The 111,791-nt window shown below is 46.6% G+C and overlaps 8 protein-coding genes and 1 long non-coding RNA gene across 21 annotated transcripts; 5 read left to right on the top strand and 4 right to left on the bottom strand.

The window, feature by feature from the left end:
* Positions 1-1,628: 1,628 nt before the first annotated feature.
* Positions 1,629-15,985, bottom strand: ZNF3 (zinc finger protein 3). 9 transcript variants are annotated; one of them, XM_071211153.1, is made up of 7 exons: positions 15,716-15,954; positions 15,380-15,465; positions 12,975-14,526; positions 11,817-11,954; positions 11,148-11,239; positions 10,261-10,387; positions 1,629-8,537 (listed from the first exon to the last, which is right to left on the bottom strand). In XM_071211153.1, the coding sequence occupies exons 4-7, from the start codon at positions 11,869-11,871 to the stop codon at positions 7,468-7,470; spliced, it is 1,344 nt and encodes a 447-aa protein (XP_071067254.1). In that variant the 5' UTR covers positions 11,872-11,954; positions 12,975-14,526; positions 15,380-15,465; positions 15,716-15,954; the 3' UTR covers positions 1,629-7,467. The 9 variants fall into 9 exon arrangements, with proteins under 9 accessions (XP_071067254.1, XP_071067257.1, XP_071067252.1 ...); XM_071211156.1 differs by lacking the exon at positions 15,380-15,465 and having other exon boundaries at positions 1,629-5,366; positions 7,527-8,537; positions 14,410-14,526; positions 15,716-15,952; XM_071211151.1 differs by having other exon boundaries at positions 14,410-14,526; positions 15,716-15,952.
* Positions 15,986-22,817: 6,832 nt separating this feature from the next.
* Positions 22,818-25,756, top strand: COPS6 (COP9 signalosome subunit 6). Its single transcript, XM_004458356.5, has 10 exons — positions 22,818-22,930; positions 23,151-23,276; positions 23,515-23,646; positions 23,968-24,056; positions 24,155-24,217; positions 24,508-24,555; positions 24,643-24,757; positions 24,846-24,938; positions 25,030-25,130; positions 25,260-25,756. Exons 1-10 carry the CDS (start codon positions 22,864-22,866, stop codon positions 25,398-25,400), a joined length of 975 nt encoding a protein of 324 aa, XP_004458413.1. The 5' UTR covers positions 22,818-22,863; the 3' UTR covers positions 25,401-25,756.
* Positions 25,757-26,432: 676 nt separating this feature from the next.
* Positions 26,433-33,558, bottom strand: MCM7 (minichromosome maintenance complex component 7). 2 transcript variants are annotated; one of them, XM_004458351.4, is made up of 15 exons: positions 33,296-33,558; positions 32,062-32,141; positions 31,746-31,910; positions 31,469-31,593; positions 31,216-31,396; positions 30,830-30,967; positions 30,371-30,520; positions 30,071-30,185; positions 29,850-29,981; positions 29,528-29,611; positions 28,805-29,198; positions 28,475-28,558; positions 27,811-27,979; positions 26,919-27,028; positions 26,433-26,798 (listed from the first exon to the last, which is right to left on the bottom strand). In XM_004458351.4, exons 1-15 carry the CDS (start codon positions 33,324-33,326, stop codon positions 26,597-26,599), a joined length of 2,160 nt encoding a protein of 719 aa, XP_004458408.1. In that variant the 5' UTR covers positions 33,327-33,558; the 3' UTR covers positions 26,433-26,596. The 2 variants fall into 2 exon arrangements, with proteins under 2 accessions (XP_004458408.1, XP_004458409.1); XM_004458352.5 differs by lacking the exon at positions 33,296-33,558 and adding an exon at positions 32,346-32,856.
* Positions 33,559-33,589: 31 nt separating this feature from the next.
* Positions 33,590-39,281, top strand: AP4M1 (adaptor related protein complex 4 subunit mu 1). The gene is made up of 15 exons (XM_004458353.5): positions 33,590-33,795; positions 33,881-33,969; positions 34,295-34,401; positions 34,478-34,574; positions 34,714-34,824; positions 34,919-34,999; positions 35,210-35,272; positions 35,370-35,436; positions 35,539-35,592; positions 35,770-35,876; positions 35,985-36,079; positions 36,371-36,415; positions 36,631-36,681; positions 36,806-36,917; positions 37,093-39,281. Exons 1-15 carry the CDS (start codon positions 33,738-33,740, stop codon positions 37,315-37,317), a joined length of 1,362 nt encoding a protein of 453 aa, XP_004458410.1. The 5' UTR covers positions 33,590-33,737; the 3' UTR covers positions 37,318-39,281.
* On the bottom strand, positions 37,467-43,327 carry TAF6 (TATA-box binding protein associated factor 6). 2 transcript variants are annotated; one of them, XM_004458354.5, is made up of 15 exons: positions 43,250-43,327; positions 41,939-42,153; positions 41,750-41,836; positions 41,454-41,607; positions 41,225-41,281; positions 40,998-41,117; positions 40,617-40,762; positions 40,444-40,521; positions 40,231-40,332; positions 39,965-40,147; positions 39,610-39,684; positions 39,359-39,484; positions 38,739-38,912; positions 38,252-38,449; positions 37,467-37,991 (listed from the first exon to the last, which is right to left on the bottom strand). In XM_004458354.5, the coding sequence occupies exons 2-15, from the start codon at positions 42,092-42,094 to the stop codon at positions 37,611-37,613; spliced, it is 2,037 nt and encodes a 678-aa protein (XP_004458411.1). In that variant the 5' UTR covers positions 42,095-42,153; positions 43,250-43,327; the 3' UTR covers positions 37,467-37,610. The 2 variants fall into 2 exon arrangements, with proteins under 2 accessions (XP_004458411.1, XP_004458412.1); XM_004458355.5 differs by having other exon boundaries at positions 41,939-42,117; positions 43,250-43,300.
* Positions 43,328-43,549: 222 nt separating this feature from the next.
* On the top strand, positions 43,550-48,006 carry CNPY4 (canopy FGF signaling regulator 4). Of its 3 annotated transcripts, none has more exons than XM_023588735.2 (6): positions 43,550-43,799; positions 45,781-45,935; positions 46,034-46,130; positions 46,391-46,513; positions 47,028-47,145; positions 47,240-48,006. In XM_023588735.2, the coding sequence occupies exons 1-6, from the start codon at positions 43,767-43,769 to the stop codon at positions 47,377-47,379; spliced, it is 666 nt and encodes a 221-aa protein (XP_023444503.1). In that variant the 5' UTR covers positions 43,550-43,766; the 3' UTR covers positions 47,380-48,006. The 3 variants fall into 3 exon arrangements, with proteins under 3 accessions (XP_023444503.1, XP_023444504.1, XP_012380547.1); XM_012525093.4 differs by having other exon boundaries at positions 43,571-43,799; positions 45,809-45,935; XM_023588736.3 differs by lacking the exon at positions 46,391-46,513 and having other exon boundaries at positions 43,570-43,799; positions 45,809-45,935; positions 47,240-47,515.
* Positions 48,007-48,127: 121 nt separating this feature from the next.
* On the top strand, positions 48,128-50,582 carry MBLAC1 (metallo-beta-lactamase domain containing 1). The gene is made up of 2 exons (XM_004458348.5): positions 48,128-48,350; positions 48,626-50,582. The coding sequence occupies exon 2, from the start codon at positions 48,642-48,644 to the stop codon at positions 49,431-49,433; it is 792 nt and encodes a 263-aa protein (XP_004458405.2). The 5' UTR covers positions 48,128-48,350; positions 48,626-48,641; the 3' UTR covers positions 49,434-50,582.
* A 17,266-nt stretch (positions 50,583-67,848) lies between these two features.
* Positions 67,849-87,793, top strand: LOC139437401 (uncharacterized). The gene is made up of 3 exons (XR_011647172.1): positions 67,849-70,626; positions 71,397-71,437; positions 87,307-87,793. It is a non-coding gene; the product is annotated as an uncharacterized lncRNA (long non-coding RNA).
* Positions 87,794-96,002: 8,209 nt separating this feature from the next.
* Positions 96,003-109,042, bottom strand: LOC101434285 (NXPE family member 3-like). Its single transcript, XM_058286174.2, has 5 exons — positions 108,947-109,042; positions 105,184-105,908; positions 99,505-99,578; positions 98,658-98,870; positions 96,003-96,535 (listed from the first exon to the last, which is right to left on the bottom strand). The coding sequence occupies exons 1-5, from the start codon at positions 109,040-109,042 to the stop codon at positions 96,003-96,005; spliced, it is 1,641 nt and encodes a 546-aa protein (XP_058142157.1).
* Positions 109,043-111,791: the final 2,749 nt, after the last annotated feature.

Below are 111,791 nucleotides of genomic sequence, written 5' to 3' on the forward strand. Positions count from 1 at the left end.
TGTTGTAATCATACTATTAACCATAGTCAATTGTTTATATTAGGGTTCACTGTTTGTACTGCACAATTCTATACTTCTAAATTTTTTTATTCTAGTAACATACATAACCTAAAATTTCCCATTTTAAACCACAAATATACAATTCAGTGGTGTTAGTACATTCACAATGTTGCACTACTGATTAAATTTTGCTTTATTTTAAAAAAATATTACCCATTATTACACCATAGTATCTTATATATCATTCTGATCCTTGCTGTTTTCATATAATAAGATATCCTGGAGACTGTGTCATAGGAATATATGAAGACCTTCTTCATTCCTTTTTACATTTAAAGAAGATTTTTTAAATTTTTTAACAAGGGGGAATTTTGAAGGTCGAGCCCACAAAAGAATGCTTCCAAAGAAGTGGTGTAATTAGAAGTGAGCCAGGTTTCAATGCAGGTCAGTAAGTAGGACAAATAATTAAGAGAAAAGATTGGAAGATAGAGAAGAAAGTGCAGGTTTGGTGATCTGGGAAAGTCCCCTCTGGGGTGACCCTCCTCCTAGAATTTTCCCTCCAGGCAAAAGCAGCTAGAAGCTATGAAAGGAGAGTTAAAAAACAAAACAAAAAAATTATAGAGGCAAAACAAAAACAAACAGAACAGATCAAGATTCCTGGAGAAGAAATGGAGGAAAGGAAGCTTTCTCCTGGGGGTAAAACAATTACACAGAGCAATCTTAAAAACTGTACTGCATATCTCGGGCAAGAATCAGATGAAGAAAAGCTGAATAAACCTGATCAGTTAAACACAGGCAATTCTAAAGGTCTAGAATAAGTTGAACCAGGTGTCAAAGAAGAGCCTTAACACAAAGCCAATCAACAATAAAACCCTAGGTAAGAGAAACTATCACTATGGACCACATTGACAAGGACAATAGGAATAGCAGGACAGTAAGACAGAAGGAGTCTGGGTCCCTGGCACCATGCTCATGGCACAGAGCCACTCTACCAACTGTGATGGTTTGAGGCTTTATGGACTCCAGAATAGTATGTTCTTAGAATTAATCCATTTCTATGGGTGTAGACCTATTTTAGGTGGGACATTTTGGTTAAGTTACTTCAGTTAAGGTGTGGCCTAGGGTGGGTCTTAATCCTTTTACAGGAGTTCTTTATAAATGGAATGAATATGGAGAGAGAAAGAGAAAGTCACAGAAGAAGCTGAAGCAATGAAACCTGGAAGAGAAGAGAGACCAACAGATCTTCCATGTGCCTTGCCCTGTGACAGAGGAGTCCATGATCGCTAGCAGCTGGCCTTCAGGGAGAAAGCATCACCTCGTGATGCCTTGATTTGGACATTTTTCTCAGTCTTGGAACTGTAAGCTTGCAAGCTAATAAGTCCCCACTGTAAAAGCCAACCTGTTTCTGGTATATTGGTTTTGACAGCCTAACAGACTAAAACACCAACCCTAGACCATTCTCCTTAACCAAAATAGCCTTAACTTCCTCTTAGCTTGACTAAACTTCAGACAGGCTTCTCCTGATTGGCCTCTGACCTCCCTCTCACCTTGGTTCTTAACACTTTCCAAGGTACCTAACAAGTGCTGTATTAATCAGGATTCTCCAGAGAAACAGAACTGACAAGAGATTGTAAATATTATGAGATTTATTTTGGGAATTGGTGACCATGGGGACTGGTAAATCAAAATTCCATAGGGCAGGCTGCAACTTGGGAACTCTGATGAAGGTTTTAGTGGATTCTCCAGAAGCTCGCTGGCTGAAGTAGAGACAGAAATTCTTCTTTCTGACTGCTAAAATCATCATTTCTCCTTTAAGGCCTTCAACTGATTGGATGAGACATTTCTCATTGCTAAAGGCAATCTCATTTTGTTAATCGTAGATGTAATCAGTTACAGATGCTATCAAGTGACTAATGATTTAAATCACAAAATACCCTCACAGTAACAATCAGGTTGGTGCTTGCTTGACCAAACAACTGAACACCACAAACCAGCCAAGTTAATACAGAACTTAACCATCACAGGCACCTAACCAGGGAGCATGTCCTTCAGGAGGCCTAATCACATCAAAAGAAAACATTCCAAACCAAATGACACTGACTGCAAATTCAATAAATCACTCACCCATCCCAATATCAACCCCCACCTTAACATCCTCCAGTACTTTTCCACTGGCCCACCCCATCCCTTAAAACCCCTACTGCCCTTTGTCTAGGCAGAGTTGATTTCTAGCCTCTCTCCCCTTATGTGACTGCTTTATGTTACCTGGTACAGTTTATTCTTCACATCTTCAAGACTGAGACAGAAATATACATCTGTCTTAAAGTTTTTAAGAAACTATTATTTTGGGTTTCTATTATAGCAGCCAAATCTATATTCTAACTAAATTAATAAATCCATCTGATGATGAATAATGCCTAAAGCTATATCCTACTATTATACTCATTCAAATTAGGGTACTAATTATTTGCCATTTTGGGAAGAAACTGTGAGACCCTCAGGCAGAAATGGTCCAGAAGACATCCCAAGCAATTTACCCATGCTCACAATGGAGTTGTCTGTAAGTCCTCCATCTGTTGATGCTTCTTTTGATTCAGTTGCAATTTCAGCTCACTGAGGTCCCCTGGAGTCACCCCTTCTTCTGCATTCTCACTACCTCCATCCTGGCCTAGGCTTTATGGCTTGGTAACTTGCCTCAGGTCTCTTGCTGGGCTCCTGCATGCATCATCTCCTCCCTCACACGCTCATAGTTCAGCTTTCACCCCAGCCCCAGATGACTCACCCTAACATTCCCTGCTCTCTGAGACATGCCCTTCTTTCCTTCATCTGCCTTTACCAATCGCCTGCCTTTCCTTGACACAATGCCTGGCATTTAATAAATATTTATTTACCTGAGTGAAATGCTTATTTCTCTACCTTTTTCTCTCTCTTTTGTTAAACAGAAGGCTTTCACCCACGACTCTGTATTCTATTCATGTTCTCAATTTAGCTTTAATGCTATTTCTTCACTGAAGCCTTGTGGGATTGCCATGGGCCTCACCCTTCCCCAAACAGAACTTAAGATTGCTTTCTTCTTGGGAAGTGGATGTGGCTCAAGCAATTGGGCTCGCCTGTCTACCATACAGGAGATCCAAGGTTCGATACCCGAGGCCTCCTGGTGAAGGCAAGCTGGCCTATATGGCAAGCTGGCCCATGTGGAGTGCTGGCCCACGTGGAGTGCCACGCATGAGTGCCGGCCAACATGGAGAGCAGACACAGGAAGAAGACACAACAAAAAGAGACACAGAGAAGAGACAATAAGAGACTTAGCAAAAACCAGGGAGCTGAGATGGTGCAAGAGAATGATCGCCTCTCTCCCACTCCGGAAGGTCCCAGGATCGGTTCCTGGAGTTGCCCAATGAGAATACAAGCAGACACAGAAGAACACACAGCAAATGGACACAGAGAGCAGACAAAGGGTGGGGGGGATAAATAAATCTTAAAAAAAAAAAAACGATTGCTTTCTTCTCAACTCCCTCAATATTTTATTTGTAGAGAGGCAGGACAGTGGTATCATTAAGAGCCCATGCTTAGGAACCAGATTGCCTGGGTGTGAATTCCTGCTCCACTACTCTGTAATGGTGGGCAAATTACTTAACCTCTCAGTGCCTCAGTTTTCGCATCTGTAAAATAGAGATATCAATACTATTAACACTGACCACATGTGATTGTTGTGAAGACAAGCTAATACATGTAAAGCAGTGAAAACACTGCCTAGCACACAGGTAAGCAGTCTATAAATATCAGCTCTCATGATTATTGTACTTCTCCTGGTACCTCACTGTCCTGTATTATCAACACATGCTCGATGGCACAAGAATGGAGCCTCTGTCAGTGCAGGAAACAGGGCTCATTCATCTTTGTGTCCCTTGGAGTACAAGTGCTGTTATAGAACTGCAGGGATCAGTGAGAGGAAAAGGGGATGCCTGGAGAGGGGTGGGAGACCCCCTGCTGGCCGGGGGTATGCTGGGCGTTGATGAAGCTTGGGTTACCCTTTACCATGTGCCTTGTAAATGCCTCATCCCTCTCCCCTCCCTTCCTTCCTTCTTTCCTGAAGAAAGGGAATAAAAATGGGGGCAATGAGAGTACATCCCTCACTGTACGTTCTAAGGATTAAATGAGCTAATGTACAAAGCACTTAGAACAATGATTGACAGAGAGAAAGCGCTCAATGGGTATTACTTATTACTCTTTCTTAATATTACTTTTTCTGATTATGAAAGCAATATATAATTTATGGTGGAAAAGTGTGAAAATGGAGAAAAATGAAAAAAAAATTAAAAACACCAGGAGAGTCAGATGTATAAACAATTAACAGACAATAATCAAAGTCTGGACAAGACACGAAAGTGGGGTGTGTGTGTATGCAATGGCCTAGGAAGGCTCCACGAAAAGGTGAAGCTTATAATGAGGTTTTCAAAGGTGGATAGGACAAGGTGGGGGGGCATTTGGGAAGAAGGAATCATTTGTGTGAAGTCACATCACCTGTGTCCATACAGCTGTAGTTTTGCAATGCTCCAGCAGGGGAAAGTGGGGAGGGGAGTCAGGGTAAGAGATGGACTAAGAAGTTAAACCAGGGAAGTAGGCGGGGCTAGGAAAAGAAAAGCCCTTAAGTCAGGGTAAATAATTGGGATTTTGATCTAAGGGATGTGGAGCCCCTGAAAAGTTGAGAGGTGAACAAAGTAAGTCAGTTTGCATTTGAGAAAGAGAATTCAAGCAGAGCGATGAAGGACAGATTGAAGGGGAAAGAAACTCACTGCAAGGATAGTGCTGAGGTCCAGGAGAGAATTAAGATGTCATGGCCTGGGGCATCACAGTAAGGGGGAAGGAAGGACTAGAGATGTTGAGGGTAAGCTATAGGGGAGAGGAGATGAAGATAAACAGTACATCCAAAATAATTCTGGGGTCTCAGGCCTGGCTGACTGGGAGGCTGGTGATGTCAACCACCGCAGTAGGAAATACAAAAGGAAAATGCCTTGCCACTCCTCAGAAAATCGGTCTGCTGACCTTTGTACATAGAAAATTGTCCATTAATTCTGACTCATTTAAAAATCTTCAGTTCTTCATTACTGACATATTTCAATAATACACATGACTGGGCTTTCCATTATTTTGTAAAGTAGAAAAGATTTAAACTCTTTATAAAAAAATTTATGAAGAAAAAATATCTTTGGGGAAATTTTGAATACATTCATTAAAAAGAAGTCTGCTCTCTCCTACCACACCATGGTTTATACTTTTGTCATCTAAAACATTCAAGTAAAATCAAACATTTCTCTTAGTTAGAAATGTATCATGTAATATCCTTTCTCAGAATTGAGTTGAATCTAAAAAAAAAAAAAAAAACAGGAATTACTTGAGGGCATTAAGAATGAGACTGCTTTCACTATAACTGAAAATGCCCATGGAAACACTGACTGTCCCTCTCATTTTAAAGATTGCTTGAGGAAGCAAAATCTAACTTTCCAGGAGGCAGAATTCAGCTCAATTTAATTTCTGGCAGTTAGAAGGCTCAGCAGTGGAACCACCTACTTTTGCTCTGTGCAACCATGAGCTTCTCACCCCTGAGGAGCCAACAGACGGCCATTCATTAGGGAGGCTATTGTTTCTGCACTGAGTGGGGCACTGAACTCCATAGTTGCTAAGGTCCCTTTTCACTCTGATTTTGAGACTCAGATTTTTATCTGAGTTTGGGGATGAAGAGCTGGAGTAAAATGTGGGAACATTGTGAACAAATTCATAGGCATGAAGGCAGGGTGTGCACAGGGCCCTGCGTTGGTTTGAGTTGTCAGCAAACGTTTTTATTTTTATTATGGTAAGCTTCTTTCAGATTGTGAGGGCTGTTTTGTTTATGATATATTGCATTGTACAATCAGCAATGAACAGTTACTGCTTCTATAAGCTATTTAGTTTATCAAACCAAGACATTTAAATATGGCCATTGCAGCCCAACAAGTACTCCATTGGGGGTTGTGTCCAAGACCACCTTCCTAGTTGGGGTTGCTTATGGGGTCTTAAGTACCATACCAAACAGCTCATAAAAGCCCCGCTGTGGGCATGAAGGTGGGAGTGGCTGTGTAAATGGCTGTGAGATAGTCTGTGGCAAAATCTAGAGGAGTATGAGAGTCTCAAGGGAAAGAGAAGTCACATGTTTGGGACTAAAAGAGTTGTCTGTAAAAAAAATATTAAAGGTTAATTTTTAGGGATTCCATTATAGACACTGTTTCCTACTTCGACTGAAATAATTTGGCCCCTGCACAAAAACACATTCAATCTCTTCTTCTGAAAAACTATTCTTTTTAATAGTGCACCTCATTTTTACTACAGGATGAACAGTACTGGGAAAACATAATGAAAGATGACCCTTCAGTTGGGAAAACTCCAGGAGTTCCATCCTAACCCAGCAAAGAGCCCTGCCGCCATGCTCAGGCCAGCAGCATCCTTCTCTGGGGCGATGCTCTTTATTTGTATCACTCCTTGGCTGGTCAAGTCAGAGTGGAATCAGGAGAGGTCTGGCTGCCGGGGCCAGATGTCATAGGTGACAGGAAGTGAGGCAAGCTGGCTGCATGAGCTCCTTAAAAGCATCCTTAGCAACTTGGGGTTTGGATTAAAACACTTGTCCTCACAGTAAGTGGTGAGAGGAAGAGGGAGAAAGAAGGAAGGAAACAGATGCCAATGCTAAACACTTTTGATTCTACCCTCAGGTTAGGTTCACTGATTAGTTGGATTCCCCAGGCCTATTATAAGAGGGAAGGATGAGGCCTCATCCTACACTCTCGCTAGATTGCTCCTGGAAACTTGGTCTTGCTGCTCCAAGAGCCCTAAAGGATACAGGCATCACAGAAAACCTTTCTTAGGGTCTTTTACCCCCATCAATAAAACAGCATATCCCTCAGCATCAGATTTCCATACTTGATGGAATTATGAAACAAAAGAGTACATTCCTTAGGAAAACTTGAAGCCAGATTAGTAGTGGCTTTGAAATACAGCCTCCATTTCCCCTTCCTAGCAAATAATGGGACGTGGAACATTCATTCCACTGCTTTCGGTGCTGACTATACTGATTCCCGCTAGAGGAATCCTTGATATTTGCCTACTGTGCTTGTCTCCACCTTGGAAAGAAAGGCTCCTCTGGAGAAAAATCGTTTAGTGCAATCTCCCTTCCAAAGTAGGCAATCAGCCCCAGAGCTTCCCTCTAGTCCCAGCACTTAATCCACTCCTGGCCTCATAATTTGTCAAGGCTGTTATCATTCCTGGAGAAACTAAGTTGCTGTCACTCTGCCAGGATGATTTGCCCAATCTGCCACATTTTCTAAAGTGAAAGGTTTGAGTTGGAAGGGACATATCCTAAGTTTTTTGTACTCAAATAGGAAGACAGGAGCTCTTTAGATTCAGGGCAAGTGAGGAAAACAGGTATGTGGATCTCTTTCATGTAGACTCTCTGATATTTAATTCAGCAGTAACTCTGAGAGAATTTTTGCTCATACCTATTACATTCAAAGGCTTCTCTCCAGTGTGAATTCTCTGATGACGAACAAGAGCTGAGCTATACCTGAAGGCTTTCCCACATTCACTACATTCATAGGGATTCTCCCCTGTGTGGATTCTTTGATGCTGAATAAGGCCTGAACTATAGGTAAACTTTCCTCCACATTCCATACATTCGTAGGGCTTCTCTCCAGTGTGGATTCGCTGGTGCTGATAAAGGTGTGAGCTCTGGCTGAAGGCCTTCCCGCACTCGTTACATTCATAGGGTTTTTCTCCAGTGTGGATTCTCTGATGATGAATAAGGGTGGAGCTCCTACTGAAGGCCTTCCCACATTCATTGCAAGCATAGGGTTTCTCTCCAGTGTGGATTCTCTGATGATGAGTAAGGGTGGAGCTCCAGCTAAAGGTTTTTCCACACTCATTACACTCATAAGGTTTCTCTCCAGTATGGATCCTCCGATGTAGAATAAGAGCAGAGCTACAGCTGAAGGTCTTCCCACAGTCATTACATTCATAAGGTTTCTCGCCAGTGTGAATTCTCTGATGCTGAATGAGATGTGAGCTCTGGCTGAAGGCCTTCCCACACTCATTACATTCATAGGGTTTTTCCCCAGTGTGGATTCTCTGATGTTGAATAAGGTCTGAAGTTCGATTAAAGCTCTTGTTACATTCATCACACTTATGAGGTCTGTCTCCCATAGAAAGTCTTGGATGGGATATAAGGCTGGAACTGACAGTGAAGCTATTCCCAAAACCATTATACTTCTCACTTCTCTCTCCCATAGGGGTTAGCTTTTCCTCAGCTGTCACTTGATCAAAATCTTGTATCTTCCTATTCAGTCTTTCTCCAGAGGAGTTCCCCAGCTGCCTCTTTAGACTGACTTCTTGTTCATAGGCTTCTTCAAATTTAAGACCCTGAGAAATACCCTTTTGGAATCTTCCCAATAGCACCCCATGTGATCCTGTATCTTCAGAAATTTCTTGATCATTCTCACTTCTGGTCTCACCATCTGGCACAATAAAAAATGCAAATTGTCACTTGCTCCTTGAAAGAATAAAAGCCAAAGGACAGGATAATCAAGTGACTAAGTGCTTAAAGTGCATGCCTTTAACCTGCCTGCAAAGAGGCCCACCCGGCATGTGTGCAGCTAAGACAAAAAATAAGATTATTGAGCTGAGGAAATAGGGATGGAGAAAGGAAGCAAAATCAAGGAGAAAAGAGCTAGAAGAAAGTAGAGAAAGCTGAGTATGTGAGGAGGAGTGGATGGGTCAGGCAGGAAGCCAGGAAGCCAAATAGAGAAGAGGAAGGACATGCTGCTTAATGAAGTGAAAAAGTCCTCAGAGAGGTGGGAGACTGTAGATACAGCTGGGGAGATGACAACTAAGAGCAGTTTAAGAATGACAGGGGAGCACAAATACCAGAAACTAAACCTAGAAGAGTGGGGAAGGGAACTGAAGGCAGCAGCAGTGCAGGGAGAGGCAGCAAGGGTAAGGACCCTGGTGACCCCTGCAATCCCCAGTGAAAAGCCCCTCAAGTTTACAATCATGCCACACGTGCCAAATCCACAGAAACAGGTGAAAGACAGTTCAGCTCATCTCCAGATCTAGGTCTACAAGGCTCTGCCCATGTGGCTGAGGACAGCAATCTCAGTGTTTAATTTTCTCTTTATTTCTACTACTTTGGGGTTTGTAAAGGGAACTTCAGGCATAGAGGATACGTGTACACAGTGTAGATAGTTAGCATTTTTATTTTATCAATGTTTTAAAAAGGAAAGACAGGGCAATGATTGTTTGGGACAGAAAGAGCTGTTTCTCCCTCACCTGTACAGGTACCTCTCAGGACCTCTCTGTGCTCAGTTCCCTTCAAACCCAGGACCCTCGGCTCTTCCTCTCATTCCAGCTGAGAGATCGTGTCAGGATTCAGAAATGGGAATCCTGCTCATGGGGAAAGACATGGGACAAGGAGGTTTATGCTGCTCATACTGAGCAGTCCCAGAGCTCAAGCCCAGACCTATGTTCTGCAGGGGGAAGAGGGAAAGAAAGGATATATACAGAGAGGTTTCAAATGGGACTTAGGAGGAATCCCTGGTACTGCTCAGGAAAATGTTCCCACTGGGAGTGGAGCAAAAGATAAGGAATACTCTACATCCAAAAGGGTAAATAAGGAACTAATTTCTCCCTGTAAACTAATTTCTACAAGAGCAAAAGTTGCAAAAGATTCCTAGAACAAAGCAAGAGAGAAGGGAGACTGTAGACTGAGTTCCAGAATGTTCACTTGGGTACTGAGCAGTATCACACATCCAGGGAAATCGACGTGCTAATCCTTTCTAAAAGTCTTTGGATCCCATATTAAATCGTGAGAATAACATGGAAAAAGTACTAGATTACTAGATTCGGAGTTAAGAGACCAGGGCTCAAGTTCTGCCCCTCACTAGCCATATGACCATGTGAAAAGCATTTAAAGATCTCTAACCTCACTTTCCTCATCTACAAAATGATGATAATGCCAGTTACCTCAGTTGCTGTTACTATGAAGATTAAATGACAGATTAATTAAGCAAGCTTTTTGTCATCTGCAAATTACTATACAAATGTGAGCTGTTATTGCTATTGTTAGAATTTACTGGATTAACTTAATTCTTAGCTTATTATTTTCAGTAACTAGACTGTTATTAGCAAACAAGGAAGCAAGAAACTCCAAGGGATTTTTGTGGAGAAAATATAACTCCTTACCCAGTGAGAACACATTCCCATAATTCTCCAGCATCACATCCCTGTAGAGGTCCCTCTGAGCAGGTTCCAGACGCTTCCACTCCTTCCGGATAAAGTACACAGCTACATCCTCAAATGTCAGCAAGTCCTGAAATAACACATTTTTATGTGCAATCTCAGGGTAAAGGATGGAACTGGCAGCACCAAATAATAACTCAAATTGGGAATGAATGATGGGTGTAGTAGCTTGACATGGTTATGAATTCCAAAAATAGATACTGGATTATGTTTGTAATCTGGTCTGTACCTGGGCGTGATTAAATTATGATTAGGGCTTTGATTGGGCCACACCATTAGGGCAAAGGACAGAGCTGAAGGTTTTTGATGTTGGACTTTGATGCTGAAGTCTTAAGCGGGAGCCCCAGGAAGTAAGCACACAGAAGAAAGAGAAGCCAGCCAGGAAGAGAGGAACCCTGAGCCCTGAAAGAAGGAAGCCCAAGGAAGGGAGGAACCCAGGAAGACTGAACCCTTGCATATGCTGGCAGCCATCTCGCTCCAACACATGAAAATAGACTTTGGTGAGGGAAGTAACTTATACTTTATGGCTTGGTATCTGTAAGCTCCTACCCCAAATAAATACCCTTTATAAAAACCAACCAATTTCTGGTATTTTGCATCAGCACCCCTTTAGCTAATACAATGGGTATTTGGGAAGTAGGGGAAAGGAGGTTAGGATAAAGGGGGGGAGCAAGAGAGTCCAAGATGCAATGAAGCGCCATTACAGAGTGGGAAAGGACCATGGTCCTGAAGGAGGGAATTGTGGTTTCAGGCACCAAATGCGATGCCACTGTACAAAAAATTTCCATAAAAGGGAAAAGGAAAAGAAGATAAAGGGAGTCACAGCTCACCTGGGACTTCGCCTTTAGGAGTGCAGCTGCCAACATCTCATTCCCGAGGCTGTCCTTGTCAGAAAATGCAGGAACTTTCGAGGAAGGAAGAGCTAATGGACAATAAAAGGTACCCACGAGTGAATATTATCTGTTCTCTATCCTCTCGATCCACAGAAGATTCATGTGGTGCATTATAAAACCTATTACCCAATACATTACTTATTGGTTTCTGTCAGCCCCTCCTAGGCTGTGAGCTACTGATGGCAAGGACTATGTCTTGTTCATCTCTGTGGTCTAGTGCATAACCTGTATCTGATGAGTAAGAGACTTGAATAAATGATTGCCTAAAGACTGAATACAAGAATGAATGAATCCGAGGAATGTATGTAGACCAGTGTTTGAGCACCTGCTTCCCATGTACAAGGTCCCAGGTTCAATCCTTAGTACCTCCTAAAAAAGGGAAGGGACGGGAACAGATGTAGCTCGAGGGGTTAAGTGCCTGCTTCCCATGTTTGATCCCTAATACCTCCTAAAACAAAACAAAACAAAACAAATGAAAAAAACAACTCTCATTGGGGAGCAGATATAGCTCAGTGGTTGAGTTCCTGCTTCCTATGTATGAAGTGCTAGGTTCAATCCCCAGTCCTTCTAAAAAAAAAAAAAAAAGAATAAATCTTTATTCCTCACCACTCTCAAGCAGGACCTGAGGTTCCTGAGATACATGATCAGCCTGAGTTTCCATGGGTAGGGATAGATGCTCTGGCACTCTGGTCTCCTATTGGCAGACTCAGCAGGAAGCAGGTTTCAAATGAGAACGAAGGAGGACTGCAGGAGCAAAAGTTCAAAGTTCAAAGATAATTTAAAACATCCCCTGAGTACAGAAAAAGGGAAACTAGCATTTCAGTCTGTGCCTGAAAATAGCAAGAAGAAACATGTGTGGGACTAATCTTAGATCCTGGTAGCTATAGACCCCTATTCCCTGTAATGAGACTACCAGAAGGACCACAAGGAGGTCTCAAGACCCTCCACAATATCCCACCTTTGGTTGCCCCCATACCCTCTGACTGCTATTTATTTATTTTGTTTTAAGATTTATTTTATTTATTCCCCCACCCCCACCCCATTCCCCCTTTGTCTGCTCTCTGTGTCCATTGGCTGTGTGTTCTTCTGTGTCTGCTCGTATTCTCATTAGGCAGCTCCAGGAACTGATCCTGGGACCTTCCGGAGTGGGAGAGAGGCAATTACTCTCTCACACCACTTCAGCTCTCCTGTTCTGCTATGTCTTATTTTCTCTCCTCTGTGTCTCTTGTTGCATCATCTTGCTGCGCCAGCTCTCCACGTTGACTGGCACTCCTGCGCGGGGCGGCTTTCCCACACTGGGCAGCATTCCCACGCAGGGCAGCTCTCTTGCATAGGGCCACGTTCCCGCATGGGCTGGCACTCTGCATGGGCCAGCTCGCCGCGTGGGCCAGCTTGCCCTCACCAGGAGGCCCTGGGCATCGAACTCTGGACCTCCTATATGGTAGACAGGAGCCCAATTGGTTGAGCCACATCCATTTCCCTGAGTGCTGTTTATAACAACAAAAAATTGGGGACCACCTGAACCAAATAATAACATTAACAGAATAAAATACTAAGCAACTATTGAAAATGAAAAATATCAGGTACATTGAAAGGGTAAAGAAAAAGGGTAAATTAGAAAACAGTGTGTTTGCAGATTACAAGTGTATATTTATCATATCAACTCTGAAGAATATCTGGGGGTATTAGATAAAATTAACCATTTATACAGGAGGAAAAAAAACTCATAAACATTAGAATTGGTAGGGGGGAAAAAAGACTTACCTTATGAAGTCTTTAACTGTTATTTTAAGTGTTATCCTTAGAGGAAAGGGGCCATGAAATCACACCCAATAGAGGTCAGAGAAAGTTTCCAAGAGTTCTCTCTCATATTCTCATTCTCTCTCTCTTTCTAGCTCTCATTTTAAAAACCCTGACTCTCTCACAGTACTAGGGCAAACAGCTCAGATCTTAGGTAACTTCCTCGTGGCATCCCTTTCTAAAATAATTTTCTGCTTCCAGTAGGAGATTATTGAGGAACTTAGGGCCTTTCCGTGGTCCCTGTGGCAGTCTGATTACAGGGACGCATGCAAATTCACCAGGATCTGAAAGACTAGTCCTAGTTTTGGGTTTCCTCCTACCAAGAAGACAGCAGCTTTCTTTTCGCTCCCTTCTCTCATAATACATTTCTTTAGATCAGAATGTGAGTCCATAAAACAGAGACAAATTTTAAAATAAGACATAAGATTCTTTATTACTCCATTTTTATCCCTACTAATTCTCCCCATACACCAGTTGCTACAATAATCAAAAGAGGTCTGTTCTCCCTGGCTCTAGTGGATACAATGTCACATTAGTACCTAGCCTAAGGTCTGGATCTCAAGTAGAAGTTTCCAACTCATGCTTGAATGCTGCAGGCAGACTCAGTAGCTCTACAATAGGTCCAATCTCCACCACAGTGTCTTTACATTAGGCGAGAGCCTGGGAAAAATCCGGGATTTTGTCTATGCCCTTGTCTTTATGTGTTTATTCATTTGGTCCTATAACAAACATTTGTTTAGTACCAATTACACTGCAAGGAGTACAAAATGAGAAATGCAAAAAGTATTTGCTCCATCATTATAGAGTGTTGTGTTCACAGAGAGTCCAGGCAAAGGGGCCCTGTCTGAATTGATCTATGGGAGTCACTTAAGTTCCGAGAACACTATTCTTTAGGCAGCAAGGGGGTAAAGAATGCCTAGCACCAATGCCATTACACAGGTGGAAATCAGGCATGAGCCAGGATCATTGGTAATGGAGGTAACACACCCTCTGGTCACTACCACCCCCTGCTGGGCTCTTTCAAGTCTGTCCCAAAGCCAGCCATTTTTATCCCCGGCAACCATCCCTACAATTTCCAGAACTACTTATGAACAGATACTCCCAACAAATCTCAGAAAGTAAAGTCTGAAGCCCTGACTCCAGAGCAAAAGAGAACACTCCCTCTTCACAGCTGGGTTAACCAAAGCTGGAACTCAAAAGGCATATTGTTAAGAACAAGTTTCCAGTGTCTGGATCAGTAAACAATGTTTCTCACAAAAAAGGAAACTCTCCACAGTACCCCATAGCTTCAGCTCCAAAATGGGTCCTTCCCTGCTCTACTGCCAACCCCACTCCCTAGAGCTGCTCCGGACAGAGAAAGGATGAGCAGGCAGTGAAAACAAGTCCTAGAAAGCTTTACCTGCTGGATTCTTTCCTTCTTTGGAGTTAGTCCCTAGCAGGCCAAGGTAGCAATTACTGGGAATTTGGCAACCTCTGCTCAAGTTCCTGGATATTCTGATCTTAACTGATGACAAAACTGCATAATTAAAAAAAAAAAAAAAGAATTTAAAAAATGTTCATGTAAATGTCATTTCTAACCTAGATATTTAGCAATAAGAAAAGAAGAGGGCATAAGCTAAGGAATACTGATTCAGACCACAACAACTAGGTGCACCTCTGGAGAGGGCTGGTAGGGAACAGTAACTTTTCCAGGTCACCCTCTCATCCCAGAGTAGGAAACTCCTCAAGAGACCCTAAAGTTCAGTCAGCTTACTTGCTAGATATTCTTAACTACTTCAGCAGGGAGTCTGTCCCATTGTCTCACAGCTTAGTCCGTAGAGGTCTTCAGATGGTAAGCTGGAAGTCTGTCCCCTTGGATGTTAACCTCACAGAGGTCTAGGGAGCTACAGGCTTTCCATAATAGAATGTTCTTTCCATAGCACTGTCCATCAAAAACTTGAAACTAAATGGGGTTCACCTGCCGCAGACTTCTCTTGAGAATAAATACTACCTCCTCTGGTTATTCCATAGATTTCAGGTTCAAACCCTGTTTTTCTTCCTGTGGAGTTAACACACATCTCTCAAAGCGTAAACACCAGTCTGTGTTCAATCACACTTAGGAAGTGGATCAAATTAGGGGGTCTGATACAGCGGAAAATGGGAGCGGGATAGAGTTGGATCACTCTCACCTAAAAGACTCATCACTGGGCTCCTGCAGGATTACTTTCAGTACCTGAGCTGGCATCCCCTCCCAGACCTAGTTCTAACTGCGCACACTTCACAGACTTAACTCTCTCATCCCCCACCTCGGCTAAGTAAAAATGGATCTCCTCCCCTGCCAGGAGTGAATAACTGTGTTAACATTAAATAACAGCGCCTCGGACACCTACTAAGTTAGGGTCGCTGTCAACAGCTGTCTTGGGGCGAAGGACGCCTCTACGGCCATACCGGAACTTTTGAGTGGTCGAACTGGGTACTGTTGAAGTCACAAAACCACAACTGAGCCCCTTTCCCCCCTCCTCGGCAGGGCCCCGCTCCGGGGTGTCCTTGGGGAAATGGAGCTTCTCGCCAGCGGGGACCGGCTGCAGGGGAGGCAGGAGCGCCTCCCGCACCCCTTCTCCGGGCGGGCCTAGGGGCCCCGCGGGCCACAGCGGCAATGACACCCCCCCTTCCCCGGCGACCACAGACTCCGTCTCACCGCGAGCCCCGGGGGCGGCCGGACTCACCCTGGGGGCAGGGACGGGAGACTTGGGGGGGCCAGACTCGGACCAGGCCCCGTTGGACCCTGTCACAGACCCACACACCGGGGACAGAACAAAGAACGGAAGTACCCTCGTTTCGCTTCCGGGCCGGTCCTTTTCGTTATCCTCCCCACCCCCCGAACCCCCTAACACCCACGGGTTCTATCTAGGCAAACGGGAGGTCTTCGCCTCTCGGTGGTTCGCTGACTCGGGGCGCCTGACGGGCTGCGAGGGGCGGAGGGCCCGCGCTCTGACGCCGCGCGCGGGAAGGCTCCGCCTGCCGCCCGCGCCGCCCTGGGACCCGGGGCGGGGAGTGGGGTTCGCGGGCCCGGGGACCTCGGCGCGCCCCCTGCCGGCGGTAGGCGAGGCGGCCGCCGCGCAGGGGTAGGACCCGCGGCGTCGGTCCTCCGGCCTCACGGCGCATGCTCCGGCCACCCGGAGTAGGCCACCCGGGCCGTACCCGCGGGAGCCACCGGCATTCCAAAGCAGACCCGGAGCACACAGGCCGGCTCTCGAAGGATTCGGCAAGATAAAAATTCACCCTTACTTGAAATTTGCTTCCAAACAACACGAGTTTTTTTTGTTTGGTCGATGTAAAAATGTTTCTTTAAATTACTCAAATCCGAAGAAAACATCCCAGTCCATCAAAGAGTTTATATGAGAACAAAACCTGTACAAGTGATGAGAGCAAAAAAAAAGGTTAAGAAAGTTACAGATCAAAAGAACACTCAGGAAAAGCCCCGTAAATGTAACGGATACGTGAGATGCTTTAGGGAAATGAGTGGCAAGGTTTCCTGGTTCTTAACCCGTCCCAGGAGGAATCTCCCATTTGATCCCAAACTTTCCCTGCATCCAATATCTATAGTGCACGCGCTCAGCTCTGGGAATGCAAAAAGATTTCTCTCCAGTGACTTCTAAGGACGATCATAGTTTACAATTCCAGTAAAATATGATATGTGCTAGGAAACTGTGTAGAAGTGCAGGACCCTGTGGGAATGGGAGAAGACTTTCCAGAAGAAATGATGCTTGGGAAATAAAACTTAAGAGTCACTTGAGAGGTGTGGTTGTGTGGCCCATTTCTAGTCCTTCTTGACCCAAGTGAAAAGATAAAGGGTGAGGCAGTGGCAAGGAGAGGAGGGACTGAAGGAAGTCAAGTGAGGCTCCTCGAAGTGGAATGTCTGCTCTGTAGAAATTCTCCTAATGACAATCATCAGGGAACAGCTCTTGGACTCCCAGCACCGTCAATACAGTCAACTCCTTTAATCGGGGGGCCAATAAGTTGGTGTGCAGTTTCTCATTGCTGTTTGCCCCAGAACCTAGCCCCTGAATTCCCAGCCAGTTCTCAAAAGCCACACCTTTGAATCAGCGCTTGTTCCCACCTCAGTGAGGCTGGCTTGGCTCTGGCACCTCAGCGGAGGGTCGAACCTGAAGGAAGCGGCCTCAGGATGGCGCCTCCTGGCAGAAAGCATTTGAGGAAATCTGGGAGGCCAGCCAGGGAGGAGGAGGTTAAAAGAGCCCCAGACATGAGGAAAGAAAAGTTGGGGAACAAGAGAAAAACCTAAATGATATATTTAGATGGCAACAGAAGACTTTCAACAACTAGAATTATTCAGCGCCAGAGACTGAAAGCAATTAAAAAGTTGTACGAGCAGTTCATAAAGAGTATCAAGGACAATGGAGAAAAGTCATGAAAATATTCTTATTGAGGCATAAGGTGAACTTAAAGAAATGGCTCTGTTGCCAAAAAACCCCACACAAGTTGATGGAAACTCAACAGCAAGAGGTGGCAATTTTTCAACAGTCTCTTCAATCTCTGTTACTCTAGAGGTGGAAGTTGTTCAAAAGTCCCTTCTAGGGAAGTGGATGTGGCTCAACTGATAGAGCGTCCGCCTACCATATAGGAGGTCCAGAATTCAAACCCAGGGCCTCCTGGCCCGTGCGGTGAGCTGGCCCACGTGCAGTGCTGCTGCATGCAAGGAGTGCCATGCCATGCAGGGGTGTCCCCTGCGTAAGGGAGCCCCACATGCAAGGAGTGCGCCCCGTGTGAAAAGTGCATCCCACCCAGGAATGGCGCCACACACAGGGAGAGCTGACACAGCAAGACGACGCAACAAAAGAGAGACACAGATTCCTGGTGCCACTGACAATGCAAGCAGACACAGAAGAACACACAGTGAATGGACACAAGAGAGCAGACAAAAGGGGGGAAGGGGAGAGAAATAAATAAATCTTTAAAAAAAAAGTCTCTTCCATCCCTTTTATTCTGAACTCATTGAAGAAAGAGGTTGAAAGTTACATGCATAATTATATATTATTAAGTACGTTAAACCACATTACAGTGCTTTGAAAGTTCTTCAAAATATTTCATCTTGTTGTTTCCTTGTTTTAACTCAAGACCTCCTTTTGAAGCCGGATTCACTAGGTTCTTGGCTATTTACCTAAAAGAATTTAAGAACATTTCAGTTTAGTTAGGCCAGTTGTTTATTAAGAAAAATGGGAAGAGAATAGAAATGAAAGAAAATGACAGATTACAGATCTCCAGGTATAGATGCGGGCTGCTCCAGGCAGAGGGATTTGGCTTGTGGGGTTACTTTTTAAGCTATTGATTATTCCTCCCCTTGCTAATGTTTGCGGGAGGGTTCCCAGCTGTTTGCTATTCTGTTGTCAGTGGCACTGGACTCTGTGTTTCTTTTGGTTGTGTCATCTCGTTGTGTCAGCTCTCCGTGTGGGCAGCACCATTCTTAGGCAGGCTGCAGTTTCTTTCGCACTGGGCGGTTCTCCTTACAGGGCGCACTCCTTGCTCGTGGGGCTCCCCTATGCGGGGGGCACCCCTGCGTGGCATGGCACTCTTTGCACACATCAGCACTGCACGTGGGCCAGTTCCACACTAGTCAAGGAGGCCTGGGGTTTGAACTGCGGACCTCCCATGTGGTAGATGAGACGCCCTAACCACTGGGCCAAGTACGCTTCCCCTGCTATTCTGATTACCTCACCCATCATTTCCCCAGGGGGCCCAATGTTGAGGTCCCTCAAGGATATCCAGGGCTTTCCCTTGACCCCAGACAAAATCTTGTTCCAACTGGAGTTCTCAAGGCCCGGTTCTTCCAGCAGCCTTCTGGTGGGTTCTTTCCCTCAGGGGGTTTACAGGCAGGGCTCCATGGCCACGTGTTTCATGGCTTGTTTATCTGCCAGGTGTTAGACTCATCTTCCCATTCCCTAAACTAGCCTGCCTCACTTTCATCTGTTATACCCCAAATAATATCCGAATAGTTATGTAAGTATCAGCAACTCTAAAGTTATATGAGTTAAGCATTCAGCCCTTTGGTAGTAATGGTGAAATTTTTCTTCTTAACACTGTCAAATGACTTTTAGCAATGAAGATTATTTAATTTTTTAAAAAGTCATACCATTAATGATTACTCTTTTTTTTTTTTAAGTTTTTATCCCTGCCCCCGCCCTGCTGTTTTGGCTGTCTGTGTCCATTCGCTGTGTGATCTTCTGTATCTATTTCTCTTTTTTGTCTTCTCTTCTTATCTTTCTCTTCTAGGATTCAGAGGATTTTATCCTGGGGACCTCTGATGTGGAGAAAGGTTCCCTGTCAATTGCACCACCTCAATTCCTGGTCTCTGCTGTGCTTCACCTTGACTCTCCCCTTCATCTCTCTTTTGTTGCATCATCATCTTGCTGCATGACTCACTTTGCGCAGGCACTAGCTCACCACAGGCACTCGCGTGGGCACTCAGCTCACCGCGTGGGCACTGGCTCACTGCACAGGCATACTTTCTCTTCTTCTTTTTCACCAGGAGGTCCCAGGGATTGAACCTGGGTCCTCCCATAAGGTAGGTTGAGGCCTTATCACCTGAGCCACATTCACTTCCCAGTGATACTCTTCTGAATGTGTGGTCTCTGTAGAGCAGGATGCTCAAGGCAGTTGCCCAGAGTGGAGAAGAAAATATTTAAACTTCCATGTAGCATTTTTTCCCCCTTTATTATTATTTTTTAATAAAAATTTTAAAATTAAATCCATGTAGCTTTATCTAAAAGAAAAAAAAAAAGTATAAAACGTAAATCTTACCAAAAGTTAAGAGAAGAATGGGCACTGGGCCTTACTCAGTTCTCATGTCCAAGAGCAGCCATCCTCAGACTATAGGGAAGGAGGACCCTTGGGGAAGAGGTTGAGGGAGGCAATACACAAATCTTTCCTAGGAAATGTGTGGAGATACTTGAGAGAATCCATTTCCAAATCTTCATTTTCTATCTTTACTCCTTTAAAACAGATCCCCTGAAAATGTCTTGTCAAGGTATCTTTGTTCACAATTGCCTTCCCCATTTGACAAGAAAACTGGTCAAACTTCTTGCCCATTTCCCAAATCTCCAGTGATGCATTGCCCTGAGGTGTCAAAAACACTGGTATCAAACCAAGGGAATAATTTGAAGTATTGTTGTCAATATTGAATAGCTGAATAAATCTTGTGATTCAAGTGGTTTTCTATTATTTCCCTCCAATAAAATGAAAGGGGTAATAGTTTTAGTTTGCCAAAGGACTGCTGATACAAAGTACCTGAAATGGTTTGGTTTTTATAAAGGGAATTTATCTGGGGTAAAAGCTTACAGTTCCAAGGCTGTGAAAAGGCCAGCTCAAGGCACCATTTGAGGTGCTTTCTGGAGGGCCCTCACTTCAGTACTTTGTAGCTTTTCTTCTCAGACTGTCTGAGCAGCCCCTCTGCTCTATTTCCCACCAGCATAATCCTGTCCTAGTTTCCTTCACTCCAGTTCATTCAAGGAAAAGTTAAGATAAAAAGGTGATGCATTATGTTTAGTCTTGTTTTAAGGTAGGAAGAGAACAATGGGATGGCAGTCTTAACACAGTAACATCAACTTGAGGTTTTTATTTAAGTTTTTTTTTTTTTTTTTTTTTTTTTAACACAATACACTTAGGAAATGGACTTGGCCCAGTGGTTAGGGCGTCCATCTACCACATGGGAGGTCCACGGTTCAAACCCTGGGCCTCCTTGACCCATGTGGAGCTGACTCATGCGCAGTGCTGATGCACGCAAGGAGTGCCCTGCCACGCAGAGGTATCTCCACGTAGGGGAGCCCCATGCGCAAGGAGTGCGCCCCGTAAGGAGAGCTACCTAGCGCGAAAGAAAGTGCAGCCTGCCCAGGAACGGCGCCGCACACACGGAGAGCTGACACAACAAGATGACGCAACAAAAAGAAACACAAATTCCCATGCACTGACAAAAACAGAAGTCGACAAAGAACATGCTGCAAATAGACACAGAGAACAGACAACTGGGGCGGGGTGAGAAGGGGAGAGAAATAAATAAATCTTTAAAAAAAAACAAAAAACACAATACACTTTAAGAAATGCTTAGTAAGTTACTTTCTTTTTTTTTTTTTTTTTTTTCTTGTCCTTTTTTGCCTTATTTATTCTTTTTTTTTATTAATTTTTTTATTTTTTATTGACTTTGTAATAATATTACATTAAAAATATATATGTGAGGTCCCATTCAACCCCACCCCCCCACCCCCCCTCTCCCCCCCCCAACAACACTCGTTCCCATCATCATGACACATCCATTGGATTTTAGTAAGTTACTTTCACTTCCACTTCCACTGTTCCAATTTTGAAGTGATCTTTAAATTTCACAATAATATTCATAATTATGCAATTGAGTTGTATAATTATATGAGCATTTCAAAAGCATTTGAAACAACTAAAAGACAAAGTTCTTTAATATGTGAAATTACAACCCAAACTATCAACTTTATTAACACTAGAATAATTCTTACTTCAGCCTTCAGTCTAGCTGACAAGCACTATACTCCTAGAAGTGGCCTACCAATCTTAAAAGAGAAACGTTTTTCTGATCTTATTTTTTTCTAAGAGAAGCCAGGCATCCAAACTTTTCTCCAACAACCATCTCAATTGGCCCAAATCAGGGTGGTGGCGGTGGTGGTGTGTTATTACAGACTAGAGTGAGAAAAACTCTAAACTTCCCCATGGCCAGAAGACTCCTGCCCCTAGAAGATTTCTCAGCAACTTTTCTTGGAGGGCTGTTGCCCTTCAACTTCCCTTTCCAGGCTCCTAAATGGAGAGATTGCCTAATTTGTGCAAGTCACCATTATCACCAGAAAACAACTGGTACCTGCTAACTCTGGAGTTTAGATCTGAAGGTTTACAACAGATGTACCTGTCAGGGTCTCTATCTGTTTTCCAGGAGTTTACACTCCGGGTGGAGGAACAGACACACTAAAAGAGCCAGTCAGGCAAGTTGTAGGGGCAGCAGGGAGGCTAATGGCAGTGTACGCAACTTGCTTAGGAGTAGAGACAAGGCTGTAGTGGGCCAAGTTTGCCAGAGGTGAGTTCTGAACGGCTGGAGAAGGAAGGCAGGGGAAGGTTGAGGAGGGTTGGAAAATTCTGGGGACATTCCTGATACTGTAAAGGGTACCAGGTTTGGAAGGAATAACGGTGGGACACAGGTGGAACCGCTAGAGACCAGGCTCCACCCCAAATTATTCATTCACAAGTATTTAGGTGTCCTTGCGTCAGGTACCGTCTTGGTCAGACAATACAGTGATGAACAAGCCCTTGGTTGGGAGTGAGTTGTCGGGTGAGGGACTCAAACAAGGCCTACGTGGCTGAAGCACTGGACCAAGGGGGTAGAAGAGTACTGGGCCAGGGCCCACGGGCAGGCCGGGGCCAGAGCAAGCAGGGCTTTGCGGGCTGCAGTCAGGAGTTTGGTTTGTACCCTGAAGGCAGTAACATGACCATTCATTCTGCAACAGCTTTACGAACTAGGCATTCTAGTCCCACTTTACTACTAAGAAAAAAACAAAATGTGTGCGTGTGGGTGGGGGGTTTGTTATTTGCTCAAGGTCACTCGTAGGCGAGGGGTCAGGCCAGAGCCTACGAAACCTGTGGAGCTCTGTGGCTTTGAAAGCCTCGGCCTTCCTCTCCCCGAGGGTCGCCAGCGTCTGCCGAACCGGGAGGGCAACGGCAGCCCGCCACGACGTCAGCTCACGCAGAGCCGAGGTGGACGCGCGCCACCTGACTACTGAGCATGCGCCTCGGGCCTACGGAAGCCGGGAGGTAGGGGGCGGGGCCTAGGCTGGCGGGCGCAGGGAAAATGGCGGCGGCTGCTGCTGCAGCGAACGGGACCGGAGGGAGCAGCGGGATGGAGGTGGATGCAGCAGGTAACGGATTGTGCGAGGAGGCTTCTGGAGACACTTCTGGGGGTGCATTAAGGCCTTACTGGACTCCCTGCAGAAGTCAGGAAGGCGGAACAGCAATCTCTCTCCCAGAAATTACTTGCTGGAGCTATTTAGGGCCCCGGCTCTCCCGTCCCCCATTCCCATTTCCAGGGAAGAACGTGGGTCGGGACTCTGACTTTCTCTCCTTTTCCTCCACCCTTAGTAGTCCCCAGCGTGATGGCCTCCGGAGTTACTGGGAGTGTCTCAGTCGCTCTTCATCCCCTTGTCATTCTCAACATCTCAGACCATTGGATCCGCATGCGCTCCCAGGAGGGGCGGCCTATGCAGGGTAAGTGTTTGGCAGAATTGTCCAACACCCTCTTCTTGATGACTTCCCCAAAGTAGTTGCCTTTATCCGATTAACTACTCCCTTCTTTTAGTGAGGCACACTGTCCCCCTTCCCCAGATCACTGCATCCCCAAGACTTGGGTCGCACTGACCTGAGACCCCTCCCTCCCCCAGGTGATTAGGTAGAATTTGGGATTTTTTACTCTCACCTTATCTGTGTCATTCTCTTCCCCCCTCAGTGATTGGGGCTCTAATCGGGAAGCAGGAGGGCCGAAATATCGAGGTGATGAACTCATTTGAGCTGCTGTCCCACACCGTGGAAGAGAAGATTATCATTGACAAGGAATATTATTACACCAAGGAGGAGCAGTGTGAGAGGGGAACAGGAGTGTGGGGAGAGGATTGGGAGTAAGAAGCAAAGGGTGGATAAGATAAGATGGATAGGATTGGCAGGGGGAGGCAGAAGAGGCCAAGAAAGGGAAAGATGTGATAGGGTAGCTGAAGCGGTCTCAGGAAACAGACACATCTGGGTATTACCTGAAAATGAGGAGACAGGATAGAAGGGATTAATTCTAAACCAAGCCAGAATTTGAGAGGGGAATGGAGAAACTGGTGAAAGTACATCAGGACGTTCAAATGATGGAAGGATGGTTAAAAAAAAATAGTATGTACTCTGGCCCCTTCCTCTCCAGTTAAACAGGTATTCAAGGAGCTGGAATTTCTGGGTTGGTATACCACAGGGGGTCCGCCTGACCCTTCCGACATCCACGTCCATAAGCAGGTATACATGCTCACATGTGCATGCTGGGCAGAGAAACAATGGATTAGGGGAAGTGGGGAGATGGGGCTTGACTTTCTTGTCCCTCTTCCCTTTTCCAGGTGTGTGAGATAATCGAGAGTCCCCTCTTTCTTAAGTTGAACCCTATGACCAAGCATACAGATGTGAGTAATACTGACCCCATGTCTACGTTAAGGCATGCCTATCACTGTCAGTCTTTTATCTCCAAGCCCTGCTTTTACTGCATGGCAGTTCTGTTGGGGGAATGCCTGAATCTAATCTCTATTCCACTGCTTATCCCCTTTGTGACTCTGGGGTAATCTTTTACCCTCTAAGCTGCATTTTCTTCATATATAAAATGGGGATAATCCTACTAGTAGGACCCAGCCCAGTTCTTGGCACACAATTTAGGTTCAGGTGCACCTGATAGAGCTATTCTCCATCTCCTTTACAGCTTCCTGTCAGCGTTTTTGAGTCTGTCATCGATATAATCAATGGAGAGGTAATACCCTACCCTTCAACCCTCAGATCCTGCTCTTGGCCTGTTGCCTGCTTTTGACCATCCTTATGTGGGATACCTGCCCTGTAGGCCACAATGCTGTTTGCCGAGCTGACCTACACTCTGGCCACAGAGGAAGCCGAACGCATCGGTGTGGACCATGTGGCCCGAATGACAGCAACGGGCAGTGGAGAGAACTCCACTGGTAATGGAGGACGGAGGGGCTTCCTTCGAAGTGGGGGTGGAGAGTACGGCCATGTGCCTTCTCAGCCTCCTCTCCCTGTCCCCTGCAGTGGCTGAGCACCTGATAGCACAGCACAGTGCCATCAAGATGCTGCACAGCCGGGTCAAGCTCATCTTGGAATATGTCAAAGCTTCTGAAGCGGGTAGGATGCCTCTCTGGAACTTGTAGTCCCTCTGTCTGCCCTGAGGAAGTGACAGCCTCCGTATTAATGCAGCCTCTTTTTGTACCTTTAGGAGAGGTCCCCTTTAACCATGAGATCCTACGAGAGGCCTATGCCCTGTGCCACTGCCTCCCTGTGCTCAGCACAGACAAGTTCAAGACAGACTTTTATGACGTAAGTGGAGAACCCCAGATGGGGAGGTAGGGCTTAGTGTCATTTTTGCATGTAGGACCTGGGATTCTGTGCTCCCTGGGCAGATCATGAAGGGTCCCCTGGGGAACTGGCTCTTTCTCTCCCCCCCAGCAATGCAATGATGTGGGGCTCATGGCCTACCTCGGCACCATCACCAAAACATGCAACACCATGAACCAGTTTGTGAACAAGTTCAACGTCCTCTATGATCGACAAGGCATCGGCAGGCGTATGCGGGGGCTCTTCTTCTGATGAGGGTACTAAACCCGTCATTAATAAAAGGGGAGCAGCCCCTCCGCACCCCTTCCAGTGGCTCTGTCCTCTCTGTTGGGCACCAGCTTTCTCAGCTAGGATCTTAAACAAGGTCCTTCATTCCAGCCTTGCTCAGAGGCATGAATCCCTTAGTCACCAGCTCTTGACAACCTCCAGTCTTTAGGAGTTCACTGCCACTTGAAGGGACCCTACGTCCAGTCAGAGGGACTTTTCTATTGGGCCAAAGGCTACCTGCTTCCACCTGAGTGATATTTGTTCTGCCCTTTAATGTTACCCTATGTCATCAGTTTACATAGGTCAACACTATAAACATGGTAAATACTTTTCCAAGCTGATTTCTTTATCCAGTGTACTTCATAAAAAAAGGAGAGCTCTTAACCCATTTTTATTTTAGGGACAACTCAAAGCTTTTATTCTTTGGACACTGAAGTATGAAGAGGGAGGTACGTTTATTGAACACTTGGTACACTGACATGAGGCCTCCCAGTTTTAACTCAACCCTATGAGGTTTAGAAGATAAGATGAACAAGGAAGTGGTCTTAAAGATTGGGATTGCTGGGAGGTGATTATTGGTGCTAACTCCATAGGCCACCCTCCTCTCCCCTAAATAGGACTTAGTGGAAGCTAGGGAGATAGAAGTAGTATTTTGGTAGAAGAAAAAGTTGGGCCTGAAGAGAAACTCAGGACCAACTTTCTCTTCTATCTGCAGAGCCTCACACAGTCACTGGCATATAGCAGCAGTTTAAAAATTAAAACCTGACTAAACAGGGGAATAATAGAAGCAGGAGTGAACCTCAGCAGAAATCCAGCCCCAGCAGAGCCTCTGTACTGTAGGGACTTAATCCTTTTTGCACCCCCAGTGTCTGCATTAATGCCTGACACAGAGAAGGCCTTTACTCAGTGGGAATTTACTGAACATATGAAATAGGGTAAACATTCAAGGGAACAAGACAGGAAACCAGAAAACCCACAATTCCCTATTTTAACAGAAGATGAGTCCAGATTAGAAGATGGCAATCAACACACACTTTATTAGCAAAAGGAATAGAACAAGTGCAACAACCGGGAAAAGAGGGAACACTGCTCTCCTTTCCACTCAAAAACATCACTAGACCTTTCAAAGCAGGGGTGGGATCCTGTGGTGTGCGGAGTAGACCCCCGTCTCGAGGCTGGAGTCAGACAAAAGTGATACGTGTCCGGGCAGTATTGACCTGCCAAACATTTAACTCCTCATACTCATCTAGAGCTGCCTGGAACTGGGCAGGTGTGAAACCACGGGATATGCAGCGCTGCTCTGCCTCAGAAAACCGGACGCTTCTGCCCCCCGAGACCAATTCACGGATAGTAGCAAAGATCACATCTGCTGGTCTCTGGGTCCTGGAGTGAAAAGGGGTGGGCGTATAGATAACAACACCCAAGGTCGACAGGCAACAATGGTCAGTGTTAGAATTGGGAAGTTAAGGGAGCCCTGATTTTATCCGTCACTGAACCACTCACCTGGCTGTTTGCCCCTTGTCACCTAGCAGCGAGTCCTTTGACATCTCCATCAGCCTTATGGCTTCATTCACATCTTCCTTCTCCACAATGTCCACCATTCGCAGTCTTGCCTAAGAGGGAAGGCAGGTAGGGTAGAGATGGGAATGAAGAGGGGAAGGGAACAAACAGAGTTAGGGAACCCTCTTGCTCTGGCTTTAAGAAAGATTGGGCAAGAACCAATTGTTACTGAAACAACAAAAGTGGAGACTCCCTCCCTGAACCGCCCCCAAACATCCGCTGTGTTGGGCCGGCCCTGTCAGACCGAGACAAGTGCAATGCCCAGGGCAGCGTCCAGCAATTGCCCAAGTCTCCGCCTCTCAACACTGGCCAGTCCCGGTGTTCAGCTGTCCTGTGAGGGAGACCAGACCCTTCTGAACTCCACTGGGCTCCCCACCACAGATGGAGCTTGGGGAGCTCAGCCAAGAAGGCAACTGGCAGAGCGGTCGTGTCCCAGGGGCTCGGGAAGTGCTAGCTCAGCAGTAGGTCAGGTAATCACACTACCTGCACGAACAGCACTTTGGAGCCCCCAGGACTAAGGTCCAAGATGTGAGGACAGAATTGAAGGCTCCAGCACAGGCTCAAGGACACAGGGAATGAAATTAACACCACACACACCCTCAGGGAGGTTTGAGAAGCAAGGAGAAGACCTTTCCCTCCGTGGACGCTGTGCGTGCCCTGCCGGAGCAGCAAGTACCCACAGTGCGGTAGCACGGAGAGGACCACTATCTGCACTGTCAGCACTTTAGCCCCAGCAGGGCCTGAGTGGGAGGGAAGCAGCAGCTGGGAGGGTGCACACATAAAGGCAAGGCAAAACTATGACCCATCCCCAGCACTGCTGGGGCTGAGCACTCACCAGAGCAGTGGAAAGTCGCAGAATAGCCAGCAGGGTCCGTGCGGAGGTGTAGGTGGCATCTTTGCTGGCCCAAGCCTCTCGCCTCATTTCCACATATGCTGCTGTGATGTAGTCAGCCAGAGACTCGGGCACGGTGGGCTGCTTCTCGCGGCACATAGCTATGTAACGCCTGTGGGGGACAGGGTTTGTGGGAAAGTGGAAAAGGGAAGCCAGGAGTAGAGGATTGCCCTTTAAGAAAACTCTGGGAAAGACAAATCAGCGGATGATTATTTGCTTAGCTTGACTATCATTGATAAATTTCTCCAAATAGTATAGCCATAGTGCATTTCAAATTATTTCCAACCTAGACACTTGAAAGGGGGAAGGTAAAATGGGGGGGGGGAAACCTGAGGAGTCACCAAAAGCCTGCAGACCCCAAGGAGAAAACAGTGAAGGTGACATATTCACGGAACAGGAGCCAGCTCTGCCCCAAGCTGGCAGCTGCTTCAGCCCTAAGACTGGGGTTAGGGTGTGACATGTGTGAAAGGCAGAATCCTGACACATGGGGGAGGACATGTAGGCACAGGGCCAGACTCAGGACAGTGACCTGAGGAATACACAAAGCTTTTCAGGAGGCTCACAGTGACTGGATTGAAGCCTACTAGTTCTTACCCAGCTCTCCTACCTCATAAGCTTCATATCCAAAGGTTCAAACTGTGCAGGGGGCTGTCGGCTGTGCTGGTGCACATAGGTGATATGCTGGGCCAACCTGGGAAGAGTGGAGGTGGAGAGAAGTAACCCCCTTGGTGCTACATACCCCGTGCCCTCATTCTTAAATATCCCACCCTCAGCCCCACCACCACTAACAGCGTGCAGGGAAAACTTCCCCAGAGAACCCTCATAAGCACTTTAGCCCTGACCCTCCATTTCCTAAGAGCTGGTGCCCTGCTGTGAGAGGAGAGGGCTCTTCTGATCCCAATCCCATGCTTCAAGATGAGTGCTAAGCTGTACCTACCGCAAATCGTTGTCCCGGTCGGGCCGGTCCTGGATCAGCCAGAGGAGGTCAAACCGGGAGAGGAGCGCAGCAGGAAGCTGTATGTTCTGCTCCAGGCTGCGTCGAGGGTTGTAGCGCCCATAGGCAGGATTGGCAGCCGCCAGAATGGAGCAGCGGGCATTGAGAGTGGTGAGGATGCCCGCCTTGGCAATGGAGATGGTCTGCTGCTCCATGACTTCATGGATGGCTGTGCGGTCGGCCTCGGCCATCTTGTCAAACTCATCGATGCAGCACACGCCCTGGTCAGCCAGCACGAGGGCCCCACCTTCTAAGGTCAGTTCTCCAGTCACCGAGTCTCTCAGCACAGCTGCTGTGAGTCCCACTCCAGAGGAGCCCCGGCCTGTTGTGTACTGGCCTGAATGGGAAGGTCAGGAAGAAAAGAACATTTAGCAAAAGAATATGGAAAATGAAGGAAACAAGGAACAAAGGACACAAAAAAGGAACAGTGAGGTAAGGCCTGCCCTGGAACTGTTCTCTCTACCTGCCCTAGAAGCACCTGAGGCAGCTGTTGACATGTGGGTGTTTCGGTGCTGGCAACACCTCTCTTCCCTGCCACCAACCCTCCCCAAGACCTGCTCCCTGCCCCCCCGCCCCCACTCTCCCCTTCTGACTCCCCACCGGACAGAAAGAACAATACTGTGGGCCCTATCCCTCTGCTCTCCTCTCCTGGGTCAGATTACTCACTGCGGGGGGCCAGTCGATCAATGTAAGACAGGAGCTGAGACTTGGCCACACCAGGATCTCCCATCAGACAGATGTTGATGTTGCCTAGAGGGAGGGGAGACCCCAAGTGACCTCTCCCAATGCAAGTTACCCAACAGAGAAAATACTTTTGAGGTTCATCCCTGATCCCCCACCAAGAGGCAACATTAGTTCTAAGCTCACCCTGACCAATAAAGCCAAGATGTGCATCTTTATGCTGTGTGTGACCTCTAAGGACACCAGTCCACATGTTCCTTGTTCCACCTCCAATGACCACGTTGACCCTGAGGCTCTCCTCTCCTACCTCGGATCTTCATGCCTCGAGGAGACTGATCCACACCTCCCACTAGCAGGAGCAACAGCGCCTTCTTCACATCTTCGTGGCCATATATCTCTGGGGCAATGGAGGCTGCCAGTTTTTCATAGAAATCTTCCTCTACAAAAAAGTTACAATTATAGAAATCATTCAGAAAAAAGAGCTAGGAAGAAACTCAAAGACTCCCAAGCTTTCCCCTGGCTATTCACCTGCAATCTGCCTCAGTTCCTCCCTGCTCAGCTCCCCAGCCCCGGCCTCATCGTCCTCACTCTTACTCATCTTCACAATCCGGTGGGCTTCCATGTACGTCTCCGAGAGTAAACCCTTGGCAAGAAAACGTTGGAATCTGAATGACATCCTTTTAGCCTGCCCATGCACTGTTGATTCCCTAACTTTTTTACAGTCTCATTTGGTATTTGCTGTTGATAACTTTCTCTGTGGGGGTGGAGAGTGAGTGGGTGAGAGGGAAAAGGCAACATTTCCTCCTTATCCCAAGTTTCCTTTCTTACCTGTACCACCTGTCGGAACCCGGTGCGCAGGACTGGCAAGAAGATACCAGTGACGCTGACATGATCTCCAGGCTGGGCAATCCTTGTGTTCTCTCCTTCTACCAACACTGTGATGCTACGAGGAATATTTCCCACTGGTACTTGGTCACTCTAGAGGTGGGATACATAGGGGAAAGAAAAATGAATGTAAGCTATAACAAGTCAACCCTCCTGCCCAGGCACCCCACTCTTCTACTTCCCTCAGCCTACCAGCCTGAGACAAGCCTAGGAGGGATGCCAAGACCTCCTTTACCTCTTCCTAACGCAGTAAGAAAGTTTCGGCTCAAGTTCACGTCCCACCTGCTCTAGGTGGCTTCTCTTTCCCTATTTTCCTCCCTTCTTTTTTCACCACTCAAGTGACTGCAAGATACAAGCAGACTTCCTGCTCCACCTCTTCTGGGCTGAACAGCCCAAACTCACATGTTCTTGCATCTTCATCTCCTGGAATTTGATGAACTTGGAGCCGCGCGTCTGCAGGTACAGCCGCCCTCCTGAGCGATTGGTTTGGCACTCCTGGCTTGGGCACATGATCAGAGGCATGAAAGTAGGAGACTGGATCTAGGATTTGAAAAGTGAAGCATAGAAAAAAGTCAAAAGCCCCTTATAGGCAGGCCCTTGAGTCACAGAGGTGTTAAGAACATTTATTCTATGTCAATAGTGACAAGCATGACCACATACCAGGAAATGAGAAAACAAACAGTAAGGCAAAGAAAATGACAGGCAAAACTAATCTTACAAAAACTGCCAGCCAAAAAAGAAAACAAAACAATTGCCAGCAGTTAAATACCTTCCCGTTCCTCACGTACCGGCTGGTAGGTTTCTGCCCCACACTGGTCACAAGTGTAAGTGGCCACCACCATCCTGGGTTTGACCTCTGAGACTCGAGTGACAATTCCACGCACAGTTACCAATTTCCCCACAGAGTCAGCCCGTACTTCCCGGATCACACGAGGCTTGTTGCTGCTTGGGCCTTGAAAGTACAGCTCACTAAGCAGGGAAAGCAGACATTAGCAGGGTCCTGGAGAACAAGTTCCTCACCCTTCCCTAGAGACGACTCACAATCTGCGCATGAGCTCAGGAGGGTACTGGTTCTGGGGGCTTCGGGCTGCTCCGGGGTCCCGGCTCCGCTGTTCCATCATCAGTCGGTGCTCGATGTAAACATCTAGAACATCTTTATTTACCACCTAAAAGAGAAAGAAAGAAAACTAGTGGCAGGAAGGGGAAAATGGGACCACCAAGGACCCCAGGTAGAAGCCAATGCCTCTCTCATGCCAGCTGAGAAACTTCTCAACACAAACGTAACTTCCTTGTCCTGTATTATTCTCCAACCACTCACCTCCCTCTCCTTGTACTGAGGTAACAGCTCTTGTACAGCATCAGCAAAAATCCTTGCATAGCGCTTGGCATTCTCACAAATTGAGTCCACCAACTCAGGGTCCTCCTCAGCTACATCATCCAGGTCCATGTACAGAGCCACTTGTTCCCGATGAGCCAGTTGGACCTGGGAGGAGAAATGACAGTGACACTTTAGAGTCCAGTGTACCTTGTTCAGTAGTCACTATATGCTCAGGGCACAGCTCTGGGCATGTGTGGGGGGAAAAAGAACAGTGTAAGAGCAATACCACATTCTCTCCAACTAATTTTAGACTTACCAACTGGTTCCCATACTTGAACTGCTTCTTGCCAAATTCGTCATCCTGATAAAACTCTTGCAGGAACTTCTTAGCCTTTTCTAAAATGTAAATATAAGATAATAAAGAACACACTCTTCTTTTTTCAGATACCATAAATGCAAACCCCTTTGATGGGACTCTCTGAACCACATTTTAATTTAAAAGAAAATCTTTAGTCACTATATATATATATAAACATTTAAGTGAACCTGCATATTTCTCCCAAACCTGACCACCGCTCCTTTTCAAGAGTCTGTTCTTACCTGGTAAAGAATGAGGGATCCCTGGCAGTTAGGAGTGTTATCCAACACTCTCCTCACAGGGGAATCCCAGTCGCTGCCACAATTCAAAATCTCAGTACCTTTTCCTACCCCACAGCATACCCAGATCTCTTGGTTCTCGGCTTTTCCTCCACCCATGTGATCCCCCCTTTTCTCTCGGTCCCCTAAATCTCTGCTCTCACGGGGCTCCCCGCCACTAGGCCCATCCTCCATCCCACCCCCTCTCTCCGCCACTGCTTCCGCTCTTAGTAAACAAAGAAGCACATGGGCCCCAAATCCAGCCGCCTCACAGCCTGGGATTCCTCCGCCCAAGGCGGGAGCCCATCGGGCCACTGGCCGACACGTCAAGGCCACTCTGTCCCTCCCCACTACCTCCTCTCTCGAGCGCCCACTAGGCCTCCTAATTCCAGACACGCCCCCACCCTAAGCCGCTCTCTCCGCGGCTACCGCGCGCGGAGGGACACTGTTTACACACGACACGCCCTCCAGCCGCAGCGCGCAACTTCCGTCCCGTCTCCACTTCCGCTCGGAGGCTGGCCCGCAAGAGCCAATCCGAGGGCGCAGCGGCCCTGCTCTTCCCGCCCCGAGGGTTTCGGCGCGTCTCCGGGGTACGCGGGAACTTCTGAATGCCCACAGCCGGCGGGAAGCAGGCCCCGGGGTCCCCGTCCCTGAGGCCAGACAGCCCCCAGGCACAGCCGCCCGGCGCCCGGCTCTCGCCCGCGCGCGCGCTCCCGCTCTGGAGGCACAAGTCGGCTCTCCGACCCCTCCAGGGTTACCGGCTTCCCTCCGACCCCGAGGCTGCCGGAGCGCCTCTCCGCCACCACCGGCCTCAGCCCCGCCGCCCCCGGCCCCCGAGGAGCCCGGCCCCCAGCGGCGGGCGCTGACCGGGAGGTGCCGGTGCAGGGCGCCCCTCCGGGCTGGCGGGCCCTCACCTTTCTCGAGCGCGTAGTCCTTCAAGGCCATCGCCGCCCGGGGCCGCGCGGCAGCAGTTGGCGGGCGCGGGACTCACTCCGGGGAAGCGAAGAACGTCTGCGCGCTAGACGGCCGCCGAGCAACCGAAATTGGCGCGAAACGTCGCGCCCCACGTGACCGGCGCCGCTTGGCGCGGGCCAATCGGGAAGACCAGCCCCCCCGCCCCTCCCTCCCGCGGCCGCCCGGGGTCGCCCCCAGCCCGAGCCAATCGCCGGGCGAGTCTGCGCAGAGCGGCCCGCGGCCGCGGGGGGCGGGGTGGCGCCGGGCGGCCCGCGGGGCAGGGGGGCGGGCAAGCCTCGCGCCGGAGGGGCCGGCCCCCGCGCGTCCTTTTGTTCCGGGGCTGCAGGGCGGGGCAGGCCCAGGTTTCGCGGTCTAGAGTCTAGTCTACTCTCCAGAGCGGCCATGATTTCCCAGTTCTTCATTCTGTCCTCCAAGGGGGACCCTCTCATCTACAAAGACTGTATCCTTGGCGCGCGGGGTGTGGGGGGTAGGGCCCCAGGTCGCCCTGCACCGCCGGCTCCTTAACTGCGCTTCCACCCGCTCAGTCCGCGGGGACAGTGGCGGCAGGGATGTGGCCGAGCTCTTCTACCGGAAGCTGACGGGACTGCCTGGAGACGAGTCCCCGGTTGTCATGGTAACCACCCGCGGGCCCTGGTTGGGGGCTGGGTGGGCGACGCCTCCTCCTCCTCCCAGGGCTGTACCCCTGAGATCTTTCGATTGGGGGGTACAGTCCTCCCAGTAATATGAACGCTTAATGAGCTGTAGCAGTGCAGCAGGCATAGCTTTTTACCTGTCTCTAGGGTCGGCCCTGCTGTTACCCCAATTTACACAGAGGAAGTTGGGGCTTAGGGAGGTTTTACACGTCGCCCAGTCACACTGCTGGCAACTAGGGGAACCAGGATATGAACTCAGCTTTGCCAGCTCTTTACCTCCACAACTCTTTTCCGTTTCTGTCTCAGCACCACGACGACCGTCATTTTATTCACATCAGACACAGTGGCCTCTACTTAGTGGCCACAACTTCAGAAAACGTTTCTCCCTTCAGCCTCCTAGAGCTGCTCTCCCGGTGAGGAGGGCTGGGCCTGGCCGGGCAGTGGGGATCTGAGAGGAGGAGATGATGCACACTCCTTTTGTTTCCTCAGGCTAGCCACTCTCCTGGGTGACTACTGTGGCTCCCTCAGCGAGGGGACCATCTCCCGCAATGTGGCTCTGGTCTATGAACTTCTAGACGAAGTGCTGGTAAGCCCTCACTTGGCTGCTGTTCCCCTGAGGGTAGATCCACTCTGACCCACAGAAGCCTGTTGTTGGGAGCCTAAGCCCACTCCTTTCTCACTCTTTTCCTCCACTAACCACCCCAGACTCCTCCTTTCACTAACAGGACTACGGCTATGTACAGACCACATCCACGGAGATACTGAGGAACTTCATCCAGACAGAAGCGGTGGTCAGCAAGCCCTTCAGCCTCTTTGACCTCAGCAGTGTTGGTTTGGTCAGTAGAGGAAAAAAGAAGAGGGCAGAGAGGGAGAAGAAGGGCTGGCCAGGAGCATCAAACCAGAGGAATACTTACTTGGGGTACCTTACAGTTTGGAGCTGAGACGCAACAGAGCAAGGTGGCTCCCAGCAGTGCAGCTAGCCGCCCTGTCCTGACCAGTCGCTCTGACCAGGTAAGGGAGGGATTCGCAAGCTCAGGTCCTCCATTTTTGTTCTGGCGTCCCAGGGTCCAAGATCCAGCCATGTCTTTGCACCTCCCCTAGATCTGGGCATCGTCCCCTTCCCTTCCAGGTCTCCACCCCTGGGGTCCTCACCTCAACTGCATTCATCTTAGAATGTAGGCCATTCAGCCTTCAACCACCTAAAATGTCTCTCTTTCTCAGAGTCAGAAGAACGAAGTTTTTTTAGATGTGGTCGAGAGATTGTCTGTATTGATAGCGTCTAATGTAAGTTTGGGTTCCAAGCCCCAGAGCTGAAGACAGGTGGTATTTGGGAGACATGTTGGAGAGGTCATGATTCTGGGCATTAACCTCCTCCTCTCAGGGCTCACTACTGAAGGTGGATGTGCAGGGGGAGATCCGACTCAAGAGCTTTCTTCCCAGCGGCTCTGGTGAGAAGTCTGCATACTGGACACAGGCCCGGGTGGGACAGGCTCCTTGGCGGCACATGTGGTGGTGTTTGGTGACTTTTCCGATGTTCTTTCCTCTGACAGAGATGCGCATTGGCTTGACAGAGGAATTTTGCGTGGGGAAGTCAGAACTGAGAGGTGAGGAGGAAGCAGGTCTTCTCTGCTAAGTGTAGGTGTTTACCAAAGATTTTATAGAGAGAAGTTGGATTAGCTTACACCAGGCCCAGGCAAGGGCATTTGGGTGTGAGAGAAGGATCCCCCTCCCTGCTTTTCTTTTCCAAAGTAGGTTAAGGGAGGGGTCTTCTCTTTTTCCAGGTTATGGACCAGGAATTCGGGTCGATGAGGTCTCATTTCACAGCTCTGTGCATCTGGACGAATTCGAGTCTCATCGAATCATGCGCCTGCAGCCACCTCAGGGAGAGGTCTAGACGTGTGGCCCAGCATTACCCAGCGTGTTCCGCCTCCTGGGGGAAGGGAGGCAGTTCAGGTGTAAGGAGACCAAACTGACCTCCACTCCTCTTTGGTTTCAGCTGACTGTGATGCGGTACCAACTCTCAGATGACCTTCCTTCCCCTCTCCCCTTCCGGCTCTTTCCTTCTGTGCAGTGGGACCGAGGCTCTGGCAGGTGAGACCATTTCTTCTGGTCTAGAACTTCTCTGGAACCCCAGCCAGTATACTTATATTTCTAAGTCCAGAGAGATTGTTAAGGGAGGATGCAGATCAGCAAGGGGCACCCCTCCCAAGAGGGCTCAGCCCACGTAGGCAAAGCGTGGCCAGTGGCGTTGGGCTGGATCTCGTCATTTTTCCTCTTCTCCTTGGGCACAACCTGCACAGCCATGCAGGGAGGCCCTGGGTGGGGAATGGGGAGGAGCCAGTTGAACATGTCCCAGTAGTACTATTTTATTCTTTCACCCAGGCTCCAGGTTTATCTGAAGTTACGATGTGATCTACCTTCAAAGAGGTAAGAGTGTGGTCAGGGCTACTGTGGCTATGTGGACTAGGAGATGGTCAAGATAAACTGCTTCCTCCTTGATCCACCAACCTCACTATCCAATTTAGTTAGAGGCTCTTAGAGTCTGGGAAGGGAATGATGGTGGCATCTGTGCTGATGCCTAGGTGTGACACTAAAGGAAGGTGGGCTTCCTGAAGCTGATTTTGGTCATTTCTTCCTCGTAGCCAAGCACTCAACGTCAGGCTGCATCTTCCCCTGCCGCGAGGGGTGCTCAGGTTAGCCTGTGTGTGCTATAGGGAGGCGGGTGGAGGCAGGATAGCCCTGGGGAGGAGGGGACAATTGGCCTATCCCCCAGGAAGGCAGAGGCTGAGCTCAGCCTCTTTCCTCTCCAAACCCCAGCCTATCTCAGGAGCTGAGCAGCCCGGAACAGAAGGCAGAGCTAGGGGAGGGAGCCCTTCGCTGGGACCTACCTCGCGTCCAAGGAGGCTCTCAGCTTTCAGGCCTTTTCCAGGTATCAGCTCTTGATTCTCTAACAGCTTCTGCAGCCTCAGTTTCCAGCCCTGACCACCCCTCCCGATGCAGCTGCTGCATTACTCTACAGTGTCGTTTGTGTCCTGGCCTTTTGACTCCCTGTGCCCCCTCCCTTCCAACTCTTCAGTACCCCTCTTCTGCCTCTCTCTTCATAGATGGATGTCCCAGGTCTCTCAGGGCCTCCTGGCCATGGGCCCTCCACCCCAACCCCTCCTCTGGGGCTGGGCCCGGCCAGCCTCTCCTTTGAGCTTCCCCGGCACACGTGCTCCGGCCTCCAGGTGCGCTTCCTCAGGCTTTCCTTCAGACCCTGCGGCAATGCCAACCCCCACAAGTGGGTGCGGCACCTAAGCCACAGCGACGCCTATGTCATTCGGATCTGAAGACCTCCAGACTGGGACTCAGGCAGCAAAGTGTGCTCCAGCCTTCTGACCTATGGCTGTGGGTCTGGACAGGAAGAGGCCAGGAGAGCTCGATGGACTTGAGCCCTGTGTGGTATCTGATGCAGGAAGGACTGAAGTGGATCAAAACATATAAATCAGGCTTTTATTCTGAGGAACTGACTGTACAATATCAAAAAGAAAGGGGAAGAAGTAAGCTACGTCTTTCCCCTGGCCGTGCATGTGCGTTTATGTGTGTGTGGGTATCTGTAGAAGACAGCAGATAAGTGACAGCATCAAGGAGCAGGCTGTGGGGAGCCAGGTCCAGGGGCTTGGGAGCCATTGGCCTTTGGAGTCCCTGGGGCTGGAGGGGGACTGTCCCCAGCTTCCTGTTTTCCCCCACAGAGGGCACTGCCCCCGAGGGGTGAAGGGGATGTCGAGGGAGGAGGAACTGGAGAAGGGTGGGAGGTGGGGCCTCCTTTGCCCTCCCCTGTGGGGGGAAGAGAGACCACGATGTACTTCTGCACGCTGCCTGGACCAGAGGGGGCAGTGCTGGGTGGTGCAGTGGTGGCCGTGGAGACCAGCTTGACGATGGGCTGCACACTGGGGACTGTGGTGGTGACAGGAGAGGTGGTGGTAGAGCCTGAGCCGGGGGCCGAGGTGCTGAGGGACAGGACCTGGGAGAAAGAAAAGGCAGGGCCTTGAGCTGCCCCCCCCCAGAGGGTCTTTCTCCAGAGGACTGGGGTCATAGCCCTCATCACAGACTCTTGCCAGCTCAAGGGCCTTGTCAGGCTGAGCAGTGACAGCCTCATGGCACCCCACAGATGACCCCTTCCATCTCCTGTCTTTGGTGCCCACTAGGGCACTCTGAGATGACCTGGGCCCCTCAGTGGAGGTGCAGTCCTCACCAGCCCCTCGTCCCACATGTCCCACATACCTGCTGGGTAGATGAGGCACTGGAGGATGATGACATTACGATAAACTTGGTTGGAGGAGGGGAAGGCTGAGGAGGGGCAGCAGCTCGTGCAGACACCAGTGTCTGGACAGGCAAAGCGATGGAGCCAGGGACCTTTAGCAAGCCAGGGGTGCGAGGCCCAGGCTGAGGGGCCTGGGAGAGGGTCAGTGTGGGCCGGGGCTGCAGGGAGAAGAGGCAAGATTGTTAACATCTGAGAAAAAGGAGAGCCTAGCAGGAAAGCTGGCTTCTCTGGTTTTTATCTGGGGTTGGGGCATCGTGCACTAAGGAAACCTGGACTCCCCCAGGACTGTGAGCCAGAAGGCCATGGATTTTAAAATAAAAGTGAAAGCTAAGATCTGAATGTCTGCGCAAGGCCCAGTCCTGACGAAAACCACAGTTCTGCCCTGCCCCGGTGTTCTCTCATCCACTCTCAGCTCTCCCACTTGGTCGCCCGTCCCCTGGCACTGACCTGGGTGATGGTCAGTGTGGTCCTGTTGACCTGCTGGGCCTGCAGAGCAGCCTGCGCCCGGGCCTTGACCACATGGGAGCAGAGGAGGGGCCCGAGGGAACCAAATTCTGTCCGATAGGCATCCTGGTTGTCAGGTGGGGGGCGCAGCTTTGCCAGAACTGGGGCACAGTGTTTCTGCAGAGGCCAAGAAAAGGCATGTAAAGGAAGGGCAGGTACTCAGAAGGGTGGTAGGGAAGAGGTGGAAAAGGAGATTTCCCCTTATTTCCTTATGCTCCTGTTGGAGGCTCCCACCATTGTGAGGGAGAATTTGCTAAGCACGAGGGTCACCATCTCTTAGTGGTGGTCGGCCCATACAGAGTTTGCCCTGCACAAAGTGGGCCTAGAGTGATGTGGAAGCATCGGGCAGTGCTGTCTAGAAGTAACCAGCTGAGAGTCCAGACGCCTTATTTCTTACTTTATCCCTCTGTGCCTCAGTCTTCCCACCTGCAAAACAGTCTTGGACTTGGAGGTGTGCTCTGAATAAATGAGAGTGTTGGAACAGAACACGCTTTTTGCTTCCTGAACACAGTGTGAGTGTGGAGGGATGGGTGGGACGAGGGCAGGGCAGGGGCTCCGGTCACCAGGAGGAGGCTCTGCACGTGGTCCGCTCCAATCCGGTCAATGGTGCTGAGCACGGGGCCATCCAGGACGCTGCGGATCCGCTCCCCCTCCTGCTGCAGCCTTGGCAGAAGCAGAGTCTTAATCACCTGTTAGGAAGGGGGGAAAGCCAGGGCCATGGGGTCACCACCCAGCTGTGATCCCACTGAGGGGGCTGGACTTTGTAACTTCATGACTGTCTCCCTCCCCCAGTTCTTCCCCACTGGGGCCTAACATCGTGTCCCAGTTCTGCCAGGCCTGCAATGGAGCCGTAACGAGTTGTCCATGGAGTCTTCTCATCCACCCAGCTCTGTATGGGGAAGGAAAAATAAATTCAGGTAAAGGGATCTAAAAAGAGCTAATGGCTAAGACCCAAGTACCATAAGCACACTTTCCTTGTAAATCGTTAAGATGTTACTGCTAAGGCGGACGTCCTCTAGACCACCACAATTCCAGTCCCCTTCCCTGGGCACCTTGCCTTCAGGGTCATTCCCCCCTGCCATACCTGACCCCCCACCGGTTCAGCTGACAGCCCTGGAGCAGTGATGGAGGCCCGTTTACACTCCATGTGCTCTGTTCTCCGTGCTCACCTTTGTGAAGGTCTTGGTGATCCGGGACTGGATGTTGTTAGTGGTGGTGCTGAAGTGCTTGCAGATCTGGGCCACCAGGCGGGCAGCGAAGTCACGGAGTGCCCAGTGGTTATCCACATCTGGTCGCAGGCACAGCTGTCTGCTCACAATGCAGGTCATCACAGCTGGAATCAGCTCATGCACCTGAGGGAGGAGTGGCGAATCAGCTGGTCCTGACAACTGTCCCCGAGCCCTGGGAAGAGAGGTGGGCGGGCAGGGCCACTCACATATTTTTCTAGATATAGGGTCGGGTTATCCATCAATGCTTTCACCATGCGCATCAGATAGATGAGCAGGGCCAGGTTGTTCTGCACCACGTTCACCCGGACCTGAGGGCAGGAGAGCGAAGGGGCAGTGAGGCCCCCCCAGTGAGCTGCATCTGCCACCTCCTCGCCCCTCGGAACCTCCTCCTAAGTCCTGGCCTTCCTGCATCTTCTCACCCCCTCTGAGATGAAGGTGCTGAATCGAGGCAGCATCTGGTAGAGCCCCGGGTCTGTGGCAATGCTCTGCAGCGCTTCCTGTGGGAGGAAAGGAGGCAGGTGAGGTAGGGACAGGGACCATAGAGAGGACTTCGTGGGGCCTCAGAGAGGAGGCAGGACGGTGGGGCCCTCACCGCTCTCTTGGCCTCACATGACCCCACACAGGCTTCTGTGATCTCCTTGTAGTAAAGCTGCTGCTCCACAGACAGTTCGTGGATACTTCGGGGTTTCAGACGCAAAGGGCCCCCCTCCAGCAAGGGTGGTGCCTTCTTCTCTTTCCCTGTGCGAATTGGGAAAATGAGTTAGGAAAAAAAGAGCTCTGGAAGAGGCCTCAGTCCTAGACAAACCTTAAGCTTCCACTTCTCCCACCTAAGGAGACCTGGCTTCCTTTATGCCTCTTGATCCTCTTGTGCTCTTGCCTGAGTGCTCACCCTCTGCCCTCACCTCACCACTTTACCAATGACCACCAGGCTTTGGGGCAGGAGTCTGGAGAGGCATGGCCTAGTAGTACTGACCTTTGCCATCGGCTGGGGCAGCCCCTTGACCTTTGCCTTTCAGGGGCCCATCTTCTTCCTGTCCTGGCTTTGCTGACTTCAAGGGTTCTGTGGCCTCAGCTTTCTGCTGTTCCTTGGGAGCTGGTGGGAAAGCAATTGCAGCAGGAGGAGTGATGAGAGTGGCCGGAGATGTAATGGAAGATGGGTGAAGGAGATAGAGGGGGTTGGGTTCTGGGCATGAAGGTTACCTGGAGGAGGATTCTCTGGAATAGCTGGTTGGCAGCCCTCAATGCTCAACCAATGAGCTGCAAGAAGGAAGGTGTACAGTTGAGTTGCCTTTAGAGGGACACTGTGAGCCACTCTACACTGTGTTTTAGTTCCTGTTTCCCCTTCCTGCAACTCATCAGTCTCCCCAAACCCATATGCACTGCTCCTTCTTTCCCGCTTCCCTGCCATCCTGCTCTCCCCTCCTCCAACCTTTGAGGCAGACATCCAGGGGCACCCGGGGCAGAGGAGTATTGATGATGTCGCTTAGGTCAACCTCCTTCTCCTCATAGAAGTAAAGCTCTCGGCCCCCGCCAGAGGCGAAACGGAATGGAATAAACTCCTGGGCGTGGAAGCCATATAGTGGCTACAGCAGGAGAGAGCGAGATAAGGATGAAAAGGAAGCCTGTGGAGGCAGAGCTGAGGGCAAAGGCAGGGTCTGAAAGGATGGCTCTCACCACCCTGCTCCCATCTCAGTCCTCCTGCTCCTTTGTGTATGTCCCAGTCACCTCGACATTCTTTAGTTTCAGCGCATAGTCAATGTCACTGGTGGTGAGCTTCTGCCGCTTCCCCATGTGCATGAACTTCAAGGCATCCTGGGGGTATGAGAAGAGACATCAGCCCAAGACCTGGGGGAGGAAGAAGATCTGGGGAACATCCTCCATACCAGGCAGGGCTGGGTGGAGAGGCCAGGTTACCTGAGCAATCTCCTTGATACGGTAGCTGACCTCGTCTGTGAGCAGCTGGCAGGTCTCCTCCTGAATCTGAGCGATGCCCATTGATTCAGCCACCACCTTCATCGACTCAGAGGGCAGCACAGTATTGCTGAGCTTCAGCTTCTTCTCCTCAGCCATCCTGAGCTTCTCCTTCCTTCCCCCTAAGGACGATGCCCCAGAGTGGAAAGATGGAGAAACTGGCAGGAGGACGGGGCAGGTGGAAGAGATAAAAAGAACTATGAGACCCAAAGAAAAGGGACTTCAGTCAGGAGAAGCCACCACAAAGGGGGGGGGGGGGGCACTGGAGATGGGAGGAGGGAAGGAACTAGGAATGTTTTCTGTCCATTCCCGAGTGAGTCAGAACTGAGTTGCAACAGAAAAAGGCAGGAATCCAGTCCAGTTGACTGAGCTGTCATTTATGGCAGGCACTGTACAAACGACGATGTAGAGTAGAATGGACACAGACCTGAATTTAAAACCCAGCTCTATCATTACCTAGCTGTATTACTTGGACAAATTAAGTTCTCCCAGCTTTGGTTTTCACATCTGTATAGTGTGCACGAGGCCTTTCCCCTGAAGGTTGTTAAGCATATATCTTCATCTCCCCTACCTATACTAGACAGAAATACAATCGCGGTTATAGAACTCTCCACTCTTGAGCCTACATGCTCACACACTGGACATGATGAGAGGTACAACCGTGCTGGCCAGTTCTCACTTGAAATTCATGACCATGAGCATCCAATGCGCGCTTAGGGCTGCCAGACAATACCGAATCAACATGAGCGGTACTCTCTGACCCTAGGTGAAGCCACCCTATTTCCCTACGGAGAACATTTCCCCGCCGTTGTCCCCAGGACCTGGTCCTTTCCAGAACACGTCCTACTGGAGTGTGACTGTTTGCGTGTTTTCATGCTACCCCCGCACTGGAACCCGTAGACAGTAGGCGTCCAATAAAGGCTCATATGACACGCTACAGCTTCGGGAGCTTCAGGCCGCTGGAAGTGGCAGGAGGGCTTCCCAGGGGAAAGGAAGTCTTAGGTGGTATAGGAGTTTTCCCAACAGTGAAGCCGAGGGAAGGCCCCCAGGCAATGGGTACCGCACTAAAGGCTCTGCGAACTCTCTCCCAACATCTCCCATTGCAAACGCAGGCACGGGAGGCCCCCCGCGCATGGATACACAGCCAACCGTCCTCTTCCCGATCCCACAGGAGTCCCTCAAGGGGTCTCGTTCCCGGTATCACCCAGATCCGCCCCTGCCAGCTAAGCGCCAAGCGCAGGAATAACTTCTCACCGGTGCCCAAGCGCCGCTCACCCGGCGCCCGGCGCCATATTGGCCCCGCCCCCTCACGGGAACAGGTCCGGGCAGAGATGGAGAGCAATCCACCTCCTTTTCCCAGAGCCGGAATAAATTCCTTAGGCTCAAAGTATTAAATTATATTTAATAGAAACATATCCATGTGTGAGAAGCACGCTCTCCTGTCCCAGATACTTCAACTTATTTCTTCAATACTCGGCAGGCAGGACCTGCAGCAGGCGCGACAAAACTGTGGCCGCGAAGCGGAGGAGCCGGAAGTCCCGCCCCCTTGGGGTTGTCACTGCGCACGCGCTTCTGATGCCAGGCTGGATTTAAGGCTTCCGCACACCGCCTCTGAACTTAAAGGGCCCCGTGCCTTGCCGGAGTAGTGTTGGCAATAGGTGGGTGGTAGTTTGAGGACCGCGCTTTGCCATGGGACCTGTGCGGTTGGGAGAGTTGCTCTTCATTTTGGCCGTGTTCGGGGCTTGGGCTGGGACGCCAAAGGAGGAAGACGATGCCACAGAGCGCTTGCCCAGCAAATGCGAAGGTATCTAAAGCAGATAGCCCCTGTCCGCAGCCCCCTGCTCCACCTCCCTCGGCTAGGGGCACATAGGGGTTGAGGGAGTGTGGATGGGAAGGTAAGAAAAGTTGGGGCAAAGAGGGCCGTATGCTAAGCTAAAATCAATGTGTGATTTCTGAGCACAGTTAAGAGGCCTGCGGAGGTGTTAAAACAAGAACTGACAAGACCAAATGGACTGTGATGGGTGGGGCACTCGACCTCCTTGAAAGCCTCTGGGAGGTTCTCGTGGAACCTGAGGTCAAGGAAGGGAAAGCATAATGCTGCCCTCAAACTAAGGTACTACAATTCCCAGAAGACAACCAGAGGGAGTTCGCTTATCTCGCTGGCTTGGGCCCCCATAGTTTGTAGCTCTGGAACTATCTGCCAGGTCTGCCCACTCCACGGAGCATCTTCCTGTTGTGTGAGTCGCCAGCCGTAGGTCGGGAGGACCTGCAGGAGCTCGGTGTGAGGCCCATACTTTGTGGACGCCCTCTACCCGATCTCAGCAGAGATGCTTCTAAATTACAGGCTCCCATGTCCACCCCTCTCCCCACAGGGAATTTGGAGGGGAGTAACTCCGCCCTTGAAGCTCATAAACAAGAGAAGTACCACATCAGTGGGAGACTTTGCAGAGGGTGTGTACTATATAGCAAGCAGCATCTTCTGTGGCTGTCTGAGTGAGGGCCAAGCTGGGCGGGGGCATTCCAGAGCTGGATAATTGAGTGCCTTCCTTGGTTTCCTAATTTGTTGCCATCCTGACTTTAATTTCTTCCCTGGATCCTTTTTCTCACCTTCTCCCCACACTGCATTCAAATATGAGTGTCCCTCAGGCCTTGGTCCTCAGCTCTCTTCTTTCACTTCTGTCCCCCCATGCTTCTCCCGCACCTCCATCAGTCTTTTTAAACACAGATCTCATCATGTCAGTCCTTGCTTTGGCACCTCTGCAGGTCCCTTACTGTGATCAGAATACAGCCAACGTTCTTAGCGTAACGTATAAGTCTCTTTGCTGTTTGCCCCCAACCTTTCTTGCATTTCCATCCTCCTACCCCATCCCTAAAGTGCCCCTTGCTTCAGCCACACCCGTCACTGAGTGAGCCTCTTTTCTCACACCTGTCTCTGCACACTGCTTTCCCCCTGTCTGGAGCGACTCTTTCCCCTCTGTATCTGGCAAACTCCTATCTATTTTTCAAGACCCAGTTAAAGTGTCACTTCCCTTGGAAGCATTCCTTCTTATCTGTCATGTCCCACCAGCTCCTTGAGATAAAGGGGAAGTTTTTGTCTCCATGTCCTAGCATGGTACCTAGCACATTTTAGGCATTTTTGTCCCTTATCACAGTGTTTCATTTACTTTTCACTTCTGTATAGGCCCCTTTCTTGGGCCCCCCATGTGCTGGGTCACATGGTAGGTGCTGGAAAGACAGTAGTGGAGCAGATCTCACCCTTAAGGAAACTGCAGGCTAATAGGAGGTCAGTAAAGGACCATTGAATGAATTTTACATTTCCTAATGAGAGTAAGTCTCTTAGTCTGAACCCTTAGTGTCGGGCCCATTACACCATATTATCATCATCTGTTTGTCCCACTACACTGGCAGTGTCTCATGGATAGATATTGTGGGTCTTATTGCTCTATATATTGCTAGTGTGCATACAGAAGGAACTCAGTAAATAACTGCAGATTAACAGCAAACACTTAAGAGAGTGCTCATTCTGTGCCAGGCACTATTCTAGGGGCTTTACATGTACTGACTTATTTAATCCTCACCACGCCACTATGAGGAAGGTACTTTTGTTATCTTTATTTTTAAAATGAAGAAACAGGGGAACAGTGAGATTGTTAACACAGCTACAAAGTGGGTGAGCCAGAATCCTACTCACCCCAGTCATTCTGCCTCCAGAACCTGCTCTTGCAACCATCGCGCTGTGCTGCCTTTGGTCCTCTGCAGCATGCCACTGTGTTTGTCTTTCCCAGCCCCTCAGACATCTCTCCTCTCCACCAGTCTGTAAGCTGCTGAGCCTGGAGCTACAGGAGGAGCTGAGTCGCACTGGCCGGTCTCGAGAGGTGCTGGAGCTGGGGCAGGTGCTAGACACAGGCAAGAGGAAGAGACATGTCCCTTACAGTGTTTCGTGAGTCTCTCTTGGTGCTCCTCCACCTCCCAAGCCCTGAAAGAGCCCTGGGAACAACTGCAGCATCTAGGGAGTCTTTGTTTCCCCTCTTCCCACAGGGAGACAAGGCTAGAAGAGGCCTTGGAGAATTTATGTGAGCGGATCCTGGATTACAGCGTTCACGCTGAGCGCAAGGGCTCACTGAGATATGCCAAGGTCAGACTCTGTACTGGGGCAGCCGTGACTGGGGATGCTACTTCTCAGAAACAGTGACTTTTATCCCCTGAAGTCCTCAAAAGATGTCTGCCTAACTTTCCCCAGTTCCAGATTATACCCTCTTCCTCATGAGACTCCCACATTTCACCTTCATGGAACTTACCCCTGAGTTTCCAGTAGGTGAAAAGCTGATGAGGCAGTGAAAGGGAAGGAAGAGGTGGCCAGTGGGCTGGGCTAATCCCAAATTCCTCATCTCTCAGGGTCAGAGTCAGACCATGGCAACCCTGAAGGGCCTGGTACAGAAAGGAGTGAAGGTGGATCTGGGGATCCCCCTGGAGCTGTGGGACGAGCCCAGTGTGGAGGTCACATTCCTCAAGAAGCAGGTAGGATAGGATACTATATTGCAAGGGGACCTGAGAGGGGAGCTGGGTCCCTAGGATTTGACTGTAGGGGATGTCCACCTCTCAGCAGGGAGAAGGGGGTGGAAGTGGTAAGAGTGAGGACTGTGCCATCAATTGATGTGGCCCTGGAGCATGTCAAGAAGTGGTAGCAGAGGAGGCTAATAATAACTGCTACTGCTTATTGAGCACTTGGCATGTGCCCAAGTCAGGACCACAAGCAGCCTGATGTGGTGGGTACTATTTCCATTTCCCACTTCATAGGCAAGGAACTGAGACTCAAAGAAGTTTAATATGTAACCTACTTGGCACAAAATAGGTATTAGTAGATGTTTGTTCAATGAAGGAGGATCACATCTAGTAAACCAAGCTTAACCTCCAGGCTGCCTCCAAGGTCAGTCAGGTAGGGAAGGGGAGACAAGGAGTAGAGATCAGAGAGAAGGGTTTCCAAGGCCCAGCAGAACAGACACCCTTCTGGCCTTTGCTTTCTCTTGGCCAGTGTGAGACCATGCTGGAGGAGTTTGAAGATATTGTGGGAGATTGGTACTTCCATCACCAGGAACAGCCCCTACAGCATTTTCTATGTGAAGGTCATGTGCTGTCAGCTACAGAAACTGGTAAGTGTGTAGGTTGGGCCCCTTTCATACCTGCCCCAAACCTCCCCTACTCCCAAGACCAATATCTATCTAAAATCTCTCTCACCCAATCTAGCATGTCTACAGGAAACTTGGACAGAGAAGGAGAAGATCACAGATGGGCAAGAGAAGACAGAAGAGGAGGAGGAACAGGAGGAGGAGGAAGAGATAAAAAATCCACCAGCCCACCTCAACCATGATCCAGAAGATCTTTGATGCTTGCCTTTGAGTTCCCAGGAGAGGCAGGGGTCATGGAGAAGAACCCTGATATCTGAGCTCTCTCTGCCCCACAGCTTTAAGGGTGTGTGTTTGTGTGTGACCCCACCCCAGACTTTGTGGCAGTTCTTTTCCATCTGGTCCCAGCCAGCATCCTGGTGGTGCAGCATGGTATAGCTATGGAGAGAGGATAGGTGGAGCAGACAGAAGTCCTGCCCCAACAGACAAGCCCTCTCTGCCTGCCATCCAGCCCCTTAATTGGGAGACGTATGTGGTGATGGAGGGCTTTACACTTTAATTAGCTCTACTACCCCTAGGGGTCAGCGGTGGCTTTGGGGCTGTGGGCCGTGGGAAAGTTACTTTGACTTTCTAGGTTTTAGTTTTTAGATCGGTGCAAGGAAGAGGCCAGAATGGACAGCCTTTACGACCCCTTCAAACTGTCTGCTTCCAGGAGGTTGCGAGCGAGCGAACAGTGAACGAGATGGGGACAATGGATAGGGATGGGATGATGATGATCAATCAGGCAGGGTGGATACTCGGCTACTTCATATTAATTTCACCGAGTACCCACCATATAATTTCACAGGTGCCAAATTTTCTATATCACTATTAAACTTTTTAATATCACCTGGGCCCAAAGTTTCAAATAACCCCTCCGCTCACTGCCGTGCACGCATTATAGCCGGCCCCTCTGGGGTCGCCGTCCTCACAGATGCTAATAATGCTTGGTAATTATGTATCCCAGGGAGGCTGTCGGGGATCGCGGAGAACCGGCTTAGTGCTGGGTCTGTGCAGTCTCCGCCTCTACAGCTTTGGAGACTCGTCGGATTTAAGGATCCGCGGGTAGCGTCTCTTCGGCCACCATACTTGGGTGTACGGAGGCTCGCAGAGGACAAAATCCCGCGCGTCTTTCCGATTTCTGTACTGTCCCGAAGGCAAGACCTAAGAGAGGCGATCAAACTCGAGCCAAAGTAGATACTGGCTATGGGTAGAGTGAGGGTAGCCTTTGGTGGATCATGGGTGGGGGCTTTCAACAGGAAATTGGCGGGACGGGGGCCGAAGACGCGGAGAGAAGGGGCATTTGGGAAATTCCATCTTCGGGCGTTTAGGGCGATACTAACTTACGGCTACGTGGGGGTGACGTAAAACAGGCAGGAAGATGCCATTTGGGTTGAGATAAGAGCCAGGCGTGCGGGGGAAGTGGAGGCACTGACAGCCGCTTACAGTCACACTTCTTCGCCCCCAGCCCGACCTCTGCGGCTATGAGCAGCCTTGTGCGGACTGAGCCGCTGCGCGGGGAGCCCCCTCTGCTGGTGCCTGGCGACCCCTACTCCGTGGTGGTTCTGCTGCGGGGTTACGCAGAGCCCGAGGGCGGCGACAACGCTGTGCGCGCCGACGGCTCCGTGACCCTGGTCCTGCCACAGGCCTGGAGCCCGACGTCTGGCCACCGACATCCCCCGCCCTCGGGCGGCGGAGCCAAGACCTCCCTGGAGGAGGCGGCCCGTGGCCCCATCCTCGTGGACACCGGGGGTCCCTGGGCTCAGGAGGCGCTCCTTGGGGCCCTAGCGGGGCAGGGCGTGGCCCCAGGAGACGTGACTCTGGTGGTGGGGACCCATGGGCACTCGGATCACATCGGGAACCTGGGACTGTTCCCCGGGGCTGCTCTGCTGGTCTCGCACGACTTCTGCCTCCCCGGGGGCCACTATCTCCCCCACGGGCTGAATGAGGAGTGCCCCCTGCGGCTGGGTCCCGGGCTCGAGGTGTGGGCCACGCCAGGCCATGGGGGCCAGCGGGACGTGAGCTTGGTGGTGGCGGGCACGGCCCTGGGCACCGTGGTGGTGGCGGGTGACGTGTTTGAGCGCGATGGGGACGAGGACTCCTGGCAGGCGCTGAGCGAGGATCCGGTGGCCCAGGAGCGGAGCCGGAAGAGGGTCCTAGGCGCTGCCGACTTGGTTGTGCCTGGTCACGGGGCCCCGTTTAGAGTACTCAGGGAAGTCTCACAGCCAGAGAAGAAGGGTTTGGACCAAAGGCAGCAAGAACCCGCAGTGGACTAGGAGGCCGCGCCACTCCAGTTAGCACCAGGAGGGAGCTGGACTTTTGTCTGGGAAACCTCCAAGCCAAGGAGCTGGTGTCTGTGATCAAGGGAGGTGGTTTACAACCCTTTCAAAAGGCGAGTTTTCTAGTGAGGACAGAGCACCCCGTTTGTCACTGCCATCACCAATGTCACTCTGCTTGTCTCTGCAACTGAAGGAGGAACCAGGGGTTGGCTCAACCCTGCATGGGACCTCTTGGTGCCTCTCTGATAATGTTCTTGTGGGTCGGCCAAAATAAAAAGAAACCGCATTGAAAGTTACACTGCCCCAATGTCAATGTGAAACATTGGTAGTGTAATAAGGCAAATGTGGTCAGCTGTAGCTGCGTGGTCTGGCTGGAATGGTCTGGCATATAATGTCTCAGCTGGAATGGCTAGGATGGCTGGAGTCTCCTCCACATGTTTCAATCTCCAACTGAGAAATTGTTCATATGGTAGCAGAAATGTTTCTAGTGCTAGAGCAGATGCTGCAAGGCCACTTGAGCATGCACCATGTCACTTATACATTTTATTATTGGTCAAAAGGAGTCAGTGAGTCAAAGGCCACCTCAGGTTCAAAGGATGAGGAAATGGAGCTGCAAGGAATCTGTGGCCTTTTCTTTTTGGTAGTTGTTGCAATCTACCTTAGTGAAAGTGCATGAATTGGTGATGCTAAAAGTTCATCTTCTCCAGTTCCAGCTAGATCTTAAATGCTGCTGGGCAGTTCTTATTCATTTCCAGCAGCCCCTTTTCCCTTTACCTAAGGCAGCTCTTTCAGTCAGACCAAATCACTCCCTGCTCACTCCCAGAAGGGGGCAGCACTTCTTATGTCATGGAGATAGCAAACACCACGGTTCCCAGCTATCTGCACTTCTAGCCACCTTACCAGGAAACTGGTCAACACCTGCACCCAGTCTCACCTTTAGAAAAGAAGTGGTCCCTTGCTTGTGCTGTCTCATGTCCATTCAGGAATCCTTTGATTTACCCCTCCTATCATTTCCTTCATCATTAAATCATCCTTTTCCACTTTTAATTTCTTTTTAGAATATAAAGAATCTCAAGTTTATTCATTTGCTTAAAAAAATCCCTAAATGATTTTCTCTCTGATTACAGACTCTTCTTTCGCCCCCCCCCCCCCCCAGACTTTTCTTTTATATCTGTACTGATTCCTTGCCGTCATTTTCCATGGGCTGGGGGCAGTGGGGATTGGGGAGCAACTGCTTAATGGGTATATTATTTATGTTTGGTGTGATGAAAATGTTTTGGAACTGGATAGAGATGGTAGCAGCATAACATTGAACTTGATCTCAATTTTAAAAAGATCTTTTAAGTTTTTTATGGCTATTAAAGGAATAGTGTTGGGCCTAAGACCTTGGTGATATTAGGACCATGCTCTAACCAACTGAGCAACCAGCCACATACGGGAACTCTGTATCTTATGTGTAATCTTTGTGTTAACCTACAACTTCTCTAATTTAAAAACCGAATAACTCTGTGGTAATACCTTTGAAACTTGGATGGAATGTTAAAATTTCCAGCAACTATGACTTTTAAAAAGTAACTCAAAAATAAAAAAATAAAGGAAAAAAAAGTAAAATGAAACAACAACAACAAAAAGTATCTCAAGAAGAAAGAGAAAGACTAAGCAGTTCTTTTTTTTTTTTTTTAAAGATTTATTTATTTATTTAATTCCCCCCTCTCCCCCGGTTGTCTGTTCTCTGAGTTTGCTGCGTCTTGTTGTCGTCAGCGGCACGGGAAGTATGGGCGGCGCCATTCCTGGGCAGGCTGCACTTTCTTTCGCGCTGGGCGGCTCTCCTTACGGGGCGCACTCCTTGCGCGTGGGGCTCCCCTACGCGGGGGACACCCCTGCATGGCACGGCACTCCTTGTGCGCATCAGCACTGCTCATGGGCCAGCTCCACACATGTCAAGGAGGCCCGGGGTTTGAACCGCGGACCTCCCGCGTGGTAGACGAACGCCCTAACCACTGAGCCAAGTCCGTTTCCCTAAGCAGTTCTATAATTTTAAAAAACATTGAAGCTGGCCCAAATTCTTCCACACTTTCAAGGAATAAATCATCCCAGTCTTATCCAAACTCTGAAAGAGAATAGAAGAAGGGAAGGACTCTTCCCCAATCAATTCCATGATGCCAAAACCTCAGCATCAAAACTAGTCAAGGACAGTATGAGAACAGAAAATTACAAGGCCATTTCTCTAATGAATATAGATGTTAAAATCACAAACTATTACCAAACTGAACCCAACTGTATAAAATACCAAACAACTATGACAAGATAAGTCAGAATATATTTAAATGTTGAAATATTAGAATATATGAAAATATATCTTAATAGATGGAGAAAAATTGGTTGACAATATTCAACATTCATTTAGCATAAACATTTAGTAAATAGGAATAGGAGAGAATTTCCGTAACATGATAGAAGATATTTACAAAACATTTTCACGGGAAACGGACTTTGGCTCAGCGGTTAGGGCGTCCGTCTACCACATGGGAGGTCTGCGGTTCAAACCCCGGGCCTCCTTGACCCGTGTGCAGCTGGCCCATGCGCAGTGCTGATGCGCGCAAGGAGTGCCGTGCCACGCAAGGGTGTCCCCCGCGTGGGGGAGCCCCACGCGCAAGGAGTGCACCCGTGAGGAAAGCCGCCCAGCGTGAAAAGAAAGAGCAGCCTGCCCAGGAATGGCGCCGCCCACACTTCCCGTGCCGCTGACGACAACAGAAGCGGACAAAGAAACAAGACGCAGCAAATAGACACCAAGAACAGACAACCAGGGGAGGGGGGGAAATTAAATAAATAAATCTTTAAAAAAAAAAAACAAAACATTTTCACAAACATCATCATAAATGTAGACACAAAAGGTTTCCCTTCAAATTCAGAGGCAAGATTATGATGCCCATGTTTACTCCTTTTATTGGACATTGTACTAAAAATAAACAGTTAAACCAGTAAATTATATAAATTGATTAGTCTGACTGGTTTTCACCAAATTGGCTTTCAAAGAAGAGGAAACACAAATGGTTTTCTTTGGATTGGCAATAATGATATTGTTTGTCGGCACTTGATCTGCTTCTTCCACTGTTATTTCTTGTAACTCAGCCACGTAGTGGAAATCCCAACTGGTGTGGTGTGTATTGAGCAGAACATTCATTGGAACCAAACAAAACAACACTTATGGCTATAAGATTGATTCTTATACAAGCAACAAACAAAAATGTAATTTTTAAAAGGTGCCTTTTTATAATAGTAACAAAAACTCCCACTGGCAGTGACTAGGCGTTTCCATTTCCACACATCTTCTGTAAGACGAGGTTAGGACTGTTTTCCTGTGTTGCAGGTTCTATAGACACGGAGGCTCCTTGAAAACTCTGTGTCCCCTCTGTGTCACCATAGAGCTCCAGCAATCATCCTAAAACAAAGATCTTCATGACGATGAAGGAGAGTTAATCTGCCAATGCATCTAAACTGGAAAGTCCAGCTTCGTTGGATGAATTTCTGCTGAGGAAGTATTTTCCTAGCGTTGGAGACTGGTAGGATATGTGGAGTGAAGGGAGAGGAGGGAGAAAGGTGAAACTAAATGCATGTGGGTTCAAGTTTCGCTTGGGTAAGAGACTTGAAAGACTTGAGAAATAGGGGAATCAAAGAGCAAGTTGGGTGACTGTGAAGGATTGAGAACTGCTAAGTTGAAGGTTTTGGAGGGCCCAGAACACAGATTCTAGTCTTGGCTTAGTAACCAACCAACAGAATAACACAGGTAAATAACAATGTGGTTGAGCCTCCATTTCTTCTTTTATAATACTTGCCCTTCTTACCTCGTAAGCTCATTGTGGAGTTAAAATGCTAAAGTGTATGTATGTGAAAGTGATTTTTAAAATTTTTTACCACAAAGCACTATCCAAAGGTGAATTATTGGTAAAACGCCAATTAAGAGAGAAGGAGTTGATAAGATAAAGTGTCAGCAGTTCTGTCTAGGCTTCATTAATAATTAGTAACAACTGACTTGACCCTGTAACTTACCCTCCAGCAACATCTCCATCCCACAAGCCTGGTTCTAGGCCCCAACCCACACACTTTTAGGATCTTGGCAATCACTTGTTCTTCCTGTTCTCATTCTTTTGTATTGGCCAGTTGCAACAAGGTCTTAGTCTTCTCAGGAAGTTCACCCAAATAATAAATGTTCCCCTGCCTGTGGTAGTTTGCAGCTTTTGAGGACCCCAGATAATTATGTTCTTTTTTTTTTTTTTTAAAGATTTATTTTTATTTATTTAATTCCCCTCCCCTCCCCCGGTTGTCTGTTTTCTGTGTCTTTTTGCTGCGTCTTGTTTCTTTGTCCGCTTCTGTTGTCGTCAGCGGCACGGGAAGTGTGAGCGGCACGGGAAGTGTGGGCGGCACGGGAAGTGTGGGCGGCGCCATTCCTCGGCAGGCTGCTCCCTCCTTCGCGCTGGGCGGCTCTCCTTACGGGTGCACTCCTTGCGCGTGGGGCTCCCCTACGCGGGGGACACCCCTGTGTAGCACGGCACTCCTTGCGCCATCAGCACTGCTCATGGCCAGCTGCACACGGGTCAAGGAGGCCCGGGGCTTGAACCGGGGACCTCCCATGTGGTAGACGGACGCCCTAACCACTGGGCCAAAGTCCGTTTCCCAATTATGTTCTTAAATTAATCCATTCTTGTGGGTGTGAACCTATTATAGGTGCGACCTTTTAATTAGATTCAGTAAAGGGAATCTGAGTAATTACTTAAGTAAGGCGAGCCCGAGGTGCGTCTTAATCCTCTTAGTGGAGTCCTTTATAAACTGAATGAATACAGAGAGAAAGCCACAGAGAGAGAGAAAAGACCCAGGAGCTCAGAGAGGAACCTATAGAAGCTGAGAGAGAGAGAGAGCTATGAGAGCTAGAAGCTGAAATCAATGGAACTCACACACGAGAAAGCCACAGGAGCAGAGAGAAAGCCAGAGGAAACCAGAAGCCGAAAGCAATGGAGCCTGGAGGAGAAGGCAGAGACTGACAGATGCCTCCACTGTTCCTTGCCATGTGACAGGAATCCAGGATCACTGGCAGCCATGTCTTTGGAGAGAGAGCTTTACCTGATGATGCCTTGATTTCGACATTTTTCTCAGCCTTGGAACTGTAAGCTTATAAATTAATAAATCCCCATTGTAAAAGCCAACCTATTTCTGATACAGTCATGCCTTGCTACTCTATTGCTTTGAAACTCGATGAATTTGATGCAAAAATTTTGTCCTCAACGTGCAAGCTAGAATTTGTATCTGTTGCCTCATGACTTGTTACTCTTTCCAGCTGAAACAAAGGGTCACGTGTTAGTCATGCAGTAGTTCTTGCCCTGTGTACATCCTACTGTGGTCTTATTTTAGGTAGCTTCTCTGGTCATTTTGTGTACTTCTGCAGTTTTTTTTTTCTCATCATGGGTCCTAAGAAAATGAGCAGTGAAAGCACTGAGCAGAAAAGAAAATTACTGTGCACCACCATTGGGCAAAAAAAAGAAATAGATAAATATGAGAGCAGTTTTCATATTACTGATCTTGCTAGGGAATATGGTATGCCTAGAAAAATGGTCCCAACCATCATTAAGAATAAAGAATCGATTGAAAAAAAGACTGGTGTTGTGAAAGGAGTTAAAGCAATAACAAAGCAGCATTCCTGAACACCAGAGGAAGTTGAAAAACTGTTATTAATTTGGGTAAAGGAGAAGCAGTTAGCGGGCCACAGTGTATCAGAAGCCATGATACATGAAAAAGCCAAAGTGTTGCATGCCCATCTTTTGAAAAATAAACTGGAGCTGAGTGATGAGAGTGTTGGAGTTTTTACGGCCAGCCACTGCTGGTTTGATAATTTTAAACAGAGGATCAGCATCCATAGTGTCATGAGGCATGGCAAGGCAGAAATGCTAATAAAAAGGCTGCTGATGAATTCCACAGTGAATTCAGACTCTGTAGGGGCTGAGGGTTTTATTCCCTGCCAATTTTTTTTTGTTTTATTTTAAGATTTATTGATCCTCCCCCCGCCCAGTTGTCTGTTTTCTGTGTCCATTCGCTGTGTGTTTTCTGTGACCGCGGCACTCCTTGCGCACATCAGCACTGCACATGGGCCAGCTCCACACGGGTCAAGGAGGCCCAGGGTTTGAACCACAGACCTCCCATATGGTAGGCGGACGCCCTATCCATTGGGCCAAGTCCGCTTCCCTTAACTATGATGAGACTGAAGTTTTTTGGAAAAAAAAATGCTGAGGAGAACCTACATCACAAAAGAGGAAAAGGCATTACCAGACCAGAATTTGTGGCCAGAAGCTGTGACTCGGAGAATCTCAGAAGGGTTTGAGGCTGACGCCAAGCCTTCAGGTGCAGAGGGTATAGTTGCGCAGGATATTGTATCTTTGGATCAATCTACGGATTTGGAATCAATGCTGCTGATGTTGAGGCGTTAGTGGAGGAACATCATGAAGGGCTCAGCACTGACGCGCCGCAGGAACTACAGAAGAAACAGCAACAAGAGGTGGTGAAGAGATTTCTTCAGGTGAGGAGGAGATAAGGGAGGATACCCCCAGTTCCTTGATAAAAGAAATGTGTGCACAACGGGCAGACATTCAAAACTTTGTGGAAAGTTCCATCTGGACAAAGCTCTGACAAAAATGTGAATTTATTGAATGACCAAATAATTTCACATGTTCGAGGAATTCTGAAAAGACAGAAGCAGTCCTCATTGGATAAGTTTTTAGTGAAGGTGAAAAAGAGTGTGTCAGAGCCTGTGGTGCAAGTTAAAAAAAGACAGAAAAGTGAAAGAACACCTGAAGTGCAAGTGCCCAATGTTCTATTGAAGGGGGAGCCTCCTTCCAAGCCACACTCCATGTAGCCTCTCCTTCTGACCACTTTCCTACCACCGTCTCATTAGGCCATGGACTCTTCTCAGCACAGGTAAAGTGAAATTTTTCTTTTGTTTAAGTATTAATTTTTAGGTTTATTTCTCATGTAATGATATACAATCCTATCTTTTTACATATTGCCTTAAAAATGTGCATTGTCTTTGGTTTGGGAATGCATTAAATTTATTTACATTACTCATCAGAAAAATTTGTTTGGTACTATCTTTTTCAAGATTTTATTTATTTATTTATTTATTTATCTCCCTTCCTCCCCCCCCCCCAGTTGTCTGCTTTCTGTGTCCATTCGCTGTGTGTTCTTCTGTGTCCACTTGTATTCTTATCAGTGGCACCAGGAACCTGTGTCTCTTTTTGATGCGTCATCTGGCTGTGTCAGCTCTCTGTATGTGGTCCCACTCCTGGGCAGGCTGCACTTCTTTTTTGCGCAGGTTGCTCTCCTTATGGGACGCACTCCTTGTGTGTGGGGCTCCGCTATGCAGGGGACACCCCTATATGGCACGGCACTCCTTGCGCACATCGGCACTGCACATGGTCCAGCTCACCACACAGGTCAGGAGATTCTCTATCCATTGAACCAAATCCCATGTGGTAGGCAGATGCTCTATCCATTGAGCCAAATCTGCTTCCAGGTACTTGTCGTTTTTAGTACTCATCGTGCTTCCTGGAACCAATTAACAATGAGTACCGAGGTACCCCTGTATATCGCCTTGGCAGCCTTTAGCTAACTATTATAAAGCACCATCTTAAAAGTCTGAGAGAGGTTCAAAACTTGTTCTAGGACAAAAGTAAAGGAAAGATACTGAATTCTGGCACAAAGGATAAAGATGGGGAGAATATTGTAGAATAAAGGTTTCCCACATCAAATCCAGAGATCATTCTTGGAAGCAAAATCATCAAAACTCTCCTAAGATCTGAGTATGAGAGTCAGCTCCCCCTACTTAAAACTCTTCAGTGGTGTCTTATTACATGTGTATTAGTCAGCCAATGGGGTGCTGATGCAAAATACCAGAAATTGCTTGTTTTTTATAAAGGGAATTTATTTGGGGTAGGAGCTTACAGACACCAGGCTATAAAGCAAAGTCACTTCCCTCACCAAAGTCTGTTTTCACGTGGTGGAGCAAGATGGCTGCCGACGTCTGCGAAGATTCAGGCTTCCTGGGTTTCTACATTCCTGGGGCTTGCTTTTCTCTGGTTCAAGGTTCCTTTCTTCCTGGGCCTGGCTTTCTTTCCTCTGCGTGCTGACTTCCCAGGGCTCCAGCTTAAGTCTTCAGCATCCAACTCCAACATCAAAGCTCCAACATCAGAAGCCCCCAACTCTGTCCTTTGCCATGCCTTTTATCTGTGAGTGCCCATCCACCAAGGGGTGGGGACTCAACGACCTAATGACGAGGTCCAATTAAAGCCCTAACCATAACTCAGTCAGGCCCAGGTACAGATCAGATTACAAACAATCCAATATCTAGTTTTGGAATTCATAACCATATCAAACTGCTACAACATGAAAGACCAAATATTTAAAACCAAGGCCTTAGAACCTTTCTTTTTCTACCTCACCTGACCTTTCTCCTCAACTTCCCACCCTTCTTGCTCTCTGGGTCCAATAATTGCTCTTCTTCCAGCTCCTTAAACTTTTTGCACAACTTCCCACTGCAAGGCATTTGTATGCTGCCTACATTACCTGAAATTCTTCTTCTCCCTAATCCCACCTCCCCTTTTTCCCAGTGAACTCTGTGGCCTCTTCAGAGCTCAACACAAACATCACTTCCTCAGAGTTTTTCCCTGACCCGCCAAACCATGTCAATGTAATTTGTGAGGCACCTTCGTAGTACCTGGTGCTGTTTTTCCTAACATCATAGTTTACCATTTATATTTGTTTGACTGCATATTCACTCCTGAGTGACTATCCTACTGGACTGGAAGCTCCACGAGAGTGGACACTACACTTATTTGCTTGCTATGGTATCCCCTGCCCATTGTGCAGGTGCTGGCACATAATAGATTCTCAGTATTTCTGAACAAATGAACATAAGCCAACGATAGTCAGAAAAATGGAAAACATGGACACATAATTTTCTGAGCAGTTGAAAACTGAGAGTTTTGCTCTACGTGTTTCAAAAAAATATGGGGAAGTGGATGTGTCTCAAGTGATTGGGCCCCTGTCTACCATATGGAACATCCAGCGTTCAATTCCTAGGGCCTCCTGGTGAAGGCAAGCTGGCCCGTGTGGAAAGCTGGTGCAGCAAGATGACACAACAAAAAGAGACACAGAAGAGAGATGGTGAGAGACACAGAGACACAGCAGACCAGGGAACTGAGGTAGTGCAAGAGATTGAATGCCTCTCTCTCAACTCTGGAAGGTCCCAGGATCAGTTCCTGGTGCCGCTAAAGAGAAGACAAGCAGACATGGAAGAACACACAGCAAATGGACACAGAAAGCAGACAGCAAGTGCAAAATAATGGGGGGAATAAATAAATGAGTCAATCTTTGAAAAAAAAATATATGGGGAGCAGTTGTAGTTCAATGGCTGAGCACCTGATTCCCATGTACAGGTCCTGGGGTCAATCCCCCATATGTCCAAAAAAAAATACATATATATATGTGTGTATGTATACTTTTGCCTTTTAAGTTGAAAAGCAAAAGCTAGGACTAGATTAAAAGGTTCCTTTTGTTCTTTTTTTTTTTGTCTTTTTATGTGTTTTTTGTCTTTTTAAAATTTTTGTTCTTTTTTTTATTTTTTTATTTTTTAATTTTTTTTATTGACTTTGTAATAATATTACATTAAAAATATATATGTGAGGTCCCATTCAACCCCATCCCCCCACCCCCCCTCTCCCCCCCCCCCCAACAACACTCGTTCCCATCATCATGACACATCCATTGGATTTGGTAAGTACATCTTTGGGCACCTCTGCACCTCATATACATTGGTTCACATCATAGCCCATACTCTCCTCCATTCCATCCAGTGGGCCCTGTGAGGATTTACAATGTCCGGTGATTGCCTAGTACCATCCAGGGCAGCTCCATGTCCCAAAGACGCCTCCACCTCTTATCTCTTCCTGCCTTTCCCCATACCCTTCGTCCACTATGTCCACTTTTCCCATTCCAATGCCACCTCTTCTATGTGGACATTGGATTGGTTGTGTCCATTGCACCTCTATGTCAAGAGGAGGGTCAGATTCCACCTGGATGCTGGATGCAATCCTCCCATTTTCAGTTGTAATCACTCTAGGCTCCATGGTGTGGTGGTTGTCCTTCTTCAACTCCATCTTAGCTGAGTGTGGTAAGTCCAATAAATCAGATTGTAGGTGCTGGAGTCTGTTGAGGCTCAGGATCTGGCTATCACACTGTCAGTCCAGAGATTCAAATCCCCTAAATATATCTTAAACCCCAACATTAACTGCACCTCCAGCACATTGGCATGAAAGTCTTATGAAGGGAGATCCCATCTGAGTCCAGATTCATCACACATAAACACCATTTCCAAAGAGGGGCCATCTGCCCTGGTAGTTAACCCCATCGGCCATGACCATAACTCCCGTGGGTCTCTTTAGCCCTCAAAGGAACCAATATCTGGGGGTTGTATCTGCTTTATCTGTCTCTCTGACTCTGCTCAGTTGTGCATGAGGGCAAACCTTCTGCCAGCCTCCAGACTCTTTTTTAGAAACTCGTAGCCATATAAACTCATTTCTCCTTTCCATTTCCCCCTTACTTTAGGTCAAACAGCATTTTAAAGTCATGGTATTTTATGTAGACATGGATATTCTGCTGATCCGCATTGAACCTTCCGTATAAGGTCATTTTCCAGTTGCATCATCAGTTGGTAGTTGATAGTGGTCCCTCGTTGCCAGGGAGGCTCATCCCCGGGTGTCATGTCCCACGCTGGGGGGAAGGCATTGCATTTACATGCTGAGTTTGGCTTCGAGACTGGCCACATTTGAGTAACATGAAGGCTGACAGGAGGAAATTCCCAGGCACAAAGTTGTTCTAGGCCTTGTTCTTATTTTGGGTTTATCAGCTCACAAGCATAGTCATTAGCATCAGGGGCTCACTGTTGAACCCTCACTCCCTCCCGGTCCCCGCCACTGTACCTGGGAGACTGTCGCTGCTCCCCTAGGGACCACGACAGAGCACCACTGGCCAGGAACCCAGGACCCCCCCTACTGTGGTTTTTAATTGTTGCCACTATGAGTATATCCAAACATTACCATGCACCCTGGACATATGTTCTGTACAGCTCCCTGTCAGCCATATATCACCTGTCATTGGTACCCCATACCAGTATCCCTCCATTGCCATTGTTGAAACACTCTGTGATCCAGAACTCCCCGAAATTTGAAGCCCAATATAATTTCATGGTCCCTTACTAGGGAATGGCATATAGCGATGAGCTTAAAGGATAGATAAAGAACTTGGATAAAGTTAGATAAAGAACTTAGATAAAGAATGTTGACTTGAAAAAATTCCACATCCTATCTTTTTCTTCCCCCCCCCCCCTAATTATTCAGCTTTTCTTCACAGGAGTCCTAGACCACAGCAATGTATATATATAATATACAGCACTCCCACACATCCACCAGAAAACCTTTTCCCTTCCACAGTGATACTCTTACGCCCTATTCATATCATATTTACTTAAAGTGATGTACAGAGTCTGAGACATTAGCTTTCTAACAAGGTGACATCTGTGCTTACATTGTGGTGCATACTTTAGGATACACAGTTCTTTACATTTTTAGTTATCCTATGTTTTACATTATGGTTTACATTATCAGTCTGTCATCTCCTATATGTTATAGTGTAATATTACATGTTTTATATCCATCCTTGTGTACTCTCAAGAAACTCCTCTCTTACCCCCCATTTACTTTGGTTCCACACATTTAACGTCCATTTTCCCTTCCACCTTGGTGTCCTCAGTGATAGCCAACCTCCGTTTCCTAAGGAGCCACTTCCAGAGATAGATGGAATAGTGTTCAGGTCCTAACTTACTCAACTGCCCCAATGCCCTGGGAGCCACCCTTTCTCTCGAGGGATACAGTTCCCTCTATTTGATGGCATTAGTCCTCCCCAGGATGTGGGTCCACCCCCACTCTCACTACTTGGGTTTCTACCCCATGGTGTCACCCACTCTGGCAGAATGAGCATTTAGACATTCCCCAGGAGCCCGTCCTGCATCAGACCCTCCCCTCCGAGCATTCTAAACAGGTAACCCTCTTTATTATATTTTGATATGATTTTCTCGGCATTTTACTCTCCACCAACACCTGACCCTCTCCTGGTTTGTATGCTACCCCTCCCTCCCCCCACTTTTGGGCAACGTTACCCATCCGTCCCTCCCCAGCCACCCTCAAACCCGCAAAGCCCCAAGCAAAGGCAACCCCTTGCCCCCCTTTTATCTCTTCTTTGTGTTCATACTTACCACCATCTCGTCTTAAATTCGACCCCTGCAGACATCGGCTCATATCCTTCCTCCACCCTCCAATTTCCTATAAGCCTATCGTTCAGTCTCTTGCTATCTAGGGCAGCTTGTTTATTTCATATCATTGAGGTCATGTAGTATTTGTCCTTCAATGTCTGGGTTGCTTCACTCAACATAAGGTTCTCAAGATTCATCCATGTTATCACATGTGTTTGTAGTGTGTTTGTTCTTACAGCCGAGTAGTATTCCATTGTGTGTATATACCACATTTTATTGATCCACTCATCTGTTGATGGGCATTTGGGTTGATTCCAACTTTTGGCAATAGTGAACAATGCTGCTATGAACATTGGTGTACATATATCGGTTTGTGTTCTTGTTTTCAGTTCTGCTGGGTATATACCCAGCAGTGGTATTGCTGGGTCATATGGCAAATCTATGGCTAGTTTTTTGAGAAACCGCCATACTGTCCTCCAGAATGGTTGGATCCTTCTGCATTCCCACCAGCAGTGGATGAGTGTTCCCCTTCCTTCACATCCTCTCCAGCACTTGTATTCTTCTGTTTTTTTCATAGCTGCCAATCTTATGGGTGTAAGATGGTATCTCATTGTAGTTTTGATTTGCATTTCCCTGATAGCTAGAGATTTGGAACATTTTTTCATGTGCTTTCTTGCCATTTGTATTTCTTCTTCGGAGAAGTGTCTGTTTAAGTCTTTTTCCCATTTTTTAAATGGGTTGTTTATCTTTTTATTTTCAAGATATAGGAGTTCTTTATATATGCAAGTTATAAGTTTCTTATCAGATATATGGTTGCCAAATATTTTCTCCCACTGTGTGGGCTCCCTTTTTACTTTCTTGACAAACTCCTTTGAGGTGCAGAAGGCTTTAATTTTGAGGAAGTCCCATTTATCTATTAGTTCTTTTGCTGCTCGTGCTTTTGGTGAGATATTCATAAATCCATTTCCTATTACAAGGTCCTGTAGATGTTTCCCTACACTGCTTTCTAAGGTTTTTATGGTCTTGGCTCTTATATTTAGGTCTTTGATCCATCTTGAGTTGATCTTTGTATAGGGTGTGAGATGGTAATCCTCTTTCATTCTTCTACATATGGCTATCCAGTTCTCCAGACACCATTTGTTGAATAGGCCACTCTCTCCCAGTTGAGAGGGTTTGGTGGCTTTATCGAATATTATGTGGTTGTATATGTGAGGTTCTATATCAGAGCTTTCAATTCGATTCCATTGGTCTATGTGTCTCTCCTTATGCCAATACCATGCTGTTTTCACCACCGTGGCTTTATAGTATGTTTTGAAGTCAGGTAGTGTGATTCCTCCAATTTCGTTTTTCTTTTTCAGTATGTCTTTGGCTATTCGGGGTCTCTTTCCTTTCCAAATAAATTTCATAGTTAGTTTTTCTAGTTCCTTAAAGAAGGCTGCATTGATTTTTATTGGGATTGCATTGAATGTGTAGATCAGTTTTGGTAGGATAGACATCTTAATAATGTTCAGTCTTCCTATCCATGAACAAGGAATAGTCTTCCATTTATTTAGGTCTTCTTTGATTTCCTTGAACAATCTTGTATAATTCTCGGTGTATAAGTTCTTTACCTCTTTAGTTAAATTTATTCCTAAGTATTTGATTTTTTTATTTACTATTGTGAATGGTATTTGTTTCTTGATTTCCTCCTGATCTTGCTCATTATTGGTGTACAGAAATGCTACTGATTTTTGCGCATTGATCTTATAACCTGCGACTTTACTAAACTCATTTATGAGTTCTAGAATCTTCGTTGTAGATCTCTCAGGGTTTTCTATGTATAGGATCATGTCATCTGCAAATAATGAAATTTTGACTTCTTCCTTTCCAATTTGAATGCCTTTTATTTCTGGTTCTTGCCTCAGTGCTCGAGCAAGTACTTCTAAGACAATGTTAAATAGGAGCGGAGACAGTGGGCATCCTTGTCTTGTTCCTGAGTTTAGAGGGAAGGAGTCTAGGATTTCTCCATTGTAAACAATATTGGCTTTAGGTTTTTCATATATACTCTTTATCATGTTCAAAAAATTCCCTTGTATTCCAACCTTTTGGAGTGTTTTTATCAAGAAAGGGTGCTGTATTTTGTCAAATGCTTTTTCTGCATCAATAGATATAATCATGTGATTTTTTTCCTTCAATCTGTTTATATGGTGTATTACGTTGATTGATTTTCTTATGTTGAACCATCCTTGCATACCTGGGATGAATCCCACTTGGTCGTGGTGTATAATACGTTTAATGTGTTGTTGAATACGATTAGCAAGTATTTTGTTAAGTATTTTTGCGTCTAGGTTCATTAGAGAAATTGGTCTGTAATTTTCCTTTCTTGTGATGTCTTTGTTTGGCTTTGGTACTAGGGTAATGTTGGCATCATAGAAGGAGTTGGGTAACGTTCTTTCTGTTTCGATGTTTTGGAATAGTTTCAGCAGGATTGGTGTCAGTTCTTTCCGGAATGTTTTGTAGAATTCACCTGTGAAGCCATCTGGCCCTGGGCTCTTCTTAGTTGGGAGATTTTTAATAACTGATTCTATCTCTCTGCTTGTGATTGGTTTGTTAAGATCATCAATTTCTTCTTTTGTCAATATGGGCTGTTTATGTGTTTCTAGGAATTTGTCCATTTCCTCTAGATTGTCATTTTTGTTGGAATATAGTTTTTCAAAATATCCTCTTATGATAGTCTTTATTTCTGTGGGGTCAGTGGTGATATCGCCTTTCTCATTTCTTATTTTGTGTATTTGCATCTTCTCTCTTTTTTTCTTTGTTAGTGTTGCTAAAGGTTTGTCAATTTTGTTAATCTTCTCAAAAAACCAGCTCTTGGTCTTGTTTATCTGTTCAAGTGCTTTCTTATTTTCTATTTCATTTAGTTCTGCTCTTATCTTTGTTATTTCCTTCCTTCTTCTTCCTGTTGGGTTGCTTTGTTGTTGTTTTTCTAATTCCTTCAAGTGTGCAGTTAGTTCTTCAATTTTTGCTCTTTCTTCTTTTTTGATATATGAATTTATGGCTATAAACTTCCCTCTCAGTACTGCTTTTGCTGCATCCCATAAATTTTGGTATGTTGTGTTATCATTATCATTTGTTTCAAGGTAGTCATTGATTTCTTTTGAGATTTCCTCTTTGACCCACTGTTTTTCTAAGAGTGTGCTGTTTAATTTCCAAATCGTGGTGTGAAATCTGGGCTTCTGTCCCTTGCAAATCTCCAGCTTGACTCCACTGTGGTCAGAGATAATGTTTTGTATGATTTCAATCTTTCTGAATTCGTTCAGCCTTTCTTTGTGGCCTAGCATATGATCTATCTTGGAGAATGATCCATGTGCGCTTGAGAAAAATGTATATCCTGCTGTGTTTGGGTGTAGCGATCTATATATGTCTATTAGATCGAGCTCCTCTAATATATTATTCAGATGTTTTGTTTCTTTGGTGATTCTCTTTTGAGATGTTCTGTCCAGAGTTGATAGTGGTGTATTAAAATCCCCCACTATAATTGTAGATGTATCTATTCTTTCACTTAGTTTTTCCAGCGTTTGCCTGACGTATTTAGAGGCACCCTTGTTAGGGGCATAGATATTTATGATTGTTCGATCTTCTTGACAGATTTTCCCTTGGACTAAAATGTAGTATCCTTCTTTGTCTCTCACAATTGTTTCACATTTAAAGTCTATTTTGTCTGATATTAATATAGCTACTCCTGCCTTTTTTTGGTTATTGTTAGCTTGTATGATTGTTTTCCAGCCTTTCACTTTCAATCTCCATGCGTCTCTGGGTCTAAGATGTGTCTCTTGTAGACAGCATATGGATGGGTCATATTTCCTTATCCAATGTCCCAGTCTGAATCTTTTGATAGGTGAGTTTAATCCATTGACATTCAGTGTTATTACTATCAAGGAATTATTTGTGTTAGCCATACTTTGATTGGATTTGTGTTTGTCATATTTTGTTTGTATATATTTTTTGTCTTTTTTGTTGTTGTTGTTGGTCTTATACTCTCCTCCAACTTTGCCTTTCCTGTTTTTTCCTTTCTTCCTGCAGAATTTCCTTTCTTCCCTTTAGAATTTCTTGAAGGGGAGGTTTCTTGTTGGTATACTCTTTCAGTTTCTGTTTGTCTGCGAATATTTTGAACTCTCCATCATATTTGAATGCTAGTTTAGCTGGATAAAGTATTCTTGGTTGGAAATTTCTTTCCTTTAGTACCTTGACTATATCATACCACTGTCTTCTTGCCTCCATGGTTTCAGAAGAGAAATCAGCACTTAATCTAATTGAGCTTCCCTTGTATGTTATGGTTTTCTTTTCTCTTGCTGCTTTTAGGATTTTCTCTTTGTCTTGAGCATTGGATAATTTGACAAGTATATGTCTTGGGGTGGGCCTGTTGGGGTTTATGACTTGTGGAGTGCGCTGTGCTTCTTGGATATGTACATCTGTCTCTTTCAGTATATTTGGGAAGTTTTCAGCCATTATTTCCTGCAACACTCTTTCTGACCCCTTTCCCTTCTCTTCACCTTCTGGAATGCCTATAATACGTATGTTTGAGCGTTTTGCATTGTCATTCAGGTCCCTAAATCCTAATTGGATTTTTTCTATCTTCTTATTGACCCCTTCTACTATCTGTTTGATTTCTGATGTACTGTCTTCTACATCACTAATTCTCTGCTCTGTCTCTTCTAGTCTGCTGATATTTGCTGCAAGTGTATTTTTGATTTCTTGAACTGTGGTGTTCATTCCCATCATATCTGTTATGTTTTTGCGTATGTCTGCAATTTCCCCTCCAAGTGATATCTTCATGTTGTTAACCTCTTTCATTACTGTATCAAATTTGTCGGTGATAAATGTTCTGAGATCTTTCATTGCTTGTGCCAAGTTTTGCTCCCCTTCGTGATTATTGGTTTGTTGATTGGATTCAGCCATGTTTTCCTGATTATTGGTTTGGTTTGTAGATTTTTGTTGCTTTCTGGTCATCTCTTTATTTTGACGAATTTAATCAGTTCCTTAGCTTCTTTGTCTGCTCTTGGAGGTTAATTAGTTGTTATTTTTGCATAGGTGTTATATCTTCTCTTTGTCAGATTTTTCTTCTTATTCTAGTTACTTGTTGTTGGTTAAGTTCACTTTAGAGGAAAGTATTAGTGTTGGGGAAAGGCAATTGTGTAAGCAAGGGAAAAGTGTAAAGTTGTATTGGTGATGTATGTTAACAAAGCAAGAATATGAGATCTGGAAGGATGGAGGTTAGATTCATGTAGATTGTATAGAGTTATAGCTGTAGGTAGAGTACCTTTTATGAAGTAGATGACTGAATTTGGGAGGAATATGGTATGAACTACAAAGCTATTGTTTTCATGAGAGAGGGAGAAAGAAAGGAGAGGTAATAGTTTCAAGAGTGGATAATAGACAGAAAACAGAACAAAGGTATTAGAAATTAAGAGTTAGACACTTTGTGGATCAAAGAACGGGAGGTTGGGGGTGGAATATAGGAGAGACAGTAGATGATAGTGGATATCAAGATGCAGGGGAAGGGGGATAGTGTAGGTAGCCTAAATCAGTTCACACAGAAATGAGGCAGTGGAGGATCGGAAAACCCAGCAAATGTGAGGTGTTCCCTGTAGCACCTATTGTATACTTGAATTAAAATAAAAATAAGTGGAAGATGAGGGACAAGAGGGAAAGAGAAAACCGAAAAAAAAAAACTAATTATAATAAAGAAAAAAGAAAGACAAGAAGAAAGGAAGAAAGAAAAAGAGGATGGGCAAACGGTGGGGAACGGATAGGGAGAAGAGAGATACAGGTATACACGTGTCACAATTGCAACACTATCTAAAACAACAACTTCCCCCCGCTTTGCCCTAAAACCCCCCGTCTGTCTGCCCAAATGGGTCTGCAAGCACCTCCCTTCCCACAAACCCCCAATAGGCCGCCCAGGGCCCACGAACTCCCCAGTACTGCAGATGCTCCAAAAAAAATAAAATAAAATAAAATAAAATAAAGTAAGATAAATTAAAAAAAGAAAAAAAAAAAAAAAGAACAGAAACCCCTCCGCAGGCCCGGCTCCGCCCGCCGCGGAGGCTTGGACCGGCTCTGCCCGGCTCCTTACGCCGCCTCGGCCTGGCCTGGCTCCGCCCGGCTCCGCTCGCTACAGCGGCCCGGCCCAGCTCCGGCGTCCGCCTCTCGCCACTGCGGCCTGCACCGGCCCCGCCCGGCTCCCTTTTGTTCTTTTTTTGTCCCTTTTGTTCTTATTAAAGAAATCTATAAGAACCTGAAGCTGACACTGGCATCAGTTAAAACCCAAGCTGTGAAGATGTGGGTGTGATGTGATAGGTTGGATTGTGTTAAGAGAAAATGACTTAGAAGGAAGGAGGAGGAGTGAAAGGTTAAGCTGGGATATATTCACCTAACGTTTCTTTTTTTTTTTTAAAGATTTCTTTCTCTCCCCTTCCCCCCCCCCAGTTGTCTGTTCTCTGTGTCCATTTTCTGCGGTGTTCTTTTTGTCTGCTTCTGCTGTTGTCAGTGGCACAGGAATCTGTCTCTTTTTGTTGCATCATCTTATTGTGTCAGCTCTCTGTGTGTGCAGCGCCATTCCTGGGCAGGCTGCACTTTCTTTCACACTGGGCGGCTTTTCTTACAGGGTGCACTCCTTGCGCGTGGGGCTCCCCTACGCGGGGGACACCCCTGCGTGGCAGGGCACTCCTTGCGCGCATCAGCACTGCGCATGGGCCAGCTCCACACGGGTCAAGGAGGCCCGGGGTTTGAACCGCGGACCTCCCATGTGGTAGACGGATGCTCTATCCACTGGGCCAAGTCCACTTCCCATAACATTTCTTCCTTAGCATTGGCCAGGCTAAGAATTTTAAGTTGCTATAAGCCAGTTTTGTTTTCTTTTTAGATTTTAATTTATTAGCAAAACATTGCAGCAAGAACAACAGAAATAAGCCAACAGGGAAAGTGTGTTATATGACAAGCCCAAGACCTTGTTTGTAATTTTAAAAATTCCTTTCCAGTCATTAACAATGGAATGTATAAATTTTTATAGTTGTAATTGTACTCCATTTATAGTTTTTTATTCTGCTTTTAAAATTTTTTTCTTTCATTTAAGGTTTTCTAGCTCCAGGACTCCTTCTCAAGCTCAGGATATAGCAAATATTCTCATATTCTGTGACTTGCTTTTTAAATTTTCTTAGTAAGGTCTTTTGCTAAATAGTAGTTCTTGATTTTACTCCATTACAGTCTATCATTATTTTCCATTATGGCTAGTGTTTTTTTACTCCTATTTAAGAAATCTATTACCTAGCTATAGTGGTGAAAACAGAATGGTGCTGGCATAAAGACAGACACATCAACCAGTAGAACTTGAACTGGTGGTTAAGAAAAATACCCTCACGTGTAGGGTCAAGTGACTTTTGACAAGCCTTTCAAATTTGGGCAGAACAGTACATTCAACAAATGGTGCTGGGAGAACTGGATATCCACAGCCAGAAAAAATAAATAAATAGGAAAGAGGACCCCTATCTCTCACCTTATAAAAAAATTAACTCAGAATGGAACAAACACCTAAATATAAACACAAGAACCATAAATCTTCTAGAAGAAAATGTAGGAAAACATCTTCAAGACCTGGTGGTAGTTGCTGGATTCTTAAAGGAGATAAGAGGAGGACTGAGATGGACTCCTGATTTTTAACGTATATAGAAGTTATAATTAGCTTTACTGTAAAAGTGTGGCAATGTCTAGAGTTGATGGTAACACATTATAGTGAGAAACCGCTGGTTTATAAATGGGAATGTGACTGAAAAGGGTAATCTTGGAATGTAAATGCCAGTTGACAGAAAGCTAGAGAATACTCTAGTGACTGAATAACAGTAAATCCAGAGGAGGATGAGAATTGTGGTTGATGGTACAGATGCAAGAATGTCCTATGTGACCTAGAGCAGATGTATGTCACTATTGCCAAGTGATGGAAATGTGGAGATGCATAGGAAAAATAAAATTGGAGTGACTTATGGACTGTGGTTAACAGTAATAATGTGATATTCATGCATCTATGCCAAAGGTGTACTGTGCTGATAATGGGGGAGTATGGAAAAAGTGTGCCAATGTATGCTATGGATCTAGTAATAATATGACAATATTATCTCATAATCAGTAACAAATGTTCCACCATGGTGTGGTGTGTTAATAGAGGGGTGTTGTATGGGAATTCTGCATATGTGCATGATTATTTTCCAAGTTTACAACTTCTGTTACAAAAATATATTTTAACAAATAATAGAGTAGCTTGGGGAGAAAATGCATCAAATGTAAGATAAGGACTATATTAAGTAGTAAGATTTAGATGATATGCTTTCATAATTTGTAACAAATGTCTCACAACAATGCAAGGTGTTGGTGGTTGGTTGATGTATGGGACCCCTGTATGATGTAATGCATGTTTGCTTTTTAAGTTCACAACTTCTTACTATACACTATTAAATGTAAGATACTTGTTTAGTAGAAATATTTTGAGGATACTCTTTAATCACTAGTTAAAAATATTGCACAATAACGCAAGGTATATCAGTGGTAGGATAATTTATGAGCGCCCTGTCTGATGTTATGTATGCTCATTTTGTAAGTTTACAACTAGTACTATACACTTACTGTTTATGCATGTTTATTTATGAATGATATACTTGAGCAAATAAAAAAAATCACTTAAAAAAAGAGAGAAATCTTTGCCTACTTCAAAGTCATATTCTTCTATGCTATCTTCTAGGAGGTTTGTTATTTTACTGTCCACATTGGATCTACAATCCACGTGGAGCTGATTCTTGTATATGGAATGAGGTAGAGTTTAAGGTTCTTTTTTTCATGTAGATACCATCTATTAAAAAGACCATCTTTTCTCTATTTCTCTGCAGTGCTAGCTTTTCATATATTAAATGCTCATATTTGTATGAGTCTCTTTATGAAATCTATTCTTTTTCATAGATCTATTTGTCAGTCCTTGTGACAAAACCATATTGTCTTATTTCCAGCAACTTTACAATAAATCTTGATATCTGGTAGCATATATCTTCCAACTGTGTTGTGGTAGTGTTGCGGCTGTCATCTTCTTTTTCCTCTTCCTCCTCCTCCTCCTCCTTCACCCCTCCTCCTCTTCCTTCTCCTGCTCCTTCCCTTTCTCTTTTTCTTCTTCCTCCTCATCTTCTTCTTCCTTCTTCTTGTCAATTTCTATAAAAATATGCTGGGATTTTGATTGGAATTGCTTTGGATCTATGGACCATTTTGGGGAGAATGCCAACTCTTGAATGAGCCTTCAATTCATGATAATGATATTATCTATTTACTTAGGTCTTCTTTAATTTCACTTAATAATGTTTTATAGTTTTTTGATATGTCATAAATAAAGTTGGTTTTTGTATATTGACCTTATATCCAGTTACCTTGCTAAATTCACTTATTAATTTTAATAGTTTGCCAATTCTTCTTTCTGTCAATTCTTTAAAATTTGGAATGATGAAGGTTTACATATCAGTAATGTTGCTTGCAAATAAGAAAAAAATTATTCCTTTCTTTCCTGTCCTCATAAATTTCATTTCTTTTTCTTGTTTTAGGGTTTTGGCTAGGACCTCCAGTCCAAAGCTGAGTATGAATGGTGAGAACAGGCATCTTTGTCTTATTCCCTGTAGCAGTTTGATATTATTGATGAATTCCGAAAGAAATATTGGATTATGCTTTTAACTAGTCTGTACCTGGACATGATTAAATTATGATTAGGGCTTTGATTGGGCCATGTCAGTAGGGTGTTGAGTCCCTGCTTCTTGGACTCACAGATAAAATACATAAGGACAGAGTTGGAATTTTGTTTTGTTTTTTTAAGATTATTTTTTTAAAATTTATTTCTCTCCCCTGCCCCTCACAGTTGTCTGCTCTCTGTGTCCATTTGCTGTGTGTTCTTCTGGGTCCCCTTGTATTACTGTCAGTGGCACCGGGAATCTCTGTCTCTTTTTGTTTCATTATCTTGCTGTGTCAGCTCTCCATGTGTGTGGCCCCACTCCTGGGCAGGCTGCACTTTTCTCGCCTGGGGCAGCTCTCCTTAGGGGCGCACTCCTTGTGTGTGGGGTTCCCCTACACGGGGAACACCACTGTATGGCACAGCACTCCTTGCACACATCAGCACTGCACATGGGCCAGCTTTACCACACGGGTAAGGAGGCCCTGGGTTTGAGCCTTGGACCTCCCACGTGGTAGGCGGGTGCTCTATCCATTGAGCCAAATTCACTTCCCCAGAGTTGGAGGTTTTGATGTTGAAGTCTTAAGCTGGAGTCCCGGGACATAAGCACACAGAGGAGCTTGGTCAGGAGGAAAGAGAAGCAAGCCCTGGGGAGAGAGGAACCCTGAGCCTGAAGAGAAGCAAGCCCTGGGAAAAGAGGAACCCAGGAAGCCTGAACCCTGGCAGACGTCAGCAGCCATCTTGCTCCAACATATGGCAAAAGACTTTGGTGAGGGAAATAACTTATGCTTTATGGCCTGATAACTGTAAGCTTCTACCCCAAATAAATATCCTTTATAAAAAAACAGCCAATTTCCTGGTATTTTGCATCAGCACCCCTTTGATTGACTAATACATTCCCCATCTCAGATGGAAAGCTTTCAGTGTTTTTCCATGAAGCATAATACCAACTGTGCAAATTTTATCAGGTTAAAGAAATTCCTTTCCATTCCTAGCTGGTTAAAAGTTTTCATTTATTATTCATATTTGTTCAATTTTACCACGTTTTTCCTCAATCTATTAAGATGACCATAACATTTTTCCCCTTTATTCCAGTAATGTGTGAACTAGGCTTATTTTCAAATGTTAATCCAATCTTGCATTCCAAAACAAACCTTCCTTAGCTATGAGATACCATCCTTTATGTGCATTGCTAGATTCAATTTGAAGAGTATTTATGAATTTTGTATCTAAGTTCTTAGAGGAGATGGGCTACCATTTTCCTTTATTGTAATGTGTTTGCCACATTTTGGAATCTAGTTGACCTTATAAAATGAGTTGGGAAATGTGCCCTTCTTTTTATTCTCTCAAAGAATTTATTTAAGATTTATGTAATTTTTTCTTAAACATTTGGAAGCGTTCACTATTAAAGCCATCTGGGGGAAGCAGATTTGGCTCAAGTGATTTGATCCCGTCTACCATATGGGAGGTCCAGGGTTCGATTCCCAGGGCCTCCTGGTGAAGGTGCGCTGGCCCATGCAGTGAGCTGGCCTATGTGGAGTGTTGGTCTGCACAGGAGTGCTGACCCATGCAGGAGTGCTGGCTCGCACAGAGAGCTGGTGCAGCAAGATGATGCAACGAAAAGAGACAAAGAGGAAAGACAATAAGAGACAAAGCAGACCAGGGAGCTGAGGAGGTGCAAGAGATTGAGCACCTCTCTCCCACTCCAGAGGGTCCCAGGATTGGCTCCCAGTGCTGGCTAAAGAGAAGACAAGCACAGAACACGCAGCAAATGTACATAGAGAGCAGAGAGCAAGCACAAAACAATGAGGGGAGTGGGAGAAAGGAAGAAATAAATCCTTGAAAAAAAAAGCCATCTGGGTTTGGGAGTTTTCTTTGTGGGAAGGGTTTTAACTAAAGATTCAATTTCTTTATTAAATATATTAACTATCCAAATGTTCTCTCTCTTGTGTCACTTTAGTAAAGTATACTTTTCTGGGAATATGTCGATTTTATCCAGATTTAAAAATTTTTCAGTGTAAAGTTATTCTCAATAGTCTCATCTTTATATAATATTGTTGGAGTTGCAATTATACCTCCATTTTCATTACTTTTAAAAATTATATTCTGATTTTTTTTTCTTGATCACTTTTGGCAGAGGTTTCTTAATTTCATTAGTCTTTTCAAAGATCCCAATTTTGCTTTGTTGATCCTCTCGATTATACATTTTTAAAAATTTCTCTAATTTGTTTTATTGCTTGCTTTGTTCTGTGTTCTCAGTATTTAACTTGCTGCTCTTTTATTTTTTCTTTTATTGTTGAGATAAATAGCTAGATAATTGATTTTCAACCTCTTGATTTTTAATAAAAGCATTCAAGCCAAAAAAAATCACCTTCAAATATGATTGTAACTGAATCCCACAAGTTTTGATTTGTTGATTTCACCATTACTCAATTCAAAGTATTTTCTAATTTCCATGACAATTTCTTCTTGATCTGTGAGTTATTCAGAAATATATTGTAATTAATTGTATTGAAATTATTTGGAGTAATTTCTAAAATCAGGAAGTTTCTATTTAATTTTTAGTTCTTCATTTCCAGCTTAATTGTACTGTGGTCAGGAATCATGTTCTGGGTTATTTCAGCCCTTTGAACTTTTGGGGGATTTGCGTTATGGTCTGGCATATGATCTATTTTGCTAAATGTCCCATCAGCACTTGAAAAAAATGTGTATTCTGCAATTGTTGGGTCCAGTTTTCTATATGTGTCAACTTGCTCAAGCTTGTTAATTGTGTTGCTCAAATATTTTACATTAGTACCGAAAGCTTTTGGTCTTCTTCTTTATCTGTTTCTAAGGTAAGTATGTTAAAATCTGCCTCTGTGATTATAGAAGTTTCTTTATTGTATGGTTTATTTAACTCTCCTGGTAGTTCGTCAATGTTTGACTTACATATTGAAGCAATATTATTAGTTGCATACAAATTTAGAATAGTTATAGCTTCCTGGTAGGTTGGTTCTTTCCTAATAAAATGTCCTTCTTTATGTCTAGTATTAGTTTTTACCTTAAGATCTACTTTGTCTGATATTCATATAGTCACATCAGTTCTTTTTCTTTAAAAAAAAAAAGATTTATTCCCTCACTGCTTGTGCTCACTGTCTGCTGTGTCCATTTGCTGTACTGTTCTTTTTCAATAAATATTTACATAGCTTATCTTTTCCCCCCTTTTGACTTTCAGCCTTTCTATAGGCTTATTTAGGACGTGTCTCTTGTAAGTACCTTGCTTTTTAATTGGATAATTTAATCTGTTTATCTTTAGTGCAATTACTTTTTTTTTTTTAGGAGGTATGGGGGAGTATATTAGTCAACCAAAGGGGTGCTCAGGCAAAGTACCAGAAATCTGTTGCTTTTATAAAGTATATTTATTTGGGGTGGAAGCTTACAGTCACAGGTCCTAAAGAGTCTAGCTCAAGGTTACTTCCTTAACAAACTCTGTTGCCACATGTTGAAGCAAGATGGTGGGTGATGTCTTAAGGCTCCATGGGTCCGACTTTTTACATCTCTCTTCCCAGGGCTCATTTCTTTCCAGACTCAGTTGCTTTGTTCTCTTTATAATGTCAGCTGTAAACTCTCAGGTAAATGGTTCATCTCAAGTCCAGGTTCTTCCCATCTCAGCTTTAGACTGGCATAGAGTTCATCTCTCTTCCCAGGTCTTGTTTCTCTCTTCTTGGGGCCTCTGCTGTGTCTATGGAGCTGTTTCTCTTCCTATGAGTATCTTCTCTATGTATCTACTTCTCTGTGTTCTTGATTGAGCATCCATTTATATAACCAACCAAGGGGTCAGGGACTGAACCCTGCAGGCCCTAATGACATGGTTGAATCAAAGCCCTAATCTTGATTTAATAAAGTAAAAATGAAACCTCTGAATTTAATACAAAGGGGTATCATGCCCAGAGGAACAGACCAGTTTACAAACATAATCAATATCTCTTTTTGGAATTTGTAAATAATATCAAACCGCCAAAGGAAATGAACCTGGGACTCATACATGGGAAGTGGGTGCTCAATACTGAGCTACACCCACTCCCAGAATGTAATTACTTTTAATCTGGAGGTTATAACATTTATCCTTGAATTATTAAAATCTAATATAAATTAATACTTTTACCAAAACAATAAATGAATGAACATTTCAACTCTATTTGCTCTCCTCCTGCATTTTTGTTATGGTGGTTATAAATTTTAATTCTACATTTACTTTAAACCCCATGTATTTTTAAGAGTTTTATATAATAAATATGAATTCATATTTACCACAGATATATTCTTTTGGTTGCTCTTTATTCCTTCCTGTATTTCTGAGCCCCTTTCTGGTGTCATTTTTCTTTCTGCCTTCAGTTTTGTTTTTTTTTTTAATTTCTCTCCCCTTCCCCACTGTTGACTGCTCTTTGTGTCCATTTGCTGTGCATTCTTTTGTGTCCACTTACATTCTTGTCATGTGGCACTGGGAAATTCTGTTGCTTTTTTTGTTGTGTCATCTTGATGCATCAGCACTCTGTGTGTGTGGTGCCACTCCTGGGTGGGCTGTGCTTTTTTCACGGCTCTCCTTATGGGTGCACTCCTTACACATGGGGCACCCCTACATGGGGGTGCCCCTGTGTGGCATGGCATTCCTTGTGTGCGGCAGCACTGCACGTGGGCCAGCTCACCACACGGGCCAGGAGGCCCTGGGTATCGAACCCTGGACTCTCCATATGGTAGACAGATACTCTTATCAGTTGAGCCACATCCACTTCCTTTTAGTATTTTTTTTTAGTGCACATTCTACTGGTGAATAGTTCTATGTGTTTGCCTGAAAAAAATTTTTTTAAGGCAAGGGAGTAAAGAGTTTATTAAGAAACAAGAAAACGGGAAAATTACATGATCCAAGGCATGGACTACGAGTGCAGGTTGAGTGGTGTGCATGGGAACCCAGGTCAGGACTTTTAAAAGTCTGTTTCTTCTGTAATTTCTCTGGGGGCCAATGGCAAGGCCTTTTGAGGATATTCAGAGTCTCACAGGATCCCTCAAAGGTTTCTGGGTGGGGTCTCATAGCCATGTTCAGCTGTGCCAGGTCTTCAGCTGTGACCCAAGCCTTCCCTTTCCCTATACTAACTTGCCTCAACACCCCCCTCAGGGGGTTGACACCTTTATTCTTGGGGGTGCTTAAGGGCTATTATGGTCATTCTTCTATAGCTACTTCCTGCTGGTTAGGGGGAGGAGGCCCTACCTGACAAGGTGTGAAACCCTCTGGCTATTTTATTGTGGTTAGGTGGAAAGTTCTGGCACCATGGTTGGAACTGGATGAATTCCTTGTATGACTAATAAGGTGTGGTTCTGTAAGAAATAAACTTAATGAGAATTTTAAAGATATGTGGTCCCACTAAAAGGATAAAGAAGATGGTGGTAGGTGGACCCTAAAAAGGGACCAGCCATGACATAACTGTACCACAAGAGTAAAAAAAGCCAGGTGCCTTCAGAGGCTGCATCCTCCCAAAGGTGAGAGGAAACAGCATTCTTCCTTGCGTTCTTTTATGCTCTTGGTTAACTCAAGGGAGAAACTCTGGTAGATCTGCTGGGTTTGCATAAAAACCTCCAGCCCCAGTTCCCACAGCAGTTATGCTTAGGACAGCTAGGAGAGGTATGAAGAGAGGCACTTCCCTAGACATAAACTCAAAGACAGTATAGGCAACAAGACAAGCATATCGTAAGACAGTACTTAAGAGAGCCATTCCTTTATCTTATAGGCATGTTCATTAACTACTTAGAAAATGAATTGAATTTACCAGGACTTTTAACATGTTCAGGATCCCTCTGCATATGATCTAGAATAGAAAAGATCATAATTACAGTACTTAATAGTAATCAATGCGCAAGTTCCTCTTTGAGCTGCAGTTAACAGACCTGCAATAAGCTCTGGGTTTGCAATGCCATACATGTTCTCTCTCCATGGGAGCAGGCCATAATGCCAATTGTGTTGAAATTCTACTTACATCACTCTGATAATCATTGATCCCCTTGGTATGCCCTTCATACAGCCAGCAGTCTGCAGCACTGTTGATCCTAGAGAGATGCTAGGAAGGTAAGGTTCCAACATTTCACTGGCCTGGTACATAGTGCCCTTTGGCACTAAGAAACAGAGCCAGTCTGGAGACAATGTCCATTACACGCCTGGCCATGTTGAGCCATTGCCAGCTGCTATAGGAGCCTGAAACTGCAATGTCCCCTGCATCCACTTCAGGAGCATGTGTAGAGATGTGGTAGATACTTTTATTATTTTAGGGTCACGGTGAACAACCGAGCCAATAACTGAAATGGAGAGGCACAATGCAGGGTATTTGGGCCTGGTTTGAATGCACAAGACAATGCACAAGACAATACTGAAGTTTATCTCTTAATTTTTATATACTTTCTAAACACTTCTGGTGCAGTTTATAACATATCAAATGAACTTAACTATTTTAGTACTTTACTTTTTACTTCTACACCTTTTACCATGATTATGTTAATTAATAGTTATCTTATTTTAGCAGTACAGGAAAAACTACTTCCTCCCTTATTTTATTTTATTTTTATTTTTTTAAGATTTATTTTTTATTTATTTCTCTCCCCTTCCCCGCCCCACCCCCCAGTTGTCTGCTCTCTGTGTCCATTCGCTGCGTGTTCCTCTTGTGTCCGCTTGTGTTCTTGTCAGCAGCACCCAGAATCTGTGTCTCGTTTTGTTGCGTCATCTTGCTGTGTCAGCTCTGTGTGTGCGGCACCATTCCTGGGCAGGTGTTGAAGGTTTGGGCCCGAAGGGTATTGAGAATGAAAGAAAGAGAAAAAGAGAGTGAAAGAAAGAGAAAGAAAGAAAAAGAACGAGAGAGCTGGGATCAGGGGGTCTGCGAGTAGAGACTTATCAGACAACTTTATTTTTTACAAGGGGTTCTCTGTATACCCCAGTCTATGTGAGAACAAGCAGCAACAGTCAGTTAACTATCAGCATTCCTCATAGTTTAAGGAATTCAAAAAAATCTTATCTCAAGGTACAAAGCCTAAGTATTCTTTTTACTACAAAAGGTATGTGCTCATCTTTCAGCCTTTAACAGCTTCATCCCGTTTGCCAGGAACTCCGGGAACTTTTTTTTGTTATGTTTTGTTCTGTTTTGTTTTTTGTTGTTTTTTTTTCGGGAACTCTTAATTACTGCATTCCTTAGGTTGCAAGTGTAGTCACGGAGACAGCACGTCTCTCCTTGTGAGACCACTGTGCCTCAGTTTCCAACAGGCAGGCTGCACTTTTTTCATGCTGGGTGGCTCTTCTTACGGGGCATACTCCTTGTGTGTGGGGCTCCCCTACGCGGGGGACACCCCTGTGTGGCACGGCACTCCTTGCATGAATCAGCACTGCACGTGGGCCAGCTCATCACACGGGTCAGGAGGCCCTGGGTTTGAACCTTGGACCTCCCACGTGGTAGGCGGACACCCTATCCATTGGGCCAAATCTTCTTCCCTCTCCCTTATTTTATGAAAATCTAAGACTCCCAATGGAATCAAGATTATCTTTCCTTACCACCACTTTAATGTGCAGATTGAGGTGGTCTCTGACAGGTTTCTAATTAATAATGGCTTTCAGGAATTAGCCATTTAAATGCTTCAGTCTAGAAGATGCTTTTAGAGACTTATAATTAGCTAGAAATTACTTTACCTTTAAATAAGCTTATTAAATTACAATTAGCAACCAATGAAATTTACTTTATCCATTTAAGAGAGGACAGATCTACATTTCCTTCTTTAACTTTGTTTCATTAGACATGAACTTACAATTTTCAAGACAGACATAGTTACTTATAATTTTCATTCTCTTACAAAATAAGTTTATTTCATTATTTTTTAATATTTTAGTTTTTCTAAATTATTATGTATTTCTTATGTTTAAACCCATCATTATTATTTCATTTTCTTATTAATTGTATTTGGCGATTGTAGCAGTTTGATATTATTGATGAATTCCAAAAAGAAATATTGGATTATATTTGTAAACTGAGCTTTTCCTCCGGGCATATTAGATTATATCAGATTCATAGGTTAACTTGATTAAGTAATTATGTAAACCTCTTGCGCCAGTAGGGCATTGAGTCCCCACCCTTTGGTGAATGGGGACTCACAGATAAAAGGCATGGCAAAGGACAGTTAAGAGTTTTTTTTCTTTTTAAAGGTTTATTTATTTATTTCTCTTCCCTTCCCCTCCATTGTCTGCTCTCTGTGTCCATTTGCTGTGTGTTTTTCTGCGTCTGCTTGCATTATCCGGCAGCACTGGGAACCTGTGTCTCTTTTTTGTTGTTGCATCACCTTGCTGCGTCAGCTCTCTGTGTGTGCAGCACCACTCCTGGGCAGGCTGTGCTTTTTTCACACGGGCATGACTCTCCTTGCGGGGCACATTCCTTGTGCGTGGGACACCCCTACGTGGGGACACCCCTTTTGTGGCATGGCACTCCTTGCGTGCTGCAGCACTGCACAGGGGCCAGCTCCACATGGGTCAGGAGGCCCTGGGGATCAAACCCTGGACCCTCCATATGGTAGATGGATGCTCTATTAGTTGAGTAATGTCCACTTCCTGAGTTAAGGGTTTCTGATGTTGGAGTTTTGATGTTGGAGTTTGATGCCGGAGCCTTAAGCTGGAGCCCCAGGAAGTAAGCATGCAGAGGAAAGAGAAGCAAGCCCCGGGAAGAAAGAAACCTTGAACCCAGAAAGAAGCAAGGCCCTGGAAGGGAGGACCCAGGAAGCCTGAATCCTTGCAGCCATCAGCAGCCATCTTGCTCCAACACATGAAAATAAGCTTTGGTGAGAGAAGTAACTTACATTTTATGGCCTGGTATCTGTAAGCTCCTATGCCAACTAAATACCCTTTATAAAAACCAACCAATTTCTGGTATTTTGCATCAGCACCTCTTTGGCTGACTAATACAGTGATATTCTTGGCTTCATTTTTAAAGTTTTGGACCACAGAAGGGTTACAACTGTGGCAGGGGAGGATCATTGGTGCAGGGTATCAGTGATGGGGGATACATGGGAGGAAGTTCACCTGGGCATGCATAGAAGGTATATAAGTGTGTTCAAATGTTCATGGGGTATTGTCCCAGTGGATGGAGATTCACATAATAACCAAAATAATATTGAATTCCCATCCTGGGGAGCTCTGTCACATTCTCCAGTGGAATAGCAATAATCCCCCAAGGACAGGGCAATGACTAGCGAAGAAGGATGGTTCATTGATGGGCTCTTGATTTTGATGATTATGCTTATGAGCCTTTGCTCTTGAAATTGTAACTTAGCCTAGTGCTGTAGGGTGCCTAAGAGTTACCTCCTGAGAGCCTCCATGTTACTCAAATGTGGCCTCTCTCTAAGCCAAACATAACATATAAATGCATTACCTTCCCCCCAGTGTGGGACATGGCTCCCAGAGATGAACCTCCCTGGCACCAAGGGATTACTACCAAGCACCAACTAGCAATGCAAATGGAAAAAGACCTTGAATAAAAGGGGAAAAGGCAAAGACAAATGAGTTTATATGGCTAAGAGATTTCAGAGTGAGTCGGGAGATTATCCCAGAGGTAACACTTATGCACATCTCAGCAGGATCTCATAGACTGCCAAAGTAGATACTACCACAAATAGTGGCGCTCCTGAGGGCTCTGGAGACACCCAGGTCCTATGGTCATGGCAGACAGCTCTGCAGTTAGGTGACTTGCAGTATGCCCTACTTTGGAGTTTGTGCTTCCGAGTGTGACAGAGTTGGACTCAGTTGTGACTTCTCTACATATGCCTCTTCTGTCCCTTCTATTTGAACCTATAGTTGGTGCTGGAGTTGGTAGGTAAACGTCCAAGAGATTTGAATCTTTGGGCTGTCCATGTGCCAGCTGGGCCCTGAGCCTCAGCAGAGTTGCAACACTTACTCTCCAGTTCATTGGACTCATCTAAGACAATTAACAAGGAGGTGAAGATGGACAACCACCATACCAAGGAACTGAGAAAGTCTACAACTGCAAGCAAGAGAATCCCATCCATCTGCTGTATAGGATTGAGACCCCCTCTCAATTAGAAGTAGAATGGGCATCACCATCCCAGAATCCTCAGGATTGGGGAATAAAGCATGGACTAGAGTGGACCTACTGGTATTCTACTATAGACTGACTGTGATTCTAACAATGGAAGAAATTATATCATTGATGTAGAGGCAGTGGCCACTGGAGGTGCTGAAGGCAGGGAGAGGGAAAAAGAGGTATAATATGGGGGCCCTTTCAGACTTGGAATTGTCTTGAATGACATTGCCACGACAGATACAGGCTATTATATATCCTGCCATAACCTACAGAATTGAGTGGGAGACAGTGTAAATTACAATATAAACTATAATCCATGCTTAGTGGCAATGTTTCAAATGTGCTCATCAATTGTGATGAATATACCACACTAATGAAAGAAGTTGTTAATGTGGGGATGGGTGGGAGGTGTGGGGAATGGGGCATATGGGAATCCCTTATATTTTTGTGTGTGTAACATTTTGTGTAAGTATCTTTAAAAAAATTAAAAAATATATTAAAAAAAACCCACACAATAAATAAATGTGTATTCATTAAGATGTTAAATTATTTACAAGTAAAAAAAAACCACAAAAATTAGTTTAACTGTAAAATAACATTATAGTCAAAAGATCTCTTTGAAGACTGTTTCTGATTACTCTGATTTGCACTGTGACCATACAGTTTTGCACAAGAACTTCATTCTTTTTAATTTTTGGCTTTTAACCAAATTGTTCCCAATGATTTAAAATACAATTTATAACAATTTCCTTTACTTCAGAGCTTTGCTTATTTCTCATTTTGACTTTGATAGACCTTGGATGAGAAACACTAATTCCAGTATATACTCCCTGAGCTCCTTGAAGTCTTAGGGAAAACTGGTTTTTCTCATGACTTGCTGCTTTTAGGAACATCAACACTCAAGGTGGAAGGCCTCCCCGCTCCCCAGTCCTCAGAGAAAACAGGACTCTGGCATCCACTGGACTGGAATAGTGGACATCCAACCCCGAGGGCAGTAATCTAGTCCACACCTGGAGTCACGAGAGAAAGCAAGGTCATTAATTCCAGTGGAAGGACAGGAAACAAGGATGTCTTAAATCTGCCTGCCCCTGAGCTATGGGGGGCAGAAGTTGTCATGAAGTAACCATAAGCAAAGGTAGGGAGCAGATGTGGCTCAAGCAGTTGGGTGCCCACCTCCCACACAAGAGGTCCTGGGTTCGGTTTCTGGTGCCTTCTAAAGAAGACGAGCAGACAATGAGCTGACACAGTGAGCATGGTTCAGTTGTAGCTCAAGTGGTTGGGTACCTGCCTCCCACATAGGAGGCCACGGATTTGGTTCCTGTGCCTCTTAAAGAAGATGAGCAGACACAGCAAGAACACAACAAGCAGACACAGTGAGCAGAAACAACAAGCAGACAGATGAAGGAGCCAGCTTGGGGTGGGGGGGAATAAGCAAAGGCAAGCTCAATTTAGAATTATCATCACAACAGCTGAAGTCTAAGGGCCAGGTGAAGCTAGTAAGCTAGTCAGAAAATAACCGTTATCAAAGGTAAATTTAATTTGTAATTACCATTACTATAGCAAGCATACACAAAGGTATGGTTAGACCTGAAGTAACTATAAACAAAGGTAAATTAGTCCAAGAGAACCATCATAGTAGTAGGTTGTAGACTAAATCCACCTAGCTGGAGCAATTTCAGATATTATCCTTCTGCTGTTTTATAATATAAAAGCATCTATATAATGATCTTAACTCTTAGTTACAGTTCTAAAAGTTTTCACTTTAGAATAATTGAGCACTTTTTTATATTAACTAAGTAACTAAAACAATTTTATTTGTATCAACATTGCTAGGTTTTCCTGTTTTTCCAGCAGTTGAACCAATTCTACTTGGGATTTCTTTTATATATCAAATTCACTTGTAAGATAGTATTGACATTTAAAGACTCAGTTTTAGCTTACCTTTCACCATTATCCAATTTGTAACAGGTGAACCCCAAATCTGATTTATGAGTTCCTAGGCATGAGCAGACTACCAGAATTAAAGCAAGTACAGATTAGAACAGACACAGAATTTTACACTTACTTAGTTTAGGGAAAGATCTCTCTTAAGAATCGCCTAGACTCAAAGCTCCCAGTGTCTGTCTGCCCAGAGCAGAAACCTCATGTGGGACCCTCCAGCTTCGTTCCTCCAGGAAAATCCCTAGGCAGCTGGGTATGGAGCCAAGGGGTCCAGAGAAGCCCTGTCCCTGACAAGACATGAATTGGAGCTGCTCTGGGGGCTTCATCCTATTAGTTACCTCCAGCAAGGGGCAAAGCCCAGTGAGGCTTTTTAGCTGGAAGGATTGGAGTATTACAAGGGAATAGGCAGAGAGCTAGGAATAGCCAGGAACCCTTTAATCTTTTTTTTTTAAGATTTTATTTATTTTATTTCTCTCCCCCCCCCCCCCCAGTTGTCTATTCTATGTCTATTTGCTGTGTGTTCTTCTTTGTCTGCTTCTGTTGTTGTCAGTGGCACAGGAATCTGTGTCTCTTTTTGTTGTGTCATCTTGTTGTGTCAGCTCTCCGTGTGTGCGACGCCATTCCTGGGCAGGCTGCACTTTCTTTCGCGCTGGACGGCTCTCCTTACAGGGTGCACTCCTTGCACGTGGGGCTCCCCTACCTGGGGACACCCCCGCATGGCAGGGCACTCCTTGCGTGCATCAGCACTGTGCGTGGGCCAGCTCCACACGGATCAAGGAGGCCCGGGGTTTGAACCGCGGACCTCCCATGTAGTAGACGGACGCCCTATCCACTGGGCCAAGTCCGCTTCCCTCTTTAATCTTAATTGATGGCATACGAGGAGGTTCCTTATTCTACAAGGGAGGGGTTTAGTAAACTGCCTAGATGGTGATTCCCCATCCACTCCCCTCATTAGGTGCAACCAAGTTCAGGAGAGGTCAGGAGTGCGGGTTAGGATGGAGTAATGGGCTCCCGTGTTCATTAAGAAACTAACAATCTTACCTGCCACGTCAAGAGTCACCTGAGACCTCCTGGTTGATGGTTCAGGTGTGACTTCAGGCCCCTTCCATCCTCCCCTGCAGCGAGGCCCCAAGTGGTCCATGTGGTGAGGAAGCGTGGGGCCAGGTTCTTACTGATGTGGAAGCCTGACTTCAGGTAGCCCTGAGATGACGGTGCCTTCAGTGGTGGCAGCTAAGAGGTGAGCCAGTCCCAGACCCTGCACCCACCGCTCCTTACCTTCCCCATCTTGGTACTGTCTTCTTGATTATTGAAAACTGAGAAGGCTGTTTCTAAAAGGAAGTTAATAGAAGTCTGGGGGCCAGGGAAGTTTCTGCAGCTTTTTACAAATACCTGAGGCAGACTGGAGTTCCTAGGAAGATCTGTCCTTCACCAGAGTTAGAATCTACCAAAAGTGTATTTTTATTGCCTCTACCAGCTTTCTTTGAAATAAGGCTGGGTTTCTAGGTTCTGCCTCCCTGAGCTTTTAATTGACCCATTTGGTAGTGCATTTCCTCATCTCTTTAAAGAGATATGGCCATGTGGTCTCTTGCACTCAGATCTGTCCTCTCCTTCTCTTATACAGGTTTAACTGGAATTCAGGGTCCCATACAGAGCCCACTCTCAGCCATACTGTGGCAAGAAAAGATTAGCCTCTTTCTTTTTAGACTATGTAGGCGGGTTGTCCCAGTTAGAAGCCATCTATCATCCTAGGGGAGGATACACACTTTCGTCAGTCTGGGTGGCATCCCACTACTAGACCGGGTTGAACAGATTGCTCACCAACCCAGTATCCTGGAGGTTGGGAGCCCTGCTCGCTGTCCCCACGTTCTGGGGACTGGGGACCTTATGTCTATGGGTGTCTCCGGAGCCATAGAGGTCTTGGGAGACTTCTGGGTCCAGTTCCCAGACCTTGGCTCCCAATTGGAGTTCCTGCTAGGAAGGGACTGGCTCGGGACCTTTCTTTTGTCTACTTTGCAGAGGTCTTAGGAGCTAGCCATGAGTGAGCTCATCTCATGTCCCCAGGGTCCACAATTAGACCCGATATTAAAAGGCAATTAAGGGAAGCAGATTTGGCTCAACTAAAAGAGTGTCCGCCTACCACATGGGAGGTCCTAGGTTCAAACCCAGGACTTCCTGACCCGTGTGGTGAGCTAGCCCACGCGCAGTGCTGATGCGTGCAAAGAGTGCTGTGCCACACAGGGGTGTCTCACGTGTAGGGGAGCCCCACACGCAAGGAATGTGCCCCGCAAGGAGAGCCTCCCCCCAAGAAAAATGCGCAGCGTACCCAGGAGTGGCACTGCACACACGGAACGCTGATGCAGCAAGATGACACAACAAAAAGAGACACAGATTCCCCGGGCCGCTGACGAGAACACAAGTGGACAAAGAAGAACACACAGCGAATGGAGACAGAGAACAGACGAGGCGGGAGGGGGGAAAGGGGAGAGAAATAAATAAAAAACAAACCTTTAAAAAAAAAGGCAATTAAGCCTCTGCTCTTGCCTTCTTCACCCCTGCTCTTACCTTTTCCCCCCTATTCTGGCCTTCTTCCTTCCCCACCAGCCCCCCTTCCCCAGCCTGGATCAACATGCAAGTAAACCTAGGGATTTATAATCTGTAATGGGGAATTGTAGTCTGTAAAGCAGCCCTCTTTTATCACTTTTCAGCCCCTTCCTCGCTACCTGGGACCTTTGATCTGTTATTTTCTCCCATTTCTCTTACCTCCCTTCCTTAGTAAATTACTGGCCTAACGGGGGTAAAAGGCAATTAAGAAGCAGAGACTAATCTGTTTACAGGCATACAGCCTCAGGGGTCCTGGAGGTAGTGGATTAAGAGGAACTTCAGAACTTCAGGGCCTCCTAGGGGCTAAGTAAGGGACAAACTTCCCAGCGCAGCCCAGGGTAAAAATCTTGGGGCCTCACTAATAAAACAAAAGAGGGCACAGACAGACTTTAATTAAAAACTCACCAGTCATCAGCGGTGATCTAGGAGCGCCACTTGCCTGTCTTCTGGCTTGGCTCTGGTTTCTGGGCTTCTTGGTTCTTGGCCTATGTTGCATAAAATAATGTAAGGAGACACCATAGGGTAGGCAAGGGAGTAAAAAGTTTATTGAGAAACAAGAAAACAAGAAAAGTACACAATCTGAGGTGTGGACTGTGGGCGTACTGCAGGGTGAGTGGCGCTGAAAATGTTTTTATTTCACCTTTATTGTTTTGTTTGTTTTTAATCTTTCCCCCTTATTCTTGGGTGGTATATTTACTAGGTATAGAATTCTAGGATGACAATTCTTTCATCACTTTGAAAAATTCTATCTTCTGATTTTCTTTATTAATGTTGGGAAGTTATTTTTTGTCTTTTTGTTGCTTTTTTTTTTTTTTTTAATTAGCCAGTCAAAGGAGTACTGATGCAAAATACCAGAAATCAGTTGGTTTTTATAAAGGGTATTTGTTTAGGATAGAAGCTTGCAGTTACCAGGCCACAAAGTTACTTCCCTCACCAAAGATTTTTGCCTCACATTGGAGCAAGGTGGCTGCCAATATCTGTGAGGGTTCAGGCTTCCTGGGTTCCTCTCTTCCTGGGGTTTATTTCTCTCCAGGATCAGTGCCTCTGTTTTCTCCACAAGGTCAGCTGTAGACTATTAGGTGACCGGCTTGTTTCTCTTCCTGGGGCCTTCTCTCTTTCCTCCCATCCAAGCTCCTCTGTGTGCTTACTTCCCAGGGCTGTAGCTCAGAAACTCCAGCATCAAAACTGCAACATCAAGGGAGGTGGATGTCGCTCAAGTGATAGGGCCTCTGCCTACCATATGGGAGGACCCGGGTTCAATCCCTGGGGCCACCTGGTGAAAAAGAAGGTGAGCCAGTACCCACGTAGTGAGCCTCTGCCTGTGCAGTGAGCCAGTGCCCGCACAAGTGAGTCACACAGCAAGATGATGATACTACAAAAGAGAGACAAAGCAGAGAGTCAAGGTGAAGCACAGCAGGGACCAGGAACTGAGGTGGTGTAGCTGACAGGGAACCTCTCTCCACATCAGAGGTCCCCAGGATTGAGTCCTGGTGAATCTTAAAAGAGAAAAAAATGAGAAGAGAAGACCAAAAGAGAAACAGATATAGAAAATCACACAGCAAATGGATACAGACAGCAAAAACAGCAGGGCGGGAGGACGGGGAGGGGACGGGTGGAAATAAATAAATAAATCTTAAAAAATAAAAAACTCCTAACATCAAAACTCCACCTAACTCCTCTGCACTGCCATGTAGTTTTATCTGTGGGTTCCCACCTACCAAAGACTCAACATCCTACTGATACGGCCCAATCAAAGCCCTACTCATAATTTAATCATGCCCAGATACAGACCAGTTTACAAACATAATCCAGTATCTAATTTTGGAATTCATAAACCATATCAAATTGCTATAGTATTCAACAGCTTCCCTATCATGTACCTCCATGTGGTTTTCTTTGTCTTTATCCTGCTTGGATTTTATAACACTTCTTGAATCAGTGGCCTGATTTTCTTGATAAATTTTGGAAGTTCTTCTTTTTTCTTCATATGTTGATTTTGCCTCAAATTTTCTTTCCTCTTCTTCTGGGGCTCCAATGATATGTATGTTAGGTCTTTTTACTAGAACCCATTTTTTATATTCTTTCTCACAGTTTCCATACTTTTTTCTTTCTGTGCTTCAAGTTGGATATTTTTCTATGACCTGCTTTCTGTTTTACTAATTCCTTCTTAAGCTGTGTGATCTGCTGGTAAGAATCTCTATTGCATTATTAGTGTTAATTACTGCATTTTTCAGAACCAGAAATTACTTACATTTTCTACTGGATCTCTCTATCTTGTCATTCAATTTCTTGAACATATTAATGATAGTTATTTTAAAGTTCATTTCTAATAGCTCCAATGTTTGGATCTCCTTTAAGTCTACTTATTTTTCTTTGTTTCTGTTAATTCTTTTCTGTCTGCATGCCCACTTATTTTTTATTGAACCTCAGACATGATGGAAGGTTGCCTAGGTTCTCTTCCTTGATCGAAGTGTTGTTGCAAGGATGTTTGCCTCATGATAAAGTACTAAGTTATGTATTTGTTGTATCCATTTTCTGCATTTTTGCTATATTTTACAATTTAAAAGTTTAGGGGAAAAAAAGAGATAATTCAGTGAACAACATCTTTACTTGCTGCTGCTGCTCTTGTCATATTAAAAAAGAAAAACATTTAATGGACCCAACAGAGATTGCCGTGCTTGATAGAGAAAAACATGTCTCTTCTATGGGATACACCTAAAACACAAGAAAACAGAGAGTCTGAAAGTAAAAAGATGGAAAAAGATATGCCGAGTAAACATTAAGTGAAAGGAAAGAGGCTTGGCTGTATTAGTGCCAAAGTAGACTTTTAAGGGAAAAACGTATTACTAGACCTAAAGAAGGATGTTTCATAAGAAAAGAGTCATCAGGAAGATACAATTCTAAATTTGTGTTTACCTCATAATATAACCTCAATGTATATAAAGCAAACTGACAGAATTATAGGTAAAAAATAGTTAAATGCTCAAGCATAGTGTGTGAGAATTTAACATATCTCTTCAGTAACAGAAAGAAGCAGCCATGTTGTAAAGTCTGGGTCAGCCAATTGTGGCCTGCAGGACAAATCCTGCCCAATATCAGCCCCTCACCCCACTCCTCCCCCTACAACAACAACCTTCTCCATCATCGTGAGACATTCATTGCACATGGTGAATACATCTCTGAGACCGCTGCACCTCATGGTCAATAGTCCACACCATAGTCCACACTCTCCCACAGTCCACCCAGTGGGCCATGGGAGGACATACAATGTCTGGTGACTGTCCCTGCAGCACCACCCTGGACAACTCCAACCCCCAAAAATGCCCCCACATCACATCTCTTCCTCCCACTCCCTACCCCCAGCAGCCATCATGGCCACTTTCTCCACACCAGTACCACATTTTCTTCGATTACTAATCACAATAGTTCATGAATAGAATATCAGTAAGTCCACTCTAATCCATATTCTATTCCTCCATCCTGTGGACCCTGGAATGGTTGTGTCCATTCCACATCTATATCAAGAGGGGGCTTAGATTCCACATGGATGCTGGATGCAATTCTCCTGCTTTCTGTTGTAGGCACTCTTGCCTCTCTGGTGTAGTGGTTGACCTTCTTCACCTCCATGTTAGCTGAGTGGGGTAAGTCCAATAAACCAGAGTGTAGAAGTTGCAAGTCTGTTGAGGCTCAGGCCCTGGCTATCACATGTTTAGTCCAGAGATTCAGGTCCCCTGGGTTTATACTAAACCCCAGTGCCAACTACAGATCTGGTAAAAGTAACAGGAGAGGCTTGTTAACAAAGATCATATCTGAGTCCAGCTCCATCACACAGAAACACAAACTCCAAAGTAGGGCCAACTGACATGGCACTGAACTCCATCAGCCATCACCATAGAACCTGTGGGTTTCTGTAGCCCTCAGAAGAACCAATATCTGAGGTTGTATCTACTTTATCTGTCTCTGGGACTCAGCTGAGGTGTGCATAAGGGTAACCCCTCTGATAACCTCCTGGCTCTTTTTGGAGACTCATAGCCATATAAACTCATTTGTCCTTTCCATTTCCCCCTTTTATTCAGGTCAAAAGGCATTTTTAACTCCTGGTATTATATGTAGACTGAGATATTCTGCTGGTCTGAGTTAACCCTTTTATTCAAGTTCATTTTCTAGTTACATCATCAGCTGGTACTTGGTAGTAATCCCTCAGCCCCAGGGAGGCTCATCCCTGGGAGTCATGACCCACGCTGGGGAATAGGCAACGCATTTACATGCTGAGTTTGGCTTCGAGACTGGCCACATTTGAGCAACATGGAGGCTCTCAGGAGGTAACTCTTAGGCACCCTGCAGCTCTAGGCCTTGTTCTTATTTCAGGTGCACAGGCTTACAAGCATAGTCATTAGTATCAAGGGCTCATTGTTGGACCTTCCTTCTTTTTTGGTCTTTGCCATCGCACTTGGGGGATTGTTGCTGTTCATTTAGGAATTGTGCTAGAGCTCCCCTGGCTAGGACCTCAGCACTCCCTCAGTTGTTGTTTTTAATTGTAACCACTATGAAAATATCCAAACATTTTTATGTACCCTGGATATAAGCCCTGAAGAACTCCCTGCCAACCATGTGTGTCCCCTGTCAATAACATCCCACACCAGTATTCCTCCACTGCCATTGTTGAACCTCTCTATGATCCAAAACTTCTTAAAAAATGAAGCCCAATAGATTGCCAGGCTACACTAATAGTAAAATATCAGCTTTTATTAAAAATTTTTTTTTCCATTTTGTTGCTATAATGTCAGAGTTGAATATTTACTCAGTAACTATGACCCACAAAGCCTAATATATTTGGTACATGATCCTTTTAGAAAGAGTGTGCTGGTCCCAGATATAAAAGATTTACACAACTCACTTTATGGACTTCATCTAAATGTCACACATAGCAGGCTATTTGCTCTGTCTGCTTTCTTAGATATATTAGACGTGGTGTTTGTGCCATACTGGCAGAGAAGCTGAGCAGAAACAGTGGCTGAGAAATGAAGCAGAGCCTTGGGCAGTTTTACACGGGGTAGGAGACAAGACTTGAAGTCCTGAGTCCGCTTAGGAAGGGATGGGGGACCTGGTAAACAACCCAGGCGTTTTCTGGGCTCCCTGAAGAGTGAGAGTGAACTGACACCAGAAGAAAATCAAAGCTGGCTTCTCCCTGTGGAGTCCGGCTGCGGCTCACCTCCTCTGCGTGACCACCCAGGCCTGGCGGGGCCACAGCCTTGCCACCCGCAGCGGCCAGGGGGCGGGGGCTAGTCAGCAGCAGGGCCTGGCCCACAGCCCCCTCCTCAACCTGTCCGAGGGGCCTCAGGAGCCCCAGGCTCCCTGTTAGGGGCCTGGCCGCTGCGCCTCCTGCTGTAATCTTCCTGGGGCAGCGATGTCTACACCCACAGAGCCCAGAGGTACGGGGATGGCAAGCTGACCTCGGACAGTCTTTTTGTATTCTTTTTTTTTTATTTTAATTTTTTCAATTAAAGTTAATAGATCACAAAGAACGTTACATTAAAAAACATAACCAGGACAGTCTTGACTTGAAGCGCAGTCATGAATGGTGTCACCACCGCTCCCAGCTTTTAGTTTCAGGACCCCAGATTCCTTCCTCTTGGATTTATTTAGTTTTCTAGATTTAAAAAAAAATTCATTCATTCATTTCTGTATTTTATCTTTTAAAACAGCTTTATGGAGGTATAATTGACATGCCATACCTTACCCGTTTTAAGTGTGCGATTCAATGTTTTGTTTTTTGTCAGTTTACAGAGTTGTGCCACCATCACTACCATCCAATTTTAGAACATTTCCATAACCCTCCCAAAAAAGATCTTCAGTGCTCAGTTGCAGTCACCTGTGTTTCCTTAATTTTCTCTTTCTGCTTTCCTTGAGGTTTATTTTGTTGTCCTTTGCCACCAAAATTTGTAGAGGCGATGGCTGAGGGTGAGGGAATCTCAGAAGGAATGGAGGAAGACAAGAGGGGGAGAACTGGCTGCAGCCCCCAGACCTACCACCGCCATGGGGCTGTAGTGATGTCGCTGACCTCCCTCCCGAGAGTCCTCTCAGGAGCAAAAGCCCATCAGATCTGTGGAGGAGCTGCCCCCCAAACTGTAGGGAAGAGTCGACTCCCGCAGCACCAGGGGTGGGGTGCGGTGGCCATGAGAACGTGTTTCCAGACCTCCAACCACAGGGTCTGTGTTAGAAGTGACCAGTGGCCCCAGCTGCTGCCCTCTGAAATCCATCCCCAGGAGCCCACAGGACACTAAGGCTGGCCCTTTCCTGGGAGACACGGGACTCCTCTGTTTGCCGTCACTGAGTTGAGGACTTCCCAACTGTCTCTTCAAACTTGCCTTAGATTTCCTTAACGGCCCAGGATGCTCCCATCAACCTTCGCCTTGACTGCTCCACTTGGGGTGATCCTAGCTGCATTCAGCTCACACTAGGTTGGCTCGAAGGGAAGGCAAGGCAGAAATAAAGGTAGAGACACAAGAGGGGAGACAAACCTGGGACCAGGGGACTCACAGCTTCTGGAACTGAGACCCTCAACCCTAGTTTTCTCATCACATTTATTGGGAAACTACCAAGCAGCCTTTCGCTATCTGAACTGCAACATCATTTACAATAACAAGGAACAACTGCAACATTTAACAGGTGTGAAACATTTACAATAACAAACAGGTAAGCCAGTTTCCCACAACATTTCCCCCTTTTTGTTTTTGCAAAGTCTACACAAATGACGTTTCACTGATTAACAAAGATTCCTGCATGATATTTTCATTTGTAAGTTCGAACAATACTTTTTGTTTCAATGTTATTCAGTTCCAGGATTTTTCAAACTTAAAACAAGAGATTTACATCAAGGTACATTTATATATCACTTACAGTTCATCAAATCACTTAAGTACACAAAATGTTTCATTAGAAAAGTTCTGATTAGTATTCAAGCATTTTATACATAATCCATAACTACCATAGATTATACAACAACAAACAGTAAGATTTCCAACTAGCAGACATTTAATGAATAAACTTTCATTTCTTATAGGCTTAAGATGTCCTACCAGCAAGGCTATATAGGCCAGTACTTGATCAAAAATGACCTCATTTTCCCCAATTTGCATAGTTTGAGGCATAGGCAATGACAAATCCTTCCCCATTTTGGGCTGTGGGGCAGCTGAAGTTTATCACATAATTTCAACACCTTCCTTGGTCCTGCTCTTAGCCTCTTCACTGGACCTGGGGTCACAACTCAGTGTTGAATTTAAACTTAGTCCATCATTGTGAGGACTCATTTTCTAGGCAGAAAACAATAGCTGGCTTGTTCTAAGAGTCCCGAGGCAGGGTCTGTAGCAGTGAAAGCCTGTTTTGCCCCTTCCAGGAGCTGGAGGGTGCTGATGTCCCAGTCATTGACGTGAGCATTAAGGCCACAAGCTGTTGGTGAATAGCAGGCAGCAGGAACTGCTGCGCCAGGCACCCCAAGGTCTGGTACTCATGACGTTCACTTTTCCGCTGGAGCCACTCGGCTTCCGCTTAGGTCCCAGTTCATGGCTCTGAAACTTCATGAGGCATCTGCCGCAGCAGTCCTGAGAGGGGTGTTAGAGGAGTGGGCAGGGACATGACAGACAGTTACCTGTCGCTGCTGGCAGGTGTCCCAGATGTTCTTCCACAGATCTCTCCCCCATGGAGAGTGATTCACAACAGTCCATTGTTTCTGCTTGTTTTTAGTATTTGCAGTCCACCCTTGGATAGGGATGGCAGTCTTCAGAGTAACCAGACACTATTGGGTTAAGCCTTTCACTTTCAGCAGGGCTCCCTATGCTGCACACAATCACTTCTTTATATTGTACTTATAGCCCCTTCCCACAATTGTGACTAAAACCTGAGGGGTACTCAATTAGAATGTTGCCTTTGCCACAAACCCCACCCAAAGCCAGTGTTGGTACTGGCCACATCCCATTCCCCCGCTAGGTCAATATCCAGCTTACTTTTTTTTTAAAGCAGCCTGCCGGAAGTCCTCCTCCTCCCATGAAGAACCTTTCCCAATTAACACATCTCAGTGAGGGATAAAAGATTTTTAGTATTCCAACAATATTACAAATTCTTTTAATGTGAGAAAACATTGTACTTTATCAATTACGGCAGAGAGTATAGTTTTGTCTTACCCGACCAAACAACATTGAAGAATTTGATAGAGTAGCAGGGACCTTAGCTCTTGTCTCAATTGTTTGCCTTTTCCAGGCTTTTAAAATACCAGTGTCTCTGATGTTTCTCAGTAGGGTCACGGCCACGGTTTCTTCTACGCAGCAGGATTCACTGCCATCAGGCCAGGGCAGAAAGTCCAACCATGCCAATTGGTAAAGGTCCCTTTATTCCCATTTTTACAGGGACGGGGTGTCTCTTGGGAGCAGAATAACAGGTTCTGCCATAGGAATATCTACGGCGGAGCTTCCTGCCGCGGCGGGGCATAAGTCCAGGGCACTGCGGAGAACCGGGGAATGCCAGGATTGCCCTGCTGAGCCAGGAAAGCCCCCTGTTTGAGTGAGGCTGGAAGCTGGCTGGTTGGAAGTTTCCCAACAAGGAGGTGCCATTCTTACAATTAGGCCGACATAGGCTAGACCAATGATTTTCTTTACCACAGCGTAGACACAGCTCAGGTCGTTTCAGAGCAGAAATCTTCTGTCCAATCGGCATTGTTCTTCCCTCAGAGTTTTCCCGACAATCTTTTCTCATGTGATCAGATTCTCCACAGTTAAAACATTTTCCAGAGAACTTCTTATTGATTCTCATCCCTGCCATAGCCTGAGCCATCATGGTAGCACGGTGGCCCTCCGTCCCGACAGCTAGGATAACCTGAGCAGCATAAATGCACTTAAGCTCTTACTTAGCAGTTTAGTCAGACAGTTAACACCCTTTTTTGGGATTAACTACTCTTTAAGACTACACTAAGACTTGAAGTTCAGGAGTACGCTATTGATTCAAAAACGAAAATTCCTTTTAACACCTTGATAAAAATTTTGTACTAATTTTATTAATTTGGCTAAATAGGCCCCATCAGAATTAGCATGAAAACAAAACAATCTCTCCTTGATAGTCACAATCAATTACTCCTGATGTACTCTAACTCGCTGTGATGGAAGACTGCCTCTTTGATTTCCATTTAGACCTCTGAATAATCCACCGATGTGTGGGAGAAGGGCCCATCGATAAAACTGTTTACAACCACCAGCAAAAAAAAAAAAAAAAAGAAAGTGGGGGGCAAGGGGAGAGGAAAAATTTAACACATAGAGAATTTTGGAGACTATATGCACTTAAACAGATTATCTCCCAGTCATGGGTTCACAGGTGATTTTTATTTTTGGTTAATGATTTTCCAAATTTTCTATAAAAGCATGAATTACTTCTTAAAATTAGAAGAAATATTCTACAAATCAATACCTAAAAGCCTTTATATACATACTCACACTCTTCCCTAGAATGATATTTGCCAGGTTCAGTGACACTCTAAATGCAAACCCCACACGTGAAACGACTCCTCACGTGCCCTGGTGCAGGGGGCGATCCTGGCTCTGGCTGCTACCCACCCCCCAGCACTGCTTTTCCAGGCGGGAACTACAGTTCCCAGGATGCACTGAGCCGGTGCCAGGCTCTCCTGCCCTCTCCCACTTCTACCCTTCAACCCACAAACCACCTCCGCAGCCCAGTTCCCGCCGGCTGATTTTATGGCCCCTGCATGGTTGGGGAGAGGATGGAGAAGAGGTTCCGACGGGTGAGGGACAGGGCTTCTGGGCCTGATGATCACACCAGCTTCCCCAGCCTCACAGCCCTGGGACCGTTCAGACGGGGCAGACAAAGGAGAGGAGCATGTCCACCTCGTTGCGGACGATGAGCCGCCCCGGGTGGATGTCGTCCGGCAGGGCCAGGCTGGAGGTCATTTCCCAGGCGTCCACGACGGCCACGCGGAGGTCAGCGAAGGCTGCTCGGAGGAGCCGGTTCAGCTGCAGGGTGAACCAGTCGCTGCCGTACACGGACTTGTAGCCGGTGTTGGCCAGTTTGATGGCCACGAGCGTGCGGGGCTCCCGGGCCAGCAGCGCAGCCACGGCCGCCCGGATCCCCACCAGCCGCCGCACGAGGACGGACGGAGGGAAGGTGGTGAAGTGGGCGCCCAGGCCCAGCACCACCACGGTGTGGGGGCCCCCGGCCAAGCCGCCCAGCTCCCGGGCCACGGAGTGCAGGGAGGCCACTGGGGTGCGCAGGGAGCGCAGGGGCCAGCCGTGGGCCCTCCAGTGCAGCACGATGCCCCGCGAGGCGTCCACCGCCATCAGGGGCCCCGTCTGATAGACCGCGTGTAGATCCACCGGCTGCAGGGCTGTCGCGGGGATGAGAGGGGAGAGCTATGGTTAACAGAGGGCTGCGCGTCCTCATCTAAGCATACACAAGCTCCAGCGCGCCTTTCCTTCCGGTGCACTCTTGTGGCTCAGATCGCCTGATTTGTCTGGACAATATTGCCAGCGACTCCCTAATCACCAAGCCAGGAGCACTCCTCTCAGTCCTCCTTCTCCCTGACCCTTCTGAGACGTTGTGCCTCTTCTGGTTTTCCTTCCCTTCTCCCATGAGCTGCCACCCGTCTTTAAAAATTACAACATAAACTATATTCCATGCTGTATGGCAATGCTAAAAAATTTACTCATCAAATGCATTGAATGTGCCACACTGATGAAAGGAGTGGTTGACGTGGGAGGAGTGGGGGGGGGGGTGTGGGTAGTGGGGTCTATGGGAACCTCTTATATTTTTTAATGTAACATTTTGTGTGATTTATGCATCTTTAAAAAAATAAAGATTTGCAAAAATGAAAGGAAAAAAAAGAAAAACATGCCTGGCTGGGGGAGCTCATCTACTCCATCCTGCCCTGAGCAAAACTGTCCCAAAGCGACCCTGGCAGCTCACTCGAGGCTGCCTGCACACTGGCTTAGCTGGTTCCTGGGCTCTCCTCTCTCCCAGAGGGAGGGGCTGCGCCCAGGCTACACCTCCAGGGAGGCGGGGGGCTGGGTCCCTCCAGCTGGAGAGCACACACCAGCCCACAGGCCTCAGGGGTCCCGTGGGGGGCAGCCGGGGTAAACAAATCCAGACAGTTCCACGTGGAGAAGCCGGATACGGTTTCTTTCACCCTCACAGGTAAGAAAGGAGAGCAGCGGGAGGAGGAGCGTTTCCCAGGCGGGAGCCCAGAGCCCCCGCGGGCCCGGTCGCCCCTCTGTGGGGTGATCGGGGAGGCGGTGGGAGCCCGTGGTCTTTCTTTCCTCCATCTTCCTTGAGTCATTTGTTGCCCCTTTCTCCCAGAAAGGATGTTCCCTCATCCACATTTCACTGGATTGTGGAATTTGTCCTAAACTCTGGTGCGGGAAAGGCTCAGGCTGGCTTCGGCTTGCGCCACTCTCTTCCCTCTTTCATTAGCTGGATCCTTGGACAAGAGCTGCCAAAACTCCATCTGCAGCTCTGATGTCTCATTTTAAGTCCAATCCCATGTCTTCAAATGCCTCACCCACGTTGTCTTTGCATGAAAGAGTCTAAAATAAGTATACCCACTCCCCCCACTCCTCTGCCACCCCCACTTCCTGTCACTCGTCCCGGTGACTTCCATTTTGTGCTCAGTTCCCCAGTTCTCCAGTTGTCTTCCTTAATTCTACAACCGTAATATCATTTCTTTTCCATTTTGCCCTCTCATCACCTCCCTCATCAAGTCCACAATTGTCTCATGACTGGACTTTGAGACAATGGCCATGGGAGTTGCTGAGGGCAGGGAGAGGGAAGAAGAGGTGTGATATGGGGCATTTCGAGACTTGGAGTTGTCCTGAATGATACTGCAGGGACAGATGCAGGACATTATATATCCTGCCATAACCCACTGAATGGACTGGGAGAGAGTGTAAACTACAATGTAAGCTATAATCCGTGCTGTGCAGCAGTGCTCCAAAATGTACTCATCAAATGCAATGAATGTGCCACAGTGATGAAAGAGGTTGTTGATGAGGGAGAGGTGGGAGGGTATATGGGAACCTCATATTTTTTAATGTAACATTTTTTGTGATCTATGTATCTTTTTTTTTTTAAAAAAAAAAGGATAATAAAAAAAGGCGGGGGGAGCCCTGATTTCTCTACAACTCCTTTCTGAAATTCCAACTCTATTCCTTCACTACCCCCAAGCACTTCCAGTCAAGCTTATCGAGTCGTGGTTTTTCAAACACACCTGTTCTCCAGTTAGACCACTTGATACTCTAACTTGTCCAGAATATGCGTGATCTCTTGAATAATTGATTAACCTGGCACCCTGTTTCCCAGCCCTCCTCCCATCCGAAACCTAGGTGTCCTGTTCTTCCGCGTCACTCTTCTGAAGTCCAACCACTTGGTCCCATTGACAAGAAATGTTTTCTGCCTCCTGAAAGTGCTGCTTCTCTTCTTCTGTTAGGCCCCCCCTCCCGCCCCCAGCCACTCACAGGGCACGGTGTCGCGCAGGTACTCCCACCACTGCCGCAGCGTGGAGTCCCCCATCATGTGCACCGAGCGGCCGGCCAGGCAGCCCAGGATGCTGTCGGCCGTGGGGAAGGAGCGGCCGGAGCAGGACAGAGAGTGCCACACGTCTTGGTGGTAGAAGCCGGAAGGCTTGGTGGCCGGGAGCCCAGGCTGGCACGGTTGTTGTGGGGACAGAACTGTAAGCAGTGACAGCATGGTCAGTGGGGACAGCAGAGTCTAATGGAATAAGTCCTGCTTTTTATTATTTTTTATTTTAAAAACGCATTCATTTTGAAATAATGTCAAACCTACAGGCCAATTGCAAAAATAATACCAAACCTATCAGGAACTCCAACATACCCTGCCCCTCACCCAGATACCCAGATCAACCAAATTTTAAAAATTTGCCACATTTGCCATATCATTCTATCTATCCAGCCATCATCTATCTACTAGGCATTGATTGTAGGTTGCATAGAGCATGCTCCTTGTACATTTATTACTTTCAGGTATATTTCCTAAGAACAAGGGCATTCGCTTGAGGATTAACCTCCTGAAGTACAGTTATCAAACTCAAGAAATCGAGCAATGATGTAAAGCTATCAGTCTCTATTCCAATCTTTTTATATGCCCCAATAACGTCCTTTTGGGCATTTTCTCCTCCATTCATCGATCCAGTCCAGGGCCATGGGTGGCATTTAACTGTCATTGTCTCTTTAGTTTCTTTTTCAATTGTGGGAGCATTTCTCCAATACCAAATTCCCCCTCTCAGCCCCTCCCAAGCACATCGCTCAGTAAGTGCTGCTGCTCCTCAAACCCAGCCCCACTCACCCAGACGCCTCTTGTTCTCCTCGGCCACCCAGATGGGAAAGCTGCCCTGAGCCAGGGCCTTGTCTGTCACATTCCTGAGGAGAAACCAAGTGGCAAGAAGGGGAGCCTCAATGAAAGTGGTGAGGGCAGGGAATCCCGGGCTAAGGTGAAGTGGGGGTTCTCGGAGGAAAGGAGGTTCGCAAAGCCAAGAGCTTCTGTTCCAGCGTCACGGTTCCTGGAAGACATTGAGGATGGGAGGGGGGGAAGCAGAAAAGGGGGGCTGGAAGCTGGGGTTCAGGGAGCAGTTCTTCGGGGGATTTTCTCAGCACAGAAAGCAGAAGATGTCTGGAGCACTTTGTCAAACGTCTTCTCTCTACCTAGTCTCACCAAGCCCCCTCCAGCAGGGCTCTCACTCCCACCACTCCACGGAAACGGCTAAATCTGCTGTCCGTTTCCATTTCTTGCCTTCCCCGGATCATCATCTGCTTCTGGCCTGGCCTGACCACTCCCTCCTCCCTGAGATGGGCTCTTCACCCGGCTTCCAGGCCCCCACGCACCCAGATCTCCACCCGCCTCCCTGGCGCTCCTTCTCAGCCTCCTTTCACGGCTCCTCCCCTTCTCTCCAACCTCTTCACCGTGAAGCAGTTCAGTCCTTGCCTTTCTTTGCTGTTTACACCACACCCACTGCTCGGGCGATCTCACTGAGCCTCCTGGCTTTAACTTCCACGTTTGTATCTCCAGCCCAGACTTCTCGGCAGAATTCCACATTTGTGTATCTGACTGCATACTCAATGTCTCCCCCTGATGTCTAATATGCACGAGCTCCACCCTCACTGCCTCCCCTATAGCTTTCCCTACTTCAGTTGTCTGCAACTCCGTCCTCCCGGTTGATCAGGCCCCAAACCCTGCAGCCATCCGTAAGTTCTCTCTTTCATCATATAGCACGTTCAGTCTATCAGAAAATCCTAGGGACTCTGCTTTCAGGATGTGTCCAGAGATGTATCACTGTAAACCTCTGCCCCTGCTACATGATCTGCCATCCTTTCTCTCCTGATTACTGGAGAACTTCCTGCCCACCTTTCAATCTCCCTGCTTCTGCCCTAACCTTGTGCAGTGCGCTCTCAGCACAGTATCCAAGTGACCTTGTAGAAAGTATCATGCCCCTCTTCTGCTCAGGATCCTGCAATGGCTCCCTTTGCACTGAGAACAAAAGCCAGTGTACTTAGAAGGCCCCTCCTGGCCGCTTCATGCCCTCCCCTTAACCTCACTGATCCTCTTGCCGTCTTCCCTCCATCCAGCCATTTAGCTTCCTGGCCGGTCCTCAGATGCCCCGGCAGGTTGAGGGGCCTCTTGTCTTCTATAGCTGTGCCCTCACCGTTTTCTCTGCTTCAGAAGTCCTTGCTTCCCACCTGCTTCCCTCAACTCCTAGTTCTCCTTCAGGCTTCAGTCTAGGCCACCTGCCCTGACCATCATAGGTAGGTTGGGGAGCCCTTCCTCTGTATCCTCCAGCCATGCAATACCTACTCCTACCATTAAGCACTCATCACACTGCATACTTTAAAAACTCATGTGTGGGAAGTGGATGTGGCTCAAGCAGTTGGGCACCCACCTACCACATGGTGGGGGGGTCCTGGGTTCAGTTCCTTGTGCCTCCTAAAGAAGACGAGCAAGACAGTGAGCTGACACGACAGGCTGGCATGGCAAGCTGACACAACAAGATGATGCAATGAGACGATGCAACAAGGAAGGAAACATAATGAGAGACACAACAAGCAGGGAGCAGAGGTGACTTAAGCAAGTGGGCACCTCCCTCCCACATGAGATGTCCTGGTTCAGTTCCCAGTGCCTCCTAAGAAGAAGACAGGCACACAATGAATGGACACAGAGAGCAGACAGAGAGGAGAAACAATCAGGTGGGCAGGGAGGAATACATAAAATAAATTTTTAAAAAACAAAACTCAAGTGCCCCCAATTTATCTATGATAAGTCAGACTAATTGGACTTATTGAAGAGATTGTACCCCAGATTTGCTTTCAGGGGTGAGGATGGGGATGAGGAGAGTGAGAGAATGTTCCGACAATCTGGAAAGATGCCCGAGTGGCCTGCTCTGAGGGTAGCAGGGCCCCAGTCCCCCACAGAGGGGCAACTGTAGGATGATACCAGCTGTTACGTATGAATTGCGTCCCCCGCCAAAAAAAGACACATTCAGGTCCTCATCCCCATCCCATGAATGCGACCTTATTTGGAAATAGGGACATTGCAGAGTAGTTAAATTAAAATGAAGTCATACTGGATTAGTATTTGGTATTTGATTAGTATTAAATTAGCATTTTATACAGTATTAACGGTGGACCCCTAATCCAGCATGACTAGTGTCTCATAAGAAGAGACACAGACGAGACACAGAGAGAAGACGGCCGTGAGATGATGGAGGCAGAGCCTGGAGAGATGCTGCGAGAGCCAAGGGATGCCGAGTAGCTGGAAGGAACGCCAGGGACACCACCAGACGCTGGCAGAGGCCAGGAACGAGCCCTTCCTAGAGTGTTTGGAGGGAGCACAGCCGGCTGACACCTGGATTTCAGACTTCTGGCCTCCCCACACCTGTAAGACAATCAATTTCTGTTGTGGATCACTCCCCCACCCCCACCCCCCAGTTTGGGGTACTTGTTACAGCAGCCCCAGAAAACCCAGACACGGGAGAGACTGGGCCCAGGTGGAGGTTGCTGTACACCCTGCGGGGTCCAAGTCCACACAGGCTCGGAGGAGGGGCACTTTGGGGTGACCCGTGTGGAGGGGACTAAAGGAGGATCCCTGAGGGTCGAGGTGTCTGTCCCTCTGCAGGCCCCTAGGTGAGAGGCCGTCTCCCCACCAGCCCACCTGCAGAGGACCTCGGGATCGTAAAAGACTTGCTGTAAAGAAAACACCTGGCTTTGGCGTTGCAGACTCACATCCACGGCACCTCACCACACGTCCAGTCATCTGTCTGGTTCCACCCGCAGACCCCTGGTTCCCTCGGATGCAGCCTCTTCTGCGCCCCCTCCCCCAACGCCCAGGACCGCCAGGACCCTGGACAGCGCCCGAACGGCTGCCCCAGCCTGCGCTAAGGTTAGGGATGAGAAGGACAGAAGGGACGGAGCCTGCGCGGCGCTGGCCCTGCTCCAAGCACATCTCACGTTAGCTTCTCCCTACCACGACTCTACGAGCTAGGTCCTATCAGTATCCCCATTTTACAAATGAAGAAACCGAGGCCGCAGAGAGGTTCATCTTGTCAGAGAGCACTGAAACAGTAACCCCCGAGCTCGGCTGCCCTCCTGAGACGGCTCCTGCTTTGAATCACAAACTTATCTGCAAACCCCTGGTGCAAAGGGGGCATGTAGTTCTCCTTTCCTGACCCAAGGGTGCCTAAAAATCTGTCTTTAAAGACCAAGGTTTCCCGGTGCAAAATTCTCAGGTTGGAGAGTGGAGCCCTCCAACCCCCAGCCCCGTCCACACACCCCCAGCCCCAAAACAAAGGGCCGCAGAGTCCCCAGAGATGGGCGTCTGGCTGGAGATGGGACCACGAGTGTCCAGCTCTGCTCTCCTCGGTGCCACGAGCCCTCCCCGGCCAGCTCGCTCCACTCCCCAAAGCCACGAGTGGTAACTCGGGTGCTCTTTGGAGCCCCCTTCTTCCCAGGGCTCCCCTGTCCTCCTCCCACTTCACCGGGCTGCAGAGCAGCGACCATCTCAACTGCCAGCCCTCTCCCCGAGCCCCACTGCCCCCCCACGTCCCCTCGGAGGGGATGCTCCTGCACCTCTGCTCTGCCCCCACCCGGCCATCCTCTGGGGACCTGGCCTTGCCTCCTCCCCCTGTGCCTTCAGTAGCTCCCTCTCTGCAGGAGGTCTCCATCTTAAAAGACGCCCGCTTCGTCTTGGGGGTCTCCTCTAGCCCAGGTCCAGCCCCCTTCCCCATCTGCGGCCAGCCTCCTCTCCCTTGCCCATTTCTGTCCCTCCAGGGAAATGGGCTTTGCAGACTGGACATGTCATAGCCCGTATTTTGCTTAGTTTCTAGCCTGCAGTCTCTGCTCCCTTCCCGGGGTCACACCCAGCCTTCCCGGCTCGCGGACCACCTACATGGGGCGACTGAGAACTCGACAGCGCTCCTTGCGGGGGGCGTCAGAAGTGCAGAGAGGACCCTCTGTCTTCTCCCAGAGGCCAGGAATGGAACGAGGTGAGCTGATAGGCCATCACCATGGGCCATTCCGCGTGCTTTGTTTGTATCACTTTGTTTAATTCTCACAAGGACCCTATAAAATAGACTCTATTTTTATTCCCGTTTTACAGGTAAAGTTACTGAGGCTGAGAGCAGAAAAGGAATTTGCACAAGCACGTCCGGCTGGTGGAGCTGGGATTTGAACCAGGCAGTCTTGAGCACCTGTGCCCTCTTCTACTAGACTAAACTTGTTCTCTATAGAAACCCTAAAACGTGGCAAAACAGGAAAAACACGGTGGCATATTGCAAATGTGTGCATTTAACTCACAGACACTTTCAATACACTGCACACCAATGCGAGGACTTTAGGTTTAAAGTCATTAGGGAATTAAGCCAAAAGTCTTCATATGAGGCCTGAGTGAAAGACCAGGCTAGGGGATCTCCTGCCCCCACCCCCAGGCAAACCCTGTGATTCAGATCTGTCCTGTGAGGGCACTTTGGTTCTCTAGGGCAGCGAGGCCCAGTGTCAGACCTGCCTTCCATCTCACTAGCGCCATGACCCCAAAGCAGCTACTTCGCCCCACAGACCTTGACTTTCCACTGACGAAACAGGAGACGACCACATCCATCTTCTGTCCTGCGGTCTGTCCATTTCCACCCGGCGTCCCACCTTCACAGCAAAATCTCCCAAACCGCAACCATTTTCTTCCAGATGGCTCCTGTGATTGGCAACGTCGCTTCCCGTTCCCTGGCCCCCAGAGCCCATCTCTTACCAAGTCCTCCTTGTTCTCCCTCCACAGTTCATGAATCTGCCCCTCCAGGGAGTATCCATTGCCTCCATCCCTGTCCAAGTCACATCAGCTCCAGCGTGGACTCCTCTCCAGGGTCCCTGCCTCCAGCCTAAGCCTGTCCAGTCCATTCTCCACCCTGTAGCCAGAGTGAGCCGTCAGAGAGGCAAGCCTGATCTTAAAGCTCCAAATTCTTTCATGGCTTTCCCTTGCCTTCAGGGCAGCAGCCTAGTTCCTTAGCATGGGGTACAGGGCTCCCTGATGTCTGGCCCTGGCCTCAAGCCTCATCATTTGCATAATTGTCCTTCAGTCCCTAAAATCTGTACCGAGGATCTGTAACACACTTTGCTCTTTCCTACTTCTACAGCTGTGCCCTCACCCCTCTCTCTGCCTCAGGTCCTTGCTTCCCTCAGCTCCTAGTTCTCCTTCAAGATTCAGTTCCGTTGCCACCTGCCCTGATCATCATAGGCAGGTTGCAGGGCCCTTTCTCTGTGTCCTCCACGGTACCTCCTACAGTTAAGCACTCATCACACTGCTTGTCTTAAAAAGTCATGTGCCCCCAACCTATCTATAAATAGCACTTAGCATGCGGTCGTGGCACAGAGCAGGTGCTCAGGACAGAGAAGTGCAGAGATGGACGATGGGAGGGGCTCAGGCAGAACAACCACCAGGACCAGGATTCAGGGGTTGGGGCAGCATCCCAGACGCCGCTGGGCTTCTTACCATGCCATCAGGGCCTCATCATCGGGCGTAGTCACGTTCCAGTAAGTTCCACCTGAATGCTCTACCAGTGAGTCGCAGGGCAGGGTAGGGGGTCTGGCACAGAACCAGAGCTCACCCGAGTCTTCATCTCTGTAGTAACAGGTGGACTCTTCCTCCGCAATCAACAGGGGGTTAACATTGCAAATCACGCTTTCTTCATAGCCTGTGGGTCCCCGGAAATAGCCCTTAAAATCAACTGTGGCCCATTGGTCCCTCCAGATTCTCCGCAGAACCCCGACGGCCTCGCTGGAGTGGATCAGCCGCACTTGCACCTGGGCCTGCCCAGCCCAGAGCAGGGGGAAGGACAGCAGGTAGGTGCCGTTCTCCAGATCCCGGATAGCTCCAGGGACCCCTGCCTTCTGGTCGGGACCCAGCAGCTGTGCCCGAAACAGATCCCCACCGTGGGTCTTGGGCTTGCCCCGGTGGTCCCTGGCCACAAGCACAGCCTCCAGGTGGCCTCCCAGGGCATAGCTGGCCCGGGCAGGCTCCCTCAGGTGGAAGGTGGAGGTCTGGGGGCTGGTGGAGGCCAAAAAGTCTCCCTCGTCCCCGGGGGTCGGAGGCCAATACAGAAGGTGGGTCAGGTTGAAGAGCCCCTGGGGGCAAGAGCTGGAGGACTTGTTGGCAGGGCGGGGCCCTGGGGGCCGAGGGATGGTACTGTCAGGCCAGGTAATCCTGAAGTACAAGACCTGCAGGTCGAGACAGAGGAAGGTGTCAGTGGTTTGTGCCCCTTCCTTTGCCTGCTGGGAAGGAGTTTTCCATTCACCAACTCTGTCCTCCTCTGCCAGGGAGTCTTGGGCAGGAGGCCTGCCCTCAGTGCCTCATGGTAAAATCTGAGCCGCCCCCACCCGCATCTGCAGGGACCATGTCCTGTTGAGAACTGTACATCTGAGCCCTGTGCAGGAACCAAGACAATAAATGGCAAATCTGTCTTCTGGTTCCTATCAGCTTTTGCCCCCCCACCCTGGTTTCAAATATCCCATCCTGAGTGTGAGACTCCCACGGCCACCAGAGGGGAGTCGAGGCTTGGAGCCAACCCTCCAGGCTCTCGCTTTCCCTACCCCTCCCAAGTCCTGCTTTCCTTTCTGGATGCCAACACCTGAGTAAATCTTCCCTCCCCACTCCAATTTCCTCTTCCCTCAACCCAACTCTGCCCTTTCTCTCCCGGATTTAGAATGAGGAGATCCTTTACAGAGAAGAAGGAGCTAGAGGACTACCCTCAGGGAGCAGCTGTCTGTGGGATTCTCTGCGCAATGGACAAAAAGGAGAGAGATTCAGGGAAGATGACAAACCTCACAGGGAAAGCTTGGATAAATGCAAAGACCTAAGGAAGAGTTGGCAAAGGAGCGGGCTGAGGCTCTGGCTATCTCTGGGGCTCTACCCAAAACATAAGACTCTGGTTAGGAGAACCCCTACGTTGGCCTTGCCTCATGGGAAAGATGGCCGTATAGTTCAAAATCACAATACAAATACTCAGCAGTTCCTTCAAGGGAAGGAAGCTGTCTTGTCCCGGGCATGGGTGCAGGGCCTGATGAATTCCGCCCCCCCCCCCCGCCCCCCGCCCCATTCACACAGATGCTCTGAATTCCCCTTTCTCTCCCAAAATTCATAGTCTTTCCTCCTGGTCTCAGGCACTATATTGTATGCCTTAATCCCTTGCCACAGGCAGGTGTGCATTGATTGTTTTCTTGTGACATTTTGGCTGCCCTGTGAGCCACTTCTACTTCCAGGGGAAGTTCTTGAAACAGCAACACAGAGACAAGCATCCTGGTTCAGTCCTTCAGGCTGCCACCAGATGGACTGATACAGACGTACATGTACCCCGGGATGCAAATAATTGCATCCTGCTCCATCGGGGACCTGCACTGGGAGTGCAGGCTACCTCCACGCTGAGTTGGGGAAGGGGTCGGGAAGGGCCTGCAAAGGTGCCATGAGTTTTCTTCTACTGTTTTTAAGCTGCCTTTTTCTTGATTTGGTGCTCATGCACTTACTGCAATCCTTTGTTTTCTGGAGCTCTGAAAATAATGGTTCTGCCAGTTTGTGCTTGTTGTTCAAAAGTTTTGTGGGGAATGGAACCCTGCCTTCTTGCTGACGTCACGACTCTAATATCTTTTTGACTGAATTATTCAGGAAGGAAGGAAGAAGCTTCTTTCCTAGTTCTTAAAGGGATCCTGCTCTTAATTCTGTAGGTCTGTTATTATTAATGTATCTATATAGTATATTTCTCTAGTAACCACTCATAAAATATCTTTAAAATTCCAAGCAACTTTGTTAACTGGAGGGATGCCTCAGGAAAAAGTAAGAAGTTATTTGTGCGTACAACTGTGGATTCAAGCTTGAGAGACGGAACTCATGTATATAAATCTCCTAGCACACAGTCGATGCTTGACAAATGTTAATTGCCTTCTTAGCCACAGTTAACATCTACTGAGTCCCTACTATGTGCTGAGCACTGGTAATCCAAAGACGAATGGGATGTGGCTTGACCAAAGGTGAGAGACAGGAAATAAGTGCTGACAGTATAAGGTGATGAGTGATAAAATAGGGCTGTGAGGCAAAGGGTCTCTAAGGAGGGCAGTATTCTCACCAAAGGTTGGGAGAGAGAGATAAGATTTGCTAAGAGGCAGATATGAGTGCCCAAAAACCAGGCTAGGCCTGGAAGCTAATGAAAGACAGTAGATGAAGAAGATGAATTTCACCTTAGGATAGAACCACCTGGTTGATGGAATGAAAGTGAACAGGTCAGAAAATAGAGGAAGCACAAGGAGAACACAGCTTCAGGGCAGGGTGGCCTATAGGCTGATGTCTCCAAGGTTATATCTGGAAATGCCATCCTTTGGGGTATTCCTATCCTCCTGCAGGACTTAGGTCCCCAAAAAATACAATCTTGGGGGGCACTACAGGCAAACATACACTCCACTCTGAAATAACACTTCTCGACTGAATACCTACCTATCTTTTGTTCTCTGACAGAGACCTGAGTTGAACTAGAAAACAAGAAAGGGTGTTCAAGAAACGATTTTCCATTTCACCAGAACTAGTCACAGCAATAAAAGAAACTTATCTCAGGCTCAACATTGAAAAGTTTGAACTAACACCCAGAGAAAGGAGCTGTGGAGGTAATTCTGTTTGCCTCCCATCGCTCTTTATCGTAAGTATATTTGTCCTCTTTTAAATGTGTAGATTTATATCTTTGAGGTTTCTTTTGCTTTGTTTCCTTATTGTATTCCTGGTAAAGCTCCATTTTGAAAAATTACAACTCTTTTTTTTTTTTTTTGAGTGTGGCAGAATCAAGGGGAAGAGGAAATTTCCACATGTGCACCAATATGTTTGTGTGTAGGGGGAGCAGAGTATCCTTAGAGATTACATATGGAAGTAACAGTCGCCTTCTCGATTTAAGAATTGGAAAAGAGCCAGTTGAGCTGGAGCAGAAATATAACAACTTGGGGAAAGAGAACACATGGATGGCTTTGATTTCTAATATCTTTGCCTCAGACCAGCTCTTCTGGGTTTGTGCTTTGGACTTGCTTACAGCTACCCCTGCTTGGTACAGTTTGCTCGTTCTCTTGTTAAGTACTTGTTCCAACCTGACAAGTACTTCCTGAGTTAGAAGCAGAAAATTCAAATGAGGAGACGATTTCCTCAACTTCTTTCTCTCAGATTAAACCCAGCAGAGTAATTGATTTGAACTCTGTGGGTAGACAGAGATATACAGAGTAATACTCACCCAAATTGCAACAACTGACCCCACACCCACCATCTTCCTCCACTTGAACTGACTGATGAGTAGGTCTGTGAAAGCCTGGAGTTGTTTGCAAGACATCTGGCGTGAATCAAGACCCTAGGTAGAGAATTTTGTAAATCCAAGGATCATTAAGAAACTATCCACATTGAATGTCTACATTGATAAGGGCAGTGTTTGAAATTTCCAGTTGCATGAAAAAATAATTATAAACTCAACTCAGCAGAGTGGTTCATGCTCCAATGGAGCCCAGTGTATTCAGTTCCTACCCCAACCCATTGGAGCCCCAACCTCTTGGAGACCTTGAAAACTGAACTTCTAAGGATTCCTGGGTCTTGATCTCTGGCCTTTGACACCACTTCATTCTTCCCAAAAGAGGCAGATTCCTTTCCAACAGGATATGGAGTTTGGGCCAAAGAGAGTAGCCACTGGGTACTTTTGTTCTTCCACCCCACCGCAAGCAGCAAGGACTGGACAAGAGAAGGACACAGAAATAGAAGCAGTCGCCAAGCCCAGAATGAGAACCAGGACACTGGGTTCTCCTTTCATCTCTAGCCTCAAGGGCTGTGAGGTTCAGGGAAATCTGGAACTCTATGTGTCTTGCTAGCCCCTCGCTAATTTGTTTCAGCTTCTACCTCTCTCCCTTTCCTTCTGGGTTCTCTTATTTCTCCTCCTACCTCTCCACATTTGAGTGAGCCATCAAATCATTTTCTCCAGTAGTGCTCAAGACCACCAGTGAATGCTCACCTTTTAACTCTTTGCTCCTTTGCAAGTTAATACTCATTGAATATGTTTACATTTATGGCATCATGTGGATATGCAAAGGGTATCCCAGCAAGGTCACCATCCAGTGGAGTGAGACTAGTTACTCACCTGTGGAGGCCATCACAGAATCTCCACAGGTGGAGGAAAACCCAGGCCTGGAGGGATGACATCTGTCCCTGGGAGTCAAGAGATGTCCACTGCCATTGCCCTGGAAATCAGTTATGGAGGAAGTGTGTGCACGAGATGAGAAACCCAAAATGAATGGGAGAAAGGACTCTGGGAAGTTTGACCTGGAAATATACCTTTCTACAGAGAGGCCAAACCAGCTCCCAGGTTCCGGAGAAATGAAATGGTCTCCACCTTATGGATAACAGAAGCGGGCTGTGTCTGCCAGTCAGGGAATGAGGTGCAGTTCTCTTAGATTGTGCATCTGGGTTCAGAAGAGCTTTTAACTTCCTTTACCAGGATTTTTTTGGTCAAAAGCTTTTTTTATTTTGTGTTTTCCTTAGTTCTTTAATGTATTTATTTTTCCCACCCTAAGCAACCACCAACACTGGCATAAAAAATGCCTAATATCACAGTAAAGTAACTATCAGAGCAATGGAGTAGGCAAGCAAAGGAACAGAGAGGATTCATTGCATCTATTGAGGAAGCGGAAACAGAATTAGCAGAATTCATCATAAAAATGACTCTGAGAAGCAGCAAAACGAGGCAATGACTAAGGCTAAAGTTAAGGCTAGGTGCAGAAGACATTTGTTTTTTTCTGATAATGCCAGTTGTAAGACCGGTTAATATACTAAGCACTTAAGTTACCTTATGAGACAGGTACTGTTATCTCCATTTTGCACATGAGCAAACCCAGGATTAGAGAATTTAAGTAACTTTTAAAATAGTATACAGTTAGAAAGAAAAAATAAAAATAAATGGGAAGAAAAAATAAGAAAAACAATGTGGATAAGAGCAGAAATTAATGACATATTAATAGAAAGCAAACACACAATGAAGATAATTGACTAAGCCAAAAGTTAGTGCTTTGGAAAGATAAATACTGATAAACCTCAGGTGTGACTAATTAAGAACAAAAGCAGTCACAAATAACCAATATTAGGAATTAAAAATAATATATCATGGCATATGCTACAGACATTAAAACATAAGAGGACATGATGAATAATTTTATACCTTTATGCCAGTTAACTTTGAAAATTTATATAAAATGGACAAATTCTTGGGGGAAAAACTTGCCAAAATGGATATATGGAAAAAGAAAAAAAATCCATATAGCCATATACATATATATGTGGTATTGGGGAGATATTGGGGATTGAACAAAGGACCTCATCATGGGAAGCAGGCGCTCAACTTCTTGAACTATATCTGCTCCCAGTCTATATCTTTTAAATAAATAAAACCTGTAATTAAAAACTTTTTCCCGAAGAAAACACTAGACCTAGATTGCTCCCTCATTCCAAACATTTGAAGAAAATTTTACACAGAGTACCAAAATTATGCCAGAGAATAGAAAAAGAGGGAAAATTCCAAGCTCATTTTCTGAAGTCTTCATACCCTGGATTCCAAAACCTGAAAAGGACGTTAGAAGAAAGGAAAATTATAGGCCAATTTCTCTCAGAAACATGGCTGCAAAAATGCTGAATAACTTAGCAGATAATTTCAACGACAAGAAGCCAGATATTAAATAGGATACACTTTATAATTCCATTTATATAAAATTAAGAAACAGACAAAACTAATCAATGGATTTAAAGTCCAGGATAGTCATTACTCTTGGGTGGGGTTTGGGGGGATAACCAGATGGGGATATAAGGAGACCTGTAGGATTCTCATAATATTCTCCTTCCTTCCTTCCTTCCTTCCTTCCTTCCTTCCTTCCTTCCTTCCTTCCTTCCTTCCTTCCTTCCTTCCTCCCTCCCTCCCTCCCTCCCTCCCTTCCCTCCCTCCCTCCCTCCTTCCTTCCTTCCTTTCTTTTCTTTCTTTCTCTCTTTCTTTTAGGTATGGGTGCCAGGGGTTGAACCCAGGACCTTGTGTGTGGGAAGCTGGCACTCAA

Source organism: Dasypus novemcinctus, chromosome 23 (assembly GCF_030445035.2).
Source record: "Dasypus novemcinctus isolate mDasNov1 chromosome 23, mDasNov1.1.hap2, whole genome shotgun sequence".
Lineage (NCBI taxonomy): Eukaryota > Metazoa > Chordata > Mammalia > Cingulata > Dasypodidae > Dasypus > Dasypus novemcinctus.

Coding starts and splice junctions, on each gene's coding strand:
- MBLAC1 (XM_004458348.5), top strand. CDS start 48,642: ATGAGCAGCCTTGTGCGGACTGAGCCGCTGCGCGGGGAGCCCCCTCTG.
- ZNF3 (XM_071211154.1), bottom strand. CDS start 11,871: ATGGAAACTCAGGCTGATCATGTATCTCAGGAACCTCAGGTCCTGCTT. Junction 11,240..11,816: donor TCAGGTCCTGCTTGAGAGTG/GTGAGGAATAAA, acceptor ATTGTCCATTAG/CTCTTCCTTCCTCGAAAGTT. Junction 10,388..11,147: donor TCCTAAAGGCGAAGTCCCAG/GTGAGCTGTGAC, acceptor GTGTTATTTCAG/GACTTGCTGACATTTGAGGA.
- TAF6 (XM_004458354.5), bottom strand. CDS start 42,094: ATGGCTGAGGAGAAGAAGCTGAAGCTCAGCAATACTGTGCTGCCCTCT. Junction 41,837..41,938: donor GTATCAAGGAGATTGCTCAG/GTAACCTGGCCT, acceptor TCATACCCCCAG/GATGCCTTGAAGTTCATGCA. Junction 41,118..41,224: donor TCCAGAGAATCCTCCTCCAG/GTAACCTTCATG, acceptor CTTTCCCACCAG/CTCCCAAGGAACAGCAGAAA.
- LOC101434285 (XM_058286174.2), bottom strand. CDS start 109,042: ATGTCTTGCAAACAACTCCAGGCTTTCACAGACCTACTCATCAGTCAG. Junction 98,871..99,504: donor GGAGAACAAGAGGCGTCTGG/GTGAGTGGGGCT, acceptor CACTGCTTACAG/TTCTGTCCCCACAACAACCG. Junction 96,536..98,657: donor CCTGCGCGACACCGTGCCCT/GTGAGTGGCTGG, acceptor TCCCCGCGACAG/CCCTGCAGCCGGTGGATCTA.
- COPS6 (XM_004458356.5), top strand. CDS start 22,864: ATGGCGGCGGCTGCTGCTGCAGCGAACGGGACCGGAGGGAGCAGCGGG. Junction 22,931..23,150: donor GATGGAGGTGGATGCAGCAG/GTAACGGATTGT, acceptor CTCCACCCTTAG/TAGTCCCCAGCGTGATGGCC. Junction 24,758..24,845: donor CAGTGGAGAGAACTCCACTG/GTAATGGAGGAC, acceptor TGTCCCCTGCAG/TGGCTGAGCACCTGATAGCA.
- MCM7 (XM_004458351.4), bottom strand. CDS start 33,326: ATGGCCTTGAAGGACTACGCGCTCGAGAAAG. Junction 29,612..29,849: donor TCGAGGCATGAAGATCCGAG/GTAGGAGAGGAG, acceptor CCCTCCCTCTAG/GCAACATCAACATCTGTCTG. Junction 28,559..28,804: donor GACCGGGACAACGATTTGCG/GTAGGTACAGCT, acceptor CACTCTTCCCAG/GTTGGCCCAGCATATCACCT.
- AP4M1 (XM_004458353.5), top strand. CDS start 33,738: ATGATTTCCCAGTTCTTCATTCTGTCCTCCAAGGGGGACCCTCTCATC. Junction 35,273..35,369: donor CTGTATTGATAGCGTCTAAT/GTAAGTTTGGGT, acceptor TCCTCCTCTCAG/GGCTCACTACTGAAGGTGGA. Junction 36,080..36,370: donor TGGGACCGAGGCTCTGGCAG/GTGAGACCATTT, acceptor TCTTTCACCCAG/GCTCCAGGTTTATCTGAAGT.
- CNPY4 (XM_012525093.4), top strand. CDS start 43,685: ATGGGACCTGTGCGGTTGGGAGAGTTGCTCTTCATTTTGGCCGTGTTC. Junction 46,131..46,390: donor GCTCACTGAGATATGCCAAG/GTCAGACTCTGT, acceptor CTCATCTCTCAG/GGTCAGAGTCAGACCATGGC. Junction 46,514..47,027: donor TCACATTCCTCAAGAAGCAG/GTAGGATAGGAT, acceptor TCTCTTGGCCAG/TGTGAGACCATGCTGGAGGA.